Source organism: Oncorhynchus keta, chromosome 6 (assembly GCF_023373465.1).
Source record: "Oncorhynchus keta strain PuntledgeMale-10-30-2019 chromosome 6, Oket_V2, whole genome shotgun sequence".
NCBI classification, from domain to species: domain Eukaryota; kingdom Metazoa; phylum Chordata; class Actinopteri; order Salmoniformes; family Salmonidae; genus Oncorhynchus; species Oncorhynchus keta.
The window spans coordinates 18,582,446-18,726,624 of NC_068426.1; the positions used below are offsets into that span (position 1 = coordinate 18,582,446).

General features: G+C 43.5%; 3 protein-coding genes across 4 annotated transcripts; 2 read left to right on the plus strand and 1 right to left on the minus strand.

The window, feature by feature from the left end:
* The first annotated feature begins 69,603 nt into the window (after positions 1-69,603).
* LOC118385150 (gamma-aminobutyric acid receptor subunit beta-4-like) lies at positions 69,604-117,791 on the plus strand. 2 transcript variants are annotated; one of them, XM_052521055.1, is made up of 10 exons: positions 69,604-70,724; positions 72,063-72,157; positions 93,158-93,225; positions 100,044-100,264; positions 106,487-106,569; positions 111,856-111,993; positions 114,397-114,549; positions 114,956-115,212; positions 115,841-115,930; positions 116,292-117,791. In XM_052521055.1, exons 1-10 carry the CDS (start codon positions 70,645-70,647, stop codon positions 116,643-116,645), a joined length of 1,539 nt encoding a protein of 512 aa, XP_052377015.1. In that variant the 5' UTR covers positions 69,604-70,644; the 3' UTR covers positions 116,646-117,791. The 2 variants fall into 2 exon arrangements, with proteins under 2 accessions (XP_052377015.1, XP_052377016.1); XM_052521056.1 differs by lacking the exon at positions 115,841-115,930.
* A 12,806-nt stretch (positions 117,792-130,597) lies between these two features.
* LOC118385151 (V-set and immunoglobulin domain-containing protein 1-like) lies at positions 130,598-136,198 on the plus strand. The gene is made up of 7 exons (XM_035772046.2): positions 130,598-130,824; positions 130,948-131,111; positions 132,359-132,566; positions 133,498-133,656; positions 133,749-133,865; positions 135,344-135,479; positions 135,579-136,198. The coding sequence occupies exons 1-7, from the start codon at positions 130,782-130,784 to the stop codon at positions 135,727-135,729; spliced, it is 978 nt and encodes a 325-aa protein (XP_035627939.1). The 5' UTR covers positions 130,598-130,781; the 3' UTR covers positions 135,730-136,198.
* Positions 136,199-136,884: 686 nt separating this feature from the next.
* gpr34l (G protein-coupled receptor 34 like) lies at positions 136,885-140,547 on the minus strand. Its single transcript, XM_035772047.2, has 2 exons — positions 140,398-140,547; positions 136,885-140,146 (listed from the first exon to the last, which is right to left on the minus strand). The coding sequence occupies exon 2, from the start codon at positions 140,057-140,059 to the stop codon at positions 139,061-139,063; it is 999 nt and encodes a 332-aa protein (XP_035627940.1). The 5' UTR covers positions 140,060-140,146; positions 140,398-140,547; the 3' UTR covers positions 136,885-139,060.
* Between the last annotated feature and the right edge of the window lie 3,632 nt (positions 140,548-144,179).

The window sequence follows — 144,179 nt, forward strand, 5'->3', positions numbered from 1 at the left end:
CACGTCCCTCGCTAAAGTGGGCCACCAGTACTTCCCTCTAAGACCCTGCACTGTCCTTCTAATTCCCGGATGACCCGAAGAGGGTAGAGTATGGGTCCACCGGATCAGTTTGTCGTGAACACCAAGTGGCACGTACCTACGTCCCGCTGGACACTGTGGGGAGCATGTCCACATCCACCTCCCATACCACCGGTGCCACCAGACAGGAAGCCGGGAGTATGGGAGTGGAATTGATGGACCGCTCCTCGGTGTCATAGAGACTGGACAGCGCGTCGGCCTTAGTGTTAAGGGAACCCGGTCTATAGGAGATGGTGAACCTAAATCTGGTGAAAAACATGGCCCACCTTGCCTGACGAGGATTCAGTCTCCTCGCTGCCCGGATGTACTCCAGATTACAGTGGTCAGTCCCGATGAGAAAGGAGTGTTTAGCCCCCTCAAGCCAATGTCTCCACACCTTCAGAGCTTTTACCACAGCCAGCAACTCCCGGTTCCCCACGTTATAGTTCCTCTCCGCCGGACCGAGCTCCTTCGGAAAAAAAGTGCAGGGGCGGAGCTTCAGTGGCGTGCCCGAGCGCTGTGAGAGCACAGCTCCAACCCCAGCCTCGGACGCGTCCACCTCCACTATGAGCGCCAAAGAGGGGTCAATACGGGGGCATCGGTAAAGAGCCAATACGGGGGTATCGGTAAACAGTCCCTTCAGATGACTAAAAGCTCTACCTGCCTCCGCTGACCACCGAAAATGCACCGGCCCCCCCTTCAGCAGTGAGGTAATGGGAGCAGCCGCCAGGCCAAAACCCCGGATAAACCTCCGGTAGTAATTGGCAAACCCTAAAAACCTCTGTACCTCCTTTACCGTGGTCGGAGTCGGCCAATTACGCATGGCTGCAACGCGGTCACACTCCATCACCACCCCAGATGTGGAAATGCGATACCCCAGGAAGGAAACGGCTTGTTTGGAGAACACACATTTCTCAGCCTTGACGTACAGGTCATGCTCCACCAGTCGCCCAAGTACCTTGCGAACCAGAGACACATGCGCGGACGTGGCGGAATAGATCAGAATGTCATCGATATACACCACCACACCCTGCCCGTGCAGGTCCCTGAGAATCTCGTCTACGAAGGATTGAAAGACAGCTGGAGCATTCTTCAACCCATACGGCATGACGAGGTACTCATAATGGCCAGATGTGGTACTAAACGCGGTCTTCCACTCATCTCCCTCCCGGATACGCACCAAGTTATACACGCTCCTGAGATCCAGTTTTGTGAAAAAGCGCTCTACGTGAAATGATTCCACCACCGTAGCGATGAGAGGTAGTAGGTAACTAAACCCCACTGTGATGGAATTTAGACCTATATAATCAATGCACGGACGCAGACCTCCCTCCTTCTTCTTCACAAAAAAGAAACTTGAGGAGACAGGTGATATGGAGGGCCGAATGTACCCCTGTCCCAGAGATTCAGTGACATATGTCTCCATAGCCACTGTCTCCTCCTGTGACAGGGGATACATGTGACTCCTGGGAAGTGCTGCGTTTACCTGGAGGTTTATCGCGCAATCCCCTCGTCGATGAGGTGGTAATTGGGTCGCCCTCTTTTTACTGAAGGCGATAGCCAAATCGGCATATTCTGAGGGAATGTGCACAGTGGAAACCTGGTCTGTACTCTCCACCGTCGTTGCACAGATGGAAACTCCTACACACCTACCTGAACACTCTGACCACCCCTTTAAAGCCACCTGTTTCCGTGAAATCTCAGGATTGTGAATATCCAAACAGGGAATCCCCAGCACCACTGGAAACACAGGTGAATCAATAAGGAAGAGACTAATCCGCTCCTTATGACCCCCTGCATTACCATGTCCAGTGGAACTGTGGCCTCCCAGACCAGCCCTGACCCTAACGGTCGGCTATCTAGGGAATGCACGGAGAAAGGTTGGTCTAACTGCACCAGTGGAATACCTAATCTAAGAGCAAGTCCGCGATCCATAAAACTCCCAGCTGTGCCTGAATCGACTAGCGTTTTATGCTGGAAAGAGGGGAAAAACTCAGGAAAAGACATTAATATGAACATGTGACAAACAAGGAGGTCTGGGTGAGTTTGGTGCTGACTCACCTGGGGTGCCCGAGAAGTGCTCTGCCTGCCCTCTCGACTCCCAGACGGGCTCCTGCAGCACCGATCGCAGTGTGTCCTCTCCGACCACAACTGATGCAGGAGGACACTCCTAGATGCTAACTCCATGGTTATTGGAGCAGAAGGGCTGGGGTTGGAACAAACAGGACCCGCTCTGGACGCCCGCGAGCAGCTAGCAAGTTGTCCAGTCGGATCGACATGTCAATGAGCTCGTCCAGGGTGAGGGTGGCGTCCCGACAAGCCAGCTCTCTGCGGACGTCCTCCCTTCTTCAGGGCCCTGCTGTTCCACCCCGCTCCAGCGGCCAGGGTCAGAAAGCGCGAAGTCCTCTGCGCTCCTCGTCTCCTGCCTAAGATGGAACCGGCGTGAACTCAGGGTAGTGGTCCCTTGCAGAGTCTGGACTATTCCAAACCGCGTTGGACGAGGACGCTCACACTCTCCTCTCCCTGTTCGGGCGGTGCTCAGCGGTCGTCGTCACCGGTCTACTAGCCGCCAAAGATTCCTTTCCCCTTTTCTGTTGATTTTGTCTTAATTGTTTTCACCTGTTTCTTGTTAACCGTTTATTCAGGGGTATTTAAGCCTTCAGGGCCCGCCTGCTTTTGTGCGGGCTTCTGTCAGGATAGCTAGGGGTGGTGGGTTTGGAGTCAAGCGCAGAGAGCAAAGTTCCAAAAGAGAATGCTTATTCCAAATATGGGTCAAGCCAAAACCAACAGGCACACATGACCACAAAAACAGGAACAAAAACAAACCTTAAGCAATAAAACACGAACCTCCACTGACAGCAAAATAAACAAGACCGCAGTACATGTACAGTTCCAGTCAAAAGTTTGGACACATCTACTCATTCAAGGGTTTTTCTTTATTTTTACTATATACTACATGGTAGAATAATAGTGAAGATATCAAAACTATGAAATAACACAAATAGAATCATGTAGTAACCAAAAAACAGTTAAACAAATCAAAATGTATTTTATATTTGAGATTCTTCAAAGTAGCCACACTTTGCCTTGATGACAGCTTTACACACACACTTTGCATTCTCTCAACCAGCTTCATGGGGTAGTCACCTGGAATGGATGTCAATTAACAGGTGTGCCTTGTTAAAAGTTCATTTGTGGAATTTATTTCCTTCTTAATGCATTTGAGCATATCAGTTGTGGTTATGACAAGGTAGGGGTGGTTTACAGAAGTTATGGACTTGGTAAAAGACCAAAGTCCACATTACGGCAAGAACAGCTCAAATAAGCAAAGAGAAATGACAGTCCATCATTACTTTAGGACATGAAGGTCAGTCAATCTGGAAAATTCCCAGTAATTTGAAAGTTTCTTCAAGTGCAGTCGCAAAAACCATCCAGCGCTATGATGAAACTGGCTCTCACGAGGACCGCCACAGGAAAGGAAGACCCAGAGTTACCTCTACTGTACAGGATAACTTCATTAGAGATACCAGCCTCAGAAATTGCAGACGAAATAAATGCTTCACAGAGTTCAAGTAATAGACACATCTCAACATCAACAGTTCAGAGGAGACTGCGTGAATCAGACCTTCATTGTCGATTTGCTGAAAAGAAATCACTACTAAAGGACACCAATAATAAGAAGAGACTTGCTTGGGCCAAGAAACACGAGCAATGGATATTTGACCGATGTAAATCAGTCCTTTGGTCTGATGAGTGCAAATTTGAGAATTTTGGTTCCAAACGGCGTGTCTTTATGAGACGCAGAGTCGGTAAATGGATGATCTCTGCATGTGTGAATCCCACCATGAAGCATGGAGTAGGAGGTGTCATGGTGTGATGGTGTGGGGGTGCTGTCTGAGATTTATGTAGAATTCAAGGCACACTTAACCATCATGGCTTCCACAGCATTCTGCAGCGATAAGCCATCCCATCTGGTTTTCGCTTTTTCAACAGGACAATGATGCAACTCACCTCCAGGCTGTGTAAGGGCTAGTTGACCAAGAACGAGAGTGATGGAGTGCTGCATCAGATGACCTGGCCTCCACAATCACCTGACCTCAACTCAATTGAGATGGTTTGGGATGAGTTGGACCGCAGAGTGAAGGAAAAGCAAGCCAACAAGTGCTCAACATATGTGTGAACTCCTTCAAGACTGTTGGAAAAGCATTTCTCATTAAGCTGATTGAAAGAATGCCCAGGGTGTGCAAAGCTGTCATGAAGGCAAAGGGTGGCTACTTTGAAGAATCTCAACTTTAAATATATTTGGATTTGTTTAACACTTTTTTGGTTACTACATGATTCCATTTGTGTTATTTCATAGTGTGGATGTCTTCACTATATTATTCTACAATGTAGAAAATAGTAAAAAATAAAGAAAAACCCTTGTATGAGTAGGTGTGTCCAAACCTTTGACTGTTACTGTACATCAAACTTGTGATTAAATCACAAACAGTATTCACTTGCAATTAAATGTCATTATGTCTTTACTGTATATCCCTTGGTGAAAAAAGGACTAGACTACATTTCTAGTTAATTTTCTTTCCACTGCATTATCAGTATGTCCATACCTAATATCAGACTGTACAATATGGGTGTTCAGTCCACTTCCTGAATATGCAGCATGGTCCCATGCCTGGACCTCATATTCCACATCACACTCTTCTATGTTATTGTTGTTGTTTTTCTGGTGTGCATAGAACACCCCCTTTGGGCACATGACGAGCCTGTTTTATCCCATAATGTAAAAAAAAAAAAAGACTATCCCTCTGTTGGTCAAGAAACCCTGTGAAAATAATCACTGGCTGGGATTAGAGTCCATTCAGCTCTCTCTCACTCCCCTCTCCCTTAAAGATTTCTCTCTCTTTCTCTGTGGGGCTTTGGGCTGTTTTTCTGCTTTCTCTCTGCAGTTATTTGCACCCCCATGGCCGTGGTGGAGAGCAAATAACCTCTTATCGGAAGCCCGCACAATGGGATTGCCCTGCAGTCCTCCAGCTTTATCCACTGAGATAGCGGTGGGCGGATGAGGTTCTAGGCACGGGGGCAGGGGCATGGGACCGGACGGGCTGCAGAGCCACGCACAGCAGATGGATCTAGCCCATGTGTGAGGGGGAAGAGGGAGGGGTAGACCCCCACCCCTCCCCACTGGGTAGCACAGAGCAGCACTTTAAGGGGCATTGCGCTGTTAATGGTGCTGACTAGGGAAACCTCACTGCTGTTCTGCATTTCTGTCTGCACTTTACAACTAAAACGATGTAACCTGGTGATGAGGACAGAGGACAGCCAGAGGGTTGAGACACCCTCCAGAGGACCATGGTGGTATTGCAGGCAGCAGACAGTCAGAGAAACATGAGGGTTGGAGGATTATTTTCCAGGGCATTTTGTGCTACTACAGTCTCCAGCAGGTGGTGGTGCTGAGACAGGTTTGATCAATATGCTCTTCAGCCAAGCATCAGCAGGTCTCCAGAGGAGGGAGGAATGAGGAAGTGGAGGGGCACCCACATTAGGAGAATCATCATAGCTCTGGGTGTCTGGCACATAGACAAGTGTGATGGCTGCTGTAAATCCAGCATAAGAGAATGAAGCTGTCACACAGGCTGCGGGGGAGACGGATCCCCTGCATTACTTTATGAATTAGAGGGGTCTCAGGGGGAGGGTGTTATTTACTGCTCTGGGGGGAATCATACCTTATCATAACAACAGACAGACAGACAGACAGACAGACAGACAGACAGACAGACAGACAGACAGACAGACAGACAGACAGACAGACAGACAGACAGACAAGACAGACAGACAGACAGACAGGACTAATTACAGCCACTGCAGTTTGCACTCTTCTGACACCAAGCAACCCTATAGATTAATCACTGCCCTTCTCACTTCTGAAGAGAGGAAACAACAATATTTTTATTACATACAAAGAATAAACATCTAATTTAGTTAATTACACACTTTTTTTGTGATATTTGAAATAATATAACTTTCTTGTTTTGTCAAATTCTCAATGTGAGGGCATTAATGAAATTACAACTGGCAATCTTGATAATAATCCATTTAACACCAAACCTCAGAGCATGAGATGAGATCCACACCAGGGTAATCAGTCAGATAGTGCTTGGCTATGTGCTGCTGTGGGCGATACACTGTAGTGTCATTCATTATTCACACTTACAGACTCTTCATAATAAAGTAGGCATAGTGAAAAATGTAGGTAGTGGTCTTGTAGCAGCTTAGACTTGAAGTCTTTGTCTCCTCCAGCTTCATTGGCTCACTTATATACTTTATCTACCAGCTGGCCATGTGTTAGCCTTGGCTTATTGGAAGTAAGCAAGTAAGCAAAGTTATCGGGGCAAGTTGGATGTGTGTGTAAATAAAACGGTGGTGCAGCCAGTAGGAGGAGCCAAACCATGGTGGAACTCTGGAGGAATCCCAGTAGCCCAGAGTTTGGCATAGAGAGGGATGGGGGTAGGCAGGGGGACGGGAGCGAAGGGGAGGGGGGTAGGCAGGGGGACAGGAGCGAAGGGGAGGGGGGTAGGCAGGGGGACAGGAGCGAAGGGGAGGGGGTAGGCAGGGGGACAGGAGCGAAGGGGAGGGGGTAGGTAAGGGGACAGGAGTGAAGGGGAGGGGGTATGTAAGGGGACAGGAGTGAAGGGGAGGAGGTACGTCACAGGAGTGAAGAGGAGGGGGTAGGGGACAGGAGTGAAGAGGAGGAGGAGGTAGGGGACATGAGTGAAGAGGAGGAGGTAGGGGACAGGAGTGAAGTGAAGAGGTAGGAGACAGGAGTGAAGAGGAGGAGGTAGGGGATAGGAGTGAAGAGGAGGATTTAGGGGACAGGAGTGAAGAAGGGGAGGAGGTAGGGGACATGAGTGAAGAGGAGGTGGTAGGAGACAGGAGTGAAGAGGAGGAGGTAGGAGACAGGAGTGAAGAGGAGGAGGTAGGGGACAGGAGTGAAGTGGAGGAGGTAGGGGACAGGAGTGAAGGGTGAAGAGGTAGGAGACAGGAGTGAAGAGGTAGGGGACAGGAGTGAAGTGGAGGAGGTAGGGGACAGGAGTGAAGGGTGAAGGGGTAGAAGACAGGAGTGAAGAGGAGGAGGTAGGGGACAAGAGTGAAGAGTGAAGAGGTAGGAGACAGGAGTGAAGAGGAGGAGGTAGGGGACAGGAGTGAAGAGTGAAGAGGTAGGAGACAGGAGTGAAGAGGTAGGGGACAGGAGTGAAGAGGAGGAGGTCGGGGACAGGAGTGAAGAGTGAAGAGGTAGGAGACAGGAGTGAAGAGGAGGAGGTAGGAGACAGGAGTGAAGAGGAGGAGGTAGGGGGCAGGAGTGAAGAGTGAAGGGGTAGAAGACAGGAGTGAAGAGGAGGAGGTAGGGGACAAGAGTGAAGAGGAGGAGGTAGGGGACAGGAGTGAAGGGTGAAGGGGTAGAAGACAGGAGTGAAGAGGAGGAGGTAGGGGACAAGAGTGAAGAGTGAAGAGGTATGGGACAGGAGTGAAGAGGAGGAGGTAGGGGACAGGAGTGAAGAGGAGGAGGTAGGGGACAGGAGTGAAGGGTGAAGGGGTAGAAGACAGGAGTGAAGAGGAGGAGGTAGGGGACAAGAGTGAAGAGTGAAGAGGTATGGGACAGGAGTGAAGAGGAGGAGGTAGGGGACAGGAGTGAAGAGTGAAGAGGTAGGAGACAGGAGTGAAGAGGAGGAGGTCGGGGACAGGAGTGAAGAGTGAAGAGGTAGGGGACAGGAGTGAAGAGGAGGAGGTAGGGGACAGGAGTGAAGAGTGAAGGGGTAGGGGACAGGAGTGTAGAGGAGGAGGTATAGGGAACAGGAGTGAAGAGTGAAGATGTAGGGGACAGGAGTGAAGAGTGAAGAGGTAGGAGACAGGAGTGAAGAGGAGGAGGTAGGAGACAGGAGTGAAGAGGAGGAGGTAGGGGGCAGGAGTGAAGAGTGAAGGGGTAGGGGACAGGAGTGTAGAGGAGGAGGTATAGGGAACAGGAGTGAAGAGTGAAGATGTAGGGGACAGGAGTGAAAAGGAGGAGGTAGGGGACAGGAGTGAAGAGGAGGAAGTTGGGGACAGGAGTGAAGGGTGAAGAGGTAGGGGACAGGAGTGAATGGTGAAGAGGTAGGGGACAGGAGTGAAGAGGAGGAGGTAGGGGACAGCTGTGAAGTGGAGGAGGTAGGGGACAGGAGTGAAAGGGGGGGGGGGGGCAGGGGACAGGAGTGAAGGGAGGGGGTAGGAAATTGGGAACATGAGCGGAGCGGAAGCAGCAGATGGGTTTGGGCGTCCCATTAGCAATGTCCCATCAGTCAGAGCCAGCTGCCACTCGGTGTGCCCCTGAGAGGACGACCATCGCCCCCAGTGGAATCCCCCTCAGCCCCCCCAACCCAGCCCCAGACAATCCCAGCCTCCCCCAGCCCAGCCAATCCCAGCCTCCCCAGCCCAGCCAATCCCAGCCTCCCCAGCCCAGCCAATCCCAGCCTCCCCCAGCCCAGCCAATCCCAGCCTCCCCCAGCCCAGCCAATCCCAGCCTCCTCAGACTGCCCTTTCACATGAACACATCTGCATTCAGCTTTATAGAGGGAAGAAGAACTGTTTGGGAATTTGGCTGAATTTGACATTATATAACACTGTGGCAGCGGGATTCCAACTTTATGTTTTTTGTTTTTGTTGTACTTCAAACCTCTCATACAGGAGGTTTTTATGGAACAGTCAAGTGCTATTTCTCACAAACTAAATGTGACATATTACATGACATATTACTCATTAAAACTAAAGTGCTTGATGAGTCATACCGAATATGACAATGAATATTGATAGCATTTTTGTATGGTTCTTACGTTATTTGAGGGCCTTGCAATATATACAGTGCATTCGGAAAGTATTCAGACCCCTTGACATTTTCCACATTTTGTTACGTTACAGCCTTATTCTAAAATGGATTAAATAAAACATTATCCCAATCTACACACAATACCCCATAATGACACATTTTTGCAAATCTATTAAAAAATATATTAAAAAAATACCTTATTTACATAAATATTCAGACTATTTGCTTTGAGACTCGAAATTGAGCTCAGGTGCATCCTGTTTCCATTTACCATCCTTGAGACGTTTCAACAACTTGATCGGAGTCCACCTGTGGTAAATTATATTGATTGGACATGATTTGGAAAGGCACACACCTGTCTATATAAGCTCCCACAGTTGACGGTGCATGTCAGAGCAAAAACCAAGCCATGAGGTGGAAGGAATTGTCCGTAGAGCTCCGAGACAGGATTGTGTTGAGGCATAGACAGTGTTGGAAAAAGTACGCAAATATCATACAAAAAGTAAAGATAACTTAATAGAAAATTACTCAAGTAAAAGTGAGTCACCCAGTAAAATCCTACTTGAGTAAAAGTCTAAATGTATTTGCTAAAATATACTTAACTATCAAAAGTAAAATTATGAATAATTTCAAATTCCTTACATTAAGCAAACCAGGCGGGATCATTTACTTGTTGTTTTTTAATTGACGGATAGCCAGGGGCATGCTCCAACACGCAGACATAATTTACAAATTAATCATGTGATTGGTGAGTCCACCAGATCAGAGGCAGTAGGGATGACCAGAGATGTTCTCCTGATAAATGTGTGAATTTGACAATTTTCCTGTCCTGCTAAGCATTAAAAAATATAATGAGTACTTTTAGGTGTCAGGAGAAATGTATGGAGTAAGACGTTTATAGTTTTCTTTAGAAATGCAGTGAAGTAACACATAAAAGTTGTCAAAAATATAAATAGTAAATATACCCCAAAAACTACTTAAGTAGTACTTTCAAGTATTTTTACTTAAGTACTTTCTACCAGTGGGCACAGATCTGGGGAAGGGTACCAAAATATTTCTGCAGAATTGAAGGTCGCCAAGAACACAGTGACCATCATTCTTAAATGGTTCAAATATATGATAGTCTAAAGAAGCAGTAGGTGAGTCAAACCAAACCCCTGGAGAGATGCAAGCCTACTGACATTCACCCTGGCCTTTGAATCAGCGTCTGAAAACCAGGCCAGGGGGACAGGAGCGTGTAACACGCATAAATTAAGTGACATCACAATGTTGTAAATTCATTACTTGTTCAGGAAGTATCATACAATCTATGTCGCAGTCTTATGCATAATGACCTTTATATATACTGTGTTCAGGACTGTATGCTACATACATCATGGACCATATACTGTACATATAGTGATTGTTCTTATGGTGTACGAGTGTAAACCCAGACCAGTGCCATATTGTGGTTGAGTCCACCCTGCCATGCCAGTGTGTGTGTGGGCCCAGCTGGGACGTAGGAGGCAGTGCTACCCTGGTCAGACCTCAGTTGATCTGTAGCTTTATTAACTGGAAGTGGTAGTGATGGGATTTCCTTGCCCAGACAAGCAGGTTGCTCCTGTCACTCAATCTGACCCACAGGTTTTAAAGCAGAGCGGCTGTGTCACGCTTCCCATACACACCATCACACATACATCATGTGTCCCCCCCTTTTCAACCCAATCCTTTCTTCTTCACTCGTTTTCTCCTTCACTCGTTTTCTCCTTATTTTTTAATAGCTCTTTGTTCTCTGCTATTTTTATCCCCAGCGTTGAGATTTGCTCATCTCCATGGCAACTGTATTGAAAGCTTTAACTGTCTAATATGGTCCCACGAAGGACCTTTGTGGTCCTTTCTAAATGTTACTTAGGTGGAGATCAGTATTTTGCCACATCGTTTCATTTTAAGATGCTGTTTGAATGTCTTAAGTGTTCCCGTACCTGCTGCCTCCCCTGCATCTCTCTCCATGCTGTCCTCCCCTGCATCTCTCTCCATGCTGTCCCCCCTCCCCTCCCCTGCATCTCTCTCCATGCTGTCCCCCCCTCGCCTCCCCTGCATCTCTCTCCATGCTGTCCCCTCCTGCATCTCTCTCCATGCTGTCCCCCCCTGCATCTCTCTCCATGCTGTCCCCCTCGCCTCCCCTGCATCTCTCTCCATGCTGTCCCCCCCTCGCCTCCCCTGCATCTCTCTCCATGCTGTCCCCCCTCGCCTCCCCTGCATCTCTCTCCATGCTGTCCCCTCCTGCATCTCTCTCCATGCTGTCCCCCCCTGCATCTCTCTCCATGCTGTCCCCCCCTGCATCTCTCTCCATGCTGTCCCCTCCCCTGCATCTCTCTCCATGCTGTCCCCTCCCCTGCATCTCTCTCCATGCTGTCCTCCCCTGCATCTCTCTCCATGCTGTCCCTTCCCCTGCATCTCTCTCCATGCTGTCCCCTCCCCTGCATCTCTCTCCATGCTGTCCCCTCCCCTGCATCTCTCTCCATGCTGTCCCCCCCTCGCCTCCCCTGCATCTCTCTCCATGCTGTCCCCCTCGCCTCCCCTGCATCTCTCTCCATGCTGTCCCCTCCTCGCCTCCCCTGCATCTCTCTCCATGCTGTCCCCCCCTCGCCTCCCCTGCATCTCTCTCCATGCTGTCCCCCCTCGCCTCCCCTGCATCTCTCTCCATGCTGTCCCCCTCGCCTCCCCTGCATCTCTCCATGCTGTCCCCCTCGCCTCCCCTGCATCTCTCTCCATGCTGTCCCCTCTCCCTTGCCTCCCCTGCATCTCTCTCCATGCTGTCCCCTCCCCCTCGCCTCCCCTGCATCTCTCTCCATGCTGTCCCCCTCGCCTCCCCTGCATCTCTCTCCATGCCGTCCCCCTCGCCTCCCCTGCATCTCTCTCCATGCTGTCCCCCTCGCCTCCCCTGCATCTCTCTCCATGCTGTCCCCACCTCGCCTCCCCTGTATCTCTCTCCATGCTGTCCCCCTCGCCTCCCCTGCATCTCTCTCCATGCTGTCCCCCCTCGCCTCCCCTGCATCTCTCTCCATGCTGTCCCCCTCGCCTCCCCTGCATCTCTCTCCATGCTGTCCCCCTCGCCTCCCCTGCATCTCTCTCCATGCTGTCCCCCTCGCCTCCCCTGCATCTCTCTCCATGCTGTCCCCTCCCCTGCATCTCTCTCCATGCTGTCCCCCTCGCCTCCCCTGCATCTCTCTCCATGCTGTCCCCCTCGCCTCCCCTGCATCTCTCTCCATGCTGTCCCCCCTCGCCTCCCTGCATCTCTCTCCATGCTGTCCCCCCTCGCCTCCCCTGCATCTCTCTCCATGCTGTCCCTGCCCCTCGCCTCCCCTGCATCTCTCTCCATGCTGTCCCCCCCGCCTCCCCTGCATCTCTCTCCATGCTGTCCCCCCTCGCCTCCCCTGCATCTCTCTCCATGCTGTCCCCCTCGTCTCCCCTGCATCTCTCTCCATGCTGTCCCCCCTCGCCTCCCCTGCATCTCTCTCCATGCTGTCCCCCCTCGCCCCCTGCATCTCTCTCCATGCTGTCCCCCTCGCCTCCCCTGCATCTCTCTCCATGCTGTCCCCCCCTCGCCTCCCCTGCATCTCTCTCCATGCTGTCCCCCCTCGCCTCCCCTGCATCTCTCTCCATGCTGTCCCCCTCGCCTCCCCTGCATCTCTCTCCATGCTGTCCCCTCCCCCTCGCCTCCCTGCATCTCTCTCCATGCTGTCCCCCTCGCCTCCCCTGCATCTCTCTCCATGCTGTCCCCCCCTCGCCTCCCCTGCATCTCTCTCCATGCTGTCCCCCTCGCCTCCCCTGCATCTCTCTCCATGCTGTCCCCCCTCGCCTCCCCTGCATCTCTCTCCATGCTGTCCCCCCCTCGCCTCCCCTGCATCTCTCTCCATGCTGTCCCCCCTCGCCTCCCCTGCATCTCTCTCCATGCTGTCCCCCCCTCGCCTCCCCTGCATCTCTCTCCATGCTGTCCCCTCTCCCTCGCCTCCCCTGCATCTCTCTCCATGCTGTCCCCCCTCGCCTCCCCTGCATCTCTCTCCATGCTGTCCCCCCCTCGCCTCCCCTGCATCTCTCTCCATGCTGTCCCCCCTCGCCTCCCCTGCATCTCTCTCCATGCTGTCCCTGCATCTCGCCTCCCCTGCATCTCTCTCCATGCTGTCCCCCTTCATCTCCCCTGCATCTCTCTCCATGCTGTCCCTGCATCTCGTCTCCCCTGCATCTCTCTCCATGCTGTCCCCCCCTCGCCTCCCCTGCATCTCTCTCCATGCTGTCCCCACCTCGCTTCCCCTGCATCTCTCTCCATGCTGTCCCCCCTCGCCTCCCCTGCATCTCTCTCCATGCTGTCCCCCCTCGCCTCCCCTGCATCTCTCTCCATGCTGTCCCCCCCGCCTCCCCTGCATCTCTCTCCATGCTGTCCCCCTCGCCTCCCCTGCATCTCTCTCCATGCTGTCCCCCTCGTCTCCCCTGCATCTCTCTCCATGCTGTCCCCCTCGCCTCCCCTGCATCTCTCTCCATGCTGTCCCCCTTCGCCTCCCCTGCATCTCTCTCCATGCTGTCCCCCTCGCCTCCCCTGCATCTCTCTCCATGCTGTCCCCCCTCGCCTCCCCTGCATCTCTCTCCATGCTGTCCCCCCTCGCCTCCCCTGCATCTCTCTCCATGCTGTCCCCCTCGCCTCCCCTGCATCTCTCTCCATGCTGTCCCCTCTCCCTCGCCTCCCCTGCATCTCTCTCCATGCTGTCCCCCTCGCCTCCCCTGCATCTCTCTCCATGCTGTCCCCCTCGCCTCCCCTGCATCTCTCTCCATGCTGTCCCCCTCGCCTCCCCTGCATCTCTCTCCATGCTGTCCCTGCATCTCGCCTCCCCTGCATCTCTCTCCATGCTGTCCCCCTTCATCTCCCCTGCATCTCTCTCCATGCTGTCCCTGCATCTCGTCTCCCCTGCATCTCTCTCCATGCTGTCCCCCTCGCCTCCCCTGCATCTCTCTCCATGCTGTCCCCCTCTCCTCCCCTGCATCTCTCTCCATGCTGTCCCCCTCGCCTCCCCTGCATCTCTCTCCATGCTGTCCCCCTCTCCTCCCCTGCATCTCTCTCCATGCTGTCCTCTCCCCCTCGCCTCCCCTGCATCTCTCTCCATGCTATCCCCCTCGCCTCCCCTGCATCTCTCTCCATGCTGTCCCCTCCCCCTCGCCTCCCCTGCATCTCTCTCCATGCTGTCCTCTCCCCCTTGCCTCCCCTGCATCTCTCTCCATGCTGTCCCCCTCTCCTCCCCTGCATCTCTCTCCATGCTGTCCCCTCCCCCCTCACCCCCCTGCATCTCTCTCCATGCTGTCCCCCTAAATCTGCACTGTCCTGCGCCTCACTCTAGAGAGCCGGTTGGAAGCCATGCATTTTGCGACCACTGTGAGGCCTACTTTTGTGAAACCGAAAAATCTCAGTGTGCTTCAGTGCAGGGGTTTCCCCGGTTTTAGAATTTCCTCCATGTCTCCTGACACACCCCCCTCAGCAGAAACATGTCACTGTGCGTCCAGTGCCTCTCTTTCAACCGCAGCTGTGTGGTACACCATGTCTCTGCTTGGATACTGTATCTATGAGAGAAGGTAATCCCACAGCCAGCTCAGGATATTTGATTAGTCAGGAGGGTTTTCTTCAGCGTGTTCACCACTCTACTGCTGGTGCGTGGGCCACTGGTCCTTGTGTTGTCTGCCATCTACTGAGTGTGTGTGAGTTTGCACTTGTGGATACGTGTGTGCGCCACAGGAGGTTGTTGGCACCTTACTTGGGGAGGGTGGGCTCGTGGTAATGGCTGGAGCAGAATAGGTTTCCATGTGTTTGATGCCATTCCATTTGCTCCATTACAGCCGTTATTATGAGCCGTCCTTCCCTCAGTAGCTTCCTGTGGACTGTGTGCAAGGTTGTTTGCGAGTGTGTGCTTGTGTACCCACTAACAGGGATCCTACATCCCTGCTGGAAAAAAATGCATAAACCAGCGCACATTTCAATCTAGTTTATGTTGGTCCATGCTGGTCTATGCTGGTCAGTGCCGGTCTGATGCTGGTTAAGCTGGTCTGACCAGCATGGTCTAGTTGGTGAAGCTGGTCTGACCAGCATGGTCTAGTTGGTGAAGCTGGTCTGACCAGCATGGTCAAGCTGGTCTGACCAACATGGTCTATTTGGTGAAGCTGGTTTGACCAGCATGGTCAAGCTGGTCTGACCAGCATGGTCTAGTTGGTGAAGCTGGTCTGACCAGCATGGTCTAGTTGGTGAAGCTGGTCTGACCAGCATGGTCTAGTTGGTGAAGCTGGTCTGACCAGCATGGTCTAGCTGGTTATGCCTTTGCTGTGTTTTTGACACTGGTGACCAGCATAAGCTAAAGCAAAACCAGCATGAATTCACATTATGCTGGCTTGCAAAGTGATGTTTAAATCCGTTTGGAAAGCAGCCAGAGTGGATTCCCACAATCTGCATTAAGAATGACTGCCAGGGTAAGAAAGATGAATGAATTAGACGACCTAAACCATCTAAACTGGAACAACCACTACAGTAATGGATGCAATAAGTCCAACAGATTGGATTAGTTTAGAAAAATGTATGGTCCTGAATGCAGAAGGTGTGTGAATAGAAGTTCCATGTTTTTGATATCCCCACTCAGACTGGATTCCAATAGGAATTATACATCACTTTGCAAGCCAGCATAATGTGACTTAATGCTGGTTTTGCGGGTGACCAGCATACGTGTCCAAAACACAACGAAGGCTGGTCTCCAGGGAAAACATAGCGAAGGCTGGTCTCCAGGGAAAACATAGCGAAGGCTGGTCTCCAGGGAAAACATAGCGAAGGCTGGTCTCCAGGGAAAACATAGCGAAGGCTGGTCTCCAGGGAAAACATAGCGAAGGCTGGTCTCCAGGGAAAACATAGCGAAGGCTGGTCTCCAGGGAAAACATAGCGAAGGCTGGTCTCCAGGGAAAACATAGCGAAGGCTGGTCACCAGCGAAAACACAATGAAGACTGGTCACCAGCGAAAACACAATGAAGGCTGGTCTCCAGGGTAAACATAGCGAAGGCTGGTCACCAGCGAAAACACAATGAAGACTGGTCACCAGCAAAAACACAATGAAGGCTGGTCTCCAGGGAAAACATAGCGAAGGCTGGTCTCCAGGGAAAACACAATGAAGGCTGGTCTCCAGCAAAAACACAATGAATGCTGGTCTCCAGCGAAAACACAATGAAGGCTGGTCACCAGCGAAAACACAATGAAGACTGGTCACCAGCGAAAACATAGCGAAGGCTGGTCTCCAGGGAAAACATAGCGAAGGCTGGTCTCCAGGGAAAACATAGCGAAGGCTGGTCTCCAGGGAAAACATAGCGAAGGCTGGTCTCCAGGGAAAACATAGCGAAGGCTGGTCTCCAGGGAAAACATAGCGAAGGCTGGTCTCCAGGGAAAACATAGCGAAGGCTGGTCACCAGCGAAAACACAATGAAGACTGGTCACCAGCGAAAACACAATGAAGGCTGGTCTCCAGGGTAAACATAGCGAAGGCTGGTCACCAGCGAAAACACAATGAAGACTGGTCACCAGCAAAAACACAATGAAGGCTGGTCTCCAGGGAAAACATAGCGAAGGCTGGTCTCCAGGGAAAACACAACGAAGGCTGGTCTCCAGCAAAAACACAATGAATGCTGGTCTCCAGCGAAAACACAATGAAGGCTGGTCACCAGCGAAAACACAATGAAGACTGGTCACCAGCGAAAACACAATGAATTCTGGTCTCCAGACCATGCTTGTCTATGCTGTTTTTTTGAGCAGGGATGTTGTGGCCACTGACTGGCAGTACAAACATATTGAATAACTAAAGGCTTCAGTGTAGCGAGGCATTAGAAACACAAAAACACATCCACACTGATGCGCACAGAATCACTGGAACTGGTACTGTACAGACACATTAGCGATGGGGAGGGTCAGAGGACGTGTTCAAATGAAACACAAGCAAGACAGAAATAACTCTGGACCATTGAGGCTAATAATGCACGCGCAGACACACACACACACACACAAACACATCCACAGCTGGACCTGCCCACCACTGAGTCATGTGGTAAAAAGTATGAACGTGCATGCTTTTAAAAGCCAAGTCAGATAATAAATTAAGTTCCATCATCAGTTGCATCCTGTGCCAGTCTTCCCAGGTGAACGGAGCTCACTACTTCTAAAGTACTAAACGCTCTCCCCCCGCTCTCCCCCTGCTCTTCCCTGGCTCTCCCTGTGCTCTCCCCCCGCTCTCCCTGTGCTCTTCCCTGGCTCTCCCCCTGCTCTTCCCTGGCTCTCCCCCTGCTCTTCCCTGGCTCTCCCCCTGCTCTTCCATGGCTCTCCCTGTGCTCTCCCTGTGCTCTCCTACTGCTCCTCCCCTACTCTCCCTGTGCTCTCCTACTGCTCCTCCCCTACTCTCCCTGTGCTCTCCTACTGCTCCTCCCCTACTCTCCCTGTGCTCTCCTACTGCTCCTCCCCTACTCAATTCAATTCAATTCAAGGGCTTTATTGGCATGGGAAACATGTGTTAACATTGCCAAAGCAAGTGAGGTAGACAACATACAAAGTGAATATATAAAGTGAAAAACAACAAAAATTAACAGTAAACGTTACACATACAACAGTTTCAAAACAGTAAAGACATTACAAATGTCATATTATATATATATATATATATATATATATATATATATATATATATATATATATATATATATATATATATATATATATATATATATATATATATATATATATATATATATATACACAACGTACAAATAATTAAAGGACACAAGATAAAATAAATAAGCATAAATATGGGTTGTATTTACAATGGTGTTTGTTCTTCACTGGTTGCCCTTTTCTCGTGGCAACAGGTCACAAATCTTGCTGCTGTGATGGCACACTGTGGAATTTCACCCAGTAGGTATGGGAGTTTTTCAAAATTGGATATGTTTTCGAATTCTTTGTGGATCTGTGTGATCTGGGGAAATATGTCTCTCTAATATGGTCATACATTGGGCAGGAGGTTAGGAAGTGCAGCTCAGTTTCCACCTCATTTTGTGGGCAGTGAGCACATAGCCTGTCTTCTCTTGAGAGCCATGTCTGCCTACGGCGGCCTTTCTCAATAGCAAGGCTATGCTCACTGAGTCTGTACATAGTCAAAGCTTTCCTTAATTTTGGGTCAGTCACAGTGGTCAGGTATTCTGCCGCTGTGTACTCTCTGTGTAGGGCCAAATAGCATTCTAGTTTGCTCTGTTTTTTTGTTAATTCTTTCCAATGTGTTAAGTAATTATCTTTTTGTTTTCTCATGATTTGGTTGGGTCTAATTGTGCTGTTGTCCTGTTGTCTCCCTGTGCTCTCCCCCTGCTCTTCCCTGACTCTCCCTGTGCTCTCCTACTGCTCCTCCCCTACTCTCCCTGTGCTCTCCTACTGCTCCTCCCCTACTCTCCCTGTGCTCTCCTACTACTCCTCCCCTGCTCTCCCTGTGCTCTCCTACTGCTCCTCCCCTGCTCTCCCTGTGCTCTCCTACTGCTCCTCCCCTACTCTCCCTGTGCTCTCCTACTGCTCCTCCCCTGCTCTCCCTGTGCTCTATCCCCGCTCTCCCCCTGCTCTTCCCAGGCTCTCCGACTGCTCCTCCCCTGCTCTCCCTGTGCTCTCCCTGTGCTCTCCCTGTGCTCTCCCTGTGCTCTCCCTGTGCTCTCCCTGTGCTCTCCTACTGCTCCTCCCCGGCTCTCCCTGTGCTCTCCTACTGCTCTTCCCCTGCTCTCCCTGTGCTTTCCGACTGCTCTTCCCCTGCTCTTCCCCTGCTCTCCCCCTGCTCTTCCCCTGCTCTCCCCCTGCTCTCCCCCTGCTCCTCCCCTGCTCTCCCTGTGCTCTCCCTGTGCTCTCCCTGTGCTCTCCCTGTGCTCTCCCTGTGCTCTCCTACTGCTCCTCCCCGGCTCTCCCTGTGCTCTCCTACTGCTCTTCCCCTGCTCTCCCTGTGCTTTCCGACTGCTCTTCCCCTGCTCTCCCCCTGCTCTTCCCCTGCTCTCCCCCTGCTCTCCCCCTGCTCCTCCCCTGCTCTCCCTGTGCTCTCCCTGTGCTCTCCCTGTGCTCTCCCTGTGCTCTCCCTGTGCTCTCCCTGTGCTCTCCTACTGCTCCTCCCCGGCTCTCCCTGTGCTCTCCTACTGCTCTTCCCCTGCTCTCCCTGTGCTTTCCGACTGCTCTTCCCCTGCTCTTCCCCTGCTCTCCCCCTGCTCTTCCCCTGCTCTCCCCCTGCTCTCCCCCTGCTCTTCCCCTGCTCTTCCCCTGTGCTCTCCCCCTGCTCTTCCCATGCTCTCCCCCTGCTCTTCCCCTGCTCTTCCCCTGTGCTCTATCCCCGCTTTCCCCTGTTCTTCCCCTGCTCTCCCCCTGCTCTTCCCCTGCTCTTCCCCTGTGCTCTCCCCCTGCTCTTCCCCTGCTCTCCCCCTGCACTTCCCCTGCTTCCCCTGCTACAGCTGCACCATTGAGAGCATCCTGACTGGTTGCATCACTGCCTGGTATGGTAACTGCTCGGCCTTCGACTGCAAGGCACTATAGAGGGCAGTGCGAACGGCCCAGTACATCACTGGGGCCAAGCTTCCTGCCATCCAGGACCTCTATACCAGTCGGTGATAGAGGAAGGCACTAGACCTGTCAGTCTCCAGCCACCCGAGTCATAGACTGTTCTCTCTGCTACCGCACGGCAAGCGGTACCGGAGCGCCAAGTCTAGGTCCAAAACGCTTCTTAACAGCTTCTACCCCCAAGCCATAAGACTCCTGAACAGCTAATCAAATGGTTACCCAGACTATTTGCATTGCCCTCCCCCTCCCTTTTACGCTGCTGCTACACTCTGTTTATTATCTATACATAGTCACTTTAACTCTACCTACATATACTGTACATATTACCTCAATTACCTGACTAACCGGTGCCCCCGCACATTGACTCTGTACCGGTACCTTTCTGCTGCTCTTAAATTATTCATTATTTTTATTTTTTACGTAACACCTATTTTTCAAAAAATTGCATTGTTGGTTAATGGCTTGTAAGTAAGAATTTCACTGTAAGGTGAATACCTGTTGTATTCTGTGCATGTGACAAATAAAATTGGATTTGATTTGAAATGCAAGAAGTTTGTAAAAACCAAGACTCTCCCTAGAGGTGGCCGCCTGACCAAACTGACCAATCGGGGGAGAAGGGCCTTGGTCAGGGAGGTGACCAAGAACCTGATGGTTCCTCTGTGGAGATGGGAGAACCTTCTAGAAGGACAAACATCTCTGCAGCACCCCACCAATCAGGCCTTTATGGTAGAGTGGACAGACGGAAGTGGCCAGCCCACTTGGAGTTTGCCAAAAGGCACCTAAAGGAATCTCAGACCATGAGAAACAAGATTCTCTCTTTGGCCTGAATGCCAAGTGCCACATCTGGAGGAAAAGTGGCACCATCCCTACGGTGAAGCATGGTGGTGTTAGCATCATGCTGTGGGGATGTATTTGAGTGGCAGGGACTAGGAGTCTAGTCAGGATCGAGGGAAAGATGAATAGAGCAATGTACAGAGAGACCCTTGTTGAAAACCTGCTCCAGAGCGCTCATGACCTCAGACTGGGGCGAAGGTTCTCCTTCCAACAGGACAATGACCCTAAGCACACAGCCAAGAAAACGCACAGGAGCGGCTTTGGGACAAGTCTCAGAATATCTTTGTGGCCCAGCCAGAGCCCGGACTTGAACCCAATCGAACATCTCTGGAGAGACCTGAAAATAGCTGTACAGTGACGCTCCCCATCCAACCTGACAGAGCTTGAGGATCTGCAGAGAAGAATGGGAGACACCTCCCAAATACAGGTGTGCCACGCTCGTAGCGTCATACCCAAGAAGACTCAAGGCTGTAATCGCTGCCAAAGGTGCTTCAACAAAGTACTGAGTAAACGATCTGAATACTTATGTAAATGTGATATGTAAGTTTTTTATTTTTTATAAATTGGCAAAAATATATAAAAACCTGTTTTTGCTTTGTCATTATGGGGTGACTTGTGTGAAGATTGATGAAGGGGGGGAATAAGTTAAATCCATTTCAGAATAAGGCTGCAACGTAACAAAATGAGGAAAAAGTCAAGGCGTCTGAACACATTCTGATTGCACTGTATACATATGTACAGTACCACTCTAAAGTTTGGACACACCTACTCATTCATTTTTACTCATTTCTACATTATATAATAATAGTGAAGACATCAAAACTGAAATAACACATATGGAATCATGTAGTAACCAAAAAAGTGTTAATATAAATATATTTGAGATTCTTCAAGGTAACCACCCTTTGCCTTGATGACAGCTTTGCACAATCTTGGCATTCTCTCAACCAGCTTCATGAGGTTATCACCTGAGAGAGAGTGAGAGAGAGAGAGAGAGAGAGAGAGAGAGAGAGAGAGAGAGAGAGAGAGAGAGAGAGAGAGAGAGAGAGAGAGAGAGAGAGAGAGAGAGAGAGAGAGAGAGAGAGAGAGAGAGAGAGAGAGAGAGAGAGAGAGAGAGAGAGAGAGAGAGAGAGAGAGAGGGAGAGAGAGAGAGAGAGAGAGAGAGAGAGAGAGAGAGAGAGAGAGAGAGAGAGAGAGTGAGTGAGTGAGTGAGTGAGAAAATACACCTGAATAATCACAGAGTGCTTCTCCTGCGGCTGATATGGCAGCATCTAACGCATTATGAGTGTTGGTGAGGTGGTGTGACCCCAAACTGGAGTGAGGGACAGTCAGGCAATCTGTAACGGTGTCCGAGGCCACCCTGATATACGACCAATCAATATTGGCAATGAGAAGCGGTGTGACAAGTGGTCTATCAATACCTCTGTGCAGAGGAAGGTAGATTCATAAATCAATCCTTTTCTTCAGGTCCTGCTTGTCCCAGCGGACTTAGAATGGCAAGACAAGGCAACTACTGGGTGTTAGCAGCTTGAGGTAAATTAGTTTTGTACAATTCCAAAATGAAAAGAAAAGAAAAACAATTGTTGATTAAAAATGAAGCTTTTTTAAAACATTTTGAACCGAAGTCAGTCGACCAATGAAGTCATTACTGCTGAACCCGCACAAAACTAACTTCTGTCAGGTAGCACTTTATCAACTATTGACACACCAGACAGAGAGGCTGATAGACTGCTTTTGAACTGGGAAATAACATTGATGGAGTACGGCATGATACTAAACTACTGGACCAATGAACAGCACTTCATTTACCGCTCTGTGACAAAAAAGAATGATCAATTCCATGTGCCGTGAAATGTACAAGTTGCCATTGTTTCTTTATTCCTCTCTCTTGACTTGGCTTGCTATCTCTCACCTTTTAGTGCGTAATACATGTGGAGACAGACAGTTGTGCGTCACCTCTGCACTGGCGGTTTGTGTGGAATGATTTATTGGGTTCTGATGCCCTCTACCTGAAGAGAAAATAGAACCACCTGCCGCCCCAGGTAGCCTAGTTGTTATGTCATGTGATACTTGTTCCCAGCTTGTTGTGTTGGTTCTCTCACCCCAGAAGGACAAAGATCTGTACAAGGACACATGCCTCTGACCATTTTTTTTCATCACAATTGAACAAATACTAGAAATGACAGTAGAGTTTATAATGATAAAATGTCCTATTAATGATGAATGGGGATTGTGATGATGTTGATGATGTTGATGATGGGATGACGATGCTGCTGATGATGATGATTACACGGGCACAGTAGATCTGCCTCCACCTTGGCATCTCCTCCCCACCCCAGGAGATGGACGAGATTGTGTCCTGGGACCAATATGTTGGGTGCTGCAGTGGAGATGGGGGGAAGGGGGTGTTAGGGGTGTAGGACAGAGAAGGCTAGTGGGAGGAGCTATAGGAGGACTAGCTTATTGTAATGGCTGAAATGTAATTAATGGAATAGATTCACATGTGCTTTCCATATGTTTGATTTGTTTGATACCACTCTATTTATACCATTCTAGCCATTATAGTGACCCCATCTTCCTATTGCTCCTCCCACCAGCCTCCTGTGGAGTACGGGCAGGGGGGTGGGGGACTTGTGGGAAATTCATAATAGTCCTGCTGTGGATGAGTAAGATCTCTCACCACCTAACAGCTTACAGTATCTACGCCTAGAGTCCTTTATGTCTCTGTCTGTCTGTCTGTCTGTCTCTGTCTGTCTGTCTGTCTGTCTGTCTGTCTGTCTGTCTGTCTGTCTGTCTGTCTGTCTGTCTGTCTGTCTGTCTGTCTGTCTGTCTGTCTGTCTGTCTGTCTGTCTGTCTGTCTGTCTGTCAATTATATTCAATTCAATTCGAGGGGTTTTATTGGCATGGGAAACATGTGTTAACATTGCCAAAGCAAGTGAGGTAGATAATATACAAAAGTGAAATAAACAATAAAAATGAACAGTAAACATTACACATACAGAAGTTTCAAAACAATAAAGACATTATAAATGTCATATTACGTATATATACAGTGTTGCAACGATGTACAAATGGTTAAGGGTACACAAGGGAAAATAAATAAGCATAAATATGGGTTGTATTTACAATGGTGTTTGTTCTTCACTGGTTGCCCTTTTCTTGTGGCAACAGGTCACAAATCTTGCTGCTGTGATGGCACACTGTGGAATTTCACCTAGTAGATATGGGAGTTTATCAAAATTGGATTTGTTTTCGAATTCTTTGTGGATCTGAGGGAAATATGTGTCTCTAATATGGTCATACATTGGACAGGAGGTTAGGAAGTGCAGCTCAGTTTGCACCTCATTTTGTGGGCAGTGTGCACATAGCCGTTCTTCTCTTGAGAGCCATGTCTGCCTACGGCGGCCTTTCTCAATAGCAAGGCTATGCTCACTGAGTCTGTACATAGTCAAAGCTTTCCTTAAGTTTGGGTCAGTCACTGTGGTCAGGTATTCTGCCACTGTGTACTCTCTGTTTAGGGCCAAATAGCATTCTAGTTTGTTCTGTTTTTTTGTTCATTCTTTCCAATGTGTCAAGTAATTATCTTTTTGTTTTCTCATGATTTGATTGGGTCTAATTGTGCTGCTGTCCTGGGGCTCAGGACCAGCTTGCTTAGGGGACTCTTCTCCAGGTGCATCTCTCTGTAGATGATGGCTTTATTATGAAGGTTTGGGAATCGCTTCCTTTTAGGTGGTTGTAGAATTTAATGGCTCTTTTCTGGATTTTGATAATTAGTGGGTATCGGCCTAATTCTGCTCTGCATGCATTATTTGGTGTTCTACATTGTACACGGAGGATTTTTTTGCAGAATTCTGCATGCAGAGTCTCAATTTGGTGTTTGTCCCATTTTGTGAAGTCTTGGTTGGTGAGCGGACCCCAGACCTCACAACCATAAAGGGCAATGGACTCTATGACTGATTAAAGTATTTTTAGCCAGATCAAAATTGGTATGTTGAATTTTCTGTTCCTTTTGATGGCATAGAATGCCCTTCTTGCCTTGTCTCTCAGATCGTTCACAGCTTTGTGGAAGTTACCTGTGGCGCTGATGTTTAGGCCAAGGCATGTAAAGTTTTTTGTGTGCTCTAGGGCAATGGTGTCTAGATGGAATTTGAATTTGTGATCCTGGCGACTAGACCTTTTTTGGAACACCATTATTTTGGTTTTACTGAGATTTACTGTCAGGTTCCAGGTCTGGCAGAATCTGTGCAGAATATCTAGGTGCTGCTGTAGGCCCTCCTTGGATGGTGACAGAAGCACCAGATCATCAGCAAACAGTAGACATTTGACTTCAGATTCTAGTAGGGTGAGGACGGGTACTGCAGACGTTTCTAATGCCCGCACCAATTTGTTGATATATATGTTGAAGAGGGTGGGGCTTAAGCTACATCCCTGACTCACCCCATGGCCCTGTGAGAAGAAATGTGTGTGTTTTTAACTGAACACTTGTTGTTTGTGTACATGGATTTTATAATGTTGTATGTTTTACCCCCAACACCACTTTCCATCAATTTGTATAGCAGACACTCATGCCAAATTGAGTCGAAGGCTTTTTTTAAATCAAAAAAGCATGAGAAAACTTTGCCTTTGTTTTGGTTTGTTTGGTTGTCAATTAGGGTGTGCAGGGTGAATACATGGTCAGTTGTATGGTAATTTGGTAAAAAGCCAATTTGACATTTGCTCGGTACATTGTTTTCATTGAGGAAATGTACGAGTCTGCTGTTAATGATAATGCAGAGGATTCTCCCAAGGTTACTGTTGACGTATACACCACGGTTGTCACGACTCCCACCGAAGGTGGCTCCCCTTCCTGTTCGGGTGGCGCTCGGCGGTCGTCGTCACCGGCCTACTAGCTGCCACTGATCCTTTTCCCCCTTTCTGTTTATTGGTTTCACCTGTTTTGTGTTTAGGCTGATGAATGTTAACCAGTAGGCCCGCCTGCTCTTTGTGCGGGATTGTTTGTGTGACTAGTGTGCACATTTGAGGTTAACGTGGTTCCCATTTTGTGGGTTTTTGCTGGACTGTTTAAGTCCCTGTGTTTGGGGCATTCGTTTTGTGTGCGCCCTGTGTTTTGTGGGGTGGCTTATGTTCGCCGTTTGTGCATTAAAGAGCACAACCCTGAACTCTCTGCTTCCTGCGCCTGACTTCGCACCCACTTCACCCAGATCGTTAGAAAGGTAGTTATTGGGGTCAAATTTGTCTCCACTTTTGTGGATTGGGGTGATCAGTCCTTGGTTCCAAATATTGGGGAAGATGCCAGAGCTAAGGATGATGTCAAAGAGTTTTAGTATAGCCAATTGGAATTTGTTGTCTGTATATTTGATCATTTCATTAAGGATACCATCAACACCACATGCCTTTTTGGGTTGGAGGGTTTTTATTTTCTCCTGTAGCTCATTCAAGGTAATTGGAGAATCCAGTGGGTTCTGATAGTCTAAAATAGTTTATTCTATGATTTGTTTTTGATCCTGTATATGTTTTTGCTCTTTATTCTTTGTTATAGAGCCAAACAGATTGGAGAAGGGGTTTACCCACACATCTCCATTTTGGATAGATCATTATTCGTGTTGTTGTTTGTTTAGTGTTTTCCAATTTTCCCAGAAGTGGTTAGAGTCTATGGATTCTTCAATTACATTGAGCTGATTTCTGACGTGCTGTTCCTTCTTTTTCCGTAGTGTATTTCTGTATTGTTTTAGTGATTCAACATAGTGAAGGTGTAGACTCAAGTTTTCTGGGTCTCTATGTTTTTGGTAGGACAGGTTTCTCAATTTCTTACTTAGATTTTTGCATTCTTCATCAAACTATTTGTCATTGTTGTTCATTTTCTTCGGTTTTCTATTTAAGATTTTTTAGATTTGATAGGGACGCTGAGAGGTCAAATATACTGTTAAGATGTTCTACTGCCAAGTTTACACCTTCACTATTACAGTGGAACATTTTACCCAGGAAATTGTCTGAATTTGTTGTTACCTAATTGTTTTTTGGTAGGTTTCCAAACTGCATTCCTTCCATCTATAGTATTTCTTAATGTTACTCAGTTCCTTTGGCTTTGATGCCTCATGATTGAGTATTGCTCTGTTCAAGTAGACTGTGATTTTGCTGTGGTCTGATAGGGGTGTCAGTGGGCTGACTGTGAATGCTCTGAGAGACTCTGGGTTGAGGTCAGTGATAAAGTAGTCTACAGTACTACTGCCAAGAGATGAGCTATAGGTGTACCTACCATAGGAGTCCCCTCGAAGCCTACCATTGACTATGTACATACCCAGCGTGCGACAGAGCTGCAGGAGTTGTGACCCGTTTTTGTTGGTTATGTTGTCATAGTTGTGCCTAGGGGGGAGGGAATGCTGTCACCTGCAGGCAGGTGTTTGTCCCCCTGTGTGCTGAGGGTGTCAGGTTCTTGTCCTGTTCTGGCATTTAGGTCGCCACAGACTAGTACATGTCCCTGGGCCTGGAAATGATTGATTTCCCCCTCCAGGATGGAGAAGCTGTCTTCATTAAAGTATTGGGATTCTAGTGCGGGGGAGGACATTTTTCTCTGTTAAGATCATTTCCTTTTGAATTTCTAGCCAAAAGTAAAATGTTCCGGTTTTGATTAATTTAATGTAGTGAGTTAGGTCTGCTCTATACCAAATTAGCATACCCCCTGAGTCCCTTCCCTGTTTCACACCTGGTAGTTTGGTGGATGGGACTACCAGCTCTCTGTAACCTAGAGGGCAACCAGCTCTCTGTAACCTAGAGGGCAACTAGGTGAACCTAGTTCGTCCTGTCTGTCTGTCTGTCTGTCTGTCTGTCTGTCTGTCTGTCTGTCTGTCTGTCTGTATGTCTCTCTCTGTCTGTATGTCTCTTTCTGTCTGTATGTCTCTCTGTCTTTCTCTGTCTGTATGTCTCTCTCTGTCTGTATGTCTCTCTCTGTCTGTATGACTCTCTGTCTGCATGTCTCCCTCTGTCTGTATGTCTCTCTCTGTCTGTCTGTCTATTTTGTCTCTCTGTTTCTCTCTGTCTGTATGTCTCTCTCTGTCTGTATGTCTGTTTGTCTATTTTGTCTCTCTGTCTCTCTCTCTCTGTATGTCTCTCTCTGTCTGTCTATTTTGTCTCTCTGTATGTATGTCTCTCTCTGTCTGTCTATTTTGTCTCTCTGTCTCTCTTTGTCTGTATGTCTCTCTCTGTCTGTCTATTTGGTCTCTCTGTCTCGCTCTGTCTGTCTATTTTGTCTCGCTGTCTCTGTCTGTATGTCTCTCTGTCTGTCTATTTTTTCTCTCTCTCTCTCTCTCTCTCTCTCTCTCTCTCTCTCTCTCTCTCTCTCTGTGTCTGTATGTCTCTCTCTCTCTGTCTATTTTGTCTCTCTGTCTCTCTTCGCCTGTATGTCTCTCTCTCTCTCTCTCTCTGTGTCTCTCTCTCTCTCTCTGTCTGTCTATTTTGTCTCTCTGTCTCTCTCTGTCTGTACGTCTCTCTCTGTCTGTCTATTTTGTCTCTCTGTCTCTAGTCTGTGTGACTCTTTCGTTCTCTCTGTCTCCAGTATGTCTGTCTCTTTCGTTCTCTCTGTCTCTAGTCTGTGTGTCTCTTTCGTCCTCTCTGTCTCTAGTCTGTGTGTCTCTTTCGTCCTCTCTGTCTCTAGTCTGTGTGTCTCTTTCATTTTCTCTGTCTCTAGTCTGTCTGTCTCTTTCGTTCTCTCTGTCTCTCGTCTGTGTGTCTCTTTCATTCTCTCTGTCTCTAGTCTGTGTGTCTCTTTCACTCTCTCTGTCTCTAGTCTGTGTGTCTCTTTCGTTCTCTCTGTCTCTAGTCTGTCTGTCTCTTTCATTCTCTCTGTCTCTAGTCTGTCTGTCTCTTTCGTTCTCTCTGTCTCTAGTCTGTCTGTCTCTTTCATTCTCTCTGTCTCTAGTCTGTGTGTCTCTTTCACTCTCTCTGTCTCTAGTCTGTGTGTCTCTTTTACTCTCTCTGTCTCTAGTCTGTGTGTCTCTTTTACTCTCTCTGTCTCTAGTCTGTCTGTCTCTTTCGTTCTCTCTGTCTCTAGTCTGTGTGTCTCTTTTACTCTCTCTGTCTCTAGTCTGTGTGTCTCTTTCACTCTCTCTGTCGCTAGTCTGTCTGTCTCTTTCATTCTCTCTGTCTCTAGTCTGTCTGTCTCTCGTTCTCTCTGTCTCTAGTCTGTGTGTCTCTTTTACTCTCTCTGTCTCTAGTCTGTCTGTCTCTTTCATTCTCTCTGTCTCTAGTCTGTGTGTCTCTTTCACTCTCTCTGTCTCTAGTCTGTGTGTCTCTTTTACTCTCTCTGTCTCTAGTCTGTGTGTCTCTTTTACTCTCTCTGTCTCTAGTCTGTCTGTCTCTTTCGTTCTCTCTGTCTCTAGTCTGTGTGTCTCTTTTACTCTCTCTGTCTCTAGTCTGTGTGTCTCTTTTACTCTCTCTGTCTCTAGTCTGTGTGTCTCTTTTACTCTCTCTGTCTCGTCTGTCTGTCTCTTTCGTTCTCTCTGTCTCTAGTCTGTGTGTTTCTTTCACTCTCTCTGTCTCTAGTCTGTGTGTCTGTTTCACTCTCTCTGTCTCTAGTCTGTGTGTCTCTTTCGTTCTCTCTGTCTCTAGTCTGTGTGTCTCTGCTTGCTTTGCTTCTACATACTCTATTATTTCCTTTTCATGTAGTTTTGATGACCCTTGAGTAAAGCTCTCATCTCCACACTGCTTTATATGTGAGTAGTTCCCCCTGGGTCTTACAGGCATGCAGAATACTGAGCCCATTTTGGTTGACAGATTAGTATACATTTAGTTTGACACCACAGGAGAAGGGTTTGTGTTGCCTGCAGTGAGTACTGCCGTATCCTGGGTTGTTTTATTCTGTGTAAAAGAATGCCCTGCTAACAGGAAGAGGAAGGTCCAAACCATGACCCGGCAGGACCTGCCTATGGGTTCAGAACCCATGCCTCTGAAAATATTAGATGAATCATATATATGGGAGTTTATATACCAAGTAAAGCAGAAATAAGCCCAGGGGAAAGTGCTGCTACTAATTTAGTGGCCACTGAAGACTGCATTACGGAAGAATGCATAATCAGGCTTCAAGAGCGCTTAATTCGACACTGACCAACTTTGAAAGGAATCTCTCTATCTCTCTCTTTCTCTGTACGTGTGTGTGTGGGTTATTTATTTATCTGTACAGTGTGTGTGTGGGTTATTTATTTATCTGTACAGTGTGTGTGTGGGTTATTTATTTATCTGTACAGTGTGTGTGTGGGTTATTTATTTATCTGTACAGTGTGTGTGTGGGTTATTTATTTATCTGTACAGTGTGTGTGTGGGTTATTTATGTATCTGTATGTGTGTGTGTGGGTTATTTATTTATCTGTATGTGTGTGTGTGGGTTATTTATTTATCTGTACGTGTGTGTGTGGGTTATTTATTTATCTGTACAGTGTGTGTGTGGGTTATTTATTTATCTGTATGTGTGTGTGTGGGTTATTTATTTATCTGTACAGTGTGTGTGTGGGTTATTTATTTATCTGTATGTGTGTGTGTGGGTTATTTATTTATCTGTACAGTGTGTGTGTGGGTTATTTATTTATCTGTACAGTGTGTGTGTGGGTTATTTATTTATCTGTACGTGTGTGTGTGGGTTATTTATTTATCTGTACAGTGTGTGTGTGGGTTATTTATTTATCTGTACAGTGTGTGTGTGGGTTATTTATTTATCTGTACAGTGTGTGTGTGGGTTATTTATTTATCTGTACAGTGTGTGTGTGGGTTATTTATTTATCTGTATGTGTGTGTGTGTGGGTTATTTATTTATCTGTACGTGTGTGTGGGTTATTTATTTATCTGTACAGTGTGTGTGTGGGTTATTTATTTATCTGTACAGTGTGTGTGTGGGTTATTTATTTATCTGTACAGTGTGTGTGTGGGTTATTTATTTATCTGTACGTGTGTGTGGGTTATTTATTTATCTGTACAGTGTGTGTGTGGGTTATTTATTTATCTGTACAGTGTGTGTGTGGGTTATTTATTTATCTGTACAGTGTGTGTGTGGGTTATTTATTTATCTCTACAGTGTGTGTGTGGGTTATTTATTTATCTGTACAGTGTGTGTGTTGGTTATTTATTTATCTGTACAGTGTGTGTGTGGGTTATTTATTTATCTGTACAGTGTGTGTGTGGGTTATTTATTTATCTGTACAGTGTGTGTGTGGGTTATTTATTTATCTGTACAGTGTGTGTGGGTTATTTATTTATCTGTACAGTGTGTGTGTGGGTTATTTATCTGTACAGTGTGTGTGTGGGTTATTTATTTATCTGTACAGTGTGTGCTCATTTCAGGAATAAGTGTTTTCACATGAGTTCTATCGCATTTCCAATTGCGTAGATGCAGTAGCAGAAATCTAAACTTAATGTGTGCTGTGTACATGTGATAAATCATTTCCCATCTCTGTGTTGCCATCTATAAAAGTGTAGCGCAGCTGCTCTGAGACAGCTCAAGTCCCTCGGCTGAACCCCCTCCTCCCCCGGTTCTTTCCTCCTGGAATGGGCACCGCAGCTGTTCCTGTTGGGGAAACCGGGTGGTTTGGACCACCAGGGCCAGAACTGAGTCTACAGGAATGTGGCTAAAACTACAAGGCCTAAGGCAGCAGGCATGAATGTGTACTTAGACTAAAGTGGCGGCCATCTTGTTTAGGCAGTTGTGGGCTGCACCTTCACAATAGGCTACTTACTATAAGTGGTGGAGATACAGCTCCAGACCAGGGCAAGGCATTCCCTCTACTGTCCCATGTGTCTATACTAAACATAGATTTGACCAATGCATGATTTCCAAAATGTAAAGAGATCTTATTTTTACTCCAACTTCAGATTAGACATTTATGATACCATTTTTTTTTAAGTATTACAATCCCGTGGGCCAGTTAAAAGCAGAAAGCCTCTCAGTCCAAGTTCTTGTTAAATAATAGATGGTGCCATTCATGATGATATTCCAAATCAGTGATTCCTATCTGCAACATATTGTCATTTGATTCCGTAACAGTATCACCTGAATGCAATCTGAGTGAAGGCTGGCTCCCAAATGAGTCTTTCATTGACTCAAAGTGGAGCTTCCTGAGGATGTCAAAGCAGAGGGAACGAGGAGCCCTTGGATTCATCATCCAGGACCCGATGCCTTGTTATAGTAATGACTTAACGAGACAGCTAAACAAAGAGCATACAACGACCAATGTTTCAACGCTTCACTGAACACGGAACGGTCAGGCACAGAGTGGTCAGATTCAACCTACGGCTTCACTGAACACGGAACGGTCAGGCACAGAGTGGTCAGATTCAACCTACGGCTTCACTGAACACGGAACGGTCAGGCACAGAGTGGTCAGATTCAACCTACGGCTTCACTGAACACGGAACGGTCAGGCACAGAGTGGTCAGATTCAACCTACGGCTTCACTGAACACGGAACGGTCAGGCACAGAGTGGTCAGATTCAACCTACGGCTTCACTTCACCACTGTTGTTTATTCTGGCAACAAATGAGAACATTTCACATCACAAGACTAGATCGTTTATTTCTACCATGGCGTTGTTGAATACTCGTTTCTGATTGGCTCGAAGGGCAGTCTAGAGTGTGCACCTAGTTATATGGTCTATGTTTGAGCTCCTTTTGAAGGCAAAGGTTGAATTTAAAACATTATTGCCATTGTTGAATTTGATTTTCGTAAATAGCAAGCTTGGACTGATGTGTTGGTTAGCTGAACTAGCAGGTCTGTTTGAATGGTTACCACGGCAACTACTGTAGCTATGTAGTGAAATTGCTGCTACCTTCATGTACTTCAGTGGATGTTGAACACATTTCTACCTGCAAATGAACACATTTTAGCGGCAAATGTGTTAAATTATAGCCATGGTATAAAAGGGATGAGCAATTCGAGGCTCTATGCGTTCTCAGGAAAAGAATGCGGACTGCGTGGAAGGTCAGTTCCTCTCCCCTAGAGCAACCGTTCATTATATTCTAGAGAACTCACAGCTCCTCGTTGACTATCCCTTGCATACAGTATACCGTATAGACCCCCGAGTTTGCCTGTGTCCTTTTACTCTTTCGCCATCCTCATCCTCTTCCTTTAACCTTGTCCGAGAGTCCAATCCCTCTTGCCAAACATTTGGAAATGACTTTCACCTACAGTAAGTCAAAACATGGGAAACCACGTGTCATTTCCCACATACCTGTGTGACGTGAACAGTGACCAAATAATCTTCTCCTGATCCTAACGTAGGTCTCCCCTTTCTATTTTCATAACAATAATATGCAGAGTGATTTTTCTTGGGGACTTTAATTGACCTTAGGCAAGGTCCCGGAGTCCCCGGACAAAGCACCAGTAAGATGAATGCGTCAGAACGCTCCATGGGCCAGTGTGTGTCGAGGACACTCAGAGGACTCTACATGCTGAGTCCGTACATCAGAACTCCTCGCCTCGGCCTCACACACACACACACACACACACGCACACACACATACACACACACACAAGGCGGAGCCTGAAATGGTGTCACTGTCACTCTGACCTGGCAGGGCCTCCGGTGCTGCTCTGCTGGGGTACCTGCCTCATCCACTCTGTCTCCTGACTTGAACAAAACACATGGTGGACATTTCCCTCACCTTGAAGTTTATGCTGGATGGTGGAAAAATATAAAAACCTTTATTGTTTACTGCATGAAGGGGTTCCCAGTTCTCGCATGGGGGAGGATCACTGACTGAAATTTAGCTAGCCAGAAATGATAGTGAAAACATCACAGAACAACAACACAGTATGAAATGTAGGGGGGTCTCCCTGCCTTCTGCTAAGACAACACAGTATGAAATGTAGGGGGTCTCCTGCCTTCTGCTGAAACAACACAGTATGAAATGTAGGGGGGTCTCCTGCCTTCTGCTAAAACAACACAGTATGAAATGTAGGGGGGTCTCCTGCCTTCTGCTAAAACAACACAGTATGAAATGTAGGGGGGTCTCCTGCCTTCTGCTAAAACAACACAGTATGAAATGTAGGGGGGTCTCCTGCCTTCTGCTAAAACAACACAGTATGAAATGTAGGGGGGTCTCCTGCCTTCTGCTAAAACAACACAGTATGAAATGTAGGGGGTCTCCTGCCTTCTGCTAAAACAACACAGTATGAAATGTAGGGGGGTCTCCTGCCTTCTGCTAAAACAACACAGTATGAAATGTAGGGGGGTCTCCTGCCTTCTGCTAAAACAACACAGTATGAAATGTAGGAGGGGGGTCTCCTGCCTTCTGCTAAAACAACACAGTATGAAATGTAGGGGGGTCTCCCTGCCTTCTGCTAAAACAACACAGTATGAAATGTAGGGGGGTCTCCTGCCTTCTGCTAAAACAACACAGTATGAAATGTAGGGGGGTCTCCTGCCTTCTGCTAAAACAACACAGTATGAAATGTAGGGGGGTCTCCTGCCTTCTGCTAAAACAACACAGTATGAAATGTAGGGGGGTCTCCTGCCTTCTGCTAAAACAACACAGTATGAAATGTAGGAGGGGGGTCTCCTGCCTTCTGCTAAAACAACACAGTATGAAATGTAGGGGGGTCTCCTGCCTTCTGCTAAAACAACACAGTATGAAATGTAGGAGGGGGGTCTCCTGCCTTCTGCTAAAACAACACAGTATGAAATGTAGGGGGGTCTCCTGCCTTCTGCTAAAACAACACAGTATGAAATGTAGGGGGTCTCCTGCCTTCTGCTAAAACAACACAGTATGAAATGTAGGGGGGTCTCCCTGCCTTCTGCTAAAACAACACAGTATGAAATGTAGGGGGGTGGGGGGTCTCCCTGCCTTCTGCTGAAACAACACAGTATGAAATGTAGGGGGGTCTCCTGCCTTCTGCTAAAACAACACAGTATGAAATGTAGGGGGGTCTCCCTGCCTTCTGCTAAAACAACACAGTATGAAATGTAGGGGGGCTCCTGCCTTCTGCTAAAACAACACAGTATGAAATGTAGGGGGTCTCCTGCCTTCTGCTAAAACAACACAGTATGAAATGTAGGGGGTCTCCTGCCTTCTGCTAAAACAACACAGTATGAAATGTAGGGGGGTCTCCTGCCTTCTGCTAAAACAACACAGTATGAAATGTAGGGGGTCTCCTGCCTTCTGCTAAAACAACACAGTATGAAATGTAGGGGGGTCTCCTGCCTTCTGCTAAAACAACACAGTATGAAATGTAGGGGGGTCTCCCTGCCTTCTGCTAAAACAACACAGTATGAAATGTAGGGGGTCTCCTGCCTTCTGCTAAAACAACACAGTATGAAATGTAGGGGGGTCTCCTGCCTTCTGCTAAAACAACACAGTATGAAATGTAGGGGGGTCTCCTGCCTTCTGCTAAAACAACACAGTATGAAATGTAGGGGGGGTCCCCTGCCTTCTGCTAAAACAACACAGTATGAAATGTAGGGGGGTCTCCCTGCCTTCTGCTAAAACAACACAGTATGAAATGTAGGGGGGTCTCCTGCCTTCTGCTAAAACAACACAGTATGAAATGTAGGGGGTCTCCTGCCTTCTGCTAAAACAACACAGTATGAAATGTAGGGGGGTCTCCTGCCTTCTGCTAAAACAACACAGTATGAAATGTAGGGGGGTCTCCTGCCTTCTGCTAAAACAACACAGTATGAAATGTAGGGGGGTCTCCTGCCTTCTGCTAAAACAACACAGTATGAAATGTAGGGGGGTCTCCTGCCTTCTGCTAAAACAACACAGTATGAAATGTAGGGGGGTCTCCTGCCTTCTGCTAAAACAACACAGTATGAAATGTAGGGGGGTCTCCTGCCTTCTGCTAAAACAACACAGTATGAAATGTAGGGGGGTCTCCTGCCTTCTGCTAAAACAACACAGTATGAAATGTAGGGGGGTCTCCTGCCTTCTGCTAAAACAACACAGTATGAAATGTAGGGGGGTCTCCCTGCCTTCTGCTAAAACAACACAGTATGAAATGTAGGGGGGTCTCCCTGCCTTCTGCTAAAACAACACAGTATGAAATGTAGGAGGGGGGTCTCCTGCCTTCTGCTGAAACAACACAGTATGAAATGTAGGGGGGTCTCCCTGCCTTCTGCTAAAACAACACAGTATGAAATGTAGGGGGTCTCCCTGCCTTCTGCTAAAACAACACAGTATGAAATGTAGGGGGGCTCCTGCCTTCTGCTAAAACAACACAGTATGAAATGTAGGGGGCTCCCTGCCTTCTGCTGAAACAACACAGTATGAAATGTAGGGGGGTCTCCCTGCCTTCTGCTGAAACAACACAGTATGAAATGTAGGGGGTCTCCTGCCTTCTGCTAAAACAACACAGTATGAAATGTAGGGGGGTCTCCTGCCTTCTGCTAAAACAACACAGTATGAAATGTAGGGGGCTCCCTGCCTTCTGCTAAAACAACACAGTATGAAATGTAGGGGGGGGGCTCCCTGCCTTCTGCTAAAACAACACAGTATGAAATGTAGGGGGGGGGGGGCTCCCCTGCCTTCTGCTGAAACAACACAGTATGAAATGTAGGGGGTCTCCCTGCCTTCTGCTAAAACAACACAGTATGAAATGTAGGGGGGTCTCCCTGCCTTCTGCTAAAACAACACAGTATGAAATGTAGGGGGTCTCCTGCCTTCTGCTAAAACAACACAGTATGAAATGTAGGGGGTCTCCCTGCCTTCTGCTAAAACAACACAGTATGAAATGTAGGGGGGGGTCTCCTGCCTTCTGCTAAAACAACACAGTATGAAATGTAGGGGGGCTCCTGCCTTCTGCTAAAACAACACAGTATGAAATGTAGGGGGGTGGGGGGTCTCCTGCCTTCAGCTAAGACAACACAGTATGAAATGTAGGGGGGTCTCCTGCCTTCTGCTAAAACAACACAGTATGAAATGTAGGGGGGTCTCCTGCCTTCTGCTAAAACAACACAGTATGAAATGTAGGGGGTCTCCCTGCCTTCTGCTAAAACAACACAGTATGAAATGTAGGGGGGTCTCCTGCCTTCTGCTAAAACAACACAGTATGAAATGTAGGGGGGTCTCCTGCCTTCTGCTAAAACAACACAGTATGAAATGTAGGGGGGTCTCCTGCCTTCTGCTAAAACAACACAGTATGAAATGTAGGGGGGTCTCCCTGCCTTCTGCTAAAAAAACACAGTATGAAATGTAGGGGGTCTCCTGCCTTCTGCTGAAACAACACAGTATGAAATGTAGGGGGGTCTCCCTGCCTTCTGCTAAAACAACACAGTATGAAATGTAGGGGGGTCTCCTGCCTTCTGCTAAAACAACACAGTATGAAATGTAGGGGGGTCTCCTGCCTTCTGCTAAAACAACACAGTATGAAATGTAGGGGGGTCTCCTGCCTTCTGCTAAAACAACACAGTATGAAATGTAGGGGGGTCTCCTGCCTTCTGCTAAAACAACACTGTATGAAATGTAGGGGGGTCTCCTGCCTTCTGCTAAAACAACACAGTATGAAATGTAGGGGGTCTCCTGCCTTCTGCTAAAACAACACAGTATGAAATGTAGGGGGGTCTCCCTGCCTTCTGCTAAAACAACACAGTATGAAATGTAGGGGGGTCTCCTGCCTTCTGCTAAAACAACACAGTATGAAATGTAGGGGGGCTCCTGCCTTCTGCTAAAACAACACAGTATGAAATGTAGGGGGGTCTCCTGCCTTCTGCTAAAACAACACAGTATGAAATGTAGGGGGGTCTCCTGCCTTCTGCTAAAACAACACAGTATGAAATGTAGGGGGGTCTCCTGCCTTCTGCTAAAACAACACAGTATGAAATGTAGGGGGGCTCCCTGCCTTCTGCTAAAACAACACAGTATGAAATGTAGGGGGGGGGGGGTCTCCCTGCCTTCAGCTAAAACAACACAGTATGAAATGTAGGGGGGTCTCCTGCCTTCTGCTAAAACAACACAGTATGAAATGTAGGGGGGTCTCCCTGCCTTCTGCTAAAACAACACAGTATGAAATGTAGGGGGTCTCCCTGCCTTCTGCTAAAACAACACAGTATGAAATGTAGGGGGGTCTCCCTGCCTTCTGCTAAAACAACACAGTATGAAATGTAGGGGGGGTCTCCTGCCTTCTGCTAAAACAACACAGTATGAAATGTAGGGGGGTCTCCTGCCTTCTGCTAAAACAACACAGTATGAAATGTAGGGGGGTCTCCTGCCTTCTGCTAAAAAAACACAGTATGAAATGTAGGGGGTCTCCTGCCTTCTGCTGAAACAACACAGTATGAAATGTAGGGGGGTCTCCTGCCTTCTGCTAAAACAACACAGTATGAAATGTAGGGGGGTCTCCCTGCCTTCTGCTAAAACAACACAGTATGAAATGTAGGGGGGTCTCCTGCCTTCTGCTAAAACAACACAGTATGAAATGTAGGGGGGTCTCCCTGCCTTCTGCTAAAACAACACAGTATGAAATGTAGGGGGGTCTCCTGCCTTCTGCTAAAACAACACTGTATGAAATGTAGGGGGTCTCCCTGCCTTCTGCTAAAACAACACAGTATGAAATGTAGGGGGGTCTCCTGCCTTCTGCTAAAACAACACAGTATGAAATGTAGGGGGGGGGGGTCTCCCTGCCTTCTGCTAAAACAACACAGTATGAAATGTAGGGGGGGGGGGTCTCCCTGCCCTCTGCTAAAACAACACAGATCCAGTAGGATCTCAATCCCATCACCATGGCATTATGAGAGTGTTGTTATTGGTACACCAAACAGTTCCAGTAGGATCTCAATCCCATCACCATGGCATTAGGAGAGTGTTGTTATTGGTACACCAAACAGTTCCAGTAGGATCTCAATCCCATCACCATGGCATTATGAGAGTGTTGTTATTGGTACACCAAACAGTTCCAGTAGGATCTCAATCCCATCACCATGGCATTAGGAGAGTGTTGTTATTGGTACACCAAACAGTTCCAGTAGGATCTCAATCCCATCACCATGGCATTATGAGAGTGTTGTTATTGGTACACCAAACAGTTCCAGTAGGATCTCAATCCCATCACCATGGCATTATGAGAGTGTTGTTATTGGTACACCAAACAGTTCCAGTAGGATCTCAATCCCATCACCATGGCATTATGAGAGTGTTGTTATTGGTACACCAAACAGTTCCAGTAGGATCTCAATCCCATCACCATGGCATTAGGAGAGTGTTGTTATTGGTACACCAAACAGTTCCAGTAGGATCTCAATCCCATCACCATGGCATTATGAGAGTGTTGTTATTGGTACACCAAACAGTTCCAGTAGGATCTCAATCCCATCACCATGGCATTAGGAGAGTGTTGTTATTGGTACACCAAACAGTTCCAGTAGGATCTCAATCCCATCACCATGGCATTATGAGAGTGTTGTTATTGGTACACCAAACAGTTCCAGTAGGATCTCAATCCCATCACCATGGCATTATGAGAGTGTTGTTATTGGTACACCAAACAGTTCCAGTAGGATCTCAATCCCATCACCATGGCATTATGAGAGTGTTGTTATTGGTACACCAAACAGTTCCAGTAGGATCTCAATCCCATCACCATGGCATTAGGAGAGTGTTGTTATTGGTACACCAAACAGTTCCAGTAGGATCTCAATCCCATCACCATGGCATTATGAGAGTGTTGTTATTGGTACACCAAACAGTTCCAGTAGGATCTCAATCCCATCACCATGGCATTAGGAGAGTGTTGTTATTGGTACACCAAACAGTTCCAGTAGGATCTCAATCCCATCACCATGGCATTATGAGAGTGTTGTTATTGGTACACCAAACAGTTCCAGTAGGATCTCAATCCCATCACCATGGCATTATGAGAGTGTTGTTATTGGTACACCAAACAGTTCCAGTAGGATCTCAATCCCATCACCATGGCATTATGAGAGTGTTGTTATTGGTACACCAAACAGTTCCAGTAGGATCTCAATCCCATCACCATGGCATTATGAGAGTGTTGTTATTGGTACACCAAACAGTTCCAGTAGGATCTCAATCCCATCACCATGGCATTATGAGAGTGTTGTTATTGATACACCAAACAGTTCCAGTAGGATCTCAATCCCATCACCATGGCATTATGAGAGTGTTGTTATTGGTACACCAAACAGTTCCAGTAGGATCTCAATCCCATCACCATGGCATTATGAGAGTGTTGTTATTGGTACACCAAACAGTTCCAGTAGGATCTCAATCCCATCACCATGGCATTATGAGAGTGTTGTTATTGGTACACCAAACAGTTCCAGTAGGATCTCAATCCCATCACCATGGCATTATGAGAGTGTTGTTATTGGTACACCAAACAGTTCCAGTAGGATCTCAATCCCATCACCATGGCATTATGAGAGTGTTGTTATTGGTACACCAAACAGTTCCAGTAGGATCTCAATCCCATCACCATGGCATTATGAGAGTGTTGTTATTGGTACACCAAACAGTTCCAGTAGGATCTCAATCCCATCACCATGGCATTATGAGAGTGTTGTTATTGATACACCAAACAGTTCCAGTAGGATCTCAATCCCATCACCATGGCATTATGAGAGTGTTGTTATTGATACACCAAACAGTTCCAGTAGGATCTCAATCCCATCACCATGGCATTATGAGAGTGTTGTTATTGGTACACCAAACAGTTCCAGTAGGATCTCAATCCCATCACCATGGCAATATGTAAACACTTTACGGTCACATTTGGAAAGCTGTTTGTTTGATTGAGTAGGAATATGTCGCTCAGTCCCATTATTTGTTTTTCTCTGCACTTGCGTGCTGTTTCAAGGAAGATGGGATCCTTCCAACATTTTTTAAAATAAATACTTTCTCTCTCCTCATCGATATGTTAGCTGTACCCAACACAGACTGTGATTGTTTCGTGTAATCCATCGTTGCTCTGCATGGCCTGTCAAATGAATTAATCATCAGTCATCAGGTATTATGGGAGAAGAGCAGGCCTGTTTAACTGCCCACTCCCCCAATCTATCAGTGTATTGATTCAACTGCAATGAACGTGGTCAATGAAGCATAGACAGTACAGTAGATAGACCAGGTTCAAATCACATCTGTCTGAATTCATTTAGGAGCCTCGCTGACAAAAGAAACATTGTATCAGTGGCTCTGACCGTTCTACTGTCCACCTAGATTAGCTGTGGCAGATAGCCCCCTACCCCCCCATCTCACACCCCCACCCCCACATCCACAGCGCCACAGAGAAATGTGAAAAGCATGTCATCCCTGAGTAACATCTCCAAATACAGCTAAGCTCACTGTGGGGGCAGATGCATGGATTGAAATACATGGCTGTGTTTTCCTACATGACTCTATCAAGATGCTCAGGATTGGTTGTTTTACATGCTTTATATTCTGACCTTGTGCAACAATGGTCCTGTTTAGTTTCCCAAAGAGCTTGTAGACATGGTGACCCGCATTACTATAAAGCAAAGTTATTGTGAATTACTTTTGGAGACAACATTATATTTGAGACCATTGGTGTCTATCATCCTGATTTAACCGTATAATGTCAGATTTACATTGAACAGTAAAGAACTGCACACACTGCACCCCTGCCAACGAAACAGAGACCTTGTAGACACAGAGGGTATAAATGTTTACGTTCATCGGCCCTTGTTCTAAAATTCCAGGCCTCAAATCTAGTCTTACAGCACATTTGCTAGACAACAATATGTACATCATTTTTCAATATGCTGTCCTTCATCTACCGACAAATAAGTCCAGATGGATATTTTATGATGATGGCAATTTACAACAGCCTTCCTGGAAGAAAATTGAATAATATCCTGATCTACGATTTCTGGCGAGGTCATAACAAATTATGAGATTACTTTTGTGTCAGGGTAACCTTGCTGAGCTGTAAATGTACAAGGTGATTCACTACTAAACAAAAACCAGGCTGCGTTTAGTATACAGCTAATATGGTGGTGAGCAGGTAGTCTATGAGCAGGTAGTCTACTATTGAAGTATTTTTTTAACGTAGTTTGTTTGACAATCAGATGAAAACATCATGACTGGCTGTGATCATGGCAAATTAAAAGGCCATAAAGAAAATACTATAATGCACGTTATTTTTTGGGTGCAAGCGCAAAATTGATACCCCCTGAATGTTACGTTATAATTCGCACTCTGACTAAGATGTTTGTGGATATATGGGGAGGCAGGGTAGCCTAGTGGTTAGAGAGTTGGACTAGTAACCGGAAGGTTGCAAGTTCAAACCCCTGAGCTGACAAGGTACAAATCTGTCGTTCTGTCCCTGAACAGGCAGTTAATCCACTGTTCCTAGGCTGTCATTGAAAATAAGAATTTGTTCTTAACTGACTTGCCTAGTTAAATAAAGGTAAAATAAATTAAAATTAAATATACTGTATGATGGTGATTGTAATTCTTGTTAACCTCTGTGACCTCTTGATGGCTGCCCTGAGGGAAGACCCTGCGTAGCACAACAGATGTCTGATCAGGTGATGCATGCTGGTCTTGGTTGCATGTATGACGATGCAATTTCCCTCTCCTACACGATCATAACCTGAAGGCACAGGGAGGTTTTCTACAGCACTGTCAACCGTCATGTGAACGATGTTCATTGTACGGAGAACCGATCTTACCCCCTACCGACCATCACCTAATTGTTTTAAAGGTTTCCACACATGAAACACACTCATACATCATCATGACAGTACGAGCCGCTGTATGGTCTTTACAACCTACAGTAGACTGTCAGCTCTCTACAGACTAATAGGAGGAGCCTTGGGTCCCCTTGTTTCTCTGGACCTTATGATAATGGCTAGTGGTTATCACATCATACACACTTAGAAACAAAGGGGCTATCTAGATTCTTAAAGGGTTCTTCCCCATAGGACCCTTTACACAGAGGGTTCTACATGGAACCAAAAAGGGTGTTCCTATGGGGACAGCCGAAGAACCCTTTTGGAACCCTTTTCTCTAATAGTGTGGCCTACTGTACCTGCCAAACAATGTCACAGAGCATCTCTCTCATCTGATGCAATGCTCTGTTTACAGCACCTCCACGATAAGCCACAATAGCAACCTAATCTTGTAACACGGGGCAGCAATGAGCGATCTCGTCAATTAGAAATTCCCACATGAGGATGGGATCCCAAAAGGAACTCTAGCGAATGATTAACCCATTGTGACCTGCCTGCAGCTCTGTAATTACGCCTTCCTAGAGTTCTCTCCTAATGTGTGTCGGAGGCAGATGCTGAAATCCATCCCTTCCTAATTAACCTTGGCTGACACGGCTCAGAAACAGATGTAATGGACGCGCTGGCCTGGGCTCAAGTCATGAATCGACTGATCCGCAGTGAAATTGTGACATTTCTTTGCTGATTGCAATCAATATTTGATACTTTCTTTCTAAAGAAAGAGAGATGAACAATATTTATGATAGCGACATATTTTGTGTCATTTATCTGTGTGCTTGTGTGGATGCATGTCTGTGTTCATGTACACCATGTATTCTCACCTCCTCATTTTGACATTGCAAGCTTTATTGACACAAAGAATCGGGTGGAAGGTTAGGAATGTGGTGGAATGTTAGGAATGTGGTTGAATGTTAGCAAACTGGAGGAAGGCTAGGAATGTGGTGGGATGTTAGGAATGTGGTTGAATGTTAGCAAACTGGAGGAAGGCTAGGAATGTGGTGGAATGTTAGGAATGTGGTTGAATGTTAGCAAACTGGAGGAAGGCTAGGAATGTGGTGGAATGTTAGGAATGTGGTTGAATGTTAGCAAACTGGAGGAATCCTAGGAATGTGGTGGAATTCTTTATTTTTATTTTTTCTCTCCTTTATTTACAGGTAGGCCAGTTGAGAACAATTTCTCATTTACAACTGCGACCTGGCCAAGATAAAGCAAAGCAGTGTGACAAAAACAACAACACAGAGTTACACATGGGATAACAAACGTACAGTCAATAACACAATAGAAAAATCTATGTACAGTGTGTGCAAATGTAGAAGAGTTGGGAGGTAAAGGCAATAAATAGGCCATAGAGGTGAAATAATTACAATTTAGCATTAACACTGGAGTGATAGATGTGCAGATGATGATGTGCAAGTAGAGATACTAGGGTGCAAAAGAGCAAGAGGATAAGTAACAATATGGGGATGAGGTTGATTGGTAAGCTGCCCTGACAGCTGATGCTTGGAGTTAGTGAGGGAGATATGAGTCTCCAGCTTTTTGCAATTCGTTCCAGTCATTGGCAGCAGAGAACTGGAAGGAAAGGCGGCCAAAGGAAGTGTTGGCTTTGGGGATGACCATTGAAATATACCTGCTGGACCACATGCTATGGGTGGGTGTTGCTATGGTGACCAGTGAGCTGAGATAAGGTGGGGCTTTACCTACCAAAGACTTATAGATGACCTGGAGCCAGTGGGTTTGGCAATGACTATGTAGTGAGGCCAGCCAAAGAGAGCATACAGGTCCAGTGGTGGGTAGTATATGGGGCTTTGGTGACAAAACAGATTGCACTGTGATAGACTACATCCAGTTTGCTGAGTAGAGTGTTGGAGGCTATTTTGTAAATTACATCGCCAAAGTCAAGGATCGGTAGGACAGTCAGTTTTACGAGGGTATGTTTGGCAGCATGAGTGAAGAAGGCTTTGTTGCGAAATAGGAAGCTGATTCTAGATTTAATATTGGATTTTGACCAGACACCTAGGTATTTGTAGTTGTCCACATATTATAAGTCAGAACCGTCCAGACTAGTGATGCTAGTTGGGCGGGAGGATGCGGGCAGCAATCGACTGAAGAGCATGCATTTAGTTTTACTAGCATTTAAAAGCAGTTGGAGGCCACGGAAGGAGTGTTGTATGGCATTGAAGCTCGTTTGGAGGTTTGTTCGCACAGTGTCCAAAGAAGGGCCAGATGTATACAGAATGGTGTCGTCTGCGTAGAGGTGGATCAGAGAATCACCAGCAGCAAGAGTGACATCATTGATACATACAGAGAAAAGAGTTGGCCCAAGAATTGAACCCCGTGGCACCCCCATAGAGACTGCCAGAGGTTCGGACAACAGGCCCTATGATTTAACACACTCTATCTGAGAAGTAGTTGGTGAAACAAGCGAGGCAGTCATTTGAGAAGCTAAGGCTATTAAGTCTGCCGATAAGAATGAGGTGATTGACAGAGTCGAAAGCCTTGGCCAGGTCAATGAAGACGGCTGCACAGTACTGTATTTTATCGATGGCGGTTATGATATCCTTTAGTACCTTGAGCGTGGCTGAGGTGCACCCATGACCAGCTCGGAAACCAGATTGCGTAGTGGAGAAGGTACGGTGGGATTCGAAATGGTCGGTGATCTGTTTGTTAACTTGGCTTTCGAAGATTTCAGAAAGGCAGGGCAGAATGGATATACAGTAGTTTTATAACAGTTTGGGTCTAGAGTGTCTCCCCCTTTGAAGAGGGGGGTGACCACGGTGGCTTTCCAATCTTTGGGAATCTCAGACGATACAAAAGTGAGGTTGAACAGGCTAGTAATAGGGGTTGCAACAATTTCGGAAAGTGAGGGTCCAGATTGTCTAGCCCGGCTGCTTTGTAGGATCCAGATTTTGCAGCTCTTTCAGAACATCAGCTGTCTGGATTTGGGTGAAGGAGAAGCGGGGAGGGGGCTTGGGCAAGTAGTTGCAGGGGGTGCTGTGATGTTGGCCGGTGTAGGGGTGGCCAGGTGGAAAGCATGGCCAGCCGTAGAAAAATGCTTATTGAAATGATTGATTATCATGGATTTATCGGTGGTGACAGTGTTTCCAAGCCTCAGTGCAGTGGGCAGCTGGGAGGAGGTGCTCTTATTCTCTGTGGACTTTACAGTGTCCCAAAACTTTTTGGAATTAGTGCTACAGGATGCAAATTTCTGTTTGAAAAAGCTAGCCTTAGCTTTCCTAACTGACTGAGTATATTGGTTCCTGACTTCCCTGAAAAGTTACATATTGCGGGGACTATTCGATGCTAAAGCAGAACGACACAGGATGTTTTTGTGCTGGTCAAGGGCAGTCAAGTCTGGGGTGAACCAAGGGCTATATCTGTTTTTTGAGTGGGGCATGCTTATTTAAGATGGTGAGGAAAACACTTTTGAAGAGCAACCAGGCATCCTCTACTGACGAGATGAGGTCAATATCCTTCCAGGATACCCAGGCCAGGTCGATTAGAAAGGCCTGCTCGCTGAAGTGTTTTAGGGATCGTTTGACAGTGATGAGGGGTGGGCGTTCGACCGCGGACCCATAACAGATGCAGGCAATGAGGCAGTGATCGCTGAGATCCTGGTTGAAGACAGCAGAGCTGTATTTAGAGGGCAAGTTGGTCAGTATGATATCTATGAGGGTGCCCATGGTTATGGATTTAGGGTTGTACCTGGTAGGTTCATTGATAATTTGTGTGAGATTGAGAGCATCTGTCTTAGATTGTAGGATGGCCTGTATGTTAAGGATGTCCCAGTTTAGGTCACCTAACAATACAAACTCTGAAGATAGATGGGGGGCAATCAATTCACATATGGTGTCCAGGGCACAGCTGGGGGCTGAAGGGGGTCTATAACAAGCGGCAATGGTGAGAGACTTGTTTCTGGAAAGGTGGATTTTTACAAGTAGAAGCTTGAATTGTTTGGGTACAGACCTGGATAGTATGAAATAACTCTGCAGGATATCTCTGCAGTAGATTGCAACTCCACCCCCTTTGGCAATTCTATCTTATCGGAAAATGTTATTGTTAGGGATGGACATTTTAGGATTTTGGGTGGCCTTCCTAAGCCAGGATTCAGACATGGCTATGACATCCGGGCTGCTAAAGCAGTGAATAGAACAAACTTAGGAAGGAGGCGTCTAATGTTAACATGTATGAAACCAAGGATTTTACAGGTTACAGAAGTCAACAAATGAGAGCGCCTGGGGAATGGGAGTGGTGCTGGGGGCTGCAGGGCCTGGGTTAACCTCTACATCACCAGAGGAACAGAGGAGGAGTAGGATAAGGGTATGGCTAAAGACTATAGAAACTGGTCCTCTAGTGCGTTCGGAACAGATAGTAAAAGGAGCAGATTTCTGAGCGTGGAAGAATAGATTTAAGGCATAATGTACAGACAAGGGTATGGTAGGATATGAGTGCAGTGGAGGTTAACCTAGGCATTGAGTGACGATGAGAGAGGTTTTGTCTCTAGAGGCACCATTTAAGCCAGGTGAGGTCACTGAGTGTGTGTGTGGGGGGTAACAAAAGGGCTAGCTAAGGCATATTGATCATGGCTGGAGGCTCTACAGTGAAATAAGACAATAATCCCCACCCAATTAGCAATAGACAAGGCATATTGACATTAGGGAGAGGCATGTGTAGCCGAGTGATCATAGGGTCCAGTGAGTAGCTAGGCGAGCTGGAGACACGGCGATTCAGACAGCTAGCGGGCCGGGGATAGCAGGCTAGCAGATGGGCTTCCGGGGACACCGCAACGGAAGAGCCTGTTAAAACCACCTCGTACGGCTACGTCGGCAGACCAGTCGTGATGGACAGGCGGGGCTCCGTGTCAGCAGTAAAGGGTCCAGGCCAATTGGCAAAAGAGGTATTGTAGCCCAAGAATTGGCTGATGGACCTCTTCGGCGAGCCAGGAGATGGACCTAGCTCCAGGTTAACTGGTGCTTGCTTCGGGACAGAGACGTTAACCAGGAGTAGTCACTCAGATAGCAGCTAGCTAGCTGCGATGATCCGGTGTAATGGTCCAGAGCTTGCAGTAGGAATCCGGAGACGTGGTAGAGAAAAAGCAGTCTGATATGCTCTGGGTTGATATCATGCTGTGCAGACTAGCAGGAATTGACCAGGCTGAGGCTGGCTGATGTCCGAGTTAATGGTGATGACCGCTAGCAGTAGCTAACTGACTACTAGCTAGTAGCTAGTTAGCTGGCTTGCTTCTGATGGGGGTTCTGGTTCTAAAGTATAGAAAATAGCAGATCCGTACCACATTGGTTGAGGCGGGTTGCAGGAGAGTATGTTCAGTCCGTGGATTGAAATTGAGATTAAAAATATAAAAAATATATACGAAATATATGCAAAGGAAAACGATATATACACGGGACGGGACAAGACAAAACAGCTACGCCATCAACTGCTACGCCACAGTTAGGAATGTGGTGTGAGGTCAGGAAAGTGGAGTAAGGTTAGGATTGTGGAGGAAGGTTAGGAATGTGGTGGAATGTTAGGAAAGTGGAGGAATGTTAGGAATGTAGTGGAATGTTAGGAAAGTGGAGGAATGTTAGGAAAGTGGAGGAATGTTAGGAATGTGGTGGAATATTAGGAAAGTGGGGGAATGTTAGGAATGTGGAGGAATGTTAGGAATGTGGTGGAATGTTAGGAAAGTTGAGGAAGGTTAGGAATGTGGTGGAAGGTTAGGAATGTGGGGGAATGTCAGGAATGTGGTGGAATGTTAGGAAAGTGGAGGAATGTTAGGAATGTGGTGGAATGTTATGAACGTGGTTGGGCCACAGAGGGAATTCCATGGGTCAGGGTTAGAATAGGGGATAGCAAGGTGCGGACCCTACCCCCAACCCCTTCAGTCCTCACTTATGGACAGAAAGCCCTGTCTCATGGAGTTCTGCAATTCACCAGAGGGATGGGTTTTTACACAGAACACACTGTGCTCTGTCCCCTCACCCACAAACCCATGCTTTGCCAGACAGTACCAGTCCCTATGGACCTAAAAAGCTTTTAAATTAATTTCAAAATATTTATGAATCCAAATACATTTATATTGCTGTAAGTACTATACCAACGTTGAATGCTGTAAAAAATATAGGGCCAGATTTGCAGATTGAAGCATAAAAGTCCATTTGGGAAGCATTAGATATGATTAACATGCCTTTGGCACTTAAAGTTGAAAACATGTGTTCTTCTGCCTAGAAAGGGTACCAGGTGAGATGGTTATGTGCAGGTCTGATTCCTGTCTCTCATCTCCATTGTACAGTCCTCATCTTTCTTTGTATTTACTTGATGTGATCTATGGCACAGGAAACACACATTCAAGACTTTCAAAATCCACTCAGGACTGTCAACTATGGACTCTTTTTTATTCAGATGAGATTTATGTAGAGCCACTATTGTTTATTTATAATGGAACCCTTAGGAGTATCCATCAAAGTAAAGAATAACAAAAAAATGTGTGTGTGTGTGTGTGTGTGTGTGTGTGTGTGTGTGTGTGTGTGTGTGTGTGTGTGTGTGTGTGTGTGTGTGTGTGTGTGTGTGTGTGTGTGTGTGTGTGTGTGTGTGTGTGTGTGTGTGTGTGTGTGTGTGTGTGTGCGTGCGTGCATGTGTGCCCGTACGTGTGTACATGCATGAGTGTGAAAGAGAAGGAGGGAGAGAGAGAGGGGGGGGTGAACGTCATCACAGCTCTCCATCTCACCGCCCCTCTTCACTCACTCTGACCGCCAGGCACATTCCCTAACGTCTCCCTCATAGCCCATGAATTTCATTTATCTATCAAGTATTCTGTTATTATTGGCCATGTGTATGAACGCTGTAATTCCACAGCCTATAGTATGCCCACAGCCTATAGTATGCCCACAGACTATAGTATGCCCACAGACTATAGTATGCCCACAGCCTATAGTATGCCCACAGACTATAGTATGCCCACAGCCTATAGTATGCCCACAGACTATAGTATGCCCACAGACTATAGTATGCCCACAGCCTATAGTATGCCCACAGACTATAGTATGCCCACAGCCTATAGTATGCCCACAGACTATAGTATGCCCACAGACTATAGTATGCCCACAGCCTATAGTATGCCCACAGACTATAGTATGCCCACAGACTATAGTATGCCCACAGCCTATAGTATGCCCACAGCCTATAGTATGCCCACAGACTATAGTATGCCCACAGCCTATAGTATGCCCACAGACTATAGTATGCCCACAGCCTATAGTATGCCCACAGACTATAGTATGCCCACAGCCTATAGTATGCCCACAGACTATAGTATGCCCACAGCCTATAGTATGCCCACAGACTATAGTATGCCCACAGCCTATAGTATGCCCACAGACTATAGTATGCCCACAGACTATAGTATGCCCACAGCCTATAGTATGCCCACAGCCTATAGTATGCCCACAGCCTATAGTATGCCCACAGACTATAGTATGCCCACAGCCTATAGTATGCCCACAGCCTATAGTATGCCCACAGCCTATAGTATGCCCACAGCCTATAGTATGCCCACAGCCTATAGTATGCCCACAGACTATAGAACAAAGAATTATGTCCCACCTACTTCTCCACTGCCTGGACCTCGTATTGTGAATGCACTTTGGGTATCTCCATGGTTATCCCCGCATACAGCTACAGTCGCAGTCGCACACCTCTGAATCTGAAAGAGACAGAAATGGAGAGGGGGTAGGAGGGGGGAGGTAGTCACTCATGTGGCTGATGCTTCTGAGTTTTTTTCTTCTTCTTAAATGCAGTTATGTCTGCTGGAAAGCCTATGCTCACTGAATTTTAAAATACCTCCAGCACCATTGTTTTTTTTCCTCCTGTGTGTACCGAATACAAGCTGCAAGCAGTCAGCAGCTGTTTCCGTGGCAATATCTATCTGTGAGAGGAATTCATTAACCCTTTCTTGCAAGAATACAGTTAGGCAAACAATAGGCAGAGAAGGTTCTATTTACAGAAGCCTTCTCACATTTCATATATTCTAGTACATTCTAGTACATTTGATACATTCTAGTACATTTGATACATTCTAGTACATTTGATACACTCTAGTACATTTGATACATTCTAGTACAGTTGATACATTCTAGTACATTTGATACATTCTAGTACAGTTGATACATTCTAGTACATTTGATACATTCTAGTACAGTTGATACATTCTATTACAGTTGATACATTCTAGTACATTTGATACATTCTAGTACAGTTGATACATTCTAGTAAATTTGATACATTCTAGTACAGTTGATACATTCTAGTACAGTTGATACATTCTAGTACAGTTGATACATTCTAGTACAGTTGATACATTCTAGTACAGTTGATACATTCTAGTACAGTTGATACATTCTAGTACAGTTGATACATGCTTAATTTTTGGACATGACACATTGCTGACTTCCTTTGATTTCATCAATTTACATTATATTAGCATATAAACACCTTGATGAATTTGTTCAAAATCAAGCTTGAACAGGAATGAGAGTATGATAACTATCTTTAGTCTAAATGTGATTGAAAGGAAATCCATTAGAATTGTCTTTATTTAACATGGCTGATCCATCCCTTGTGAAATGTGTATCAAGACCAACAGTGTGTTAAACATGCCAGCTGTGAACAGAGGGTTAAGAGGATGTCCAGATGTAGCTCATTGCCCCTTTAAGTCAGGTTCACATCACAGTTAGAGCTCAGCATGTATACTAAACAAAGGGCTGGCTGAAATTCAGCTTGTCAACGAGAGCGAGAGGAGAGAGACTGAGAGAGAGAGGAGAGAGACTGAGAGAGAACTGAGAGAGAGGAGAGACAGAGAGAGAGGGAGAGAGACTGAGAGAGAGAGAGAGAGAGAGAGGAGAGAGACTGAAAGATAGAGGGAGAAAGAGAGAGGAGAGAGACGGAGAGATAGAGGGAGATAGAGAGAGACTTAGCAAGAGAGAGGGAGAGAGACTGAGAGAGAGGGGAGAGAGACTGAGAGTAAAGCCCTTAAATTGAATTGAATTGAGAGAAGAGAGAAACAGAGAGAGAGGAGTGAGACAGAGAGAGAGGGGAGAGACAGAGAGAGAGGATAGAGACAGAGAAAGATAAAGAGAGGGAGAAAGAGAGAGGAGAGAGACAGAGATAGAGGGAGATAGAGACAGACTTAGCAAGAGAGAGGGAGAGAGACTGAGAGAGAGGGGAGAGAGACTGAAAGTAAAGCCCTTAAATTGAATTGAATTGAGAGAAGAGAGAAACAGAGAGAGAGAGAGGAGTGAGACAGAGAGAGAGGGGAGAGAGACAGAGAGAGAGGATAGAGACAGAGCAAGAGAGGGAGAAAGAGAGAGGAGAGAGACTGAGAGATAGTGGGAGATAGAGAGAGTGGGAGAGAAAAATGTTTCCACAGAAATCACAGGCACACACACAGATAGGTATGTACCCACACACACACACACACACACACACACACACACACACACACACACACACACACACACACACACACACACACACACACACACACACACACACACACACACACACACACACACACCTGTCACTTCACTGATGATTGTGCAGCAGTCCCCTGCCTGTTCATCTGGGTCAATAGCCAGTCAGGTGTGTGTGTGTGTGTACACATGAGATTTGGCACTTGAGCCTGTTTGCATGTGTGTGAAGTAACTTAACATTACTTGAGTTTGTACTTATACCATTGTGCAAAAAATGTGCTCTATCGACACCACGTTGGATTCTCTGAACATGGTTAAATAATCATGGACCATTGCAAAGATTTTCCTTCTGTTTGCCCTTTACAAACACTTAATTATTTATGTATTTTGAGTAATGAAAGGTTAATAAATTGTTAGGGAACGAGTTGAGTAAAGGGAAGACCCCACAGACATACCATTCTGCACGTTTGCATTGTCTTACTCATTCTCTGTCACTAACAAGAATCAAGTGTTAGGCTGTCCCAGCTCATTTCTGGAGTAGGTCACATGTCACGTGATGCTGTGAGATGTGCAGTGTCCTGGCACAGAGGACAGCTGAGTGTTTGAGGCCAGGTAGTGAGATGCCTGGAGGGAGCTGGGCCTGTGGTCAGGCAGGTATGGAGAAGTACAGGTGGACTAAATGGTGTCTGGAGGGAGCTGGGCCTGTGGTCAGGCAGGTATGGGGAAGTACAGGTGGACTAAATGGTGTCTGGAGGGAGCTGGGCCTGTGGTCAGGCATGTATGGGGAAGTACAGGTGGACTAAATGGTGTCTGGAGGGAGCTGGGCCTGTGGTCAGGCAGGTATGGGGAAGTACAGGTGGACTAAATGGTGTCTGGAGGGAGCTGGGCCTGTGGTCAGGCAGGTATGGGGAAGTACAGGTGGACTAAATGGTGTCTGGAGGGAGCTGGGCCTGTGGTCAGGCAGGTATGGGGAAGTACAGGTGGACTAAATGGTGTCTGGAGGGAGCTGGGCCTGTGGTCAGGCATGTATGGGGAAGTACAGGTGGACTAAATGGTGTCTGGAGGGAGCTGGGCCTGTGGTCAGGCAGGTATGGGGAAGTACAGGTGGACTAAATGGTGTCTGGAGGGAGCTGGACCTGTGGTCAGGCAGGTATGGGGAAGTACAGGTGGACTAAATGGTGTCTGGCGGGAGCTGGGCCTGTGGTCAGGCAGGTATGGGGAAGTACAGGTGGACTAAATGGTGTCTGGAGGGAGCTGGGCTTGTGGTCAGGCAGGTATGGGGAAGTACAGGTCGACTAAATGGTGTCTGGAGGGAGCTGGGCCTGTGGTCAGGCATGTATGGGGAAGTACAGGTGGACTAAATGGTGTCTGGAGGGAGCTGGGCCTGTGGTCAGGCAGGTATGGGGAAGTACAGGTGGACTAAATGGTGTCTGGAGGGAGCTGGGCCTGTGGTCAGGCAGGTATGGGGAAGTACAGGTGGACTAAATGGTGTCTGGAGGGAGCTGGGCCTGTGGTCAGGCAGGTATGGGGAAGTACAGGTGGACTAAATGGTGTCTGGAGGGAGCTGGGCCTGTGGTCAGGCATGTATGGGGAAGTACAGGTGGACTAAATGGTGTCTGGAGGGAGCTGGGCCTGTGGTCAGGCAGGTATGGTGAAGTACAGGTGGACTAAATGGTGTCTGGAGGGAGCTGGGCCTGTGGTCAGGCAGGTATGGGGAAGTACAGGTGGACTAAATGGTGTCTGGAGGGAGCTGGGCCTGTGGTCAGGCAGGTATGGGGAAGTACAGGTGGACTAAATGGTGTCTGGAGGGAGCTGGGCTTGTGGTCAGGCAGGTATGGGGAAGTACAGGTGGACTAAATGGTGTCTGGAGGGAGCTGGGCCTGTGGTCAGGCATGTATGGGGAAGTACAGGTGGACTAAATGGTGTCTGGAGGGAGCTGGGCCTGTGGTCAGGCAGGTATGGGGAAGTACAGGTGGACTAAATGGTGTCTGGAGGGAGCTGGGCATGTATGGGGGTTATTGATCACATCACAATAATAACATTCAGGGTTACTGAGTATGGCTGGGAGGGACGCACAGAGAGATTTTGCCGTTTTTTTGGCAGTTACACCAGTAACTGCTATTTCCTGCAATTTTGAGAGAAAAAATAGCCTTATATGATAACAAGTAAACAAAAAAAATGCAATAAAACATTGGTGTAGGGAAGAGTGAGTAGTGCCAACACCAGCATCAGCACATACTGTAGGTATTCTGTGTGCCTGACTTAAACTGTATGTTCCTTCAGTGACAACGTTGCAATGTATTGGCCTCATTGCTGTTCCAGTATTTGTAAGGACGAAATGTTACACAATCAAAAAGTATATAAAAATATCATTTTTAATGACTTCATGTTTTTTGTGCTTCCATTTGGAGCCTATTGAAAATAGTTAGATAGCATGGTAGTTGAATACATTATTAGATAGCATGGTAGTTGAATAAATTATTAGATAGCATGGTAGTTGAATAAATTATTAGATAGCATGGTAGTTGAATAAATTATTAGATAGCATGGTAGTTGAATAAATTATTAGATAGCATGGTAGTTGAATAAATTATTAGATAGCATGGTAGTTGAATAAATTATTAGATAGCATGGTAGTTGAATACATTATTAGATAGCATGGTAGTTGAATAAATTATTAGATAGCATGGTAGTTGAATAAATTATTAGATAGCATGGTAGTTGAATACATTATTAGATAGCATGGTAGTTGAATACATTATTAGATAGCATGGTAGTTGAATACATTATTAGATAGCATGGTAGTTGAATAAATTATTAGATAGCATGGTAGTTGAATACATTATTAGATAGCATGGTAGTTGAATAAATTATTAGATAGCATGGTAGTTGAATACATTATTAGATAGCATGGTAGTTGAATAAATTATTAGATAGCATGGTAGTTGAATACATTATTAGATAGCATGGTAGTTGAATAAATTATTAGATAGCATGGTAGTTGAATACATTATTAGATAGCATGGTAGTTGAATAAATTATTAGATAGCATGGTAGTTTAATAAATTAATTAGATAGCATGGTAGTTGAATAAATTATTAGATAGCATGGTAGTTTAATAAATTAATTAGATAGCATGGTAGTTGAATAAACTAATGAGTGAGATAGCATGGTAGTTGAATAAATGAATTAGATAGCATGGTAGTTGAATAAACTAATGAGTGAGATAGCATGGTAGTTGAATAAATGAATTAGATAGCATGGTAGTTGAATAAACTAATGAGTGAGATAGCATGGTAGTTGAATAAATTAATTAGATATCATGGTAGTTGAACAAATTCATTAGATAGCATGGTAGTTGAATAAATTAATTAGATAGCATGGTAGTTGAATAAACTAATGAGTGAGATAGCATGGTAGTTGAATAAACTAATGAGTGAGATAGCATGGTAGTTGAATAAATTAATTAGATAGCATGGTAGTTGAATAAATTAATGAGTGAGATAGCATGGTAGTTGAATAAACTAATGAGTGAGATAGCATGGTAGTTGAATAAATTAATTAGATATCATGGTAGTTGAACAAATTCATTAGATAGCATGGTAGTTGAACAAATTCATTAGATATCATGGTAGTTGAATACATTATTAGATAGCATGGTAGTTGAATACATTATTAGATAGCATGGTAGTTGAATACATTATTAGATAGCATGGTAGTTGAATAAATTATTAGATAGCATGGTAGTTGAATACATTATTAGATAGCATGGTAGTTGAATAAATTATTAGATAGCATGGTAGTTGAATACATTATTAGATAGCATGGTAGTTGAATAAATTATTAGATAGCATGGTAGTTGAATACATTATTAGATAGCATGGTAGTTGAATAAATTATTAGATAGCATGGTAGTTGAATACATTATTAGATAGCATGGTAGTTGAATAAATTATTAGATAGCATGGTAGTTTAATAAATTAATTAGATAGCATGGTAGTTGAATAAATTATTAGATAGCATGGTAGTTTAATAAATTAATTAGATAGCATGGTAGTTGAATAAACTAATGAGTGAGATAGCATGGTAGTTGAATAAATGAATTAGATAGCATGGTAGTTGAATAAACTAATGAGTGAGATAGCATGGTAGTTGAATAAATGAATTAGATAGCATGGTAGTTGAATAAACTAATGAGTGAGATAGCATGGTAGTTGAATAAATTAATTAGATATCATGGTAGTTGAACAAATTCATTAGATAGCATGGTAGTTGAATAAATTAATTAGATAGCATGGTAGTTGAATAAACTAATGAGTGAGATAGCATGGTAGTTGAATAAACTAATGAGTGAGATAGCATGGTAGTTGAATAAATTAATTAGATAGCATGGTAGTTGAATAAATTAATGAGTGAGATAGCATGGTAGTTGAATAAACTAATGAGTGAGATAGCATGGTAGTTGAATAAATTAATTAGATATCATGGTAGTTGAACAAATTCATTAGATATCATGGTAGTTGAACAAATTCATTAGATATCATGGTAGTTGAATAAAGTAATTAGATATCATGGTAGTTGAATAAATTAATTAGATAGCATGGTAGTTGAATAAAGTAATTAGATATCATGGTAGTTGAATAAATTAATTAGATAGCATGGTAGTTGAATAAAGTAATTAGATATCATGGTAGTTGAATAAATTAATTAGATAGCATGGTAGTTGAATAAAGTAATTAGATAGCATGGTAGTTGAATAAACTAATGAGTGAGATAGCATGGTAGTTGAATAAATTAATTAGATATCATGGTAGTTGAACAAATTCATTAGATAGCATGGTAGTTGAACAAATTCATTAGATATCATGGTAGTTGAATACATTATTAGATAGCATGGTAGTTGAATACATTATTAGATAGCATGGTAGTTGAATACATTATTAGATAGCATGGTAGTTGAATAAATTATTAGATAGCATGGTAGTTGAATACATTATTAGATAGCATGGTAGTTGAATAAATTATTAGATAGCATGGTAGTTGAATACATTATTAGATAGCATGGTAGTTGAATAAATTATTAGATAGCATGGTAGTTGAATACATTATTAGATAGCATGGTAGTTGAATAAATTATTAGATAGCATGGTAGTTGAATACATTATTAGATAGCATGGTAGTTGAATAAATTATTAGATAGCATGGTAGTTTAATAAATTAATTAGATAGCATGGTAGTTGAATAAATTATTAGATAGCATGGTAGTTTAATAAATTAATTAGATAGCATGGTAGTTGAATAAACTAATGAGTGAGATAGCATGGTAGTTGAATAAATGAATTAGATAGCATGGTAGTTGAATAAACTAATGAGTGAGATAGCATGGTAGTTGAATAAATGAATTAGATAGCATGGTAGTTGAATAAACTAATGAGTGAGATAGCATGGTAGTTGAATAAATTAATTAGATATCATGGTAGTTGAACAAATTCATTAGATAGCATGGTAGTTGAATAAATTAATTAGATAGCATGGTAGTTGAATAAACTAATGAGTGAGATAGCATGGTAGTTGAATAAACTAATGAGTGAGATAGCATGGTAGTTGAATAAATTAATTAGATAGCATGGTAGTTGAATAAATTAATGAGTGAGATAGCATGGTAGTTGAATAAACTAATGAGTGAGATAGCATGGTAGTTGAATAAATTAATTAGATATCATGGTAGTTGAACAAATTCATTAGATATCATGGTAGTTGAACAAATTCATTAGATATCATGGTAGTTGAATAAAGTAATTAGATATCATGGTAGTTGAATAAATTAATTAGATAGCATGGTAGTTGAATAAAGTAATTAGATATCATGGTAGTTGAATAAAGTAATTAGATATCATGGTAGTTGAATAAATTAATTAGATAGCATGGTAGTTGATTAAACTAATGAGTGAGATAGCATAGTAGTTGAATAAAGTAATTAGATATCATGGTAGTTGAATAAAGTAATTAGATAGCATGGTCGTTGAATAAAGTAATTAGATATCATGGTAGTTGAATAAATTAATTAGATATCATGGAAGTTGAATAAATTAATTAGATAGCATGGTAGTTGAACAAACTAATGAGTGCAATAGCATTTTTTTAACTAGGCAAGTCAGTTAAGAACAAATTCTTATTTTCAATGGCGGCCTAGGAACAGTGGGTTAACTGCCTGTTCAGGGGCAGAACGATAGATTTGTACCTTGTCAGCTCGGGGGTTTGAACTTGCAACCTTCCGGTTACTAGTCCAACTCTCTAACCACTAGGCTACCCTGCCGCCCCATATATCCACAAACATCTTAGTCAGAGTGTGAATTATAACGTAACATTCAGGGGGTATCAATTTTGCGCTTGCACCCAAAAAATAACGTGCATTATAGTATTTTTTTTAATGGCCTTTTAATCACAGCCAGTCATGATGTTTTCATCTGATTGTCAAACAAACTACGTTAAAACAATACTTCAAATAGTAGACTACCTGCTCATGTTCATCCACTCCAAAATAACTCCAGCAACCAAACAGTGCACTTTTTTTCCTGATCCTAGAAAGTTTGTAAGATCAGTACAACATGCTATGAGAAATGAGGGGCATGGTGTCCTCTCACCCAGGAAACGGTTTAGGTTGAGGAAGTGGGTCACAACAGTGCGTAAAGGTTTACCTTCAGACATGTGTTTAAATGTTTAATTTCTTACCGACACTGGGGGTTTTTGAGCTTTGCTATTGGTCTATTTCTCTGCTGGCTTTTCTCCCACTTCTTATGGAGACTCTTCGGGTAGGCTCGCTCAATATAAATGGCGCCAGAGATGCGGGAAAGAGGAGTGTGTTGGGTGAATATGTAAAACAAAAAAAAGTACAGGTGTTGTTTCTGCAGGAGACGCATAGTGATGTGGTGAATGAAGTTGATTGGGGGCTCTGGTGGAAAGGGGCAAGTGTGTTGAGCCATGGGACAAATCTTAGTGCAGGGGTGGCAGTCCTTTTTGCACCAGGTCTGGCTGTAAAAATGTGCTCCTCAGAGGAGGTGTGTAGGGGTAGGTTGCTTGTTGTTAAAGCAGAAATTAACAACATGTGTTTTGTCTTTATAAATGTGTATGCGCCTAACACAGGGAGAGAAAGAGGGGTTCTATTTGGGAGTCTTAGACAGGAACTCTCAAAAGTAGCGCCTGAGGAGACGCTGGTGATCGGAGGTGACTGGAACTGTACAATGGATTTTTACAAAAGACAGAAATGGGGAAGAGCCTCATTCAGTGTCAGTGGGAGTGTTAAGGGACATCTTTAATCAGTTTGACCTAGTGGATGTTTGGAGAACTAAACATCCAAACACAAGACAGTATACGTGGGTGAAGGTTTTTGGGGCTAGGGTGAGTGCAGCTCGACTTGATCGTTTTTACATGTCCAGGAATCAGAGCAATAGGCTGCTGGGTGCTACCATTCTCCCAGTGGGGTTTTCGGATCACCACATAACCATGGCTCGGCTGTCTATTTCACCAGGACCCCGGCAGGCATCTTATTGGAAGTTCAATGTAAAGCTCTTACAAGATGACACTTTTTGCTCAGGTTTCCAGACTTTTTGGGAAAGATGGGGGCAGCGAAGAGAGGATTATGAGTCTCTGAGTCAATGGTGGGATGTGGGGAAAGTGCAAATTCGGCTTTTCTGTCAACAGTACACAGCTCTCTCATCCTCAGAGGCTAGGAGAGTATTGGGGGAACTAGAGCGGTGTATTAGTGAGATGGAGGTAGAGATGGTGGGGCAAGGCAATGTAGGCCTCCAGGCTAACTTAGCCAAATTACGTAGGGACCTGGGCAGTTTTTTCCAGGTTAAAGCAAAGGGAGCACTTGTAAGAGCTAGGCTCTCCATGCTCAAGGAGATGGATGCTCCCAGCTCCTTCTTCTTTGGTTTGGAAAGACAGAGCAGTGAAGCCAAGAAGGTTATGCATTGTCTACGGCTGTCTGATGGGCGGGTGACCTCTGTGGTGGGGGAGATGCGGGAGCGGACTGTGGAGTTTTATACTGAATTGTATAGGGCAGAAATGTGTGATCCTATGTGTGCTCAGGTCTTGTTCGCAGGACTCCCTAAGCTCTCTCGGGCACAGAGGGATGAAATGGACATTCCTCTGTTGTCACATGAACTGGCAGAGGCAGTAACCCAGATGTCCCCCGGTCGTGCACCCGGGGTTGATGGACTTCCAGTGGAATTTTACAAAAAAATCTGGGGAACAATTGGACAGGATTTCTTTTGCGTGTTGCATGAATGCGTCGGGGTAGGAGAGTTGCCGATGAGCTGCCGTCGGGCGGCTCTGACTCTCCTGCCCAAAAAAGGGGACTTGTGTGAACTTAAGAACTGGAGGCCTGTGGCATTACTCTGTGCGGACTACAAGATTTTTGCCAAGGTCCTCTCTAACAGACTGAAGTCCCATCTGGACTCTATAATACACAAGGACCAGACATATTGTGTACCGGGACGCTCAATCACGGACAACTTGTTCTTGATTAGGGACATGTTGGACTTGTCGAGAGGTTCTAATGTGAACTTTGGACTGGTCTCTTTAGATCAAGAGAAGGCTTTTGATAGAGTGGATCATGAGTATCTGTTTAATGTGATGTCTGTGTTTGGGTTTGGGAAGAGTTTTGTGACCTGTGTGAAGCTGTTGTATGGTTAATGCCATTAATGTCTCTGTTGGAATGTCTGTGTGACAGGTTGGGGGTGGTTTTTGCTGTTGGGATGTTTTTAATGGGATACAGGTATTCGAGTAAGGAGAAAGAAAAATGTGTTTTGTTAAATTTTCTGTTTGCTCAGGCAAAGTTAGCTATTTGGCTAACAAGGAGGAACAGGGTCAAAGGTGGGGGGATAACAGACCCTTTACTACTGTTTAATGGGATGGTCTCTGCGCGCCTTAGGGTTGAGTTTGAGTTCTATAAAATGATCAAATGTGTGGAGATGTGTGGAGATGTTTGAGGAGATATGGTGTGTTGGGGGGGCTGTCTGTATTGCTGGGGAAGATGTTTTGGATATACGGTTGTAGGAGAGGGTTTTTGTGTATGGTGATTTGTATCATGTGGTAGATGGAAAGGTGAGTATGGTACATGTATGCAGTACAGGATATATTTGTATTTTTTTATTTTAGGAGTGGGGGGTGAGTTTTAAATTAATTGAGAATTTTTCAATAAAGAAAGACCAAAAGTCAAAAGTCTCTCTCTCTCTCTCTCTCTCTCTCTCTCTCTCTCTCTCTCTCTCTCTCTCTCTCTCTCTCTCTCTATCTCTCTCTCTCTCTCTCTCTCTCTCTCTCTCTCTCTCTCTCTCTCTCTCTCTCTCTCAATCAAGTGACATTGTTTGGCTCACTAAGACTATTCAAAGTACTGTACATGACACTTGATGTCCAAGTAGCATCTCATAGCATGTATTAAATAACACTGTGGTCATTTATTTTGAATTGTAATGTTATTATTCAGACTCAGTCCTCGAAAGGTATTTCATTTTGCAGCAGTCCAAGTACATACAGACAAGATCAAGTCGAAAGTAATTTCTCTCTGTCATTTTGCTTCAGTTCCTCTTTATTGGCACTAAAAATTTTGCCGTACCATTGCATTTATAGCACTCAAACTAATGACCTGATTCTAAACCTCTTCAAAGCAGGTTTTAAGGTCACAGCTACAATGAAGTCCCCTTTAGAGCAGACCCCTATGGGGGGATTCAGCTGGCTGTGGCTGTCACAGGGTTGGCCTACAGTACACCACATTGTTTATTATTGGCCTTTACAATGTCTGTTCTGTCTAAATAAAGTGAACTGAACCCCTCATGTCCCATCAGGCCTTGCAACAGGGACCAGGGAGAGACTAGCGGGGTCAGTGAGTGCATGTGGAAACTCATCAGTGAGATAATACCCTGAGCAGAAAGCCCAGAGCATACATCAATTATACAACCATTGATTTTCACATTACTCTCTTTCTTCCGCCCAGGCGCTAGTTGTCAGGTGTGACTTGAGAAAAATCGGTGTTTTTCAATCCCTGTTTCAATCCCTGTTGCTCCATAGAGGTCTACTGGAACTCTCTGTTCCTTATGGAGGAGAGAAAACTGGAAGACAAATGACAGTCTAACCCTGGAGAGATGGACTAGAGCCCTTTACACAACAATGTGACCTTGCCTATTCCTCTATCGCGCCAATGTAACCCTGCCTATTCCTCTATCGGGCCAATGTCACCCTGACTATCAATCTATCAGGCCAATGTCACCCTGCCTATTCCTCTATCAGGGCAATGTCACCCTGCCTATCCTGCTATCGGGCCAATGTCACCCTGACTCTCACTCTACCAGGTCAATGTCACCCTGCCTATCACTCTATCAGGCCAATGTCACCCTGCCTATCACTCTATGTATCCCTCTATCAGGCCAATGTCACCCTGCCTATCACTCTATGTATCCCTCTATCAGGCCAATGTCACCCTGCCTATCACTCTATGTATCCCTCTAGCAGGTCAATGTCACCCTGCCTATCACTCTATGTATCCCTCTATCAGGTCAATGTCACCCTGCCTATCACTCTATGTATCCCTCTATCAGGCCAATGTCACCCTGCCTATCACTCTATGTATCCCTCTATCAGGCCAATGTCACCCTGCCTATCACTCTATGTATCCCTCTATCAGGTCAATGTCACCCTGCCTATCACTCTATCAGGTCAATGTCACCCTGCCTATCACTCTATCAGGTCAATGTCACCATGCCTATCACTCTATGTATCCCTCTATCAGGCCAATGTCACCCTGCCTATCACTCTATGTATCCCTCTATCAGGCCAATGTCACCCTGCCTATCACTCTATGTATCCCTCTATCAGGCCAATGTCACCCTGCCTATCACTCTATGTATCCCTCTAGCAGGTCAATGTCACCCTGCCTATCACTCTATGTATCCCTCTAGCAGGTCAATGTCACCCTGCCTATCACTCTATGTATCCCTCTATCAGGCCAATGTCACCCTGCCTATCACTCTATGTATCCCTCTATCAGGCCAATGTCACCCTGCCTATCACTCTATGTATCCCTCTATCAGGTCAATGTCACCCTGCCTATCACTCTATCAGGTCAATGTCACCCTGCCTATCACTCTATCAGGTCAATGTCACCATGCCTATCACTCTATGTATCCCTCTATCAGGTCAATGTCACCCTGCCTATCACTCTATGTATCCCTCTATCAGGCCAATGTCACCCTGCCTATCACTTTATGTATCCCTCTATCAGGCCAATGTCACCCTGCCTATCACTCTATCAGGTCAATGTCACCATGCCTATCACTCTATGTATCCCTCTATCAGGTCAATGTCACCCTGCCTATCACTCTATGTATCCCTCTATCAGGCCAATGTCACCCTGCCTATCACTTTATGTATCCCTCTATCAGGCCAATGTCACCCTGCCTATCCCTCTATCAGGTCAATGTCACCCTGCCTATCACTTTATGTATCCCTCTATCAGGTCAATGTCACCCTGCCTATCACTCTATGTATCCCTCTATCAGGTCAATGTCACCATGCCTATCACTTTATGTATCCCTCTATCAGGTCAATGTCACCCTGCCTATCCCTCTATCAGGCCAATGTCACCCTGCCTATCACTCTATGTATCCCTCTATCAGGCCAATGTCACCCTGCCTATCACTCTATCAGGTCAATGTCACCATGCCTATCACTCTATCAGGTCAATGTCACCATGCCTATCACTCTATCAGGTCAATGTCACCCTGCCTATCACTCTATGTATCCCTCTATCAGGCCAATGTCACCCTGCCCATCACTCTATCAGGTCAATGTCACCCTGCCTATCACTCTATCAGGTCAATGTCACCCTGCCTATCACTCTATGTATCCCTCTATCAGGCCAATGTCACCCTGCCTATCACTCTATCAGGTCAATGTCACCATGCCTATCACTCTATCAGGTCAATGTCACCATGCCTATCACTCTATCAGGTCAATGTCACCCTGCCTATCACTCTATGTATCCCTCTATCAGGCCAATGTCACCCTGCCTATCACTCTATCAGGTCAATGTCACCCTGCCTATCACTCTATCAGGTCAATGTCACCCTGCCTATCACTCTATGTATCCCTCTATCAGGCCAATGTCACCCTGCCTATCACTCTATCAGGTCAATGTCACCATGCCTATCACTCTATCAGGTCAATGTCACCATGCCTATCACTCTATCAGGTCAATGTCACCCTGCCTATCACTCTATGTATCCCTCTATCAGGCCAATGTCACCCTGCCTATCACTCTATCAGGTCAATGTCACCCTGCCTATCACTCTATCAGGTCAATGTCACCCTGCCTATCACTCTATGTATCCCTCTATCAGGCCAATGTCACCCTGCCTATCACTCTATCAGGTCAATGTCACCATGCCTATCACTCTATCAGGTCAATGTCACCCTGCCTATCACTCTATCAGGTCAATGTCACCCTGCCTATCACTCTATCAGGTCAATGTCACCCTGCCTATCACTCTATCAGGTCAATGTCACCCTGCCTATCACTCTATGTATCCCTCTATCAGGTCAATGTCACCCTGCCTATCCCTCTATGTATCCCTCTATCAGGTCAATGTCACCCTGCCTATCCCTCTATAAGGTCAATGTCACCCTGCCTATCCCTCTATCAGGCCAATGTGACCCTGCCAAAACAGATGTATCACAGGAATCATTGAGTAGCTTGAAAGAGAAGATCAACACAAGTTAATCTGTGCTGTTTGTTGGAAAGAGAAGAAAAGTATAGCTTTTTAGCTAATCAAAGACAGTTTGTAGAAATGTCCCCTATTTTTTATCAAGCATGATCAAGGGACCTCTCTGTAAGGAATGAGATGTAGTAGCATGTAGATGTTGCCTAGTTTGAAGGCACAGTGCAGTCAAAATTTGGTTTTGCCTGTGTTATGTATCATACTGTACAGTGTTATTTCCTCATAGTTGCTGGTTAAAAATACAATTTAGTTTACACAGGACTTCTAATCAGCAGGTTTTGCATGGGTGGTGTTTTGGCTTGCCTGGTTTTGGCTTGCCAGGTTTTGCATGGGTGGTGTTTTGGCTTGCCAGGTTTTGGCTTGCCAGGTTTTGGCTTGCCAGGTTTTGGCTTGCCAGGTGACATACCACCAGGCAGTATAAGTTAATAGACCAATAACAAAGAGATAACGTCTCGTTTTCAGGTTAGTATCCCTCCTGTTATTCCCCTCCAATTAGGTTCCTCACTCAGACCACACCCAGACAGAGTCCTAGCAAAATTCTTAATGAGAAATTGTTTTTACTAGAAAGTTATTTTTCTTGCAATTTGACCATTTTAATGTAAAACTATTAGAAACATGAAAATGGCTGCATTGGGCCTTTAAAAAATGATGGAGGAATTGTATTCCCTATTCTTTACAATTCAAAAGCTTAACGTTGGAAAGCAATTGGGATGACACAGGCTAGAAAACAGATCAAAGTTCATGGGAAGCCTTCCCCTTCTTTCTTTTTGCTTCTTCCTTCCTGATTAGGCGTTCCTGTATATACAGTGGGGCAAAAAAGTTTTTAGTCAGCCACGAATTGTGCAAGTTCTCCCACTTAAAAAGATGAGAGAGGCCTGTAATTTTCATCATAGGTACACTTCAACAGAAAATCACATTGTAGGATTTTTAATGAATTTCTTTGCAAATTATGGTGGAAAATAAGTATTTGGTCAATAACAAAAGTTTATCTCAATACTTTGTTATATACCCTTTGTTGGCAATGACAGAGGTCAAACGTTTTCTGTAAGTCTTCACAAGGTTTTCACACACTGTTGCTGGTATTTTGGCCCATTCCTCCATGCAGATCTCCTCTAGAGCAGTGATGTTTTGGGGCTGTTGCTGGGCAACACGGACTTTCAATTCCCTCCATAGATTTTCTATGGGGTTGAGATCTGGAGACTGGCTAAGCCACTCCAGGACCTTGAAATGCTTCGAACAAAGCCACTCCTTCACTGCCCGGGCGGTGTGTTTGGGATCATTGTCATGCTGAAAGACCCAGTAATGTTTCATCTTCAATGCCCTTGCTGATGGAAGGAGGTTTTCACTCAAAATCTCACGATACATGGCCCCATTCATTCTTTCCTTTCCACAGATCAGTCGTCCTGGTCCCTTTGCAGAAAAACAGCCCCAAAGCATGATGTTTCCACCCCCATGCTTCTCAGTAGGTATTTTTTCTTTGGATTTTTCCTTGTCCTCCAATCACGACGAGTTGAGTTTTTACCAAAATCTTATATTTTGGTTTCATCTGACCATATGACATTCTCCCAATCTTCTTCTGGATCATCCAAATGCTCTCTAGCAAACTTCAGACGGGCCTGGATATGTACTGGCTTAAGCAGGGGGACACGTCTGACACTGCAGGATTTGAGTCCCTGGCAGTGTAGTGTGTTACTGATGGTAGGCTTTGTTACTTTGGTCCCAGCTCTCTGCAGGTCATTCACTAGATCCCCCCGTGTGGTTCTGGGATTTTTGCTCACCATTCTTGTGATCCTTTTGACCCCACGGGGTGAGATCTTGCGTGGAGCCCCAGATTCGAGGGAGATTATCAGTGGTCTTGTATGTCTTCCATTTCCTAATAATTGCTCCCACAGTTGATTTCTTCAAACCAAGCTGCTTACCTATTGCAGATTCAGTCTTCCCAGCCTGGTGCAGGTCTACAATTTTGTTTCTGGTGTCCTTTGACAGCTCTTTGGTCTTGGCCATAGTGGAATTTGGAGTTTGACTATTTGAGATTGTGGATAGGTGTCTTTTATACTGATAACAAGTTCAAACAGGTGCCATTAATACAGGTAACGAGTGGAGGACAGAGGAGCCTCTTAAAGAAGTTACAGGTCTGTGAGAGCCAGAAATCTTGCTTGTTTGTAGGTGACCAAATGCTTATTTTCCACCATAATTTGCAAATAAATTCATTAAAAGTCCTACAATGTGATTTTCTGGATTTTTTTCCTCTAATTTTGTCTGTCATAGTTGAAGTGTACCTATGATGAAAATTACAGGCCTCTCTCAATTTTTTAAGTGGGAGAACTTGCACAATTGGTGGCTGACTAAATACTTTTTTGCCCCACTGTATTTCCAGGGATTCTTGGCTGGGCTTAGACGTCGCTGTCCATTATATTGTGGTGCTGAACTTCGGGAGTCCCATTGTGGCGCTGTCCATGGTGCTGAATCTCTGATCGCCTCCATCAATGGTTTGTTCCCTTCAGCACCATCAGACCTTTTTCTCTTGTGACAAAGTCACCACCGCTAATTCCACAGAAACATTGCAATTGAACAGTTTATAGATGAACACATCATAGTAAAGGAGATGTTGAGAGAGAAGTGCAACATGGTTTTATGTATGTCATTATGCCTAGGCTAAATTTAAAGTGCAATTAGCAAAACACAGAGAGAGGAATATTACATTCATTCCTCTCTCCACAGGGTGGTAAAAGCAGAAAACCGCACATAATCTACCTACAGTAGTTAGGTGATTCCACAGCTTCAATATTTCATTAAGATGCTGTTTGTGTTGTTTTGGTGTGATTTGAATGTTTGGAACAGATGAATAACAAGAGAAAAAGAGAGAGCAAGTACCTGGAAGGCCGCAATGCATTAAGAATGTGATTCTATTTATATCGGAGGACTGGGGTGACCCAGTAACTCACATGCCTTATGGAACATGTGAGAGAAGGAGAAAACGAGCAGAGATCATACATATCTCGAGGCTTGGATGGCCCTACCAGGTGCTGTGGTCAGGTGACCCCGGAGCCCAGGGTTCCAGCCTGCATGGATGTGCTTGCGGGAAAAGACAAGTGGACAGAAGCGTTGATTTTGTGTCCCCCAGAGACGTTGCCCAGGGGGTTCCGTCTGCCACATTGTGTGAGATGCTCTCTCGCTCTTTCCACATACTAGCGCTCCAGCGATGCTGACCCTCAACCTTCCTCTGCCACAGCACACAACCCAGCCTGCTGAAGACCTGTTAAGGGTTGTCTGAAAGGACATAAAAGGAAAATCAATTTAAATGTATTTTAAATAGTTATTTTCCACCTTTTCATTTTTTGGGGGGTTCAGGAGCAATATAATTTTCAATGAACTAATCATCTCCTTGCAAAATATCATGGAATAGTGTGTAACAAAATGACAAGGATATTTTCTTTTTCCCGCATATAGTCTACTATATGCCAACCCTAAACATATACCAGCACATACAGTAGTAAAAAACTCATAGGCCGAAATGTAATAAAACACTTGTTGAAAATGTTTGACATAAAAATGTTTGAGATTCAACAACCAAATTGTGTGATGTTTACAAAGTGAAAGTGTGTTGCCAACAATGCATTTCAGTGATGCATGTCTAAACAGCAGGCCTGACTTTGTTCATTGGGTCAGGAAAAATAAGTACCTTGCCTTCTTTCGCTCTCTCTCTCTCTTTTTTCTTCAAGAGTGCCTCTTAAGTTGATATTTTTACAATCACATAGGAAAATTAATTAGTTAAATGTATTTTATAAACCATATACATATTCAACATCTTGGTCTCTTCAAGACTGTATAGATGAATTAAATTGTTCATGCAACAAATATAATTAACATTTCAAATGTAAATGTAGAGGCTGAAATGAAAGGTTACTGAAATGTTTCCAGATGTATTGCCATGGATTAAGGCGGCATAAGTGTATAAAGGCTCGCTGCTAATCGAGATCTGCGTCAGCTATTGACACATCTGACAATGCGCAGTTCACCACAGGAGGCTGCTGAGGGGAGGACGGCTCATAATAATGTCCGGAACGGAAGGAATGGAATGGCATCAAACCACGTGTTTGATGTGTTTGATACCCTTCCACCCATTCTGCTCCAGTCATTAGCACGAGCTCGTTCTCCCCAATGAAGGTGCCACCAGCCTCCTGTGCTGTCCACTAATATTGTTTAGCTGTTTTAACATTTGTACTTGATCATCACCAATCAAGTTGATGATGCTGAGAAAGCCCAAATAGTTGCTGGTTTGACCTCAACATCCATCCATCACCACTGACAGAGTGTCTCGCTAGCACAGATCTTCAATACGAACTCTTGTCCTACTTGGTGTGCACATAAGTTACGGTACGTTTGTTCTATTATTTTTGTTCTATTTCAAAGCTCCCCCCATGTATTACACCATGTTACTGTCATGATGATGAGGTGAGATGGGGAGTTACAAACTGTTTGGTAGCCATAACAGGGGAGGCCAACTAGTTTCATTATTGTGCAATCAAATAACAAGTTTGTCTCTGTTAAAACACTGACAAAACACAAACGTGTGGTGAGGTTTGAAAACAAGCTGAGACAGAAAGGTGACTGAAACTGTTAGCCATCGCAGCGAGTTTAGTCACCTCTGAAATGCAGGGGAGGCCAAATAGGGGAATTACTGCGCAGTGGGAAAACATGTTTGTCTCTGTTAAAACACTGACAAAGAGAACAAGATGTAATTAAATGAAAATATCATTCACAAGGTATTCCTGACCCATCACATCACTGAACCCTAATTGTTAGTTCAGAAATATGTTAACATTTGGAAGTATGGTTCACACAGGGGCCTATACATCAGTCAAAGTCACCCTCTCTGTCCCAGAGACCACACGGTAGTGGCAGAGGTCCTTTAAATGAGCCTTTGCACATAGCCTTCAAAACACCACAACTGCATCAGTGGTTGCTGGGTTGCTTAGCAACTGGACAGCACATAAGATCCCTGCAGAAAGCCTACTCTTCTATATAAAATACATATTGTCTGATTGTAGCATGTGATGTGCATATGAGTAATGATATGATTATCATTCAAATAAATACTTTATACAATTGTTTCATGCTATTAAAAGTATTGATGCTCAAGGGGCTGCACGAGTGTGTGTTTCCTTCAGTGAGTAGCCTATGAGTGTTGCTGTGTGTTCAAATATGTGGTAAAGTGGTATAAATGTATGAAAACGCATCGGGACACACTCGCAGCATTCTAATGGGTTGCAGGGGGAATATAATCATATGGGCATCATATCTCTTCATTCATTGGCGATTCAGTGGATAGGCTGCTGCTGAGATTTCTCCTTCGATTTCAGATTTGTTTTATTTCATTAAACATGAGGATTTTATACAATGCACTAGGAATAACTTATTTCCCACGAAATAGTGTAGGCTACAAGGGAATTTCAACACTTGTTTTCACCAACAATGCTCTTGTGGGTGTTTCTCGATCTGTGTCATTATTTGCTCAGCGCTTCGAGGAGAAGATGAGCGAAACATGTTAAGGTATTCAATCGAGAGATAAGGTTGGAGAACGGAGATGACTGGGCTTTTCAATAGGTTATCCTATTTGACATTAAATCCGATGTTGTGATACATGCACTGGCCGATATATATGACGGGTCATCCATATTTCTCTGGATCTAATTTTTTCACCAGAGGGGTGATATAGCCTGCTCTGACGTCTGCATTAGATATTGCCCAGTGCATTTGTTTCTTCTTCAGTGACTTTGAGTTGAGAGAAGCAACTCTACATCATCATCAACAAAAAGGGAATGAAGATTTCATTTGTCATTTTTTTACCCTCCGCTGCCCCTCACCCCCCAACGTTTACAGCTAAAACAAATCCTTAAACACATCATAGCCTACATTGTGGAACAATCTATAGAGCCGGAGAAACGCTGGGACCATGTTTATTCGGCAGGTTTGGACTGGGAAATTGCAACTGACAATTTAATCAACAAGACGCTGCTGTTCTTTATAAATCGTCTCTCATTTTTGCCGGACTTTTTAGTTTTTAAGGAAGACGACTTGTTATCACTTTTTGAAAGTCTTCTGTAGGCAGTTTTGAGCAAGATGTCGGATCTTCTGGTGTTGGTTGAGGGGGTCTGTGACCTGCACGGATTTCCATAGCTTGGGAAAACAGCTGGGACCAATTACGAGGTTTAAACACACGCATGTTTTTTTATAAAGCCATTACATGAACAAATGTATTTTTTTCAGCAAATTATTTGAATTGCTTTTTTAAAACTTTCTTTTCACAATTTTCTTTGGACCACAGGCGGTTGGATTATTGAAACTATATAAGGATTTGTGGAAATGTTGGGTCCTCAAGAAGATAAATTATGTGGAATTTTCTCTGCTTTGGCGGCTCTGTCCTTCGTTTGCTTTGCTCAAAGGTAAGCGAGCATTCTAAGATGTATTTCCATAAGAGCAAAGGCTTATCATAAATATGTTTTTCTAAGCACCGACATTAAGGCGACATTACTCATATTGCACTTATACCAAATCCTTTTCTGCGGCGCACGCGCTTGTGTGTGGGAGCAAGAGGTGCGCGTGCACACTGTCTATTGTAAAATGCACTCCTTGATCCAAATTGTAAATAGCGGCTAATTGGCTGGGGCGAGTATCAATCCTATTAAATAGATAGTCATACTGAACATACCCGATAATTAGGCAGTATTAAGGCTGGATCTATTAAATTAGCCATATCATTGATCAATCAGCATGACTAGCTGTGGATGTTGCCAGAGGAATGTAAGCCACGTCCTTACCTTCATTTAATACATGAATATTAACTATAGACTGTATAGGCCTACTACCAATTCATAATTGATCAGCTGGAGAAAATCAAACCAAAACGCCTGTCACTCATTTAAAGTAGGTCATCATCACTTCAACACATACGGTGTTTTTAAATTAGATGAAACCTTTTAAATTCAATATTCACACTACTCTTCAGTCCTTCAATATTGCGTATTTTGAGCACCTGTAACCGCCCTATGGGAGATGGTGAAGTAGGCTTAGCTATAGATGGACGATTTCTTGACCAATATAGGCTTTGTCATGTTCAGTGTAAATGAAGACATACATGTAGGCCGATAAAAACAAGGTCTATATTCACCACGTTACCATGGTATATTCCCAGCTGGGCTACAATGCATTATTTTTTAAAGAGACTGATAACATTCTCCCGCTAATCAAGTAGAGTGGGCCCCAAACTGGGTCTTCCATTTTGCCATTTCGATTTCATAGAGGCCTTTCATGACAGGAAATATACGGGAAGTTCGCATTAATTACACTTCACACGCGCATACAAGCATCGACAAATCTGCTCTTTGATTTCATACTTGTTATTGCCTCATGAATCATGTGGTTAATTACATTGTTATTCAGTGTTAACAACTAACATATCAGGCCTTTCGTTTAATTAGAGCTATTATCTCAAAATACTTCTGTTTTCTCATGGTCCTACTGACACTGACATGTATTTAGATAGGATAGAGGTGAATAAGAGTGGAATCTTTAGCATGCTAGGTGTTTCCAAATTCAGATCCCTTCAAGACAACAGGCTTACCAATTAGAAATGTTGAAATCATCTTTTAGGTTTGGTATTGAATATTGAGCACGTTGAATGAAGGCTGCAAGTGAATTTTGAAACTGGCTAACTGAGCTTCAAGTTGAATTTCCACTCAAGGCTCCTGACAGGGTCTTAAAACTGTGATGTCTTTCCTCAGCACCTCCACTGGACAAACTGGAATATCTGTGGCCAAGGCCACAGTGGACAAGTTGCTGAAGGGGTATGACATCCGTCTAAGGCCTGATTTTGGAGGTATGTGCGATATACTGTACCTGCCCTGTGCTGTGCTTGAAACTGAAACCCCACTCCCCCTTCATCAACGATGTAGGCTATTGGTCATTATTTTCCTGAATCCAGTTGAAATGTTAGCCTTTGGAACAGCAAAGGCAGATGCTTTGAGGTGACTGCAACCATCTCATTGCTATGCATCTATTCATCACCACATGTGGAAGATGTATACTTCTCTAGAAGTGGGGCACAAGCATAGAGAACCAGTCTAACACTATGTTTCTTGGCATGGAGCTATATTGAAGGATTGTGAACCAAGGGTTGCCCATGTACACAAAGTCTTTGGAATAGAAAATGACAACAAACTTCAGAAAGAGGCTTCGATGCAGCTCGTGCCAAAAGCAATTAATAGTAGGGTCTAGTATACTGTTATAACCATAGAGAACAACATAATGGGTTGAAACACTAGTCTCTCTCTCTCTCACACACTCTCACTCTCTCTCTCCTTCACTCTCTCTCCCTCGCTCCCACTGTCTCTCTCTCTCTCTCGTTCTCTTTCTCGTTCTCGTTCTCTTTCTCTCTCTCTCTCTCTCTCTCTCTCTCTCTCTCTCTCTCTCTCTCTCTCTCTCTCTCTCTCTCTCTCTCTCTCTCTCTCTCTCTCTCTCTCTCTCTCTCTCTCTCATTTAGCCTGCTGGTCATTAGTGGGAGCAGAACCTTTGAATGATGCTTTGCTTAATGGTCTACACTTGAGATCACCATAAAACCAGTGCAGGAAGCTTTTTCTCATCCAGCTCTGTCCCTGCTTTGCAGCCCTAGTCAGTTCCTATTGCTCCTCCACACTGCAGCACACTAAGTTGTTAGTCTGAGTGTCCCGGGCAGGCAGTGGCAGCGCCTCTTCCTCCAGCCACGGCTGCCTCAGGCCAGGGAGCTGTAGTCCATCACATCCTGATAACTCCATCATCAGTCAGCCACTTCTCTCCTGACACAACTGCTGATCAACTTCAGCTCCGGAGAGCCAAAAGAACTTGGCCTGCCTTTTAACTGGTGCCCCATGCTGGACTCTGACAGTGTGGCTATTGTGTTGTAAGTCTGAACCAGAATAGAGAACTCCCAGCCCAAACCAGAATAGAGAAAATTGGCTTAGAACACTATCCTTGTTGAAGATAGAGCCTGTAGTTTAAACGGTTGCCCAGGGTGCTGCCGTGGGAACCAGTTGATGTGTGGTGGCCTTAACTCTGGTAGCTCCGCATGAAAAGCTCAGGCGGCACTCACTCCACACAGCCCCCTGTCCTCTCTCCTCTTCATTGATCTCTGAGCCAAACTGGAATTCAACTGACAGAGCCCTAAAATGGTCAACACAGCCCAACGCCAGGCTTTCACACACTATCCCCCCACCACCACCCCAACAACCACCTCCCTCCACTACTCAGGGGGATCATATCAATGGGATTTCATTCTCTGTGCTTTTGTTTAAGGACAAACTAGTAAACCTTGACGTTGTAGCTTGAATGACAACTGAAGGGGTGAGTTTATTTACATACAGTACAGAGTACGATTAGCAAGGTAAGCAAAATGGTGAGACCACAGTATGCTAAGATAGTATTATGACACAGCCTAGAAGGTCGTCATTGTAAATAAGAATTTGTTCTCGACCGACTTGCCTAGTTAAGTAAATAAAACAATTGCACTCCTTTATTTTTTTGTGTGTAGATGATTGGCTTTGGCTCTTACTTCTCAACAAATAGCCCATGGATGTCGTGTACTGTCTGACTGCGAACGAGCCTTTGCTAAGCAGAATGCAAACCACCCTGGTGCTCTGTTGAATCTGATTATGCATTGAGGTAACTAGACAGTGCTTGATGATGATGATGATGATGATGATGGCCATGGTGGTAAGGTCAGTGGTTGGTTTATAGATGGCATTCAATTCATTGTATTGCTATATTTCTATACATTTTTCTAGATTTGGCTTTGACTAATATTACTTGACAATATAGGAAGAAATATTTAGAGAAGGAAATGAAATAAAGCGATAGAGAGAGAGAGAGTTTATGATGGTAATCATCTCTTGTCGCTGTCCCTTCTTAGAGTAGAAAGTGAAGTGCATTTCAGAAATGTTGTTCATTTCTGTTGTTTCAAGCCTCTTCATTCCCTTTTTAAAATGCTACCAAGTCCATGGGCTATTTGTTTTCACTCAACCGTAAATGCTGTTGTGTAGTCAATATGCAAATGTGTGCCATTGTCAACTGCTGTTTTACATTTAGACAAGAATCTCTTAAATCATAAAGTACACTGCCATCTCTAATTGAACACGTGTTTTTATGCACTTATGGACAGATATTGTATGGATTTATATAAAATTCCCACCATAAAAAATGAATTGGAATCAGCTATTGTCTCAGCGATGCTGCCACTAAAGTGATTACCTTCTATAAAGGCTTGATTTACAACCTCTATTATCATGTCAGCTTTCAACAACCTTGATTTTTATGAGATTGTGGTTTCTCATTTGGAGCCAGGCCTTTCAACAAAGACAGCCCCATGTGACCCCACACACGGGCGGTCTCATGATGACAGAGACCATTTAAGGTCATCTCATACAGAACATATCCCAAAGTTTAATTAGTAAAACTGAAAAGGGAAGCAGTTGCCTGGATACCCAACATGTCACACCCAAGGCCAGGATACACAAAGTGGGATTTTCACCCCTTTAGTTTTGTGGTTTGAAAATAGGGTCTGTGAGAAAGGTGTGGTGTGGCTTCCACAGTGACTAATGTGTTGCACTTTAATATGTTTGAATTTCAACGATGTGAGGACACGTCACCATCCCTCTGTCACTGTAGGGACTTCCAGCGCTGGGAGCATGTGGACAGTACTAAAGCCCCTCCCACATAAATGCAGGCACTCTCTCTCTCTCTCTCTCTCTCTCTCTCTCTCTCTCTCTCTCTCTCTCTCTCTCTCTCTCTCTCTCTCTCTCTCTCTCTCTCTCTCTCTCTCTCTCTCTCTCTCTCCCTTTTTCTCTCTCTCCCTCTCTCTCCCTCCCTCTCTTTCTCTCTCTCTCTCCTTTTTTTCTCTCTCTTTTTTCTCTCTCTTTTTTCTCTCTCTCTCTCTCTCTCTCTCTCTCTCTCTCTCTCTCTCTCTCTCTCTCTCTCTCTCTCTCTCTCTCTCTTTCTCTCCCCTTTTCTCTCTCTCTCCCTCTTTCTCTCTCTCTCTCTCTCTCTCTCTCTCTCTCTCTCTCTCTCTCTCTCTCTCTCTCTCTCTCTCTCTCTCTCTTTTTCTCTCTTTCTCCCTTTCTCTCTCTCTATCTCTCTCACACACACACACACACACACACACACACACACACACACACACACACACACACACACAGAACTAACAGTCTAATTCTAACCCTTTTCATCCCCATCTTAGTCACCATACCATCTCGTTCCCTCTCTCACATAAATACATGCATGCATACACACTCCCTCATACACACTCCTGACCACTCTCTCCGTCACACACGCGTCACTCATGCAGGGAAGCACACACATGCATACACATACGCACACATGCACACAGACACATACAGACACAAGCATATACTCACACGCACACTCACGTACACACACACAAGCAAGCTCTGACTGAATGAGAGGCTGCCTATCACTTTGCATCAGAGGATAATTTTGTACGGCGATCTCCTTCCTAGTCGGCTACCACCAAGATTAGAATCTAAAGTGTACATCCCAGATGGCTATATCTCACTTTTCAGTCAACCTTAACCAGGGGGATAGAATGCTACTGTAGCTGCTGAAGTACAGTACATGTTGTCTTTTGGTGGTTTTAAAATATGTTATGATGAGACACACAATGCAAGTTCAATACTGTTAGGAAGCCAGGACTTCTGACAAACCATTAGGCCTGTAGTATTCTTTTAAACGTTGTGATCTTCATTCAGGACAGGACAAAAAAATAAAATAATCATTCAAAATCCATCCAAATTCGAAGCTTGACATTGTCTCATAGTCAATAATAGCACGATAACCACTTATTAGTTGTCTTAAAAAAATTCCAAACAATGTTGTCCAGTCTGCCAAACCATCATGTGATCACAGTGGTCAGATGGTGATATCAGGAAATAAGTGCTGAATAATTAAGGCGATGGTTAAATAGGGAGAGCCCATAGAAATGACACCATGAACTGAAAACCGCTAATTACATTATCTTTGAGCTGCTCACCATTGGGAGTTTTAAGTGGCCTCAACGGACTGTGTGAAATCTAATAAAAACCAGTGGTCTGTAAATGTACCAGTAAGTGTTTTTCTCTATGTTAGCTACATCCTCTACCATTTGAGCGCCATTGGCAGTTACTTTTAAAAAGCTTCATTTCATTTATAGGCATTTTTGTATCTCACTCTGTTTACATGTCCATCTTCAATATCATTATGTATGTAGACAGACTTCTGTGAAACTGTATATAGGAATGGATATGGTATTTCTCTACCGCAGCATGTTTTGTCAACTTGATTCTGCTGCAGGGTTTAGCTGGAGGTTGTTGAACAGCTTGGTCTGTTGTAGTAATATGTGTGTGTTCATAGAAACGTGTTGCCGTACTATACTTCATGCTTCCATATACTGTAGATAACTGTGTACTATTATCTCAAGGTTGAATGAAGAACTTAGAACTTGGGCCATACACATTTGTTTTATATGTCCATTTCCGTTGCAGGACCTATATATAAGTGGAATGGACCTGCGTGTCTCAGACAAATGGCAGCCTGGGGGGGGAGCGGAACTCATTAGGGATGTGACTTAACAGCCCTAGCCACAGACAGGGGCGGCCAGGCCACAGAACAACACTGACCCAGGGCTTCTGGGTCCTCCTGGTCCCTTCCCACCATGCATCTGTAACACAGATGAGACACCTTTATAAAGCATGAGTCATTTATTAGGCATTATAAAGCACATGGATGTATTCGTATTTTATTCATATTTATTGCTCATTATACATGCCAAATGCAACCTATATAGCATTTATATTATAAAAGGTAACAAAATGGAGGGTATTGTGTAATGCTATCATAGTCAGGGAGATGACTGCTACAATGAGACCTGTTTTGTAGTATGAGGGCATCACACATTGTTCTCTATCCTCTGGTGATTGTTGTTTCATGGATTGACTAAACCACAATACCTGTTCTCCCAATACTGTACTTCCAAGAAGTCATTTTCTTTATCACTTTGCTAAATGCTAGTTGACCTCTCAGTGAATACTTGATTTTGTTAAAGACCATGCTGCTATGCTGCCACACATGGAATTTATGGGTTGCTTTGAGATAAATTCTCTCTCTCATGTTGTGTTATCTCTTTCTGTTGCGAATCTCTGTTTAGACTGCTAGTTTGTTCTCTACAGCTGTGTAATGATGCTGTTGGATGTCCTGGCTGCTGCTCTCTCCTGTCTGTGGGCCGTGTTGGTGCTTGGCTGTGGATGGGAGACGGGGAGACCGGAGCATGGCTTTGCCTCTGCCTGTGTCTCTCTTGTCTCTCCTACCGTCATTGATTTTGGTAGGTGTGCAGTGTTCTGGATCTTACAGATGGGAATTCAGTGTAATGATCTCTCACAAGAGTTGCAAAACAAAAAGCGAAGCCCCGGCCGGGTCAGTGCCAAGCGGCGAGATTGCCCAGCTTAGCACTCCCCTTCGTCCCACACCCCTCCCCCCCAGAGAACGTACTTTAAATCTAGCTGTCATCACCGCTCGTCTAGGCTTCCACCGCTAACAAAGCTTGAAATGGAGGTGACATATCACTGGTGCTGTGAACATTCCCCTCTCACCCCTGGGCCCAGAGCTAGGCATCCCTGTGTGCGTGCGTGCGTGCGTGTGTGTGTGTGTGTGCCTTCATATATGAGAGCAGACAATGGAATGGAGGTTATATAAAATGGAGTAGCATTGTCTTTAGACAAATAATGACAATATGGTATGAAAGACTCTGCTATTTAGTGGAAGTTCAGTGCAGGCCCAAGGGGGTTACTATGTTGTATTTGTCAGCATGCCCATCCTTAGTTTTCATCCCTACAACTGAAAGGTTGTGGGGATGACACGCTCTCTTCCTGTGTAGGTGCCTCTGTTGCCCGGCTGGCCTTCCTGTGGAGCCAGATTCACAAGCTGCCCTGTAACAAACCTTCTTTGATGACTCCCCTGAGCATGTACTGGGGGTTGGTCTCAGTCTACTGTAAAGCTCCTGTCCTGGGGGTTGGTCTCAGTCTACTGTAAAGCTCCTGTCCTGGGGGTTGGTCTCAGTCTACTGTAAAGCTCCTGTCCTGGGGGTTGGTCTCAGTCTACTGTAAAGCTCCTGTACTGGGGGTTGGTCTCAGTCTACTGTAAAGCTCCTGTCCTGGGGGTTGGTCTCAGTCTACTGTAATGCTCCTGTCCTGGGGGTTGGTCTCAATCTACTGTAAAGCTCCTGTACTGGGGGTTGGTCTCAGTCTACTGTAAAGCTCCTATACTGGGGGTTGGTCTCAGTCTACTGTAAAGCTCCTGTCCTGGGGTTGGTCTCAGTCTACTGTAAAGCTCCTGTCCTGGGGGTTGGTCTCAGTCTATTGTAAAGCTCCTGTACTGGGGGTTGGTCTCAGTCTACCGTAAAGCTCCTGTCCTGGGGGTTGGTCTCAGTCTACTGTAAAGCTCCTGTCCTGGGGGTTGGTCTCAGTCTACTGTAAAGCTCCTGTCCTGGGGGTTGGTCTAAGTCTACAGTAAAGCTCCTGTCCTGGGGGTGGTCGCAGTCTACTGTAAAGCTCCTGTCCTGGGGGTTGGTCTCAGTCTACTGTAAAGCCCCTGAATTGGGGGTGGTCCCAGTCTACTGTAAAGCTCCTGTCCTGGTGGTTGGTCCCAGTCTACTGTAAAGCTCCTGTCCTGGGGGTTGGTCTCAGTCTACTGTAAAGCTCCTGTCCTGGGGGTTGGTCTCAGTCTACTGTAAAGCTCCTGTACTGGGGGTTGGTCTCAGTCTACTGTAAAGCTCCTGTCCTGGGGGTTGGTCTCAGTCTACTGTAAAGCTCCTGTCCTGGGGGTTGGTCTCAGTCTACTGTAAAGCTCCTGTCCTGGGGGTTGGTCTCAGTCTACTGTAAAGCTCCTGTACTGGGGGTTGGTCTCAGTCTACTGTAAAGCTCCTGTCCTGGGGTTGGTCTCAGTCTACTGTAAAGCTCCTGTCCTGGGGGTTGGTCTCAGTCTACTGTAAAGCTCCTGTCCTGGGGGTGGTCTAAGTCTACTGTAAAGCTCCTGTCCTGGGGGTGGTCGCAGTCTACTGTAAAGCTCCTGTCCTGGGGGTTGGTCTCAGTCTACTGTAAAGCTCCTGTCCTGGGGGTTGGTCTCAGTCTACTGTAAAGCTCCTGTCCTGGGGGTTGGTCTCAGTCTACTGTAAAGCTCCTGTCCTGGGGGTTGGTCTCAGTCTACTGTAAAGCCCCTGAATTGGGGGGTGGTCCCAGTCTACTGTAAAGCTCCTGTCCTGGGGGTTGGTCCCAGTCTACTGTAAAGCTCCTGAATTGTGGGTTGGTCCCAGTCATTGTAAAGCTCCTGTCCTGGGGGGTGGTCCCAGTCTACTGTAAAGCTCCTGAATTGGGGTTGGTCCCAGTCTACTGTAAAGCTCCTGTCCTGGGGGGTTGGTCTCAGTCTACTGTAAAGCTCCTGCATTGGGGGTTGGTCTCAGTCTACTGTAAAGCTCCTGCCTGTGGGTTGGTCTCAGTCTACTGTAAAGCTCCTGAATTGGGGGTTGGTCTCAGTCTACTGTAAAGCTCCTGTCCTGGGGGTTGGTCTCAGTCTACTGTAAAGCTCCTGACCTGTGGGTTGGTCTCAGTCTACTGTAAAGCTCCTGAATTGGGGGGTGGTCCCAGTCTACTGTAAAGCTCCTGAATTGGGGATTGGTCCCAGTCCCTGTAAAGCTCCTGAATTGGGGGTTGGTCCCAGTCATTGTAAAGCTCCTGTCCTGGGGGGTGGTCCCAGTCTACTGTAAAACTCCTGAATTGGGGGTTGGTCCCAGTCTACTGTAAAGCTCCTGTCCTGGGGGTTGGTCTCAGTCTACTGTAAAGCTCCTGAATTGGGGGTTGGTCTCAGTCTACTGTAAAGCTCCTGCCTGTGGGTTGGTCTCAGTCTACTGTAAAGCTCCTGCATTGGGGGTTGGTCTCAGTCTACTGTAAAGCTCCTGCCTGTGGGTTGGTCTCAGTCTACTGTAAAGCTCCTGAATTGGGGGTTGGTCTCAGTCTACTATAAAGCTCCTGTATTGGGGGTTGGTCTCAGTCTACTGTAAAGCTTCTGGACATTAGTGTTATTGGTTCCAGTCCAAGGACCAGTTCCAGGATCCTGTACAGTGTGGAGCGCAGTAAGGGCCTCCAGCCATGTGGAGTAGGAGTCTGAGACACATCATTCAGCCGTAACTATAAGCACCTGGGCTCCCACTATGGGTGACCCAGGCACACACTCCAACACTCTAACACTCTCAGTGCCAGTTCACCCCTCGGCCATAGCATCAGAGACGACCACCAGTCAGTCCCCTCCTCTACACGCAACCCTCTTTTTACTGATCTCATTCCCCATTGAGCCCAAATGAGTCCCAGCTGCAGCCTGATCTCATTCCCCATTGAGCCCAAATGAGTCCCAGCTGCAGCCTGATCTCATTCCCCATTGAGCCCAAATGAGTCCCAGCTGCAGCCTGATCTCATTCCCCATTGAGCCCAAATGAGTCCCAGCTGCAGCCTGATCTCATTCCCCATTGAGCCCAAATGAGTCCCAGCTGCAGCCTGATCTCATTTGTAATGGCAGAGCAGTAAATGTAGTAATGAAACAGCACAGTCATTGCAGTGACATTGATGCTCAGTACAGTACAGTATTTATGTACATCTCACTGACCTAATGCAAAAGTTGTTGATGAGATTCAATCGTGTTTTCCATCTGAGAAGGCGAGGCCTAGCTATCATAATAGCTGCTGTTCATCTTCTTTGCTATATTATCTGTAACAGTATCCAATAAAACACTCCCCCTCAAGTCTGTTTATGAAAGCAGAATGGCTCACACAGAACATTTACTCTTTACATATAGTGTGTACAGAGAGTGATTCCCATGCTTTGCAGTGTGTCCATTATGGGTGTGGGGGGCAGGGATGGGGCCAGGGTGTGGGGGCAGGGATGGGGCCAGGGTGTGGGGGCAGGGATGGGGGCCAGGGTGTGGGGGGCAGGGATGGGGGCCAGGGTGTGGGGGCAGGGATGGGGGGCAGGGATGGGGGCAGGGAGTGAGGGATGGCATGCAGGCGATGAGAGTTGCTTCATCTTCAAATTCAGCATCTTTGAACTGGAGAGAGAAAAAAAGCGCTGATGGAAATTACACCCAAATGCATCCCAGCGGACTGCGAAGTACAGAAACCAAAAGTCGCACACTGTCAAGGCATCTTGCACGCAGGGCATTTTTCCCCTTTTCGACTTCCCTCCTCATGCCCCCAGTGATTGATGGGAGATGTGTACTTGAGCGGGCCGGGAGGGACCGGCCAAGGGTGGGATGCAGCTATCCAATTGTTTAGATAGATAAACAAGGAAAGAAATGTCATTTACGGCACCCAGAGATTGATGCCACCAGCCCCAATGCCAGGAAGCATGTTTAAAAGCCCATCTCATTACTGAAACTCAGCTTTCTGGAGTCATTGGATAGTTTTGTTGGATGGGGCCGGTGTCCTTCTGCATGCTCTGTCTCTCTTTCTCATGTACTCTGTCTTCACTGTGCCCTCTATGTCTGATGTCACTATATAACTAGTGGAATGATCTCCCTTCATCCATCCACAATCATGTCAACTCAGAAGGCTATTTCATTAGCATTAGTTATGTTAATTGTATGTCTGATCTCTATGGCTCTGATGAGACAATGTAGTATTTTGGTTTACTAATGCAGTCATTGGTCTGCTTTCCCAGACCCAGATTAAAGTACAGATGCAGGATCTTAATTTGGCCTGTTTCACACAGCAGGAAAATAATCCTGCAGCAACAGGAAATGTGAATTATTGTGTGGATTATTATTGATGTACATTTTTGTAGAGGTTGATACATTTTTGGTTTTTAGGCAAATCAAGTCTGAAATTTGTAAGCTTTTGGAAACCTCGAAAGCACTACAAATTTGCATTTCCTGCCATGCAGAACATTTCCCGAAACAACAGGGTAATCTAATTAAGATCCTACACCTGTAGCTTGCAGATCAGGGGCTTCTCAACGACAGGTGTGTTGGTGATGGAGGAAAGCAATGAACATTGTATGAGAGAGAGTCATTTGAAGACATGTATTCCAGCGTGTAAATAGGAATACATTGAGAACTCCACTTATGTAGCACAAGTGTCAATACCAATATACCTCTGCTTTCACTACTGCATCGACTGTCACTACTGCTACTACTAATAATATTAACCAATATACCCTGATAATAACCACAATGAAAAAAGACGATGTGGACTAATTATATACGATCCCGTTTTTCGTCTCCACAGGGCTCTTGATAGTGTGGCTGCTTCTGATGACTATTAAAGCGCAACGAGCCAACCCTTAATTATGACTCATAGCTTCCAGCTACACATGTTGGAAATGAAATCTATTGATGATGACAAATATCAGGTATGATGGATATTCAATCCCTTGGCCTATGTCTCGGGAAGAGTATGCATCAGTGCAGGCTGCTGAGGGGAGGACGGCTAATAGTAATGGCTGGAATGGAGTGAATCGAATGGTTTCCATGTGGTTGATACCTTTCCATTGGCTCCATTCCAGCCATTATTATGAGCCATTCCTCCCCTCAGCAGCCTCCACTGGTAAGCATGTTGGCACACAACTATAAAGTCATACATTTGATGCATAAAAAGCATTGCATGGCAACACAGCATGCAGGTTTATTGGTTTATTGTCTCAAGAAGGAGCTTTTATGACAGCAGTGGCCATTGAACACAAAAGTGAGTGCAAATTCAACACAATGTATGTAAAGCACCGTGCTTCCCTTGTAATGTTATAGTGAGAATGCTTCGCAGTTGCCATGGAACCCTCTGTTGCTAAGCAATGAGTCAATTATTCGTTTTTATATCAGAGGCAGAGTGGTATTTTTTGTGCAATGGCGTTATCCAGCAAATGTGTTTTCAGTGTTCAATTGACTGCATTCATGGAATAACATGATCGACACAAACCTCACAAGTAATGCAATTACACCAGAGTAACATGAAATGGGCACAAAGCCAAAGTGCAACAACATCAACATCCTGATCATCTAGAAAGACTACTACTGCAGACACCACCTGACAAATAGCAGTGAGATGACACCTTTCAAAGTGATCCCGTATGTAAAGCTGTATTCCTTGTAAGGCATTATACAACACAGTCCTTTTCTGGTGATCAACAGCAAAACAGATGGTAGAAAGGTAGAATCCAGTAGAAGGCACTTCATGGTGTGTACTGTATGTGTACTATATGTGTACTGTATGTGTACTGTATGTGTATGTACCCATGGGCTCTCTGAAAGTGGGGGTGCCCCCCCCAAAAAACGATTATATATACATATATTTATTTATTATTTTTAACTATTTCTTTCAATTCTACACTGTTTCTTCACACGGAATTTATATTTATGGTTTTGTCACAATCATTATTGCACACAAGGCCAGAAATTATTTTGCACATTTATCTATATGCCAACAGTGCGCAACAATGCCTAATTTATCATAACCATTACAGATAACAAATCCTAATTGCTAAATTGCCCCATATACAGTATATTCACTCAATAAAAAAGGAGTGTAATTTAAGATTGATTCATTGAAACTGTAATATCAACTGGTGATATTATGGAACACAGTCTTCAAACAGGCAGTGGATCTTGCTTAAAGCCTATGTCTGTGCAATGGCATAGCCCTGTATTGTTCATTTTGCAGACAAGACGCTATTATTTCCTGAGCCCCTATCGCAGTCAACACACTCCTATTTTTTTTATTAAAAAAGGTGATGTAATATAACAGAATAAAATATAACAGAATATTTCAACGTTGCTCGTGGCGAGTGATGCGCACCTCGCAAGTCTGGAACAGTTATTCCCAAAGAGTGATCATTTGAAACGTGGCTCAATTTGTTGAGTTGAAAGACCATTTTTTTTCAATGTTATTTTCCATATACAGACGTTTCATTTAGTTTATTCTGCCTATTCCTTGGAATTGTCTAAATGGACAATTCCACATTGGACACTTCATGACGATGAGTTATGGCCACCACATCTGTTTGGTGACTAGGCCTCATGATTCTGATGAAAATAAGCTCTTTGTCTTTATCAAACAAATGTTTGTTCATATATTCAGTGAACTTGGCGAACTGCTAGTGTCTATGTTTAGGAGGGTTATAGCCTAGCCCTGGGCTAACCAATTCTAAATGGCACTAGTAGTTCGCAAAGTAGCCTTAGCGGAAAATAGACAGGATCCAATCATTCCTTCAATAATAATTACTTCAATCAACAAGTCCATTTTGCATTTGCCGTGAACTGTCGTCATTTGGCAAGGAATGTAGTTGTGTATCCCATCAGTCAGATATGTTTATATAGCCATTTATTTCTGTAGGCCTAATGGGAGCTTGTGTATCCCATCAGTCAGATATGTTTATATAGCCATTTATTTCTGTAGGCCTAATGGGAGCTTGTGTATCCCATCAGTCAGATATGTTTATATAGCCATTTATTTCTGTAGGCCTAATGGGAGCTTGTGTATCCCATCAGTCAGATATGTTTATATAGCCATTTATTTCTGTAGGCCTAATGGGAGCTTGTGTATCCCATCAGTCAGATATGTTTATATAGCCATTTATTTCTGTAGGCCTAATGGGAGCTTGTGTATCCCATCAGTCAGATATGTTTATATAGGCATTTATTTCTGTGGGCCTAATGGGAGCTTGTGTATCCCATCAGTCAGATATGTTTATATAGCCATTTATTTCTGTAGGCCTAATGGGAGCTTGTGTATCCCATCAGTCAGATATGTTTATATAGCCATTTATTTCTGTGGGCCTAATGGGAGCTTGTGTATCCCATCAGTCAGATATGTTTATATAGCCATTTATTTCTGTGGGCCTAATGGGAGCTTGTGTATCCCATCAGTCAGATATGTTTATATAGCCATTTATTTCTGTAGGCCTAATGGGAGCTTGTGTATCCCATCAGTCAGATATGTTTATATAGCCATTTATTTCTGTAGGCCTAATGGGAGCTTGTGTATCCCATCAGTCAGATATGTTTATATAGCCATTTATTTCTGTAGGCCTAATGGGAGCTTGTGTATCCCATCAGTCAGATATGTTTATATAGCCATTTATTTCTGTAGGCCTAATGGGAGCTTGTGTATCCCATCAGTCAGATATGTTTATATAGCCATTTATTTCTGTGGGCCTAATGGGAGCTTGTGTATCCCATCAGTCAGATATGTTTATATAGCCATTTATTTCTGTGGGCCTAATGGGAGCTTGTGTATCCCATCAGTCAGATATGTTTATATAGGCATTTATTTCTGTGGGCCTAATGGGAGCTTGTGTATCCCATCAGTCAGATATGTTTATATAGCCATTTATTTCTGTGGGCCTAATGGGAGCTTGTGTATCCCATCAGTCAGATATGTTTATATAGCCATTTATTTCTGTGGGCCTAATGGGAGCTTGTGTATCCCATCAGTCAGATATGTTTATATAGCCATTTATTTCTGTAGGCCTAATGGGAGCTTGTGTATCCCATCAGTCAGATATGTTTATATAGGCATTTATTTCTGTAGGCCTAATGGGAGCTTGTGTATCCCATCAGTCAGATATGTTTATATAGCCATTTATTTCTGTAGGCCTAATGGGAGCTTGTGTATCCCATTAGTCAGATATGTTTATATAGGCATTTATTTCTGTGGGCCTAATGGGAGCTTGTGTATCCCATCAGTCAGATATGTTTATATAGGCATTTATTTCTGTAGGCCTAATGGGAGCCTGTGTATCCCATCAGTCAGATATGTTTATATAGCCATTTCTGTAGGCCTAATGGGAGCTTGTGTATCCCATTAGTCAGATATGTTTATATAGGCATTTATTTCTGTGGGCCTAATGGGAGCTTGTGTATCCTATCAGTCATATATGTTTATATAGGCATTTATTTCTGTGGGCCTAATGGGAGCTTGTGTATCCCATCAGTTAGATATGTTTATATAGGCATTTATTTCTGTGGGCCTAATGGGAGCTTGTGTGTGCACTCGTTGTAGAGGGAGCGGTCAGAATGCAATTGAGTGAGTGAGACACAGAGGAGAAAGGGAATTTAGGGAGCAGTACTGATTGACGCTTGGCTTGGCTTGGTTTCTTTTTTGTTGTGCCCCGCAAATGCACATATCGACCTACAAATGGAGTCAAAGCAAATTAACGTTGTGAGCGTATTCAGGGCGTAGTGGGAGGTGTGGGCTTTGTACTGACGCGTTTAGGTCCTGAGGTTTTAATTTCTTATCACCAACATGCATTCCAGCTTCATCACTGGCCCCAGCCCTACTTAGATAATTAGGATCATAAATCTTACCTGAGCTACTGCAAAACCATCACTTTTTTCTAGCATGCAGATATACTGTACCTATTGAAAGTGATTCCTTCTCCGTCCCCATCCTCCTACTGTTATGCAATTTGAGATCATTATTATCGTCTTTACCTGTATGACAGAAAACACTGCCACATCAGGGATAAAAACATACTGAGAAGGGATTGTTGGCCCTGAAGAGGGAGCCAGTCTAAACGGCCCCATCCACCTGAGGTATTCAAGGGACGGAGCCCTCTGTTTAACCCTTTACACTCCTACCCATATGCAGGTTGAAAATGTTAGATTTGGGCACTGATAATATCCTAAATTGGAACGTCGTGGCTGTACAGTATCATCCTATACATGATGTCAGAGCTCTGGCTCTGCGCTTCACAGCTCTGAATGGGTTTTGACTGGCAGCTGTTCTGAACTTGAGCACCACGCACGACAAGAAGTTGCCCCCATCCCTCCCCCCGTGAGTCCAAATGTGCACTTCACATTTCCAAATCATGAAACTCTTGTCATATACAGTCTCAACTATTATTGATCACTATTGTTGATGTACAGTTTAGTTACAAGATGACATGGCGTCATAGTCTAGGTTGTTCTGAACAGAATGAGACTGAAGCAAATTTTCCGTTGTACACGGACCTGAATGCATTCATATCTATGGGCACCAAAACTATGATCTGTTGCTCTGAATTGCCTTGTGAAAGACTAACACTGTAAGATCATATTTTATAACTTCAAATCAAATCTTGTTAGTCACATGCGCCGAACACAACCGTACAGTGAAATGCTTACTTACGATCCTCTAACCAACAATGTTGTTTTTTTTAAGAAGGAAAAAATAGGATCCCCAATCAGAGACAACGATAAACAGCTGTCTCTGATTGGGAACCAATTCAGGCCACCATAGACCTACATTTACCTAGACAATACCAAAACCCCATAGATATGGAAAAAACCCTAGACAAACAAAAAAACACATACCACCCTCATCACACCCTGACCTGACCAAAATAATAAAGAAAACAAAGATAACTAAGGTCAGGGCGTGACAGTAGGTAGGAGTTATTAAAGTGACTTAGCTCGTCATGTTGGCAATAGAACACGCTTTCAAATCATGCCCACCTGACCCAGATTGCGATTTATAATGGACCATTTTTGGGATTGCGTAAACAACAACGGTAATTATGTGATGGTGGGGATGCAGGGTTGTGTTCCAAATTAAACAACTACAAGTGTGCTTGCTGTCGTTTCTCAACAGCACAGTTGCTCAAAAAAAACACTTTATAGTTGAAGACTCTTCTTTTAGTCATAAAAGTGCATTGCAATTACTTAGAAACTGTGTGGCCACAATCCATTTGATTTGTCTCATGCGGCACCTAACCCATATTTCCCAGGAATAGTCTCATCGAGTTACCGAATGAGTCTTTTGATATTTTGTTATCGACAAATGTGGCAAAATGTATCCCACATGTAAAATGCAAATAAAATCAACAGTGTAATGTTTGGATTGAGTCTTGTGTCAGGTTGTGTCCTCACCTTTAGTCTAATACTTTTCCCATTATCTCCAAAATCTTTCCTTTCAATTGCTACCGTGGTTATGCATATGTTTTGCACATTTCTTCCATAAGAAACGTTTCAATTTAGCCCTATCCACATAGGTCAATTCCCACGAGAGTAAAGCCCAGGCACTCCACGATGCCACCTGCTTCACCTTTTGGCATTTAAATATGGACACAGATGATGGGGCCATCAGGCTGCTGAGTGTAAAAATGGAGGAAAATAACTGAAGTTTTGACGAAGCAGTGGATCTGCTCAGAGAAGCCCAAGAGCACAACATAAGTAGAGAGAGTAGAGGCAAAATGTCAAACAGAGAAAGGCAGAGAGGTGTGGAGAATCTGTGTGCTATGGCTTGGAGGGGTCTACAATGCAGCAGCTCCATTGCCAAAACAAACAGGTTTTTCTCATTCACTGGTGCTGTCCATAGATGGTTCCTGTTCGGTGGCAGACACAGGAATTTAGTGCTAATATTTTCTTCCTGTTTTATCATTGTATGTTAGTGAACTGCAAATGTGTTATAGAAATGTGCTTTTTTTCAATGCTGCTGACAGGATTTGGTAAATATTTTAATGGTGTTGTCTGTGTCTGCCTTCGCATCGATACTAACCTCAGGGGTGACGAATTTAAACTGAGTTACAGGCTGTGCACTTACTATGCTTCTTGCCATAGGGATATCCATTCTTCTTCTGTTCAAGATTTAAAGTAAGACTATGGCCAAGTGGTAGAATTTGTTTGGTTCCTCAGAGGGCTGTGCCCTCCTTGGCAGGGGGAATGTGCTGAGTTCAGAGGGGAGAGAGGAGACTGGCAGACAATCAAAGATCAGGAGATAAAGTGCCTGGATGCTGGACGCGGAGTTGGATTCAAGCCTGACTTTTTTTTAAAGGCTCTTTTCTCTACTCCACATTCCTTTAATGTGCCACGACAATACCCGGCAAGTTATGAGACTCAGCTGGAAGTAGTCCCTACTCTGGGAGATCAGGTCAGAGTTTAATGTCGGCGAGCAGCATCAGGTCACAGCAGTCAGTGGCTTAGATGCAGCTTATTGGGAAAGCAGTGGAAAGTGCTGACACACTCTGATGGGATAATTGCTAATAGTAGTTTGGGTTTGGCTCTGGACATTGCTATATCCCCATCTCACTCACACACACACATTAGCACACACAGACACACAAGCATGCACAAATGGATGCGCACACCCACACACTAACACATAATTATCTGATTTAATATCCTGCTTGTTCTATTTTCAGATAGCACATTTTCTGAAATGTGTTCCAATGAGAACACGTGAATTGATAAAAGCAGACATATCTGAGCCTCTCAGGCTGCCGTTGCTGAAGCGATATTTCCTTACAGCTCGCAAAAGTGCATCTGCAGGTAAGTGCTTTTCTTTTGAGAAAGCCACGGTGGCAAAGTGGATCCCTCTGTTTCATTGAAGCAGGGTACAACATATGCAGTAAGAGAGAGAGAGAGATCCTGGTGCTTTCTGTTTACAACCAGCGAACGAATGTACTTTGACATCTCTGGGGGAAATTGTTACTGGTTGCCTTCACAAAGCGCAATGGAAAATGGCCCCACATTTTCCGTTTATTTTTTTCTCAGAAAGAGATGGGTCAGGGAATATGACAAAGCTGCAGGGCATTGAAGAGAGATGTGGACTGCCTTGTCATGGCAGCTGGAGTTGGAGGAGAGGGGGAAAGAGAATAGGATTACAAAAAAAAGAGGAGAGATGTGCACTCCAAGTCAAGTGCTATGCTGGTTAATATTTCAGTGCCAGTATTTTGAGAAACATGGTAATTGTCAGATCGTTCGTGAGTAGGCTGGACTAGGAGTCATCTGCAGATTGTTTGAAGGAAGGAAAGAGAGTACACATAAACAACAATAAGGGATTTTTAACAGACTCTGAAAATCACTGTTTTCAAGATTCATTTCACTCCCTTGAAAAATGAGCACAAATTGAAAGGCAATGAATTGAATGGCATTCTGAGATGCAGTTACAGTAGCAATATTCTTCGGCACATCTTTCCCACGGTCCTCTCTGTTTCTTTGTCTGGGTGTTGTTTCTCTGGAGGGAAGATGGAACACCTTTTGCTGGATGGGTCTCCTTTGCCTGGCGTAGTTTGAGAGATCATTTTGTTCAATGCCCAACATTGCAGCACTTGTCCTGTTGTGTGTAAACCCCCTCTGAAATATTAATGCAACTAAAAAAAACATTTCTGTTGGTGGCAAGCCAGCCATTTCAAAAGCCCGCAGGGAGCTTGTTTCTCATAAGCAAATCTGTGACTCTGTGAGCAAAACACACCTGATGAAGTAGACAAGGCCCAGGTAACTGTTCAAGCAACTCTCCCAAGCACTGGTCTGTGGGGAAAAAAATCATTACTGCAGATTTTTTTATTTGATCAAAGAATGAATTTACTGGACCATATTGGCTACTTTGGAAGCTCTAACGATAACGAAGATCATTGAAACAGACGTTGAAGTAAAAAAACAAAATGCTTAAATTGATTGTTTAGGTCGTTACTGTAACAGCTTATCTGCCTATTTGTAAGTGCAAGGTACATGACATGTACATAGCTACACACACTAGCTGTAGGCCTCTTTTACTTACATCACTCTTAGCTCAAGGAAATAGTAGTTTACCTAAATCATTCTGTTGTAATAACTTGCATTGAACCCAGTGGTTGAGATGGTTCTTCCCTGGTCACTACTAGAAAAAAGGGGAATCTTTGGAGAAGTCCCGCAACAAAGGGTTGGATGTTACTCCCTTTTTTTTGACTGTTTTTTTTCTGTGTGCATCTGGTCATTATTTTTGTGCTTACACTTCATTTCTCCTTCACCTGATCATCATGATTCAGTGGTCTGCTAGTTGGGGAATATGGCTAATTCATTCATTTTGAGGGTGACACATTTCCCTTGTGCAGAGATTTAGGATTTTTTTACAGATCAAGGAGGGGACATTTGGGGTGAGGGGGCTGCCCTTGCTTTGAGCTCCAAAGTTGAATTATCGACAGTTGTCATGAACGTGAAAAACCTACAGTATGAAATAGCCCAACTTCTAGAACGTTTAAAATGCTTTTTTTATTTACATGTTTTACATGTGTAGGCCTATCCATTTTAATGTCAGGTTACAGATTTAGCTACATTATTTGTCTAACACCTACTTACACCTACTGTATGCAGATAAACTGTATGTTCATTGATTAAGCAGATGCTCCTATCTAGAGATAGTCACAAGTTAAGTGACATTCAGAATATATTTTTAGTGTCAGTACTGTCAGTATGTTTCTGCAGTTTTCCAGAACAGTTGCCTGCACATGTCCTCATCTTCTAGACAGAGAGCTCCTAAAGTACAAATTAGTCATTTAGCAGACTCACTTATCCAGAGAAATTAGGGTTAAGTGCCTTGCTTAAGCATACATTGACAGACTTTTCACCTTGTCAGCTCTGGGATTTGAACCAGTGACCTTTTGGCACAAAGCTCTTAACTGCTAGGCTATCTGCCACCTGTGGCACATTGACCATGCCACTATTTCAGCATCACTCTTTGACACAACCTATGAACCTTTCAGATGGTGCGTAAAACAGTATACGGACAGGTGAATTTATGTTAAATATGCACACATTTTCAAATCAATTATTAATTGAACACAAGATTATACACAAGATGCACACTCTTCTTGCGCCCTGCCGTCACATGTTCAGCACAGCACTTCTTAAAACCAAAGATTCAACATTAGCTTTGACGAATACACAATGACAACTGCTATTTCTTATGGGAGCAAAGGTCTCTCAACCTGTTTGTTCTAATATCCTTGATTTTTAACGAAGGTTAAAGCACTCCCCGGGGCAAGGCTCTGTACAGGGCTGACTAACTCCTCACGACTAAGACAAAGGCCAAATTGAGTAAATGAGTCATGCACAGTCGTTGAGTATACAGTATATGTGGATAATTGTAAGCCTTGTTTTTTGACCTCCCGTTTACTGACTAGGCCCACAGGTGCACGCACATAATGCCGTTTTACGTTGTTATTTTAACCGACTCAACACAGATCCACAGTCCGTTATAGAATCCAGGCCACTTTATACTGAAGGCCAGTTATATCTGAATGTAACTAAAACTGAAGGAACATTTTCCTTTAATTATTCTCTTTGACATTGCTGAATATCAACACACTTTGACATCCCTTTCACTTTAATGTTTCAGTTTCTTGTAAGGAGAAAGCAGTAGGATGAGATAATACGATTACATGATTTGAGGGGGGCGAGAATATTGAGCGTGAAATTAGCATGGTGTACCTGAATGTAATATAGATTCAAATTTTATGAAGATTAAAGAAAGATTTAGTCCGATTTTATATGGCTGTTTAAACACAGTGACCCAAGAGACACTCTTTCCGCCCAAAATTTGGATGTTACAATTAATTTGCCTCTTCTGCATTTTAGCCTTTTTGTGCCACTTCGTTCTGCCGCCCTTTTGGTCACTTTGCACATACTGTATGAGAAAGGTAAATGGGTTTAAGTAATGCTGGTCTGTTTCCTTCATGCTTTCCTCCTGTCTCTCCTCTTGTCTAATCTCGCTACAATCAATGGCCTACTCCTGCTCATATGAGGCTTGTTCCCACAGTTTTCAGAGAATGTTTGATTCAGTGATACTCTCTCCCACATCAGAAATGTCCAGTTCTAGTTTCATGCATAATGCAACCCCCCAAAAAAAAAAAAAAGAGTTATATCATGGTTCATGCAGTAATGTCGTGATAATTCAATGAGATAACCCACCATGTGAAGAGAATTTGTTTTCTTACGTTATTTTTAAAACAGAGGCCAAAAGTGTATTTCTGGCTCAGTGTAAATAATCTGTGTGAGTTTGTGTGTGACTGCACGGCCTCCTGTGTTCCCCCAGGTGCCCCAGTCATCGTAGGAATGAGCATCAACATCGCTAGCATTGACTCCATCTCAGAAGTGAACATGGTGAGTTACAAAACCCCTTCTCTCACAGTAGCAAAGTCTATACAGTACATCGACTCAATGTGTCAATTCTTATTTATAAGGGTACTGTAATGAATAATCAGGGAGAAAGAGGTGTAGATTCACACGCAGAGCGTGGCAGATGTTTATTAGGCCTTCGCAGAAGGCAGGAATCGTGGACACAGGAAGGCAATGGTCAAACACAGGTAGGCAGTCAAAAACAAACAATACCTCACAACCATATAAACAGAAATAACTGAACTAAATAGGGAGCTGATGAGACCAGGTGAGAAACGAACGCAGGTGAAATCAATGAACAAAAATGAAAGGGAGGGCTATGTTCTAGAACACAAAGAAACAGGGCTACGTTCTAGAACACAAAGAAACAGGGCTACGTTCTAGAACACAAAGAAACAGGGCTACGTTCTAGAACACAAAGAAACAGGACACAAGGTTGACTAAGAAAAGAAAAGCTGAACCTTACAGGTACTTAGTTGCAAACACTCAAATTGAACTAATTAAATTAACCTTGGACCCTTTCTTGATTTCTTGATTGTTCACAAAATAATATAATAATATAATCTGACCACATAAAGATGATCTAACAATGTGCAAGAGACCATAGTCGAGTTACAGTAATATCAAGAAAGGGTTCAAAGGGTCTTTGAGTGTTTGCAACGCAATACCATTTCAATCAGTCATATTTGCCCTTGCCAACATTAGATAACCATAGACATGTTGTGCATCTGTTTTGCTTGATTATATTACGCGTTAACTTGTGTTCATTAGAGAGCGGTGAGAAATCAGGCACAGTCTTGTGCATCCTTAAAGAAGACAATATGGCTGGTGTCTCAGCAATGACATCATTCTGTCGCTCTCCTCTCCATTGTATTTAAAGATATATATATATAATTGTATTTAGTGTGGCACAGTCACACTCAGAGTTCACTCCACCCACAAGCCAGAAGGGCTTTGCTGTTGGGTTTTGGGTTTGTTATCCCTACAACATTGTTATTTGGGGTCACTAGAGGATTTTCATCCAGTTCCGACAGCAGATATCATCTGTAATTTGTTAGAGGTAGTCACTAATGTATTTAGCTGTTTTCTTTATTTTTGAGCACATGCAAGTGAGGCCCTTTGATTTATTCATCTTGAAGTTATTGTAGAGATTCATGTTGTACTCCTGTGTTTTGAAAGACACAGCGAGTTTTAGCTTATGCAGTATGTTATTTTGGTTTCCCTGGACATTTGAGAAGGCAGCATCAAGTGCAAAGCTGAAAAGGTTGAACAAACTTCTGGTGAACAAAGACCGATCAAAAACATTTGTCAACTGGGAAAACTCTTGATAATCTCAACATGTGTGTTATGTCTAACACCATAACTTGTCTATTTTAGCTGTTCATTTGTGTACTTTGTCAGCAAGCCAACATAGTCATAGCAAAAGAATAACAAATTCCACCCCAAAAAATTGCAATCAGACAAAAGCCATTGTAAAAACAAATATTTCACATGAAAAAAAAAAACATTTCATTTAATTATATTTTTTCAGGATGCTGCAAATATATATATTTTTATGGAAAATATGGACCAGCCTTTTCATAGGGTAAGACTGAGAGAATGTAGGTCATGTCCAGCTGAATAACCACTCAGATTAGCTCTCAGTCCACTTATAATATGTGACGTACATTATGGTTCACTTGTATTTTAAGACAATTATATTGAGATTTCGGGACACTGAGGTTCCCAGAATAATTGGCAGCATTTATCATGCAAAATTCAGAAGGACTGTACTGTCATCAGAGGACGTATTAATCTTAACGTGGCCTTTAAATCACTTCCCTGTAAGTCTTTCCTTTCATTATGGTTCCATTGTATCCTAGAAGATCACTGATAGTGCTTTCTGATATTCTGTGCACATAATGATTATGATAATACATGTAATGGTACTATGTGTATGGATAGGGCAAGTACAGTAGAGGTAACTTGTACTTCCCATAGTTGGAGCTTGGAGTTGGATAGGGCAAGTACAGTAGAGGTAACTTGTACTTTGTATAGTTGGAGCTTGGAGTTGGATAGGGCAAGTACAGTAGAGGTAACTTGTACTTTGTATAGTTGGAGCTTGGAGTTGGATAGGGCAAGTACAGTAGAGGTAACTTGTACTTTGTATAGTTGGAGCTTGGAGTTGGATAGGACAAGTACAGTAGAGGTAACTTGTACTTCCCATAGTTGGAGCTTGGAGTTGGATAGGACAAGTACAGTAGAGGTAACTTGTACTTCCCATAGTTGGAGCTTGGAGTTGGATAGGGCAAGTACAGTAGAGGTAACTTGTACTTCCCATATTTGGAGCTTGGAGTTGAATAGGGCAAGTACAGTAGAGGTAACTTGTACTTCCCATAGTTGGAGCTTGGAGTTGAATAGGGCAAGTACAGTAGAGGTAACTTGTACTTTGTATAGTTGGAGCTTGGAGTTGGATAGGGCAAGTACAGTAGAGGTAACTTGTACTTCCCATAGTTTGAGCTTGGAGTTGAATAGGGCAAGTACAGTAGAGGTAACTTGTACTTCCCATAGTTTGAGCTTGGAGTTGAATAGGGCAAGTACAGTAGAGGTAACTTGTACTTCCCATAGTTGGAGCTTGAGTTGAATAGGGCAAGTACAGTAGAGGTAACTTGTACTTCCCATATTTGGAGCTTGGAGTTGGATAGGGCAAGTACAGTAGAGGTAACTTGTACTTCCCATATTTGGAGCTTGAGTTGAATAGGGCAAGTACAGTAGAGGTAACTTGTACTTCCCATAGTTGGAGCTTGAGTTGAATAGGGCAAGTACAGTAGAGGTAACTTGTACTTCCCATAGTTGGAGCTTGGAGTTGGATAGGGCAAGTACAGTAGAGGTAACTTGTACTTTGTATAGTTGGAGCTTGGAGTTGGATAGGGCAAGTACAGTAGAGGTAACTTGTACTTCCCATAGTTGGAGCTTGGAGTTGGATAGGGCAAGTACAGTAGAGGTAACTTGTACTTTGTATAGTTGGAGCTTGGAGTTGGATAGGGCAAGTACAGTAGAGGTAACTTGTACTTCCCATAGTTTGAGCTTGGAGTTGGATAGGGCAAGTACAGGTGAGGTAACTTGTACTTTGTATAGTTGGAGCTTGGAGTTGGATAGGGCAAGTACAGGTGAGGTAACTTGTACTTTGTATAGTTGGAGCTTGGAGTTGGATAGGGCAAGTACAGTAGAGGTAACTTGTACTTTGTATAGTTGGAGCTTGGAGTTGGATAGGGCAAGTACAGTAGAGGTAACTTGTACTTCCCATAGTTGGAGCTTGGAGTTGGATAGGGCAAGTACAGGTGAGGTAACTTGTACTTTGCATAGTTGGAGCTTGGAGTTGGATAGGGCAAGTACAGTAGAGGTAACTTGTACTTTGCATAGTTTGAGCTTGGAGTTGGATAGGGCAAGTACAGGTGAGGTAACTTGTACTTCCCATAGTTGGAGCTTGGAGTTGGATAGGGCAAGTACAGTAGATGTAACTTGTACTTCCCATAGTTGGAGCTTGAGTCGGATAGGGCAAGTACAGTAGAGGTAACTTGTACTTTGCATAGTTTGAGCTTGGAGTTGGATAGGGCAAGTACAGGTGAGGTAACTTGTACTTCCCATAGTTGGAGCTTGGAGTTGGATAGGGCAAGTACAGGTGAGGTAACTTGTACTTCCCATAGATGGAGCTTGGAGTTGAATAGGGCAAGTACAGTAGAGGTAACTTGTACTTCCCATAGTTGGAGCAAGTACAGTAGAGGTAACTTGAGTTGGAGCTTAGTTGGATAGGGCAAGTACAGTAGAGGTAACTTGTACTTCCCATAGTTGGAGCTTGGAGTTGGATAGGGCAAGTACAGTAGAGGTAACTTGTACTTCCCATAGTTGGAGCTTGGAGTTGGATAGGGCAAGTACAGTAGAGGTAACTTGTACTTTGTATAGTTGGAGCTTGGAGTTGGATAGGGCAAGTACAGTAGAGGTAACTTGTACTTCCCATAGTTGGAGCTTGGAGTTGGATAGGGCAAGTACAGTAGAGGTAACTTGTACTTCCCATAGTTGGAGCTTGGAGTTGGATAGGGCAAGTACAGTAGAGGTAACTTGTACTTTGTATAGTTGGAGCTTGGAGTTGGATAGGACAAGTACAGTAGAGGTAACTTGTACTTTGTATAGTTGGAGCTTGAGTTGAATAGGACAAGTACAGTAGAGGTAACTTGTACTTCCCATAGTTGGAGCTTGGAGTTGGATAGGGCAAGTACAGTAGAGGTAACTTGTACTTCCCATAGTTGGAGCTTGGAGTTGGATAGGACAAGTACAGTAGAGGTAACTTGTACTTCCCATAGTTGGAGCTTGGAGTTGGATAGGACAAGTACAGTAGAGGTAACTTGTACTTCCCATAGTTGGAGCTTGGAGTTGAATAGGGCAAGTACAGTAGAGGTAACTTGTACTTTGTATAGTTGGAGCTTGGAGTTGGATAGGGCAAGTACAGTAGAGGTAACTTGTACTTCCCATAGTTGGAGCTTGAGTTGAATAGGGCAAGTACAGTAGAGGTAACTTGTACTTCCCATAGTTGGAGCTTGGAGTTGGATAGGGCAAGTACAGTAGAGGTAACTTGTACTTTGTATAGTTGGAGCTTGGAGTTGGATAGGGCAAGTACAGTAGAGGTAACTTGTACTTCCCATAGTTGGAGCTTGGAGTTGGATAGGGCAAGTACAGGTGAGGTAACTTGTACTTCCCATAGTTGGAGCTTGGAGTTGAATAGGGCAAGTACAGGTGAGGTAACTTGTACTTCCCATAGTTGGAGCTTGGAGTTGAATAGGGCAAGTACAGGAGAGGTAACTTGTACTTCCCATAGTTGGAGCTTGGAGTTGGATAGGGCAAGTACAGGTGAGGTAACTTGTACTTCCCATAGTTGGAGCTTGGAGTTGGATAGGGCAAGTACAGTAGAGGTAACTTGTACTTCCCATAGTTGGAGCTTGGAGTTGAATAGGGCAAGTACAGTAGAGGTAACTTGTACTTCCCATAGTTGGAGCTTGGAGTTGAATAGGGCAAGTACAGGTGAGGTAACTTGTACTTCCCATAGTTGGAGCTTGGAGTTGAATAGGGCAAGTACAGTAGAGGTAACTTGTACTTTGTATAGTTGGAGCTTGGAGTTGGATAGGGCAAGTACAGTAGAGGTAACTTGTACTTCCCATAGTTGGAGCTTGGAGTTGGATAGGGCAAGTACAGGTGAGGTAACTTGTACTTTGTATAGTTGGAGCTTGGAGTTGGATAGGGCAAGTACAGTAGAGGTAACTTGTACTTCCCATAGTTGGAGCTTGGAGTTGGATAGGGCAAGTACAGGTGAGGTAACTTGTACTTTGTATAGTTGGAGCTTGGAGTTGGATAGGGCAAGTACAGGTGAGGTAACTTGTACTTTGCATAGTTGGAGCTTGGAGTTGGATAGGGCAAGTACAGTAGAGGTAACTTGTACTTCCCATAGTTGGAGCTTGGAGTTGGATAGGGCAAGTACAGGTGAGGTAACTTGTACTTCCCATAGTTTGAGCTTGGAGTTGGATAGGGCAAGTACAGTAGAGGTAACTTGTACTTTGCATAGTTGGAGCTTGGAGTTGGATAGGGCAAGTACAGGTGAGGTAACTTGTACTTCCCATAGTTGGAGCTTGGAGTTGGATAGGGCAAGTACAGGTGAGGTAACTTGTACTTCCCATAGTTGGAGCTTGGAGTTGGATAGGGCAAGTACAGTAGAGGTAACTTGTACTTTGCATAGTTTGAGCTTGGAGTTGGATAGGGCAAGTACAGGTGAGGTAACTTGTACTTCCCATAGTTGGAGCTTGGAGTTGGATAGGGCAAGTACAGGTGAGGTAACTTGTACTTCCCATAGTTGGAGCTTGGAGTTGGATAGGGCAAGTACAGTAGAGGTAACTTGTACTTCCCATAGTTGGAGCTTGGAGTTGGATAGGGCAAGTACAGTAGAGGTAACTTGTACTTCCCATAGTTGGAGCTTGGAGTTGGATAGGGCAAGTACAGTAGAGGTAACTTGTACTTCCCATAGTTGGAGCTTGGAGTTGGATAGGGCAAGTACAGTAGAGGTAACTTGTACTTCCCATAGTTGGAGCTTGGAGTTGGATAGGGCAAGTACAGTAGAGGTAACTTGTACTTTGTATAGTTGGAGCTTGGAGTTGGATAGGGCAAGTACAGGTGAGGTAACTTGTACTTCCCATAGTTGGAGCTTGGAGTTGGATAGGGCAAGTACAGTAGAGGTAACTTGTACTTTGTATAGTTGGAGCTTGGAGTTGGATAGGGCAAGTACAGTAGAGGTAACTTGTACTTCCCATAGTTGGAGCTTGGAGTTGGATAGGGCAAGTACAGTAGAGGTAACTTGTACTTCCCATAGTTGGAGCTTGGAGTTGGATAGGGCAAGTACAGTAGAGGTAACTTGTACTTTGTATAGTTGGAGCTTGGAGTTGAATAGGACAAGTACAGTAGAGGTAACTTGTACTTTGTATAGTTGGAGCTTGGAGTTGAATAGGACAAGTACAGTAGAGGTAACTTGTACTTCCCATAGTTTGAGCTTGGAGTTGAATAGGGCAAGTACAGTAGAGGTAACTTGTACTTCCCATAGTTTGAGCTTGGAGTTGAATAGGGCAAGTACAGTAGAGGTAACTTGTACTTCCCATAGTTGGAGCTTGGAGTTGGATAGGGCAAGTATAGGTGAGGTAACTTGTACTTTTTATAGTTGGAGCTTTTGTTCATGCATAACAACTAGTTCTTCTCAATCTGACAGTGCTGTCTCCCCTTTTTCACAGGATTATACCATCACAATGTATTTCCAGCAAAGTTGGCGAGACAAGCGTTTGGCATACGCTGAGCTGCCCCTCAACCTGACTCTGGATAACCGCGTGGCGGACCAGCTGTGGCTCCCAGACACCTACTTCCTTAACGACAAGAAGTCCTTTCTGCATGGCGTGACAGTAAAGAACCGTATGATTCGACTGCATCCTGATGGCACTGTGTTATATGGACTCAGGTAAAGCTAACTTTCATTGGAATTCTACTGTACCTAATGTGGTTAAAGTGTCTCAGGCTCCTTGCAGAGTCAACCAGGTTTTGGGCTAAAATGCCCTGGTATTTGGCAAAGTTAATGATGCCATTGACCTTAACAAGGGATCCAGCACTAGTAGAAAAAAAAACATAACATCAAAGATCCACCACCATATTTTACCGCAGGTATGAGATACTTTCTGCGTATGCTTCTGTTTTCAACACCTAACCCACCACTGGTGTGTGTGGCCAAAGAGCTACATTTAAATTTCGTCTGACCATTGCACCGGTTCCAATCCAAGTGCCAATGGCATTTACTAAACTCCAGGCGATGCTATGGTCAGATGACATGAAAAACAGAAGCACATGCAAAAAAAGTACCTCATACCTACAGTAAGAGAGCAGACAAAGGATATCAAGGATCTGGAAATATTCTGTACGGCAGAATGGTCTAAGATCCCTCCCAACGTGTTCTCCAATCTCCTAACACATTTGAGAAAAAGGCTCAGTGTCGTTATCCTCGCAAGGGAAGAACACTAGAGTACTGTAAACAGGTAGCAATCATTTCCCCCTTATCTTTTATTAGATTTTGTTGTATTACCTGTTAAACAAAATCCCTTTCTCTGAGCAATTGTATTAGTATAAAATAATATAATATCCCCCTTTTTGAGCATACAATATAGCTCAGTATTGTATACTTTATTTTTTACAGTATTTTTTTGCACATCTTTATCAAGGGTGTTAATAATTATGGACCTGACTGTACATATGGTGCACATGTTTGGGTTTTTAAATCAATGAATTTCCATTAACTCTATTTCTGGTGCATCATTTGTCTCTGGTGAATGGAGGCCTTGGAGGACAAGACAGAGAGTCCGTGCTCTTTGGGTTATGTAATGCTGATGTTTGTTGATTTGTTCCACAGGGCAGTCCCATTTTGAAATGTTTCAAAGCTAAAATCAAATTCAGCTGCAAATGTTAATTATAGGAAGCTTACAGCTATAAATGCGCAGATGCTGCTGAAATGACAACAGGACGATGTTTTGCCACTGCTATTACCTCATTCCACTCCACAATCAGTGGAGATGGCTTTTAGCTCTTGTCATGTGCTTTCCTTATTGTCTAGAATATTAAATATATCTTAGATAAGCCTCTGGAAAAGGATGTTGTTGTTTTCAAGAATGGGGGACTTTGCACATGCCCATTGATATGAAATATGATGATAGCATTATCAGTGTCTGTAAGATATGGCAGTCGTCTCCATTCCCAAATGAACAAATAGTATAGCATACAATGGTATACATACTCTAGTATTCACTTTTTGTTTTTGCAGACTTTACTGAAGTCAGCAAAAACACTCTAGTGGATACTGTAGTATTTACAGTTAACTATTGTATAAATACTGTAGTAAAAGAACTGTAGTATATATTGTAGTAATTAATGTAGTGTTTATGTGGAATGTACTATAGTATTTACTGTAGTGTTTCTGCGGACTGGGGTATAATATTGGATTTACTGTATAGTCTTTTGGCAGACATCACTATAGTATTTGCTATAGTGTTTTAGTTACATTATCTTTGACATAGAAGTGGAGGCTTTCTCCTTGAGGAAACTTACTGAAGAAATACTAAAAGAGGTAATTTTCCATGACCTGTAGGTAGGAAGGTAGGAAGGTAGATAGGACTGGGGTCTGAACAGATAGTTCAGAGCTTCTGCTCTTTTCTATAACCTGTAACAATCACAATCTATACTTGGCATGTAGGATTCTCACTTATGTGTGGCACAAATTGGTATATTGGGGAGTGGGATGGGCGGGCTATATGCTAATTAAATACTGTACTATATACAGTGTCTTCAGAAAGTATTCGCCCCCCCCTTGATTTATTCCCAAAAAATGTGTGTTACAAGGTGGGATGAAAATGTATTTAATAGTAATTCTCTGTCACTGATCTACACAAAATACTCTGTACTGCCAAAGGGGAAGAAGAATTCTAACATAAAATGTAAATAAAAACACTACTATATCTTGATTACATAAGTATTCACCCCCTGAGTTAATACATGTTAGAATCACCTTTGGCAGCGATTACAGCTGTGAGTATTTCTGGGTAAGTCTCTTAGAGCTTTACGCCCCTGGATTGTACGATATTTGGAACATTATTCTTTTAAAAATTATTCATGCTCTGTCAAGTTGTTTGTTGATCATTGCTAGACAGCCATTTTCATGTCTGCCATAGATTTTCAAGCCGATTTAAGTCAAACTGCAACTAGGCCACTCAGGAACATTCAATGACATTTTGGTAAGCAACTCCAGTGTATATTTAGCCTTGTGTTTTAGGTTATTACATTTACATTTACATTTAAGTCATTTAGCAGACGCTCTTATCCAGAGCGACTTACAAATTGGTGCATTCACCTTATGACATCCAGTGGAACAGCCACTTTACAATAGTGCATCTAAATCTTTTAAGGGGGGGGGGGGTGATTGTCCTGCTAAAAGTTGAATTTGTCTGTAGGAAAGCAGAATGAACCAGGCATTTCCTCTAGGATTTTGCCTGTGCTTAGCTCTATTCTGTTTCTTTTTAGCCCCCCAGAAACTCCCTAGTCCTTTGCCCGATGACAAGCATACCCATAACATGATGCAGCCATCACCATTTTTTAAAAATATGACGAGTGGTGCTCAGCGATGTATTGTGTTGGATTTGCCCCAAACATAATGTTTTGTAATCAGAACATCAACTTTTCAGTACATAAAGTTCATTTCTTTGCCATATCTTTTTGCAGTTTTACTTTAGTGCCTTAATCACAGCCATTAATGACTTCACCATATTCAATGTCTGCTTTTTTACCCATCCACCAAAAGGTTCTTTGCAAGGCATTGGAAAACCTCTCTGGTCTTTGTGGTTGAATCTCTGTTTGAAATTTAGTGCTCGACTGAGTGACCTTGCAGATAATTATATCTGTGGGGTACAGAGATGAGGTAGTCATTCAAAAATCATGTTAAACACTGTTGCTGCACACTGAGTGAGACCATGCAACTTATTATTGACTCGATAAGCACATTTTTACTCCTGAACTTATTTAGGCTTGCCATAACAAAGAGGTTGAATACTTATTGACTCAAGACATTTCCGCTTATCATTTTTTATGAATTTGTGTAAAAAAATATATATATATACATATATATAATTCCACTTTGACATTATTGGGTATCAATTTAAATCTAAATTTAATTCATTCTATATTCCGACTGTAGCACAACAAAATGTGGAAAAAGTCAAGGGGTCTGAAGGCACTGTACTATAGTATTTACTGTCGTGTTTTTACAGACATTTCTGTAGTAATTACTGTCGTGTTTTTGCGGAGTATAGTGTTTTTGCAGACATTTCTGTAGTATTTACTGTCGTGTTTTTGCAGACATTTCTGTAGTAATTACTGTCGTGTTTTTGCGGAGTATAGTGTTTTTGCAGACATTTCTGCAGTATTTACTGTCGTGTTTACTATAGTATTCTACAGTTTACTACATAATTCTATAGTAAGTACTGTTTGCATTCCATATATATAAAACTGTATTTTTTTATGTGGGGACTTTCGTATTAATGAGAGAGTTTGATGATGTTTGGAAGTGAGAGGGGGAACTAATGGGCTGGTAAATGCTTACTTAATATGTCTCTTGGTGGAATCTGCTGTGGGTGCAGGGGAGCGAGGGATGGAGGGGTGGAAGTGGTAGCAGCTTCTCCTGCTGCCCAGAGGGAGTTGGTGAAAAGGTGGAGGAATGAATTGAGGAAAGAATCATAAAGTGAGGACCGAATCCTGAATAGAGTACAGAGGGACTGTAGGGCAGTGCTGTTCAAAGCTGGGGTCATGGGGATTGCCAAATTTTAAATTCAAATCAACAAAATAAATGGGATGGGGTGGGAAGGTATTAAGAGTACAGATTATTTTATGGGACAATATACAAACTTTTTGAGAAAGATCATTTGAAAAATAAAATGTTATTGAGGAAATGTATTTATTGTTTCTCTTAATTTTGATAAGCGAGATGAACATGTATTGAATTAGATTTGGGGTGAGGTGAGCCTCTATGACTTATCGTAAAGACCATGACCCCTTTTGCCTTTCACAGGAAGACGTAAAAAAGCAGACTTTCTTGTTAGTTTGATTGACATGTGAGCTTCTTTTACAGTATAAGCCTGGGCTGTTTTCAGCAGGCACGACACAGGGACACAACAATGTTTTTATTGTGCAACAGAACGAATGTAGTAGTCACTGTTGTACTGCACGAGACAAACAAATATAGCACACCACTTATTCCTGGCTATTTTGTTTTGCTGGGATGTGAGGAGGAGGAGGTGGCGCACTTCCCATCCAGAATTGTGTGCCCCAGAAAAAGGCAACAAAAAAACCTTATAATCCCTCATCACCACAATGTCCCAGTTTCATCAATGAACCAGCCCAGACAGTGAGTCTGCAGTGAGGTTCTCACAGGGACCCACCCAGATGACTGGGGGGCTGCTGGGGGGAGAGGAGCATCTTGGGGCCCTTTCAAAGCAACACAGCAGCCGGAGCCCCAGGGGCCACAGGCTTTGTTTCTTCACCCAATATGTTGCAACTTTGCTTTACAGGAGTCATGTACAGTAAAGCTGTGAAATAGAAAACAATATGCAGTGCAGAGTGAAATGCCCTTCGTCTATGATATAGCCGGAGGGGAGTGATGATGAGGTTATGGTGTGTTGGGCCTTGGGGAGAGTCAGAATACATTTGCTACGGCATCATGCCTTAACACAACAAAGTGAAGATAGTCAAAAAGTATGTCATCACAAAAGGTGACTTACTGTATGGAACTGTGTTCTGTTTTCATCATGGTTGTATAGCCCCTGCAGAAAACACTCCACGTGGTTTTTCTTTTGCACTCTATACACTTGTGTTTGACAGTAGTTGTAGTGGCTTGTATTAGCCTTGCACACTACAAACCTCTTGCTATATGCTGAATTGTCCAGCAACCTAGAAGACGGCATGGATTTAGGCATCTTAAATGATGGATCCCAAATGTAAAATAGGCTGTTGTAAAGGGTGACCTTCCCCACCACTCTCCCTCGCCTCCTAAAACACACAAACTGTGTACCTATCAAACTCTCTCTGTGAATGGGCAGTCCATCTAACACACAGGGGTGATGAGTTGTAACTCAGTTACTTTTCCCATTCAGGCAAAACAGTGAGCTCCGTATTTCATTTAAACCAGAAGCCTGAAAACAGGCGAAAGCTCGTATGATTTAACAGAGCAGATGTAATTATTAAAATGTGCTGCACTGGTAAATATATCACACACAAATCATCTGTAACCCGTGGGATTTTCCGAGGCGTCTGGATTTATTGGAATTGAATTTAATGAATATATTTATATATAGCAGTCAATCACAATTTAGTGTGAGATTAAAGCACATACTCAATGCACAGGTGCTAACATTTTACACTATTTTTTAGCTGATTCAATGTATCCCAGGGGAATAAAACAAGCTTGCTATATTTGACTTTCTGCATTTGGTTGTTGGCTTTGGGGCTTGAATGAATTAGATGTTTACATGAAACACTTAGGATGTACCTATGGTTTTGTTTGAAGTTAGTGGTTTAACAGTTTGAATTCATTCATTGTGTTTCTTCTATGAGTGGAAGTGTAAATATGAAGCTAATATCTCCAGTGCATGAGGTTGCTGTCGCAACATAGATTAGGGCTGTCATAAGAATGCTACTCACTGAGACACATTAGTTTTGTATTACTTCTCTCTATTTGGAATCCACTTGCCTCAGTCAGAACACATTCCCAACAACCTCAACCTTCTGCTATTTCATTCATGTAAAATGCATAAAGAGCTGACCACGGCTATTATGGAAGGTCTCAAACACTTGGCCAGATTATGAGAAACGAACCCACATGTATCTTTCTCTCCTTCCCCCTTCTTTTCCCCTCCCCTCGCTCCTAAGAAATAGACCTTGGACAGGTCTGTATGCAACACTAGACTGCCAATGATTGCATTTCCTTTTTTCCTTTTTTCAATACGAGACAACTGCCTAACATTACTCATTTAAAGATTCACATCGTGCAGTCAAGGCTAAGCTACAATTTCTTAAAGGTTACCAAGGTAACAGCGGTTCTCTCTACCCCCCTTTTCTCTCACACTCTATGTCTCTGCTCTCCTTTTTTTCCCAGAATAACCACCACAGCAGCTTGCATGATGGACTTGAGGAGGTACCCGCTCGACGAACAGAACTGCACCCTGGAAATCGAAAGCTGTAGGTGGACTTAATACAAACGTCTTCACCCCCATTCCTCCCCACTCTGGCTAAGTAACACCCCCTCCCCCTCTCTCAACTGTCTGCCTGGGCTTCTCCGGGATCTCAGCAGGAATGTCACCCTGCCACTTTCACTGGATAACACAGCTAGGGACAGCCCATGATCCCAGACAGTTAGTGTTTAAAAAACAATAATCTCAAGTCTCTCTATACATTTAAAATAAAAGCCAACCTTTAGACCTGTCATACGGTACTGTATGTCTCTAGTAGCCTATTGAATTTCATGTTGTTTACTTCATGTTGTTTCTGTCAATATTTACAAAACATATTTGCAATTTAACCTTTTGCAGTATAGGTTGCAGATGTGTAATTCACATATTTTCTGAAACGAGAAGTCTTACAATGCATTTTAACTGCATTATTATGTGTTATGCCTGCAGGCTTGAGGTGTTACTGAGAGATGAAACCCAAGTAATTCGACCAGAATTCTCCATACAGTCTAACTTCACCCTCTAGCTTAGACTCCCTGGTGGTTCTGATGTAGCTTAGACTCCCTGGTGGTTCTGATGTAGCTTAGACTCCCTGGTGATTCTGATGTAGCTTAGACTCCCTGGTGATTCTGATGTAGCTTAGACTCCCTGGTGATTCTGATGTAGCTTAGACTCCCTGGTGATTCTGATGTAGCTTAGACTCCCTGGTGGTTCTGATGTGGCTTAGACTCCCTGGTGATTCTGATGTAGCTTAGACTCCCTGGTGATTCTGATGTAGCTTAGACTCCCTGGTGGTTCTGATGTAGCTTAGACTCCCTGGTGATTCTGATGTAGCTTAGACTCCCTGGTGATTCTGATGTAGCTTAGACTCCCTGGTGATTCTGATGTAGCTTAGACTCCCTGGTGATTCTGATGTAGCTTAGACTCCCTGGTGATTATGATGTAGCTTAGACTCCCTGGTGATCCTGATGTCGCTTTGACTCCCTGGTGATTCTGATGTCGCTTTGACTCTCAGGTGATTCTGATGTCGCTTTGACTCTCAGGTGATTCTGATGTCGCTTTGACTCTCAGGTGATTCTGATGTCGCTTTGACTCTCAGGTGATTCTGATGTCGCCTTGACTCCCTGGTGATTCTGATGTCGCTTTGACTCCGTGGTGATTCTGATGTCGCTTTGACTCCCTGGTGAATCTGATGTCGCTTTGACTCCGTGGTGATTCTGATGTCGCTTTGACTCCCTGGTGAATCTGATGTCGCTTTGACTCCCTGGTGATTCTGATGTAGCTTAGACTCCCTGGTGATTCTGATGTAGCTTAGACTCCCTGGTGATTCTGATGTAGCTTAGACTCCTGGTGATTCTGATGTAGCTTAGACTCCCTGGTGATTCTGATGTCGCTTTGACTCCCTGGTGATTCTGATGTCGCTTTGACTCTCAGGTGATTCTGATGTCGCTTTGACTCTCAGGTGATTCTGATGTCGCTTTGACTCTCAGGTGATTCTGATGTCGCCTTGACTCCCTGGTGATTCTGATGTCGCTTTGACTCTGTGGTGATTCTGATGTCGCTTTGACTCCCTGGTGAATCTGATGTCGCTTTGACTCCGTGGTGATTCTGATGTCGCTTTGACTCCCTGGTGATTCTGATGTAGCTTTGATTCCCGGGTGATTCTGATGTAGCTTTGACTCCCGGGTGATTCTGATGTCGCTTTGACTCCCTGGTGATTCTGATGTCGCTTTGACTCCCTGGTGATTCTGATGTCGCTTTGACTCTCAGGTGATTCTGATGTAGCTTTTCTTGTGTAGTTTTCATTACAATTATCTTAAGCCATCCCTTTAAATACGGTGTACCTTTTAATTAGAATTTTGTCAACAAACTCACTAGAATACACCTAATATGATCTACTAATGCTAGCGACCCTCAGGAACAACGACACAGACATGCTAGAGGAAAGAAAGGTAAACGGAATGGAATGATACAAAATGTTGGCAACAAATTGAAGGAAACTAACACTAAAGTGACAGTTATAAATATATGTGAGTATTACTTACGGTGACTCCCGATAGTGGCTGATATTAAACATGATACAAATTGTACAGAAGCCTGTAGCTTGGGTCTCCAGATTTCATCCACGCAAATTATGAGGGGATACAATTAAAATTCAGGATAACGGTACAGCTGTTTATAGCTTACTACAGGGTCCACAATAAATGGGGTCCACAATAAATGCCATGTTGATATGATTTTGAGTATGCTTCTAAATACATTCAATTGATTGGACATGATCTGGAAAGGCACACACCTGTTTATATAAAGTACCACATTTGACAGTGCATGTCAGAGCAAAAACCAAGCCACAAGGTTGAAGGAATTGTCTGTAGAGCTCAGAGACAGGATTGTGTTGAGGCACAGATCTGGGGAATGGTACCAAAACATGTCTGCAGCATTGAAGGTCCACAAGAACACATTAGCCTCCAAGGCTCTTCCTAGAGCTGGCCGCCCGAGCAATCGGGGGAGAATGGCCTTGGTCAGGGAGGTGACCAAAAATCCGATGGTCACTCTGACAGAGCTTTAGAGTTCCTCTGTGAAGATGGGAGAAACTTCCAGAAGGACAACCATCTCTGCAGCTCTCCACCAATCAGACCGTTATTGTAGAGTGGCCAGACAGAAGCCACTCCTCAGTAAAAGGCACATGACAGCCCACTTGGAGTTTGTCAAAAGGCACCTAAAGACTCTCAGACCATGGGAAACAAGATTCTCTGAAGCATCACGTCTGGAGGAAACCTGGCACCATCCCTATGGTGAAGCATCATGCTGTGGGGATGTTTTTCAGTGGCAGGGACTGGGAGACTAGTCAGGATAGAGGCAAAGATGAAAGGAGAAAATTACAGATATATCCTTGATGAAAACCTGCTCCAGAGTGCTCAGGACCTCATACTGGGGCGAAGGTTCACCTTCCAACAGAACAACGACCCTAAGCGCACAGCCAAGACAAAGCAGGAGTGGCTTCAGGACAAGTCTCTGAATGTCCTTGAGTGGCCCAACTTGAACCCGATCGAACATCTCTGGAGAGACCTGAGAATAGCTGTGCAGCAACGCTCCCCATCCAACCTGACAGAGCTTGACACGATGTGCCGAGAAGAATGGGAGAAACTCCCCAAATACAGGTGTGCAAAGCTTGTAGCGCCATACCCAAGAAGACTCGATGCTGTAATCGCTGCCTAAGTAAAGGGTCTGAATTCTTATTTAAATGTGGTATTTCTGTTTTTTATTGGTAATAAATGTGCAAACATTTTTAAAAACCTATTTTTGCTTTTCCATTATGGAGTATTGTGTGTAGATTGATGAGGGGAAAAAACTATTTTATCCATTTTAGAATAACATAACAAAATGTGGAAAAAGTCAAGGGGTCTGAATACTTCCGAATGCACTGTAAATCTATCTCATACTTCTCACTTTGATTCCACTGGCATTGTGATGGAGCTCTGGAGACACTGGTGGACTCACCATAGGCAGTAGAGCCAATTGCCTCACATCATCAAGGGGCCTAATGGGGCCTAATGGGGCCCCTTGATGATACTGTGTATATTGATGATACTGTGTATATTGATGATACTGTGTGTGTATATATATATATATATATATATATATACACACTGCTCAAAAAAATAAAGGGAACACTAAAATAACACATCCTAGATCTGAATGAAAATGTTCTTATTAAATACTTTTTTCTTTACATAGTTGAATGTGCTGACAACAGAATCACACAAATTATCAATGGAAATCAAATGTATCAACCCATGGAGGTCTGGATTTGGAGTCACACTCAAAGATGAGATGAGGTCTGAGGATCTCATCTCGGTATCTAATGGCAGTCAGGCTAGCTCTGGCGAGCACATGGAGGGCTGTGCGGTTCCCCAAAGAAATGCCACCCGACACCATGATTGACCCACCGCCAAACCGGCCATGCTGGAGGATGTTGCAGGCAGCAGAACGTTCTCCACGGCGTCTCCAGACTCTGTCACGTCTGTCACATGTGCTCAGTCTGAACCTGCTTTCATCTGTGAAGAGCACAGGGCGCCAGTGGCAAATTTGCCAATCTTGGTGTTCTCTGGCAAATGCCAAATGTCCTGCACGGTGTTGGGCTGTAAGCACAACCCCCACCTGTGGACGTCGGGCCCTCATACTACCCTCATGGAGTCTGTTTCTGACCGTTTGAGCAGACACATGCACATTTGTGGCCTGCCAAGGTAACCTGTCTAAATGACTATTGCCCCGTAGCACTCTGTAGCCATAAAATGCTTTGAAAGGCAAGTGGTGAGGGTGGGCAACAACACATGTGCCACGCTAACCCTCAACACGCAGGCCCGTCCGGGGTACGTGCTTAGTCCCCTCCTGTACACCCTATTTACCCAAGACTGTGTGGCCGTAAACGAATACATCACCATTGTTAAATTTGCCGACGACACGACGGTGTGTAGGCCTGATCACCAACAACAATGAGACCGCCTACAGGGAGGAAGTCAGAGACCTGGGAGTGTGGTGCCATGGCAACAACCTCTTCCTCAACGTCAGCAAGATGAAAGAGCTGATCGTGGAATATAGGAAACGGAGACTGCTGAACAGTTAATCACATGGCTACCCTGACTATTTGCATTGACCCCCTTTTTATTTGCACTGACCCTCTTGCACTGGCTCTATGCACAATCACAGGACTACCCACACACTCACAACATATTACACTAACACTCCAACACACACACATACACGACATACGCTCACACAAAACACACACACACATGCACATTGACGCCACACACACACACACACTCACACATAGACACACTTTTTATTATCTATCCTGATTACCTAGCCACTTTTACCTCTACCTACATGTACATAATATCTCAATTACCTCGACTACCTTGTAACCCTGCACGGTACCGGTGCTCCTTGTATGTAGCCCTGTGTTTGTTAATTTATTGTGTTACTATTTCATTTTTTATTTTTAGCAAATTATTCTTGCTTTTCAACTCTGCATTGTTGGGAACGGTCTCATAAGTAAACCTTTCAAAGTAAAGTCTATACCTGTTCTATACGGCGCATGTGACATACATTTTGATTTGTTGTCATACAGTTTAGCTAAGTGGGTGACCATGTTACCAAGGGACCGAAGGCTTATTCTCCTCTGCTTTGGTCCATTCTGCTTCCCTAATGTCAAAGGTGAGATATTCTACCAGTACTGAACCTGTTCATTCTCCTCAAATCCCCTCCACCCATTCTCTGTAACCTGAGACAGATGGGTACACCACAGACGACATTGTTTTCTACTGGCACGGAGGTGACACTGCGGTGACGGGGGTGGATAAGCTGGAGCTTCCTCAGTTCTCCATCGTAGCACTTCGCCTGGTGTCCAGGGAGGTCAGGTTTACCACAGGTAAGGCCTCCACACCTCATATCTGTGCTGAAGGGGTAGTAATGCCATAACAATACATTCTAAGAAATATGCAGAAATGCATTTTAATGGTCCTGTAGGTACATGTTAGTTATTTTTCAACTTAACAATGATAGAATGTAGGCTTGCTTGTAGGATTAGTTAAACTGTCAGTCCAGTTCCACTCACTGTTTTGTGTTATTAATGTTATTCCAATGGGTAGCACCTCCAACTAGCTGCTTAACACTTCAGAGAACGTTTCCTGCAGAATATTTAAAGTAATCTCCATGTGACAGCTAACTTGAGTTAATTTAGTAGTCTAGTCGTTAAGTAGTCTTGCCCTTGTGTGTGCACTTTGTTTATTTATATTCACGAGGTATAGCAGAAAGGAATAAAATATGTATGCCCGGATATTGATTCATTAAAAGATTTACCAGACCAGGGAGATGAAAGGGTCATTTTTCATTGTGTGTAGCACACAGTCGATTGCCTTTTAAATTAAAACCATCATGACTATCTTAGGCCCTTTCTCTCATTTTGATAAAGTGGTCATACAAACTCCCTTGAGGGAATTAGTTATGCATTCATAGCGGTAAACATTTCTCTCTCTCGCTGAAGTAGGGGAAAGTCAAAGCCACAGGGGAATCTATCTTTCTCATTAACAACTTGTTGTTGAGCTTGTTTGAATAATCAATAGATTCGATGCAACCAATTAATGTCTCATCATAACGAGCTGACATTTTTCTCTGCAACATGCATTAATGTTAAGCGCCATAGGTTCACCCCACCAGCTACATCAGTCTCATGTGGGTTCCTCCTCCTCACTTAAGTAGTGAGAAGACATGCTCTCCAATTACGGGCCTTTTTAAATCCCCTTTTGGTGATATTTAGAGGACAGAGAAAGTGCTAAACAGAGAAAAACACAGCAGCTCTCCATGACAATTCTCAGAGGGATGCTGGAGCTGCCTGCTGAGATGGGGGGCTTGCAGAAAAATCTGCTGTGCTTGCGACTTTCTGCCATGTTTAATTGGAATCGAACTTGTCCCTGGAAAGGAATCCATTGCTTTGGGGAAATGAAGTGCTCAGTCTGAACGAATGGAGAAATGACTACCCCGCGCATTGTCAAAGTGCAGAATTTGGAACTCATAAATTGTGCCAGCGGTTCATCCTTTTCTGCACTGATGTGTTTCCTCTGCCCCTCTCCATCGCTCCATCACTCCATCGCTCCATCGCTCCATCACTCCATCACTCTATCACTCCATCACTCCATTACGCCATCGCTCCATCGCTCCATCGCTCCATCGCTCCATCACTCCATCACTCCATCGCTCCATCGCTCCATCACTCCATTACGCCATCGCTCCATCACTCCATCGCTCCATCGCTCCATCGCTCCATCACTCCATCACTCCATCACTCCATCGCTCCATCACTCCATCACTCCATCGCTCCATCACTCCATCACTCCATCACTCCATCACTCCATCACTCCATCGCTCCATCGCTCCATCGCTCCATCACTCCATCACTCCATCGCTCCATCACTCCATTACGCCATCGCTCCATCACTCCATCGCTCCATCGCTCCATCGCTCCATCACTCCATCACTCCATCACTCCATCGCTCCATCGCTCCATCACTCCATCACTCCATCGCTCCATCACTCCATCACTCCATCGCTCCATCACTCCATCACTCCATCGCTCCATCGCTCCATCACTCCATCACTCCATCACTCCATCGCTCCATCACTCCATCACTCCATCGCTCCATCGCTCCATCACTCCATCACTCCATCGCTCCATCACTCCATCACTCCATCACTCCATCGCTCCATCGCTCCATCACTCCATCACTCCATCGCTCCATCACTCCATCGCTCCATCGCTCCATCACTCCATCACTCCATCGCTCCATCGCTCCATCACTCCATCGCTCCATCGCTCCATCACTCCATCGCTCCATCACTCCATCACTCCATCGCTCCATCACTCCATCGCTCCATCACTCCATCACTCCATCGCTCCATCACTCCATCGCTCCATCACTCCATCACTCCATCGCTCCATCACTCCATTACGCCATCGCTCCATCGCTCCATCACTCCATCACTCCATCACTCCATCGCTCCATCACTCCATCACTCCATCGCTCCATCACTCCATCGCTCCATCGCTCCATCACTCCATCACTCCATCGCTCCATCACTCCATCGCTCCATCGCTCCATCACTCCATCACTCCATCACTCCATCACTCCATTACGCCATCGCTCCATCACTCCATCACTCCATCACTCCATCGCTCCATCGCTCCATCGCTCCATCACTCCATCACTCCATCGCTCCATCACTCCATCGCTCCATCGCTCCATCCTCTCTCCTTCTCTCTTGTTCTCTGGGAAAGGTTCCTATCCCAGGCTGTCGTTAAGTTTCAGGATTAAAAGGAACATAGGCTACTTCATCCTGCAGACATACATGCCCTCCATCCTGATCACCATCCTCTCCTGGGTCTCCTTCTGGATCAACTACGATGCCTCTGCGGCTCGGGTGGCCCTGGGTAAGACTCTATCTCCACTGCAGTGTTTCAGCAACAATGTATTCTCAGTGAACACAGAGGGCAAGGTTGTCTTCAACGTTTCTCACAAGTTTGCTCTAACATGTTGCCGCACAAAATGCTACGCAAAGCACAATTTTGAATCGCCATAAACAGATTAGTGACCGTCTCCCACTTACAAAAAGTAGCCATTACTACCACTCCACATTCCATTACCACATTCCATTGAAAACAGAAAGCTATAAATCGACCCAGCAGGAGCAACTTGTCAAACAATGTTTAGAGGCGCACAAACTTCCCACTCAAAATCATTACCTTGCACTTTGGACCAAATATTTGACTTTAATGGTGAGGACTACTGATTTATATCTAATAATAATGTATTTATGTTTGTGTTTGCAATTTCCAGGTGTTACAACGGTGCTCACCATGACAACCATTAACACCCACCTTAGGGAGACCCTCCCAAAGATCCCGTATGTGAAAGCCATTGATGTCTACCTCATGGGCTGTTTTGTGTTTGTGTTCCTGGCCCTGCTCGAATATGCCTTCGTAAACTACGTCTTCTTTGGCCGGGGCCCCCAGCAACAGAAGAAAATCCACGAGCGGCTGAACAAAACCAACAACGAGCGCCCGCGATACGAAGAGAAGCGCCTGAGGGAACAGGTTTGCATCTTCAGCTTCCTTCTTTCTCTCTGTATCAAAATCAGAATCCTAACGTAAAAACAATCATTGTTTGTTTTTTGGAGAATCCCTAGCACAGACATCACAAGACTGCAAAATACGCATTCCTTTATGCTGGTTTGACGTAAGACAGTACTTTCACAAACCTGAAGATACCACCTCCACCAGATACATATACTGTACAACAGCCATAGTTTTTTCTCCAGCACTGACTCTTTGATTTGAATGAACATTGTTTTTTGGCATTGAGATATACTGTAGCTGTTCATTTAACTACATTCCCATTCTCCTCTCAGGTTGTTGTCTTTGTTTTGGCTGTGGACTTTATTCAGTCTGTGCTGTCCTTGGAGTTGCATTTTTACCAACATTCACCCACTTTTGACAAATTTGAATGGGTATGCAGGCAGAAACATTAGTATTCAGGGGAAAATGCTAAAACGGTCCGACTGAATGAAGCCCCTTGTCTCTGTGTCTGAAATATGACATGCCATGCTTATGCAAAGCTGTTCTTGTTAACCTTATGTTTATGCATCCTGTATTTTAAAGATGTGCTTAATTGTCAGTGTTTTATAGGCGTTTAATGTTGAATATATATTTTTTTCATTGCAAGGACTCCATTGCCACGCCGTTTCAAACCAACACCCTCAGGTCATATACACAGAGAAGAAATCTGTACCTCGAGGAGCAAAGAAAAGTTGGGGTACATGCATTTAGAAATCATATGAGCTGTGGGACTGCAGCCTAATAGAGGGCTGATAAAATGGTTGATAGAGTGATGGCAATTAATTTGTGTCAATTTACTCTCAGTGAAAAAGCACCGTAAGGCATCAGCTATAAGGGAGAAAATGGGGAAAGTGCATAAATTCAGAATTCTTTAAAGAGGCATGAAAAGATTACATTTCCTTCCACATCATCATTACATTTGCATTAGCTTGAAAATTGGAAATGAAAATGAAATGGGTGGGTGCGTGTAGATTATTATTATTAGGGCAGTTTGGGGTAATGTCACCGTGTTCTGCTTCCCCTTGACATTCTCCCTCTCCCCTCCTCTGTCCTCCAAGGTGGATGCTTATGGGAACATCCTGCTCACCACATTGGAGATGAATAATGAGGTGATGCCGTCAGATGTGGGAAGTAGTGTCAGTGACTCCCGGAATTCAGTGATGTCATTCGACAGCTCCGGGGTCCAGTTCAGGAAGCCCATGGCTCCCCGCGATGGCTTCAGCCACCACTCACTGGACCGCAGCGCCATGCGCAGCAGGGCCAACTGTCGGCTACGACGGCGCTCCTCCAAGCTCAAGCTGAAAATCCCTAATCTGGCAGATGTCAGCACCATTGACAAATGGTCCCGGGTCCTTTTCCCCATCATGTTTGGATTTTTCAACCTAATCTACTGGTTGTACTATGTGAATTGATGTGCATCCCACTAGGAATCATGGGCCATATTTTGAGAGCACATTAAATTGGCTTTGATACAGTTGAAAATATGTATACACATGTACAAGTTGATACATATGTATATGCATATTTCTATATATTATATTTCTATATACACATGTGTGTGTGTAAATCTGAAGGACTTTTCTCCTGTATAAAGCATTATTACAATGACTTGAATGTTTAAGAATAATTGCAAGAGAAACATTTCAAGCCTTTGAAATTTCTCCTGAAACAAACAAACAAACAAACTAACTAACAACCATCAAATCCCTTTGGGGGATTTTGGAACTAAAGACTGCATGATATTTTTGCTAAAAAGAAAGCGAAAGCTCTTGAGAGAAGAGATGTCTCAGAGTCTCATTGGCTTTTTATTGATACTCTGTAATCAGCGTCCTCTACTGCAGCTCATCAAATCAGAGGTGGATTGTGTGTTCAGGCATCGGCAGAGTCCCTGATATCCAGCTTTACCCCCCCCCCCCATCTCCCATGGATAACATGCAGGAATTCTCCACTTCTACTCTGTACAGCAAAACCTTGTTTGGATTATGTGTCGTTCCTTGGATTCTTTCGAGTGACATTGTTCTCTTTATGGGACATCAGCTCTGGTACAATGCTGGTCTACATTGGGGCCCATCAGGATGGGATGTTAGATCACTGTGTTCCTGTCCAGAGTCAGTGCAAACTTATCTTCATTTCTCTTCTCATGTTTGTTTTTAGAGCAGTTCTTTGGGGTGTTTTCATTATGGTTACAAATATGATGATTATTGTAATTATTTTTTTTTACTTGAAAATATTGTGTTTTTGGGAGAGTGTCACTTGTTCTAGAGTTAGCGCATTATTATAAAAAGACTCACAGGTATGAATTACTCATTTTGTTTGAGAAATAGACATATACAGTACATTTTGTCATCCAGTATCCTCAAGGACATAGTTGGAAAATATAATTGTACTCTTTCTTTAACTTCCTGTGCTTGATTCATCTGTAGATACAGTATTCATTGCCTCATATCCAGATTTGTGTTCTGTAAGGAAGGAAAGACGACTATAGTGAATTATTTAAAGTTATTCCACTATAAAGATGTGAGAAAAAATACTGTGCATTAAAAAGAGATATCGCCATTGTTTATTTGTTTGATATTGAAATCAACATTTCATCGCATTGTGTGACCTGTTGTTGAACTACTCTCACTGTAAAAAAAAAAAAAAAATCACCCTTAGAATGTTGGGTACTGATATTATAGTTCCTATGAAACATGCCTGTCTTAAATTCAAATTGACTCTATTTATTTAAGGGTTGTAGCAGGGGGGCGGGATTAGCAAAAAAACTCAACCTCTCACACTCGGTACCTCTGAAAACACTGCAGACCCACCCACCCTTCAAATGTCACGGAGGATCAAACCCAGAAGATCAGAAACATCATTAGAATCTGAAGAAAGGGTTTTAAGTTTCTAGAGGCAAGACAAGATGTGTGATAAATAGCCATGAACTAAAGAGACAACCAAAAAGGCCTATAATCCCCATTCAATTGTTTGATTTTGCTCTTAAAGTCACTCATTTCCATCGGCTCAGATCCACTAACCAATGATATGTCCACTGCAGGGTTGATGCCATGTTGATCCAAACTGTAACTTTACAGGAGAAAAACAATACCTTTTTTTTCATTATTTGGTTCTGTCTAGAGTGAAGAGGAGAGCAAATGCATTCATACATTAAAACAGGCATTTACAGACTATCTCCATGTTCAAACTAGTATCGCCTTGATTCAACAATGCAATGAAGTGCAGTGCATTTGATATTCATGCTAGGGAATGACAAATTCCTTTAAGATTCCTCCAAGATTTAAATGAAGAGAGCAGAAGACACATTTCCGTTGTTGGCTGTAACTATGGACATTAAAGTTGTATTGTAAATGTGGTTATGACTGAAACATCTAGAGCATTGTTGAATCACAACCTACTGGGTTTGCATGATAGTCAAATGGCACTGGATGACCGAGGGAAGCAATGTCACAGATCAGATACAGAGGTAGCCTAAAAAAAAGAGATGGGGGGTCCTTTGGACATTCCAGAGGATAGGAGAGGAGAAAATGTTGAGAGCATCACAGTTAGTGCCTTGCACATTGCAGTGACTAATCTCCTCAGAGCTCACTGATGGGCTCCCCTAAGTTCCAAGAGCTTCTCTCTCCAACGTCTCCATCCCCTGGCCGGGCTGGCGCCAGACAGGCAGGATACGGACCTCTAATTGGGAGCGCCAAGCCCCATGGAAGGCTAGCACAGGACAGGATGCACCAAGGGGCCGAGAGAGAGTGAGAGATGCAGAAAATACAGAAAAAGAGAGAGCGTACAGATGTAGGATCTTCATTTGAGTCTGTTTGCTACAGCAGGGGAACAAATCCTGCAGCAATAGGAAATGTGAATTATAATGTGGATTATGATTAAAGGACATTTTTGTAGGGGTTGATACATTTTTCAGAAGGGAAATTCAAGTCTGTAATTTCTAAATTGAAATGACAAACTTCAGGAGTCTTTTTAAACCTCAAATACACTACACACACTGCAGGAAAGTTCTCATGCAACAAAGTGATCAAATTAAGATCCTACATCTGTAGTATGGAGCAGGGACGAGATCTTGGATCTTGACACTTTTCACCCCAGTAAATTGGATGCATAGAATTAAGAATGATAAAAAATGTAATAGGATCTATATGGTTGGATGCCACTCCAATATTCTACCTGTCACAGTGGTAGTTGTGCCACCGATGACGATTAGCCTCTGCAACACATTTGAGAGAAAGTAACCAGAGTTTGCACTAAATCTAACCTGCAGTGCCAGGTTATACTACAGCAGAAAATGAAGCAGTACAGGGACTAAAGGTTAAAAAGGGGAGTTTCTGTTTAATCTAAAGTAGAATCAGTGGATGATACTAATTTGTAGGAGGCCGAAGTATGACGTCACTCGCCGTTACTCAGGAACCTGGCGTCAGACTTGAAGGAGCTTCTGCACCCTATTGATCTATGTCAGATTAGTCTACATAATACTTCATAAACATGACATAACTGTTGTTGTAACCATACATCTCCTTTTGGCAAACGACCCCTGTGGTGTCACATATAAGGATGTAGGTTTGATAGTGTCGTTAGGATTCCCATGAATGGTTTTAACATGGATTGTGTCATGGTTAAGATGGCATTGTATAGGCTTTAGCCTTCAGAATTCAGAATGAACCCAGTGCCATGTTGCATTTACTGTAAGATATTGTTCACTTTGTCCTTCATTTCTCATTGGAGACATCGAAAGATCTGATCATATCGTCAGAGTAGCCTCAGATGTCCAAACAGATCTTAGACAGGAAGCATCTAGATCTGGCACCATCTTGCAGTTTTTGTTATTTTGTTATTGTCCACAGCCTGTAGATAAAATGTTGAGCTCTATTGATTTTCATCTCTCAGTGGTCAATACGAGCACTACACATTTTTCCCACCTATTGTGTGTTAAGGGCTGGATGGATGGAGCCCACTGGATATCAAACGTCATGCTATACTGGACACAAATATAGACCCAACATGCAACAATTTCTAAGATTTTACTGAGTTACATTCATATAAGGATATCAGTCGATTGAAATAAATGCATTAAGCCCTATTCTATCTACTGGAAATACAGATATACATCTGTTAGACACAGATACCTTAAAAAAAGGATCTCGTCACGGTATCCCTGTGCATTCAAATTGCCATCTGTAAAATGCAATTGTGTTCATTGCCCATAGCTTATGCCTGCCCATACTATAACCCCACCGCCACTATGGGGCACTCTGTTCACAATGTTAACATCAGCAAACCGCTCGCCCACACAACGCCATACACGTGGTCTGCATTTGTGAGGCCAGTTGGACCTACTGCCAAATTCTCTAAAACAACGTTGGAGGCGGCTTATGGTAGAGAAATTAACATTAAATTCTCTGGCAACAGCTCTGGTGGACATTCCTGCAGGCAGCATGCCAATTGCACGCTCCCTCAAAACTATGGCATTGTGTTGTGTAACAAAACTGCACATTTTAGAGTGGCCTTTTAGTGTCCCCAGCACAAGGTGCACCTGTGTAATGATCATGCTGTTAAATCAGCTTCTTGATATGCTACACCTGTCAGGTTGATGGATTCTCTTGGCAAAAAATAAATGCTCACTAAAATGGATGTAAACTAATTTGTGCCCAACATTTGAGGGAAATACGTTTTTTTGTGCGTATGGAACATTTCTGGGATCTTTTATTTCAGTTCATGAAATGTGTTATTTCAGCTCATGAAACATGGGACAAACACTTTACATGTTACGTTTATATTTTTGTTCAGTGTCGATAAACCTCCCCACCCCCAATTGGCCAAGTAAGTCATTTTGGGAAAATGTTCAATGGCAATACAATGAATTCAATTGTTTAAAGTGCCAAACAAGTCTTACAAAAGCATACTATACAAAGCTTTGAAAAATAAGAAGAAAATACATAAAGCTATCCAACTCAACAAACAATTTAGGGGAAGATGTACTAGCTTAGCATTTGCATTTAAACGGCATAGTGAACATATCAAGTAAAGGTAGAAGATTTTGCCCTTTTGATTGGAAATAATCCAAATAATCCATTTGATGTGAATTTCACTTAAATGCACTAGATAACTCATGCATTTCTTTCCTTTTTCACACATAACGACTGGTATTCTTTCCTGTAACATACAGTAAAACATGTTTGAATTTGACAGAAAATAACTAATGATTGGTCCGTATGGAAACCCCTGCATGCTTGCCGTAAATATCCTCATTACATTGAACTCACGCCTACTATCTGTAAACCACGTGCATGTTTTTTGAAAGCTTGGAGGAAACACATTTTCCATGTGATGATTTATTTTGCTTTATGACACATCTATTTTGTTGACACATTCATGTACAAGGAGTAGTGGAGGTAAAAAGAAACTGTTGAACTCATTCCAATGGGAATGTTCTTGCCTCTTGTGTATATGTGTAATTACATGTGAATTGTACTGTAAATATGTTATCTTTCGCTTAATATTTCTTAATGCATGAACAAAAAAAACAGGGATGTTCATAAAAGCAGCTAGCTTCACTGCTAATGGCATGGACAGCTTCTATAGCATTGGCATATTTCTGCAAACAAAACCTACAAAAAGAAGAGAATATAAAGGTTTTGTTTTGCATGACCTAAGTTTGAAAAGGTTTATTTTCATATTTTTCTATTCCACACTGTTCATCAGTTTCATTCTCACAGCGAGGAAAGGAAGGACCCGGTGTTTACATGCTCTAGTTGCACTTGTTTCACAGCCAGCTTTGACAAAACACTGTAAAGCAAAACTATACATTCAATAAAACTGGAGAAAAACTACAAAATAGAATGTACATTATATGATTCATGGTCAACATGAATAATATGTACCTATCTATCATTTTTTACTTAATGTGTAGCACATACAATTTGGAATCGATACACCAAGTACAAACTGTAGTTTTATCAAGTTTAGCTTTAGCACTAACATCAATCACCCTCCAGCTACAAAGGATGTAAAGGAAGCTCACCAGTAGCATCTGAATTGAAGCCATAGGATTGCATGCTGAGTGGGTATTCCCAGCCGTTTCTCTTAAATGAGTTGCCTCTGGACTGGGGGGTTCTGGTCTGCTGCTGATTATGATGATACTTGCAGGAGGTTGTGCTGAGTCCCAATTATACATCAGTATACCTCCCTCTTTCAAGGAGATTTTACCAGGGAAAACATACTTGCAAAACAGATAGCTAGGGGGAAAATTCTGTAAAAAATTGGCTAAACAAATTTAAAGGCCAACGACCCTTATCTATTTTAAAGATTTTAATCAGTATTATTATTGTTATTTTTATATATATTTTTTTTGTAATTGGCTGTATTTTGTTGCATTTTGGATTGTTATTATTACTGTAGTTGTGGTTTTCTCATAAAAAGGAAATGTATTTCTACTTGCAACCTGCCCTGGAAGTAAAATGCATTTAGTTTTTGTACTGTAATTGTTTTGTTCTCATTGAGCTCTTTATTTTGGTCAGTTATCTAATGAGGTGTTTTATTTCATTTGGGGTATTTTTCTAACATTTCTATAATATGAAGTCGTATTTCCTTTTTTTTGTCTATGCCAATTAATGTTATAGTGTCAATCAACTTTTTTAGGTGTTTGAGCAAAATACAAGGTGTTAAAAGTATGTGGTATAAAAAATGGTTATCATTCAAACAACTGACTTTTGACTAATAAAGGCTTATACAGTAAAGAATGACAATGTCTTTTCGTTTGCCCTTTGAGGACTAATATCTATTGTTTAATTGACATTTTGATGAATTTATTTGATTGTGTTAGTCCCCAAAAGGTAAATAAAATACTCAGTTGCAAAAAAAAAATGTATTGAAAAATGTAATAAGTTTACCGTTGCATCTCCAAGCTGTCGTGGGAGGGTTCACCTGTTTGTTGGCTGTGTTGCTTTCTCATAAGGGCTGTTGGGATATGAAGACAGACTTGAGGACAAGGAAAAGAAAATACAAGGGAGATTTTAATTAGATTACAACCATGACACATTAATGAGAGGATACCTCCATTCATGGCCTATTTCCTGAATAAAGACACAAAGTGACACCTACTGAGAAGTGTGATGATTGACCCTTATTCAACTCAAGCCATAGCACTGCTTAACCCTCATACCCAATGTTGGCCAAACATCAAACTCTGTGTGAAGAGAGGTGGAGACTTTAAGGTAGACACCTAGCACTAACTGTTGTCTCTGATCCTTAAGATCATTTTGTGTTCTCTGGTTCATTTTCCAAATCAAGTTCTATTCGTCACATGCGCTGAAGACAACAATGAAATGCTTACTTACAAAGGCCTTAACCAACAATGCTTTAAGAAGTTAAGAAGGAAAATATAAAAAAATATGTCATATAAAACAAAAGTTACAAGTAATTAAACAGCAGCAAAGTCCTGTTCCCTGTGTTGGTGTATCTGGAGTGGTGAAGGTATTTGGAGAGATTGTTGAGGACAAAGAGCATGTGGCCAGTGTCTTGTGAAGCTAGCACATTGATACTTACATGAGACAAAGATTCTCATTCACAAACACACAGAGCCTCTAAACTTTGAAAATGGCCCCAGTAGAGGAGAAGCACTCAGAGGATTGGAGTGCATCGCTCTGTTAAGAATATGGATGCAGAGCCATTGAACTAGATCGGCCAAATGTGCCCTCCATTTCCGTGTTCTATTGTCAGCACTCCATATAAAAACATCAAATATTGAAAGGGTGCATTAACATGGGCCAGAAATTGATGACTGCTCCACTGAGGGAAACAACGCAGAAAAGGGGTCAGAAAGCAGAAGATGCTTTAGCTTCATGGCTTTACACTTTCTACTGCAGTGATGTATTTTGATCTATTGTGTCATAACCAAAGCTAACCATAACCCTGCACGGTCTGGGGTTGAGTGGTAATATCCCATTTTTTACAAGATGATATGTAAAAAAACTATTGTTCTACCATTGGTGGACACACATACACAGAGGATACAAAACATTAAGAACACCAGCTCGTTCCATGACACAGACTGACCATGGGAATCCAGGTGAAAATGTATGATTCCCTTGTTGATGTCACTTGTTAGATCCACTTCAATCAGTGTAGATGAATGGGAGGAGACGGGTTAAAGACTGATTTTTAAGCCTTGAGACAATTGTGACATGGATTGTGTATGTGTGCCATTCAGAGGGTGAATGGGCAAGACAAAAAATGTAAGTGCTTTTGAATGCGGTATGGTAGTAGGTGCCAGGCGCACCGGTTTGTGTCAAGAAGTGCAACGCTGCTGGGTTTTTCATGCTCAACAGTTTCTCATGTGTATAAAGAATGGTCCACCACCCAAAGGACATCCAGCCAACTTGACACTACTGTTGGTAGCATTGGAATTTACATGGGCCAGCATCCCTGTGGAATGCTTTCAACACCTTACCGAGTCCATGCCCTGACGAATGCAACTCAATATTAGGAAGGTGTTCCTAATGTTTGGTATACTCAGTGTATAGTTGTATACATGATGACAATATCATGACAATGGATTAGAAACTGTGCTCATCATTGGCCTGACACTATCATGCGATCATATGTGATGAAGGGAGCTGTTTGCTTAAAATGTAAAGCTCGGGCAGACTGGCCATCTGGCATTTCGGACAAATGCCAAATGGTCTGGTCTGTGTTTAGCCCAGTGGGCCTGTCAAACGTCATTTTCTTTCCCCGCAAAATTATAATTATCTGGCTGATGATGTGGGCTTTGAGGAGTGTTGAGGTGTCGAGGCTTCAACAACAAAAATGGTCCGGTGTGTTAGAAATGCCTGGGCCGAGTTTTGGTCCCAGTCTACCCCTGATGTAAAGCACACCTGCATTGTTGTAAAGCACAAATCACAATTTGCTTGAAATAGCCACCGAGCATAATCTATTCAAATATCTCATGGAGACAGATCTTTGCTGTCCTTTGACTTATAAATAGACTTGGAAAACTGCTCCAGGGAATGACATATCTTGTTAGAGGCCAGAAATATTCAAGACTTCCAAAGGACTCATCATGCTTCTCTGGAATGTGCTATAGTAGTGGGAGAGAAAATTACGACTTCATATCTACAGTCGTATCCCCAACTCCCATTTATTGATAACACACGTTGGTAACTATGGTATTTCAAATAACCTTCGTATCAAATTAGAGATCAAAATGTTCTCAGTAAAAACCGATTTTCTAACTTGTTACTTTATGAATACATGTCCTTGTTGCTTTTTCCTTTGGAGAATCAATGTTCTGATTTTGGCCGTGGTGTATCTTGTCTCTCAGAGGGAGAGGTCACTTCACTCAGGGATGTCCATCCATTTGGAAATGTTTTGCCTTTGGAGTTCCTGTTTTGGGGTTGAGCAGAGAGAGTGGATAAATGAGGGGGTGTGGAGACGGAATGTGTCAAAGAAAATATGAAGACACAGCTCTTTTATCCAATACAATGTGACCATCGCTGCACTGTTGGATCTATGTGTTTCTCTTCCCATTTCCCTATCTCTCTCTCTCTCTCTCTCTCTCTCTCTCTCTCTCTCTCTCTCTCTCTCTCTCTCTCTCTCTCTCTCTCTCTCTCTCTCTCTCTCTCTCTCTCTCTCTCTCTCTCTCTCTCTCTCTCTCTCTCTCTCTCTCTCTCTCTATCTCTCTCTCTCTCTCTCTCTCTCTCTCTCTCTCTCTCTCTCTCTCTCTCTCTCTCTCTCTCTCTCTCTCTCTCTCTCTCTCTCTCTCTCTCTCTCTCTCTCTCTATTTCTCTATCTCTCTCTCCTTTTCTCATGCTCTCTTCCTTATTTATTCAGCATATATAAAGAGACCTCTACAAATACACTTGGAATAGCAGAGATGGGAAAAAGACAAGAAAGGCTGACTGTCTCTGTTCATGTTCATCTTATTTTATCTTGCTTCAAACTAAATAACTACAACAATCCCAGTAGAACAGTATTGCACCCTGCAGTTGACAGCAATGCAGGACGATATTTCAGTGGCATTGCATTTGGCTTTCAGTGGGGGGGGGGGGGGTATTTTTAACAATCTAGTGAGAGTTTGTACATGGTTGTGTGTAGTTGTGTGTTGTCACAAATGTGAATTTGCAATGTGTCCTATCTCTATTTTGTGTAGATGGTATTTTCAGTGGCTGTGGGGACAGTGTGAAGTCATGCTAAATGTCTGGCCTGTTTTCCCCAGGCTGCTGGGAAGATGGGAGGAGGGGCAAGGAGTGAGCCATGTTGAGGACAGAGAGGCACTCTTGTCTCTGTTGTCATCGCTCGCTTCAAGCTCCCCGCACCTCCATCTCCCAAATGGCCTTCCCTCTCACTCAACATTCAGCAGCTAACACTGCTCTCTGCTGGTAGATTATCTAACTACACCGCCGCTAAATCAAATCTCTTACCAGCCGCTCTGGATGAACAACAACAGCAGCCAAAATCAACGTCTTTGTTACCTAATCAAATCTAATATGAGATGATTATAAGTAATTATGGGCAGACCTGCACACTGTGTCCTCCAGGCTACTATTCTCATCAAAGCACAGTAAGAGTCAGGCACTTCTGCTCTCTGCGTTTCAGGGAGCCAGCATAGTTTATCATATCACTAAACATTGACACTTAGTTGATTGGGATCATTTTAAGGAACCATAAAAATCAATGAGTGCAAGAGAGCAGTTTCAAATATGAACAAGGGCCACGTTGGAATTTAAGACAACGTCACGACTCCTGAAAGAGTTAAGGGCCTCTTTTTATGGCGTGATTAATGGACAGAGAGAGAGAGAAGAGGTCACAAGCAGAGTTTTAATAGATAGCTTTATTAAACTAGCCAAACAGGGCCTCTCCCAGCGTTTCTTGGGGTGTAGGACCAGCGTGCAGGGGTCTTCCTCGGGATCCACATTGGCTGGTACCACTGGTAAGGACATCTTCACAGCCAGGCTCGGCATGACCGTAGGACTGCCTCTGTAACCACTCAGACTGGTTACCAAGTCGTAAATATTACCACAATCTTTCTCCGCTTCCAGCACTGATTGGGCAAGGCCCTGGGCTCTCTTCAGGATTCGGTGACTGAAACACATAGCTAGTTTGATCTGCTATACCCTATTTGGTATGAATGCCCATGTCATTTACATTAAGCTCTGTCAGATGTGTGGCTCAACTAAGTATCTGTGAGTAGTTTTCATGTGAGGCTGTTGTCTTTGGAATGTTTCCTCTTCATTATCATACTAACTGTGGCGTCTTTTGATTGATGACCTGTCAATCACCTTATACCCAGGCACGAATGCATAGGAGAGGTTCTTGATTCCCTGGACGGGCTGGGAGGGCCCTGCAGGTAACATGGTAACTGGGCCCAGTAGTCTCTGGCTGGGAGGCCCCAGAAGTTTCTAGCTGAGAGGGGCCTGCAGTCTCTAGCTGGTAAGGCCTGCAACCTCTTTGGGGAAATTGTGAATACCAACTCAGAGTATCCGAATTCCTTGCATTTGAGAATTTGGGATTCTCTCAGATTCCATTGGATTCCTGACCATGGTCTGAAAAGAAAAGGAAAGATGATAAGAATAGAGAAGTCAGACAACAGATGGGGCAAAATATCTTTGAAGGATGCAGCTCTGAGTTCTTTGATTTTATTGTTGACAAACAGTTATTGTAATTATAACAGGGATCCAGTCTTTGTTGGGCATTAAAAAGTTACCTCCAACAAGAACATTAAAATCCAACAACAATAACATTGTCTTCGTTCCTCACTCTCTCCATGCCTTTGCAGGTAATCATACTGTATGGCACATTCAGTGCAAAGCACTGTGTATGCATACTCCTGAGTTTCAGTTGTCATAGACTAGAGGAGGAGCTAGCAGGGCCACACCAGTAAGACCCTTGAGATGTCAATGATTAACCTTTTTGTTTTGTTTTCGTTCAGCGGACCTACTGTGTGTGTTTAGTCATGCCGTTTGATAAGGTTTTATTCACGATGGTCAGAATCCATTTTCATACAAGCCAGCAGAACTGTAACATGGTAACATAGTAACATGGTAACTGTAACATAGTAACATGGTAACATGGTAACTGTAACATAGTAACATGGTAACATGGTAACTGTAACATAGTAACTTGGTAACTGTAACACAGTAACATGGTAACTGTAACATAGTAACATGGTAACTGTAACATAGTAACATGGTAACATGGTAACTGTAACATAGTAACTTGGTAACTGTAACACAGTAACATGGTAACTGTAAAATAGTAACATGTTAACTGTAACATAGTAACATGGTAACTGTAACATAGTAACATGGTAACTGTAACATAGTAACGTGGTAACTGTAACACAGTAACATGGTAACTGTAACATAGTAACGTGGTAACTGTAACACAGTAACATGGTAACTGTAACATAGTAACATGGTAACTGTAACATAGTAACATAGTAACATGGTAACTGTAACATAGTAACATGGTAATATGGTAACTGTAACATGGTAATATGGTAACTGTAACATAGTAACATGGTAACTGTAACATAGTAACATGGTAACATGGTAACTATAACACAGTAACATGGTAACTGTAACATAGTAACATGGTAATATGGTAACTGTAACATAGTAACATGGTAACTGTAACATAGTGACGTGGTAACTGTAACATAGTAACATGGTAACATGGTAACTGTAACAGGGTAACATGGTAACTGTAACATAGTAAGATGGTAACATGGTAACATGGTAATGGTAGCATAGTAACATGGTAACTGTGACATGGTAACTGTAACATAGTAACATGGTAACAAGGTAACTGTAACATAGTAACATGGTAACATAGTAACATGGTAACATAGGTAACAAGGTAACTGTAATATAGTAACATGATAACATAGTGACATGGTAACTGTAACATAGTAACATGGTAACTGTAACATAGTAACATGGTAACTGTAACATAGTAACATAGTAACATGTAACTGTAACATAGTAACATAGTAACATGGTAACTGAAACATAGTAACATGATAACATGGTAACTGTAACATAGTAACATGGTAACTTGGTAACTGTAACATAGTAACATAGTAACATTTTAACTGTAACATAGTAACATGGTAACTGTAACATAGTAACATAGTAACATGTAACATAGTAACATAGTAACATGGTAACTGTAACATAGTAACATAGTAACATGGTAACTGAAACATGATAACATGGTAACTGTAACATAGTAACATGGTAACATGGTAACTGTAACATAGTAACATAGTAACATTTTAACTGTAACATAGTAACATGGTAACTGTAACATAGTAACATGGTAACTGTAACATAGTAACATGGTAACTGTAACATAGTAACATAGTAACATTTGAACTGTAACATGGACACACTTTGCTCTAACATTTCTGGTGCTGTTTATGATGGTCATTTTCATACATCCTGATGATGGTCATGGTATGACACCTTGGCAGACGTATATGAGCTCTGTGCCAAATGAGCTGATTCCCCCCCACTCCCTCTACATCCCCCTTCCCCCTTTTTCACTGCTGATCAACATTTTCCACATCGTTCATTTCTTATGTCACTTTATTATAATTATTCACAATTAGAACCCCATGTAGAACCCTCTGTATGAAGGGTTCTTTATGGATCCCAAAAGGGTTCTACCTAGAACCAAAAAGGGTTCTCCTATGGGGACAGCTGAATAACCCTTTTAGGTTCTAGATAGCACCTTTTTTTCTAAGAGTGTACCGCCGTGTCGAGCTCTTAGCATGAGCAGAGTGACGGGCGAAACTGGCATTAATAACTCAGTGCTAACGGCGGGGAGTAAACTCCCCAGAGATAAGCAGCGTATTGTAGTGCTCTGGCTCACTCCCTCTCAGGGCAGGAGATAAAGGCCAGGTGGAGATTACATTACATTCATTCCTTTGTCAGAAGCCCTGACCCAGAATGACTTACAAGGTACATTTAGAGCATATAAGAGGGAGAGATGAGCATCAGCCCAAGTACTGAATAATTGTCAATGTCACTGTCAATAACTAGTGGGCCACTGCAATAAGGTTAACAGACTAAAAAGAGAACACAGAACAAATATATACTGTACTGTACTGTGTAGAGTACAACTGATAGTGTAAAGTGCAAAAATATACACTTAATTGTGACCTATATATTCTTTAGCACAGACATCATGGCCTCCCTGTAAGTCTAGAGATTCAAGTAGGAACAAATGGCGCTAATTTGGAAATGCAAATCCACATTTTGAAAAATAAAAGTCGGAGATTATTCCCGCCCAGTCTAGGTGATATGGCAAACAAGGCTGTGCACACACCTTGAACAACCCCATGATGTTTACAGGCACAAAATTAGCCTGTACACTACCACAGAGTCCCCACAAGCTTGTACAGTACGCGCTACCTAGGCGTTGCCCATTACAACTTAGTTGATAGGTAAGAACTTGAAAAGGTGAGGGATTTTGAGGTAGTGTGAGCAATACCACTCCTGACTGGCTTATTGAAGGAGACAGAAATACGCACCAACATTTCCTTTAAAATGTACTCCACACTGAAAATGGTGCTGCTGCTCGGCATGATGGGTGAGTTACGTGTTCATGTATTATGAAATAAATAATAATAGTGATATTTCAGTAATCTGATATTAAATAATAACATTCAAACCGAATAAAAGTACAGAAATATATTTATTAACCCTTTTTTAGGTTGTGGGCATTTAATCACAGTGACGGTTCCCCAGAAGTTTGAGAATGTGACAAAGGGTGAAAGTGCTCCTCTCCAGTGCACCTTTGTTACCACTGAGCAGAAAACCAGTGACCTCATCATCCAGTGGAATTTTGTTTCCAAAACCTCCATGGTGCCACAGCAGGTACGTAGACTGATGTTACTTTGTGGTTTTCTTCACTCTGTCTTATGTTGCCACATTGTCACACTCCCTGAGGAGTGTGGGCTCTTCAAAGTGTTTTCCTATGGGGACAGCCAAAGAAACCTTTAAGATTATAGATATAACCTTTTTTGTCTAAGAGGGAAGGATTGGTGCTTCGGTATTTTAATAAAAGGTTAGGTAGGCTACTAGTTCAATATGGCTGCAGCTCTTGAGTTCCCATTTTGTGAAACACCCTGTTAAGACAACAAAGAGCCCAGTCACCAGAGCACCAGTGGCTCCCTGCCCTCCAAACATACACTACAAGTGAATTATTTGATATGGTGTCAAATAGGGGTTATTTGGCTTGTAACCATAGCAGAACCATTTTTGGTGGTATATGGAATATTTTTTGGAAGGTTCTATAAAGAACCATGCTTATAAGTTTTTAAATTGAACATGTATGGTGCTATAAATAACTATTTCCTAAGGTTTTACAAAGAACCTTTACAAAGATCTATATATCCCCCAAAAAGGCTTCTGCTATGGTTACAACCCTTTTTGAGACTATATAGAACTCTTTTTTAAGGTTCTTTAGGTTCTTTTTTTTAACGGAGAATTGTTTTATAAAGAACTTTTCTCAATCTCAAATGTTCTTTGTAGAACCATACAGGGGTTTTAGTTGTGGTTAAAAAGCCATATTATATTGTTAAATAGGTTGTATTATTGTGTTCATTATCGAATTGAATCAGGTGTGCTAGCTCTGGAACAGCTGGAGGTCCCTGAGTAGAAAATGTAGAACTACTGACTTAATCTACCATTCTCAATTCACACATGACCATACATGAGTCTTTTAATAGACACTGTTACTGACCATATCACAAAGTGTAGTAGCGTAACACAGCAGATTAGATGAACTGGTTGCACAAAAAGAGCTGTGCTCAAGCCACGCCCCAAAATATTCTAATGAGCCACAGCCCCTACATTTTAATTATCACAAAAAGAGGAAATAACCCTTTTTCGAACTGCAAAGAACCATTGAAGGGCTCAAAGTATGGTCAGTATGGTTCCACATAGAACCATCACCCTTCCCAAATAACCCTTGAGGAAACCTCATTTTTTTTGTGTGCAGAAGCCGTCTCTGAAATATCAACACGAAATCTGTCAATCAGTGCACAAATTGTGTTTTTGGTAAGAAGTGGTTTTCCAGTGGATTTATGTAGGCTCTAAGACATTCTGCTGTTACCTTTTAGGTGTATTACTCTCAGTCAGGAGAGGGCGTGATTTCCAAACCATATGAAGGCAGGTTGAAGCCTCCCAGCTCTCCAGCTTCTACCAACAATGCCTCAATAACAATAAGCAACATGAAAGTGTCCGATGCAGGGGCCTACACCTGCGAAGTCCGCAACTTCCCTGATGTCAGTGGGAAGACTGAGGCAACTATCATTGTCAACATTCTTGGTAAGTTCTGTTTTTAGGTAAGTTACATATAATAATGAAATAGTAGCGTATATCCTTCTTCCTATGTTAGTGTCAACACAACACACAACCAGACCTATGAAGCAGTGATCCTGTCTTTCCTGATCTGAGTTTTGTGATCATTGAATTACATGCCGTCTGTGATTCCATTCATTCACAGAGTTACCAGGACAACCTTGCTGGCCTCAGTATCCACAGTAGTTTCCATGGGAACTGGAGCAGACTAGTATCTTCATTGTCAGTGTCAGAAATTAGAACAGAAACACCGGAGTACAAGACCACCTCCCAACATGTCTCGTACTCCTCGGGGATAGAATGGAGAAACACATGACTCTATTTTCGATTTAATTCATGATTCCCAGTTCGATAAAGCAGAGGGGTTGTAGTGAAGCATTATGGGGAAGGTACTACACTGTATTCTGTCCTAACATGGACATGGTCTTTTATTTTTTATTGTTTATACATTTGATTGTACCAATCCACAATGGCTGCTCAACTTACAAATAATATACTTGCCTATAATTGGTCATATCTGTTGTATAAATGTGTAATTTTAGTCACCGTAAACAGTGCAAGTACCATGATGTACAACGCCACCATTGTAACCATAGCAAAGCATTAGAGACACTCAGGGGGATGACATTATCTTTGCTAGACTGCTCGTGTTTGATTGAATATATCACTGTAATGACTGGTATCAAGCACTGGCATTCAGTGTTCTGCATTCCAACGTCAAACTACTAGACCAAATAGCTAGCTACTGGTCCAGGGCAAGTGTTGATTTTTTACGTCTAACTTGGCTGTACCCTTTGGAAACTTTCTCTGATTACCGGTAGTTGGATCAACTGGGTCCAGATTGCAGCATATTACATAAAGTTAACACATGCTCTCTCTCTATCACATGGTCTGTAAGAGATGCCCTCTGTGCCGTTCTGTGCTGTCCATGGTGATGTGGAGTCTGGTCACCTGGTTACCCTCACCTGCCACAGTGAGCAGGGAAGCCCCAACCCCTCCTATACCTGGACAAGACTGGACGAGGACAAGACCAATAAACCTGTGCTGGGGTACACCGGTGGGTTGTCATACTGTTCCTCCTTTCTCCATCACTCCTTTGTGCTCTGATTCATTTTTGCTCAACTTTTTATTCTTTCTTTTTCTTTTCAGATCCGAAAATAGGATCCTTGTATATTAGAAACATATCCCAGTTTGAGTTTGGAGAGTACCAGTGCAGTGCCTCTAATGATGTGGGATCTGCCACTTGCACTGTGGAGCTCAATCATGGTACGGGTAACATACAGTGGGGCAAAAAAGTATTTAGTCAGCCACCAACTGTGCAGGGTCTCCCACTTAGAAAGATGAGAGAGGCCTGTAATTTTCATCATAGGTACACTTCAACTATGACAGACGAAATGAGGAAAAAAAATCCAGAAAATCACATTGTAGGATTTTTTATGAATTTATTTGCAAATTATGGTGGAAAATAAGTATTTGGTCACCTACAAACAAGCAAGATTTCTGGCTCTCACAGACTTGCAAATTCTTCTTTAAGAGGTCCTCTGTCCTCCACTCGTTACCTGTATTAATGGCACCTGTTTGAACTTGTTATCAGTATAAAAGACACCTGTCCACAACCTCAAACAGTCACACTCCAAATCCCACTATGGCCAAGACCAAAGAGCTGTCAAAGGACACCAGAAACAAAATTGTAGACCTGCACCAGGCTGGGAAGACTGAGTCTGCAATAGGTAAGCAGCTTGGTTTGAAGAAATCAACTTGTGAGAGCAATTATTAGGAAATGGAAGACCACATACAAGACCACTGATAATCTCCCTCGATCTGGGGCTCCACGCAAGATCTCACCCCGTGGGGTCAAAATGATCACAAGAGCGGTGAGCAAAAATCCCAGAACCACACGGGGGGACCTGGTGAATGACCTGCAGAGAGCTGGGACCAAAGTAACAAAGCCTATCATCAGTAACACACTACGCTGCCAGGGACTCAAATCCTGCAGTGCCAGACGTGTCCCCCTGTTTAAGCCAGTACATGTCCAGGCCCATCTGAAGTTTGCTAGAGAGCATTTGGATGATCCAGAAGAAGATTGGGAGAATGTCATATGGTCAGATGAAACCAAAATATAACTTTTTGGTAAAAACTCAACTCGTCGTGTTTGGAGGACAAATAATGCTGAGTTGCATCCAAAGATCACCATACCTACTGTGAAGCATGGGGGTGGAAACATCATGCTTTAGGGCTGTTTTTCTGCAAAGGGACCAGGAACGACTGATCTGTGTAAAGGAAAGAATGAATGGGGCCATGTATCTTGAGATTTTGAGTGAAAACCTCCTTCCATCAGCAAGGGCATTGAAGATGAAACGTGGCTGGGTCTTTCAGCATGACAGTGGCTTCGTAAGAAGCATTTCAAGGTTCTGGAGTGGCCTAGCCAGCATTGAGATAAACTTTTGTTATTGACCAAATACTTATTTTCCATCATAATTTGCAAATAAATTCATTAAAAATACTACAATATGATTTTCTGGATTTTTTGTCCTCATTTTGTCTGTCATAGTGGAAGTGTACCTATGATGAAAATTACAGACCTCTCTCATCTTTTTAAGTGGGAGAACTTGCACAATTGGTGGCTGACTAAATAGTTTTTTGCCCCACTGTATGTGATGTTGTTTTTCCTTGTTTATATGATCTGCACACTGCTATAGACACACTGCTGTAAGTAATCTTACCTATAACCCGCCCTTTAACAGAGCTCGGTGATGGGGCCATTGCTGGTGCAGTCATTGGAGCACTTCTTGGAGCTCTCCTAATCATCCTCATTGTCTTGTACATGACACACTCCATGAAGAAGCAGAAATACAAGGATATCAAGGAAACAGAGATGCAGTGAGTGGTTATGATTTGGGCTGCACTATGAACTCATTGACAATAATACAATTGAAATGTGTGGTGCAGTGTTTCACCTATAATTCCTCTCCCCTCCAGGGCCAAACCTAAGAGTTCGACCACAGTGGCGTATGAAGGCGTCCCTACCATGGGGAGTAGCCACCAGGCCTTTGTAACCTCCGAGGGGGTTCCCATGGCAACACACAGCCATGTCCATGCTGACGCTGATGGAGAAGAGGCCGAGGCTTAGGAGAAGCCTGACACACGTCTGGGGTGACATCACTGTCTGGGGTGACATCACTGTCTGGGGTGACATCACTGTCTGGGGTGACATCACTGTCTGGGGTGACATCACTGATCTGAAAAACACTGCTGCACTGAAGGTTACCAGTGCCTGTGTGTTTGGAGAGTGAATCAATAGCATTTTTTGGTTTGTTTCTGAGTTTGTGTTTTTGTATAATGTGTGTTTTATTGACACATTTAAATAATGCTTCGTATTGTTTTGTCATTTTAAGAAACTTAAAGTTATTGTATTCCGAATATCTTTCACACGCAAAAAATACTAATCACTCTACAGCCTGATTAATTCTAATATGTGGTAATCCATCCATTCCCTGACTAGATTTCATGATCTATTGCCAATTGCATATTCATTGTGACATTCTAACCAATAATGACTCATCCAGGTTTTCTGGAAAAAATAAAGAATTTTGCATAAACTGTTTCATTACTAATGTGGATATTCACATGCTTTGGAATGACTTGGGGTAAATCCTGGGCCTGAGGAGAGCTCTATACTGTATGTTTGGCTGGAAGGACTGTGATGACTCCCTTCCAGGCACCCTGAGGAGAGCAACATGAGATGAGCACAGCCAATCAGAGGTGGACTCCTCCATTTGACCTTAACGCCTCGCTGCTGTCACCAATAAATACATTTCTAAGAAATAGAATGGAATATAAGACTAGAATAGTGCTCTTTGTTAATGTTGGGTTAACCCTTTTTTTTCATTTTAGAGAGATGGAGAGAGCTGTGTGAGTGCGGAGTCCATCTGATCCCGAAGTACGATTCAGATAAGCATGAAAACAGAGAAGGTTAGTGGACCTATGTCTCTGGTGTAGACAGATTAATACTCCACAGAATTGGTCCGAACAGTAATGAAAAAAATGATGGTAAAATATTATGCCACATGCTGATTCAAAGACCGTATGAACAACCAGTAGGGGGAGCTGAAAGTCCAGAACTGGTGTTACTGTTAACAAAAACACAAGAAACAACCAAGATTAGTGCTGTGACTGATTTAACAGAAGGATTTTCATTGACCGGTTATTAGATATTGTACTCCATAGTCAACTCATCCGAAATGCAAATATCCTAAATATGCACCAATCAGTATTTATCCAACATTTGAAATGTCTTTGTTCTCTGTAATGAAAAGCTGCTGATCATCTGGCAGAGAAATCATCAGTGTGAATGTCTGGCTTTGAACAGCGGGTATATCACTCTTTCCTCTGCTCCTCCATTTCAACTGGTAAGTCTCTGTGATCAATCTATGCTGTCAGTCAAAGCCAAGCTTTTTGAGCAGTAGGTAATAAAACAAACTCATTCAAGCCATAATTGACTTGATAAATCAGTGAATAACAGAGTGAATCCTAACAGTGATTGGATAAATCTACTTAAAACGTAGATAATGTATTGCCTCTACTATACAGACTACTCACATACTTACTTAAATTGATCAGTACTCTCTTATCATTTAATATCAATGTACTTTAATATAAATGTTTTGAAAGCAAGAGAACAATGATTCCATAATAATTACAGAATCTCAAAGTGTTTTCTGAGGAGATAATCCATCATGAACATCAAATTAAGTTTAATTCCAAAACACTACAGTGGGGAGAACAAGTATTTGATACACTGCTGATTTTGCAGGTTTTCCTACTTACAAAGCATGTAGAGGACTGTGATTTTTATCATAGGTACACTTCAACTGTGAGAGATGGAATCTAAAACAAAAATCCAGAAAATAACATTGTATGATTTTTAAGTAATTAATTAGCATTTTAATCTGCAAAATCAACAGTGTATGAAATACTTGTTCTCCCCACTGTATATAGCCATTTTCAGGACTGTTGGTAAATTAGCTTTTATTGTTTAAAGATATTCTGAAAGAGATTGGTGTGTTTTTTCCCCTATCCAGTCATTACATGGGGTTGTTCAATGACAGATATGTTTTTGTTTTAAACCTGTCACTTGATGGTTCCATTTCAGTGAGACAACTAATCATAATAGAAAAATGCTATATGTCCACCTCACTGTCAGAGAAATAAGTAGTACTGCTAGGTTTTACACAGTAACAAATATAAACTTTTTTTAAATAAATATACAAATTATACATTTGTGCCATCAACATTAAAATGATGAAATACAATACTGTGAGATCTGTATGTAAAACGTTTATTTTTCCTTCTCTTTTCCCACTAGCACTGACTTTGATGATAAATATATGTTGAGGGAAAATGTACCTGATACGAATGTGATGTGTTGTTGTCTCACCGAGCTGTCTTAAGATAGATGCAGTCGTTTTAAGTCGCTTTGGAGAAGAGCATCTGCTAAATTACTAGAATGTAAATGACATGTTAGTCATTTAGTAGATTCTCTTATCCAGAGCGACTTACAGTGAATGCATTCATCTTAAGACAGCTTGATGAGACAACCACATATCACAATCAAATATACACGATACAAACATTCCATTAGAGCTAAACAATGGATTTATAGCGTTTTGGGAGAAAAAAAAAACTTTTTCATACATACAAAAAACATCTGAGGAGGATAATATTTTACACAGACATGAAGGTATAACCTAAGCAAATCCTTCTGATGAAAAACACAAACGTGAGAAATTGGTTGATATAGAGTTTTGGAAAGAAACTCTTCAAATGAAAGCAACGTTGGTGAACTTAACTAATGCAATTGTAAAAGACAAATACCTTCACGGCTCTCTATCGTGTGAAAATATAAATGTACTGATCCCATGTCAGAAAAAAAACATTATTTTAAAAAGCGCACAAGACTGACACAAGCCTTTGTCAGTGTACTTCATTTAATGAATACATTTTCCGACAGCATAGGGTCGGAAAATCATAGGGTGAGTATGTAGGTCATTTACATGAAATGAAACAGCATACTCATCTTGGGGAATCCTTATGCGTAAGACATTTAAAAGGTCATGTTGTATATTGCCCTTTTAACCATGAGAACATAAGGTCGCCCTCCATAAGTGTGAGTAACATACTCAAACAAAAAAGATTGCACAAATTCTCATTTAAAAAAAAAACATTCTTACTGGACCAAAAATTATACAAAGTCCAGTAAGAACTTGATAAAAAGAGTTCATATTTATATATATATTTCATAATGTACATTCAATAATATCCTTCTATTCTTATTTTATAGTCAATAGTATTAACAGTATTAACGCCTATTATACATCATATTTTTCAGTTAATCCAACTTGTCCATTATCCAAATTAATTTGTGCAAAATGTTAAAACTCCCTGCCTTAGAAACTGTAGCTCTATATCTCTGTAATAGATCGGTTAATACTGATGCGTCTGCGGTTAACAGCGTACATGGTCTTGAACTGCCCCTGCAGGGCAAAGAGGATGGTCCTCCTGTAGGTACAGGACATTAAGTAGTAGATGATGGGGTCCAGACAGCTGTTGAGGGCAGACAGGAGCAGAGTGAGCTCGTTGAGGATGTGGAGAATCTGCTTACTGCCCAGGGCCTGGATCACATCCATTTGGGCCAGCACGTAGGGCACTCTCACCAGGTGGTATGGCAGGAAGCAGAGTGTGAAGATTACCGGCACCACAAAGGTCTTCAGGATCACCCTGCTCTTCCTCTGCTGAGCCTTGGGATCCCGGTTGCCTAAAGACATGTTTCTCAGCTTGGTGGTTATCCGAGCATAGAAACAGATAAAGAGGAGGAAGATAGCATAAAAGAAGGCCACCACGGTGAGGTTGGCCACGCCCCCCAGGAGTCCTTTGTTGTGGAAGTGGAAGCAGATCCTATCACAGGGGCGCTCCTTGTCTTTCCTTAGGGAAAAAAGAGACATGGCCAGGACAAGACCTGCCCACACGGAGAAGGACGCCCGGTGGCTCCACCGCACCTTGTGGATTCTCAGGACCCACACAGGCTTGATGATCTTCAGGTAGCGATCCAGACTGATCAGGCTGAGGAACAGGATGCTGGCATACATGTTGACGTAGAAGAAGACGCCCAGTACATTGCAGAGGTAAAAGGGGCCCGGGCTGTTGTGGTAGTAGACCCGCAGGGGAAGACACATCACCAGCAGGAAGTCAGCCATGGCCAGGTGGTTCATGTACACAGCCATGGACGAGTCAGAGTGTTTCCTCAGGAAGAACACAAATATGGTCATGATGTTGCTGACCAGGCCGAAGAAGCAGATTATTGAGTAGAGAATTGGTAAGGCAGGAGAGAGGATGCCGTCATGGACCTCACAGGAGGTGCCGTTCACATCAAGCCCACTGGAGTTGTCTCCTAGGTGCCTCATCGTCCCACTAACAGGGTGGTATTCAATCTAGTCCCACTGGCCGAGACACAAGCTGAATCACAAGGACGACGCACTCTGATCAATCACCTAAAGAAAGGCAAAGGTGTAATTAAAACCCATGCATTTCAAGGACAGCATTTTATAAACACCATGCATACGTGGATTTTCTTTCAATGGAAGGAAACAAATGTTGATCAAATCATTTGATCAAATCAAATCAAATGTTAAAAGTGATGAAAGTTGCAATATTTGTCAAATATATGCTGTGCTGATTGAAGTCTGAAATAAACTATTATCAAGCCATGTTATTACAACAAGAAATGTAAGTGAGAACTTACCTGGGTAGCTGCTCTGCCCTCCGCTCCACTCTCAGTCTCAGACTGAAATGAATGAGTTCCTGTCCATGAGCAGTGCTTTCGACAAAACTAAGTCCCATCAAGGAAATACTGAAGTGAGTCAGCCATCAAATATCCCCTGTCGCGGTAGCTTCTGTGACTTCCTCTATCGCACAGCTTTCAGCAAAAGGGAAAATGACACAAATGTTTCTGAGTGCCCTGCCTTGACGTTGACATAGCTAGATGTGGAGGAGTAATACTTGAAGAAAAAACAGCATTGTCTTGACATCATTGTTTTGGGGACAATAAAAGGTTATGATATCCTGCTCCTGGGTCTATGGAGTACAAACATTATGCAGCAGATTCCTTTGCTTGTCATATGTGAATATGATTATTAAATAATATTACACATTATTGGAATACAGGTTATGTTTCACCAAGGGAAATACTACATTTACAGAAGTATGACAAGGTACAACGATTTACCATAATCAATGTACCTCTGCTGAGAACACTATGGTTCATATTCCATCAGCACAACTACCTCTTCTTATGTAACTTATTCATAAAGAACAGTGATTTTGTATGTTGTTGAGGAACACAAGAAGAGCATACTGGAAGTTCTAACTTCTGCTCAAGAAATGATTGGACTATCATATGTCATATTTAAATCTCCACAGGACTGGCCACCCCTCAGAGCCTGGTTCTTCTCTAAGTTTCTTCCTAGTTTCCTGCCTTCCAGGGAGTTTTTCCTGGACACTCTGCTTCCACATCTGCATTGCTTGCTCTGGGATTTTGTGCTGGGTATCTGATGTAAAAAAAAAGGCTTTATTTAGGACAATTGTATTTGACTGATTTTGAGTTGGGCCTCACAATTCAAAGATTGTGTCAGCTTTTTCAAAGACCGTGACATGATGACTTGATATCTGCCTCATTCAGACGATAGTACGTCCTATCAAGCATCACTAACAATGAATGACCAATGGCACACAACTACTTATGAATAGGAGGAACAAGAATATTACTTCCTATGCTTATTAAATACTAAAACAGTCTCAATAGTAAATCTGATCATGTAAAGGGAAGTTGGAGATTTGGATGCTTCAAGTGACTTCCTACTTCATGAACATTTCATCAAGATATCATGAGAGACTAAACTATGAATCTTCAGTGTCTTGTTACAGGATGTAGCAGCATGCTGTTTTCTAGATACAGAGTCTCACTTCCCGGCAAGACAAAACCTCAGACCCTTCACCACACTAACCTGATAGAAGATATAGCTGGACCTGCAGTGACCATCCTATGTTGCCTAGTTAAGTAAAGGTTCAATAAAAAATATATCCGGCTAGAAGGGATACAGCTTTCGTCAGATTAACGTCAAAAGCTGATTTTTTTGGCATTTTAGCTAACCATAACCCGAACACTTTTCCTAACCTTAACATAATTATCCTAACCTGATATGTTCATTTTCCTAACCTGCTGAGTAAATTCTCCTAATCTGTTACGAAATGTCAAATCTGACAAAAGCTCAAATTTCTATAGCAGTGTTTCCCAACTCCGATCCATGACTACCCCCAACAGTTAATGTTTTGTTGTGGCCCCCGAACAAGCACACCTGATTCTACTTGTTGACAACTAATCATCAAGCCCTTGACATGTTGAATCAGGTGCTGTTGTCCGGGACTACAACAAAAATGTGTGCTGTTTGGGGTACTGGAGAACTGGAGTTGGAACATACTGTCTTATAGGATCCAAGGTGATGTCCACATGCTGCCATCCCTCCAGTGTCGTCTGATTAATCCAGCTGTAATACACCATTAATTGGTTTATACAGCCTGAAACGAATACCTCCAGAATCGTGTAAATGTTCCTTCAAAGCCAGAATGTTGAATAAAATGACATTTAAAATGACTCTTACGCTTGTCTGTGCAGTTTGTCCTTCAGCTGATTAGTCAGACTACCTCCAGAGTAGCTACTTACCCGAGTGGCGCAGCAGTCTAAGTCACTGCATCTCAGTGCTAAGAGGTGTCACTAGAGTACCTGGTTTGAATCTTGGCTGTATCACATCTGACTGTGATTGGAAATACCATATGGTGGTGCACAATTGGCCGGGTTTGGCTGGGGTAGGCCATCATTGTAAAAAATAATTTGTTCTTAACTGACTTGCCTAGTTAAACAAATAAAAATTACAGACAGAAGGCCAACAAACTCTGTGGTGGGTTTGATTCTGCTGATGGTGCATCACTTTACGTGCCGGGTAATGACAGACAGATTTCCTGTTCAAGAGGATGTTAAATGGAAGTTTTCGGGGTTTTTTCATTTGTGGTATAGCAGCTTGAACCTTAAACTGGATTAGCAAACCACATATTGAAAAACAAACATGTAAAAGGAAAGTACATGCCCTAGCACTATGCAAAAGCACAAAAAAACGAAACATTAACAACAGCCCACTTTTTGTTATCTTTAAGTCTGGTTTCAACACCCTCACCACCCACATGCTAAAACTCCCCGAGTCACCTAACGCCAAATTCAGTCATCAGATAAGTCTGTTATCTATAGTGCCTTGCAACTTTCCTTCTCAGTGTATTTACAAGAGGTGAAACTACTTCATACACCAGTATGTTTTCAGCACTTTCTCTTCTCAGTGGTCTTCTGGAATTCCGGAAGCATACTTTAGGCATCTGGAAGCATTTATCATTTGTCATCTGATAGAATGGACTGTGGTCAGGGAAGTATCTAAATTCGGTGGGGGGACCTCAGTCGGCAACTCAACAACTGTTGAAAGCTAGAATAGTATAATATACAAAATGCAATTTGTAAACTTGGTTGCGCATCAGCAGTTTTCCTCGTTATATATCAGCCACTGATAGTCATTGAATTAGTCCATCAGTTAAAGGTAGACTCAGCGATATTACGTAGATGCAGAAATTTAAAAACGTAGTGGGTAAAGCGTGAGGCTCAACTTCTCCACTGTTTTGGTCCCGTGGCAACCAAGCTGTGAACAGCATGAAGCAAACCCCCGCTCTTACACAGATACTGTGTGTGACAGAGTGAGAGTGACGTCTTGCATCTCACTCATCTCAATATCTGCGGTCCTGCTCGTTGCAATGTAATTTCTCCGAGTCTACATTTAAACATTTTTAGATTGATAAATTAGCCTAGTTAGTCTAGCCAACTATCTAAACTTGTAGTAATCATGGTCGAATTACCGATCAGGCACGCAGGGCGGGTGCCCAGCGGACCCCCATTGATTTTGGTAGTCACTCTCACTCAGATATCATATTAACATGACATAAGTGATGGCAAAATGTGTAGAATTGCAAGGAATTCGCTGTAAAACTGCAACAAAAAAAGTTGTGCAAAGCAAAAATACCTCACTGAAACTCAGACCCTGGCTACAGACCTACGACTGTGACTGGGGATTCAACCTGTTTACACCTTGGTCTGCACTGACACACCCACAGAGGATGGCATTGGGACTGTTTGAGTGGTACAAAATAAATACACTGTCTATTATTATTCCCACTCTGTGGGAACTGTAGTCTAGTGGCCACCAATCTTTTTAAGATACACCTACCCGAGGTAGAACAAAACACAACCACGTTTTTTCACATTTCTAATGTCTCCTATGTATGAAATAAATGGTTGTGTAAAAAATATTTTACTGCAAATTGGTTAAATTGATAGATATTATGACACACCCCCTAAACTAAAAGAAAAACAGAATAATGCCTGGCTGGAGGGGGGATGGGCCACATAAAGAAGTGTAACCCAATATTCCAAGC

Coding starts and splice junctions, on each gene's coding strand:
- LOC118385150 (XM_052521055.1), top strand. CDS start 70,645: ATGTTGGGTCCTCAAGAAGATAAATTATGTGGAATTTTCTCTGCTTTG. Junction 70,725..72,062: donor TTCGTTTGCTTTGCTCAAAG/GTAAGCGAGCAT, acceptor GTCTTTCCTCAG/CACCTCCACTGGACAAACTG. Junction 72,158..93,157: donor TCTAAGGCCTGATTTTGGAG/GTATGTGCGATA, acceptor GTGTTCCCCCAG/GTGCCCCAGTCATCGTAGGA.
- gpr34l (XM_035772047.2), bottom strand. CDS start 140,059: ATGAGGCACCTAGGAGACAACTCCAGTGGGCTTGATGTGAACGGCACC.
- LOC118385151 (XM_035772046.2), top strand. CDS start 130,782: ATGTACTCCACACTGAAAATGGTGCTGCTGCTCGGCATGATGG. Junction 130,825..130,947: donor GCTGCTGCTCGGCATGATGG/GTGAGTTACGTG, acceptor ACCCTTTTTTAG/GTTGTGGGCATTTAATCACA. Junction 131,112..132,358: donor CCTCCATGGTGCCACAGCAG/GTACGTAGACTG, acceptor GTTACCTTTTAG/GTGTATTACTCTCAGTCAGG.